The sequence below is a fragment of the Hyperoodon ampullatus genome, assembly GCF_949752795.1.
Source record: "Hyperoodon ampullatus genome assembly, chromosome: 19".
Lineage (NCBI taxonomy): Eukaryota > Metazoa > Chordata > Mammalia > Artiodactyla > Ziphiidae > Hyperoodon > Hyperoodon ampullatus.
This window is the reverse complement of record NC_136932.1, coordinates 34980454-35124632: the sequence shown is the minus strand read 5'-3', so window position 1 is coordinate 35124632 and position 144179 is coordinate 34980454. Positions and strand designations below refer to the sequence as shown.

Genomic DNA, 144179 nt, shown 5'->3' with positions numbered 1-144179 from the left:
GAATCTGCCTGCCAATGCAGGGGACACGGGTTCAAGCCCTGGTCTGGGAAGATCCCACATGCCACGGAGCAACTAGGCCCGTGAGCCGCAACTACTGAGCCTGTGCATCTGGAGCCTGTGCTCCGCAACAAGAGAGGCTGCGATAGTGAGAGGCCCGCGCACCGCAATGAAGAGCGGCCCCCGCTTGCCGCAACTAGAGAAAGCCCTCGCACAGAAACGAAGACCCAACACAGACAAATTAATTAATTAATTAATTTTTTTTAAAGTTGCAAAATGTAATTTAAAAAAATAAATAATAAAATACCACCTTAAAAAAAAAAGTCCCAGTTTAGAAGATAAACTATATAATCATGCTATGTGGAAGCAACTCCAGCAAGATGGAAAAGTCAACCATGCCAGAGAGGATGAAACATTCATAAACATGGTCGACACTAGCTATGGTGTGAGCAGAAAATTCACCAAAAGAAATACAGGTAGAAGTGTACATCACACTGATGAATATGTGCTCCTGGGCCAGACTTCTTTGCTTTAGGTACAAGATGCAAAAAAACAAACAAACAAAAAAACCCCCCCAAAAAAAACAACTTCACGAGCAAAACTGTGAGTTGTACTTCTTAAGAAAGAGAATAAAATAATATAACAAGGCTTATTACCAAGCAAATAGATCAGCAGAATGAACGTCCACAATTCTACCTTGGTAGAAACCACTGGGGATAAGCCTCCATCAGTGGAAGGTGGGCAGCATGCAGGACCCTGTGGAAGGACCTGAGGCTTTGGGATAAATCAGACTAGAATTAGGATACTGCCTTCTCTTCGAATGGTGTGACCTTGGGCAGATGGCTTCATGTGTCTGAACCTTTGTTTCATCACTTATGAAAGGAGAGAGTTCAATTAGCCATTGGTTTTCAAACTAGGCTCTGCAGGGCCCAAGGGTTTCGCCTTTCAGACCCATGGCGGGAGGGGTGTGGAAGGAAAACTTAAGTTTTCCCACCACTTTTACATGTTTTATATCAAGCAGTGAGCTCTCTTAAGATGTTTTAAATTTGATCTTGAGATATTAATTTGTTTGAAGAAAAGAGTTTGTTGCAAAAATAAAATGTGAACAAATACGGGTTAGATGGTCTCTAAGATCTCTTCCCAACTCTAGTAGACATGGTTCTGAGGCCTCGGGTAACGTCAGCAGTTAGTGAACTGACAGATGGAAGTGGGCAGAAGATTCCTCTGATGCCTGCAGAGACTTGCTTTCAAGGGCAGACCAGATGGGCCTTAATGTGTGCACTGCTTCATTAGGGAGGCTAATGAAGACCAGGGTGTGTCTGAGGAACGAGTGTTTACAGACACATGGAGGTGTGGCTGGGAGATGTCTTAGCTGGAGAGGAACATTCCTAGGCCTCTGAAAAGTGTTCCTAGAAGTATCCTCCATTACTCATAAAGATCCAGAGATTCTAAGTTGGTCCTAGACTGATTCTAGATTATTAGGAGAAAGTCTGGTGTCTGAAAATTATTGCCAGTATCTTCAAAATTCTTAATAATTGTAATAAGGAAGGAAGGAAGGAAGGGAAGGAGGGAGGGAGGAAAGAAAGGAAGGAAGGAAGGGAGAAAGAAAAGTCTGGTATATTCTAGCACTTCAGGGCATTGGGCAGCATATATAAATTTAAAGAGTAAAACGTCTTTTTCTCTGGAGTAAAAATCAGAAGTCTAAACATTTAAATAAGACCCATTAATGAGGACAAAGGTGGATCAGGGAACCATGGTCTTTTTCCCACATGCTGCATATACCAGGAATCAAGAGAAAAAAAAGTAGATAATGGTGAGTGTGTGACAGAGGTGCTTTCTTTCACTGACCTGGAAGAAAATGGAGTCTTGAACCAGAAGAAAAATACTAGCATCACTAAAGGGCTTTGTGTCCTGGCTACGAAGTCAGATATACCTTAGGAATCAAAATTTAAACCTGGGAGACTGGTTTCCTTTTCTCTGTAAAAGCACCAGATAAGAAGTTAGGCTTCAGACTGAACTTGAATGAAAATCATTTGTGCAGTCTTCTTTCTGTCTTAATCAAAAAAATGGGATTCCTTGGGCTTCCCTGGTGGCGCAGTGGTTGAGTGTCCTCCTGCCGATGCAGGGGACGCGGGTTCATGCCCCGGTCCGGGAGGATCCCACATGCCGCGGAGCGGCTGGGCCCGTGAGCCATGGCCACTGAGCCTGCGCGACCGGAGCCTGTGCTCCGTAACGGGAGAGGCCACAACAGTGAGAGGCCCGCGTACCGCAAAAAAAAAAAAAAGGGATTCCTTACATTTTATATGCGATTAGTCTCATATCTGAAATACTTTTAAATTCTGGTTAGATTTGGAGTTTGTTTGAATCTAGTCTTGATCATTTAAGAATGATTCAGTTGGTTGCTGTTTCTTATTTCATTAGACTCCTAATCATGCCCTGATGTTATTTTTAAGACTATCCAGGGATTTCTACTGCCTAAGAGATAAAGCCCAAAGTCTTTACATTAAAGACTTTCATTATCACACACCAGCTTACTTTTTCAGTCTCGTGTCTTTATGATCTAGAAGCACCAGGTTACCCACTAATGGCCAAGCACACCGTTTGCCTTCTTCCTACTGTCCATTCATTTACCCTCAGTACTACCTCGTTCATGATGCTTTCCAGATACCGGGGCCCCAGGCAGAACGGATCACCTTCCTGTGCTCCTAGAATCTTCTGCTCCCATTGTTGGCCCAGCAGGGATCTCACTGGTCCTCAAAAGCCATGGGTGCGACTCTCTTGTTGTATAGGCAGTGACAAGCATTAGGACAGGGACTATGCCTATTCCTCTTTATAACTCTGGCATCTAACACAGAGCCTGGCACATGGTAGTTGCTCAAGAAATCTTTGTAGAAAAAAAAAATGTTTCTAACGAGTGAATTCTCAATGGCATCTAGAAATTAGGGGACTGAGCAGTTCTCTACAGGGTGGATCCTTCTTTTGTCTGTTTTAAATGTATAAGTTTATTTACTAGTTGTAAAATGAAGAGCACTGTGGGTCTTTTGAAACTAAATCTTTCCAGTTTAGGATGACATGTTTTTGGTTTTGGGGTTTTTTTCTAGGTGGCTTTTTAAATATTTTATTTTTAAAAAATTTTTATTGAAGTGTAGTTGATTTACAATGTTGTGTTAGTTTCAGGTGTACAGCAAAGTGAATCAGATATATATAGATATATACAGATATAGATATCTATATATCTATAACTATAGATATAAAAGAGCCCAAGGAACCGCTCCCACCCTTGAGTGAAGACTTCCTCCTTAATGCTTTGTCCAAGGACTTTACCATTCCCCCAAACACTTCATCTCTTCAATTTGAAGATGCTAAACTTTCGGCTGTCATCTCTGAAGTAGTTTCCCAAACCCCAGCTCCACCCACCCACTATGCAGGTCCACCCCCTGACACTTCGCAGAGTGATGACAAAGAACTTGACAATGCCCTGGATCAACTTTCTGACAGTCTCAGGCAAAGACAGCCTGACCCAGATGGGAACAAACCCCGGAGGATAAAGTCAAGGAAAAAGCGAAAGCTGAACACAGAGACAAACTGGGAGAAAGGAATGACACCATCCCACCTGAATATCGACATCTCTTGGATGATGACGATGAGGGCAAATCAGCGACACCACCTACAAAGAGACCTGAGGCATCAAAGAAACCTGCAGATGCCCAAGACCTCATTGATGCCCTCTCAGGGGACTTTGACAGCTGTCCCTCAACTACAGAAACCTCAGAGAACACAGCAAAGGGCAAAGACAAGAAAACTGCTTCCAGCTCCAAAGCACCCAAGAATGGGTATAAAGCAAAGGATTCTGCAAAGGCAAAGGAGGAAACTTCCAAGCGAAAAGCTGATGGAAAAAGTACAAATTAAAGTTCACACTATTTGATATCTGCATATAAAATCTTCATCTGGTAGATGGTGACTTTTGAAGAGCAAAAGGCTTTGACAGCAGAAATATTTTCTGAGTGGCTTCCAGACAGTGGCATTTGTTGAGTCTTTTGACATCCTAAACATTATTTGTTATTCTTTTCCTGAAAAGAAACTGAATTTGTCTGGTTCACCTGTGTTATTCTACTGAGTATTGATAAACTTTGAATATCTATATATCTATATCTATTTACATTTACATTCTCTTCCTTTATAGATTATTACAAGATACTGAGTATAGTTCCCTGTGCTGTACAGTAGGTCCTTGTTGTTTACCTGTTATATATATAGTAGTGTGTATATTTTAATCCCAAACTCCTAATTTATCCCTCCCCTCCTTCCCCTTTGGTAACCATAAGTTTATTTTCTATGTCTGTGAGTCTATTTCTGTTTTGTAAATAAGTTCATTTATATCATTTTTTTAGATTCCACTTATAAGCAATATCATATATTTGTCTCTGACTTACTTCACTAAGTATGATGATCTCTAGGTCCATGCATGTTGCCACAGATGGCATTATTTCATTCTTTCTTATGGCTGAGTAATATTCCATTGTATATATATCCCCCCCCTTCAAAATGTCCATAGAACTGCCATTCTCCCATAAAGAAAAATTAGCAAAAAGTCTGCATCAACTTTGCAAAACAAGGAAGGGCATTTTCTGCATGAAAAAAACTCTGAGGACTTTCTGTTAAGTGTAGTGGTGATCCGAGCCCACCCACAGTTTCAGACACGCAGTGCAGCACACACCTGAGCAGTAAAGGAAAAAGCACCCAGAGGTGAGCTTGAAAGCCACTGACTTGAGAGTTTGGTGGAACGACATGTGAGTAGCGTTAAAATATTGCTGGAATAAGTGGGAAAGTTGAGGCCAGTTGACAAAGCTGACAACATCTTTGAAAGATGATTCAAATAAACTCTACATGAAAAAAAATTATGAGACAGGGAAATGTGAACAGAGACTGGATATTTAATGATTTCAAGTAATTACTGTTAGAAACAGACTCACAGACATAGAGAACAGACTTGTGGTTGCCAAGGGGGAAGAGGGGAAGAAGAGGGATGGACGGGGAGTTGGGGGTTAGTAGATGCAAAGTATTACATTTAGAACGGATAAACAAAAAGATCCTACTGTATAGCACAGGGAACTATATCCAGTCTCCTGGGATAAACCATAATAGAAAAGAATATTTTAAAAAGAATGTATATATATGTATAACTGAGTCATTTTGCCGTACAGCAGAAATTAGCACAACCTTGTAAATCAACTATACATCAATTTTTAAACATACATTTATTTATTTATTTATTTGTTTATTTATTTATTTATTTATGGCTGCGTTGGGTCTTCGTTGCTGTGCTCGGGCTTTCTCTAGTTGCGGTGCGCGGGGGCTACTCTTCGTTGCAGTGCACAGGCTTCTTGCGGTGGCTTCTCTTGTTGCGGATCACGGGCTCTAGGCACGCGGGCTTCAGTAGCTGTGGCTTGCAGGCTCAGTAGTTGTGGCTCTTGGGCTGTAGAGCACAGGCTCAGTAGTTGTGGCGCATGGGCTTAGTTGCTTCATGGCATGTGGCATCTTCCCAGACCAGGGCTCGAACCCGTGTTCCCTGCATTGGCAGGTGGATTCTTAACCACTGCGCCACCAGGGAAGTCCCGTATACATCAATTTTTTAAAATAAAATAAAATAAATAAATAAATAATTAAAAGTAATTACTGTTAGAATTTTTAGATATAGTAATGGGACATAGGACTTTGGTTGTGCTTTTTAGAAAGAGTTTATATTTTTCAGAGACATATACTGAAATAGAGTTCATCCTCATTATTTGTGATTCCATCTTTGCGAATTTGCCTCCTGCTAAAATTTATTTGTATCCCCAAAATGGATGCTCACGGTGTTTTTACAGTCATTGGAGGACATGAGCGGAGGGGTGAAAACTGAGTCATCCGACACCCCACCTGAGGTCAGCAAGGCAGCAGCCGCCCTTGTGTCCCTTTTGCCATCCATTTAGTGCTACATGTTTTGCATTTGTGTGCCTTTTGCTGGTGACTTTATTGTTTAAAAGGGTCCTCAAGCATATGCTGAAGTGCTGTCTGGTGTCCCTAAGCGTGGGAAGGCTGTGATGTGCATTTTGGAAGAAAGATAAGTGTGTAAGATAAGTTTCCTTGAGGCATGAGTTACGGCTCTGTTGGCCATGAGCTCTGTGTTAAGGAATCCATGATATATGGTCACCAAGGTGTCTTTAAACAGACGTACACATAAAACAAGGGTATGTATTAATCAGTTGACAAAAAGTTTGTGACCAGAGGCTCTCAGGAACCTAACCCTGTATGTTTCCAAGAGCCATTGTTGAGTATTTGCTATTTCGGTATTCACGAGACTTTAAAAAACATCACTACCACAAGTAACAAGAATCAGCTGTCAACACGGATGAACTGATGTGTGTCTGAAATTTGCTTCAGAATCATCCAGAGGACCAGAAGCAGGAATATAAATGAAACAGGTTAGCCCTGAGTAACTCTCTGAAGGAAAGTTCATTACACTCTTCTCTCAACTTTTGTATATATTTGAAATTGCCCATAACCAAAAGGTTTTATTTTTAAAAGAGAGAGTGAGAGAGAAGAGCAGAAACCCAAGGGTGGCCTTTTCTTCAGGCATTAAAAGAATCATTTCATGTATTCTCTAAAGAAATATAATTATTTAGAAGGAGGATGAATTAAATTTCACGTTCAGTATAAATGATTCAGGGCCATGTAAAGTTAATATATACAAATCCGCAGAAGCAAAAGACAGTGAACGAGTGTGGGCTTTTATAACTTGTAAGGTAATATAGAAACTTCCACATTGTTTTAGAAAATGAAAAGCGAAAGGCAAGAGACATCTAAATAAAAGACCACGTTCTGCCATTTCATTATAATAAAGCTCAGTTTCTAACCTTCACTCTTGTTTATCCCATTAATAAAACTGCTTCAGGCTCCTGGGAGGGCTTGGGCCCCTCTGCCCCAGCTTAGCCTCTGAGAGTTCAGAGCAGGTCAAGGGCGGGGCGAACGCCCTACTTTATCTCCATCGGTTTCCATCACGATGCCTCCACTTGTACTCAAGCCCTCGGACACTAATTCAAGTCACTTGTCCCAAGTTAAAGCCTTTCTATCATTCCATCTTCCCTCACCTCTAACAGTGTTCTCCAAATACATCCTGAGTGGTCCTAGAGCTCCAGGGAGATTTCCCAGGAGTGGGAAGAACAGGGAAAACTAAAGCACCCCGCAGCATGGAACCACACCACTTTTCTTTTTAATTGTGGTATAGTTGATTTACAATGTTGTGTTAATTTCTGCTGTACAGCAAAGTGATTCATTTATACATATATATACATTCTTTTTTTATATATTCTTTTCCATTATGGTTTATCCCAGGGTATTGAATATAGTTCCCTGTGCTTTACAGTAGGACCTTTTTGTTTATCCATCCTGTATATAATAGCTCACATCTGCTAAACCCAAACTCCCACTCCATCCCTCCCACAACCCCCTTCCCCTTGGCAACCACCCGTCTGTTCTCTGTGTCCCTAATTCTGCTTCTGTTTCATAGATAGGTTCATTTGTATCATTTTTTTAAAGATTCCACATATAAGCAATATCATACGATATTTCTCTTTCTCTGTCTGACCTACTTTACTCAGTATGATAATCTCTGGTTGCATTCACATTGCTGCTAATGGCATTATTTCACTCTTTTTTATGGCTAGGTAATATTCCATTGTATATATGTTCCACGTCTTCTTTATGCATGCATCCGTTGATGGACATTTAGGTTGTTTCCGTGTCTTGGCTATTGTAAATAGTGCTGCTATGAACATAGGGGTGCATGTATCTTTTTGAATTAACAGTTTTGTCCAGATATAGGCCCAGGAGCGGGGTGGCTGGATCATATGGTAGCTCTATTTTTAGTTTTCTGAGGAACCTTCATACTGTTTTCCATAGTGGCTGCACAAACTTACATTCACACCAACAGTGTAGGAGAGAACCACACCGCTTTTATCTGCTTTATAATTTGGGTTTTGCACAAGATTTTGCAAGGGGAAAAAAATAGTCTGCTTCTTAGAAAAAAAAAATTGCACAAGCCAAGCTTCTGAGATACACGGTACACTGTGGGGACATGAGGGCTTGATGAGACACATCACAGCTGTTCCCTGTGAACCTGGCTCACTTCAGGTGAAAGACACACTTCCTCGGAACATTTCACTCTGTTTCTTTAGAGAAACCGAGCCCTTCTGCAGCCCAGATCAACAGCAGTACCTCTGAGATGCTTAGCGCTGGCCGCTTCAGGTTGAGAAAGGTTTGGAGGACCCTGAGAGATTTTCGAGTCACCGTCCTCAATCCCATGTCTTGAGAGCCTTTTGTTTGCCGGTTGTTGCGCTGGTTCCTTTGCATTTATTATTTTATTTAATCCTCTCAACAAACTTGCCAGCTAGGTGGTGGCTTTCTCATGTATTAGTCAGCACCCTTTTACAGGCAAGTGACAGACACCCAGACCCTAAGCCACAGAAACTCACAGGAACCAAGTGCAAGAAACACCAGACAGAGCCTGTCTCTGGAAGGACCAAAACCCAGGGCTCCAACACTGAAAGGATGGCCACTGCCTTCACTCTCCTTGGTGTCTATCTTCACCTTGACTTGAACCCACAGAGGGGTCACTGGACGTGCTTGCTTTGTCACTGCAGTATTCTCAGCAGATAGACCAATGCCTGGCATGTGGAAGGCACTCAAAATATAACTATTGAATGAATGGATGGAGTGAAATCAGGATATGGAGTTTTGTAAGTCCCATTACCCTATGCTCATACCAAAGACACAGGCACTTCCCAGTGTACAGTGTATCAAGGTGAGCACTGAGCAAGTGCATCCCCCAGCCTCTCTCCAGCCAGCCTCCATTAATAGATTATTACATCTTTTCCCTCATATTTAGCTAAGTTATAATTCCACATGTTTTTTTTTTAATGTGATATGTGTGACTCTAGAGGTAAAACAAGACCAGAATACTCTCTATGAAATATACAGGCAGGTGTGCACACACAGCTGCCGTTGACTTTGGGTTATTGCGGAGACTACCACAGTTTTTTAAGGAGTAATCCCTCTATGTTACAGTCTACCAAGTAATTTCACTATGCTTTTATAATTTTAATTTGGAAAAGAAGCATCTTCCTATGGGTTTGGTCCTGAAGAAAGTCGAGTACTTGACCTCAGATCTCCCTACATAAAATGAAAGTTTTAGACAAAAGGTTCAAGGAATCTTCTGGTTCCTTCTAAATTTCCTTCTACTTGTCACTCACCCACACTTATGCCTAGTTCCCATCAGTATTTGTTCACTACAGTAAGTCCCCTACATATGAACAAGTTCCGTTCAGAGAGCGGGTTTGTAAGTCCAGTTTGTTCGTAAGTGCAACAACGTTAGCCTAGGTACCCAGCTAACACAATTGGCTATATTGTACTGTACAGGTTTATAATACTTTTCACACAAATAATACATTAAAAAAATTTAAAAAATAAAACATTTTTAATCTTACAGTACAGTATCTTGAAAAGTACAGTAGTACAGCACAACAGCTGGCACACAGGGGCTGGCATTGAGTGAACAGGCAAGATGAGCTACTGACTGGAGGAGGGAGAGGAGGTGGGAGATGGCAGAGCTGAAGGATTGTCAGCAGTAGGAGACGGAGGGCAAGCTGCAATTTCACTCACGCCTGACGTTGATGGCACAGGTTCTGGTTCCTTGCTGGAACCAGATGCACGTTCGCATCTTTGAAAGTTCGAAACTTGAAGGTTCGTATATAGGGGACTTATGTACTTGGGACCAAATCCAGTGTATTTTCCTCCATTTGGGCTTTTAAGAAGATGCTATATTTCCCCTACATCAGCCTCAGGAAGGCACTCCAATACTTAAGAAAATATAAGATGCTAGTAAGGCTTCTAGAAAGGGAAACAGACAATAAACAAATAATACCATAATATGTTATATAATATAGAATTCATTATCTATTAATTTTATTAAATTAGTTAAGATATATAATGTCAGGCAGTAAAAAGGTAAAGACATAAAGCAATGCTGTCCAATAGAAGTTTTTAATTTCTACTAGCCACATTTAAAAAGTAAAAAGAAAGTGGTAAAATTAATTTTCATAATATATTTTAGAAAACCAAATATATCCAAACTATGGTCAACATGTAATGAATATAAACATTGAGCTATTTTACATGATTGTCTTCTCATACTAAATCTCCAAAATTCATTTAAAAAAATCTTTGAAACCGAAGTATATTTGACACTTTCAGCATATTTCAGTGTGGGTGCTCAATGTTCCATGGTTAAAGTGGAATTGGTAGTCACATCAAACAATAAAGTTGTTTAACAGTAAAATCATTTACACCCCATCAGTTTTTAAATTTAAGTTAAAGACAATTAAAAATTCAGTGACACTAGTCACATACCGTGTGCCATATAGCCATGTGTCTCATGACCACCACATGGAACGGCAAAGCAGAGGGAGTTACAGGGTGGGAGACGAGGGAGAAGGCAGTTTCAAGTAAAGAAGTCAGGAAGATCTTGTGTGGAGATGACCCTCGAGCAGAGACATGAATGGAATGAGCGAGGGAGTCTGCCAAGATGGGAGAGAACAGCATTCCAGGAAAAGAGAAATAAAAATTGCAAAGGTCCTGAAAATGGGACCATAAATCCCAACGCATGTACAACCTCCAAAGACACGACCTTGGGAGTCTATTCTACTTGTTCTAAGGACGCCATGGTGGTGCAGTATCTCTTTGGTGTTTGGGGCACAAGGTTCCTAAAATATGCATTGTTTCCCCTTTCTGCGGTTCATTAGAACAAAACACGAGATTCATGTGCGTGATGAGAAGGATGTGAATGGAGTTTGAGGCTCTGTGTCTGGTCTTAGGGCTGAGCCAGCTGTCTCCCTCTGGCTTTATGGTGTGCGCCACTAAAGAGAAATCCAAAGAACAAACTTTCTGGATCACACCTGGCAGCGAGGTGCTGCTTGCTCTCAGCCACCTCTGTCCTTGAGAAGGGTTCCTGGTGTCCCTCTGCATTTAGCTAATCTCGGTGTTATTTTCTCTCAGCGGTTTTCTGGACAGCTGACACCTTTGCCAGTGATAATCAGAAGTAGGTTTCCAAACAGTGCTATTCACGGCCCACTCAGAGCATCTGAGCAAATGGATGAAAGCCCTCCTTATCTCTGCTTTTTCTTAGGCAAGTTAGACAGAGGTGTGTAGCGGCTGAATAATCTCAACCAGGGACAAAAAGTCTAGAGGAACCAAAAGACCAAGAGCTGAAAGGCCTCTCAAGTGGGCCCTGAGCTCCAGGTCAGGGAGCACCCAAGGTTGAGTGAAGTTGGGGAGCCAGTTCTTTCTCCACACTTCGATATCCCTGTGCAAAAAGCAAAATACCTGAGTGTGTGCACAGTATTGCTGAAATGAATCAGAAAGAAGAGTTTAAGATAAATCAAAAATAGATTCTGTGGGCTTCCCTGGTGGCGCAGTGGTTGAGAGTCTGCCTGCCGATGCAGGGGACACGGGTTTGTGCCCTGGTCCGGGAAGATCCCACATGCCGCGGAACGGCTGGGCCCGTGAGCCATGGCCGCTGAGCCTGCGCGTCTGGAGCCTGTGCTCTGCAACAGGAGAGGCCACAACAGTGAGAGGCCCGCGTACCACACACACACACAAAAAAAAAAAAAACAAAAAAAAGATTCTGTGAGGGTGATGGGTTGAAAGCTTTTTTCTTTTTATCAAAATTGTCTTTAATAATTAGTATTGATTAAAAGTTGAAAAAGTGAAAAGATGCCCACTACCACTAATCATTGGAGAAGGGAAAATCAAAGCCAAATGAGATGTCCCCTCACACTTGTTAGAATGGCTATCGTCAAAAAGACAAGAGATAACAAGTGTTTGCCTGGATGTGGCGAAAAGGGGACCCTGGGAACACTGTTGGTGGGAATGGAAATTGGTGCAGCCACTATGGAAAACAGTATGGAAGTTCCTCAAAAAATGAAAAATAGAACTACCATGTGATCCAGCAATCCCACCTCTGGGCATATAGCCAAAGGAGGTAAAGTCATTATCTCAAAGAGAGATCTTCACCCCCATGTTCACTGCAGCATTATTCACAATAACCAAGACATGGAAACAACCTAAATGTCCATTGATGGATGAATGGATAAAGAAAAAGTAGTATACTGTTTACAGTGGAATATTATCAGCCATAACAAGGAGGAAATCCTGCGATTTGCAGCAGCATGAATGGACCTTGAGGGCGTTATGCTAAGTGAAATAAGTCAGACTGAGAAAGATAAACACTGTATGATATCACTTATATGTAGAATTGAAAAAAGCCAAACTCATGGAAACAGAGAGAGTAAAGTGGTGGTTGCCTGGGATCGGGGGTTGGGGGAAATGAGAAGATGATGGACAAAAGGTACAGATTTCCTGTTATAAGATGAATAAGTTCTGGGGAGCTGATATACAGCATGGTGATGATAGTTAATAATTCTGTGTTATATACTTGAAAGTTGCTAAGAGGGTAGATCTTAAATGTTCTCACCACAAAAAAGAAATGGAACTGCATGACCCCATGGGACTAATGCTACGTAGGTGATCATTTTGCAACATGTAAGTGTTTCACATCAATAGGTTGTGCACCTTAAACTTAGACAATGTTATATGTCAGTTATCTCAATAACACTGGAGGTGGGGAAAGTTGGAAAACAAAAGTTCTTGCAACTTTTCATTTAAGGTTAGTCCTGTCCTGTCTTTCAACACTATCAGCCTCGATGAGGCTGCTTCCAGAGAAAGTTTGCCCAGGCTTGACTTGAGCCCATTCCCTGAATTAAAGCCCCATGAGGGTGAGAGTATGCCTGTCCTGTTCACCAAATAGCCTCAAAAGCTCACACAGAAGTGACACTTAGAAAATATTTGCTGAATATTGAAGGGCCAATGTCACGTAAGAAGTCATCACCCAAACTACAGAACAGGAGAAGAAAGCAGAAAACAGGAACCCTGTGCCTGGTTGGGGGACGAGGGGAACATGAGGTTTTAGAAAATGAGACCCTGAAGGCGTATCTGGGGTGAGATGAGGAAGGAGGTTCCAGGCTGTGTAGAGAGCTGCTTTGAAGTCCATCAAAAAGCTCTGGATTTTTAAGTCCAGGGACGCAAGGCACTGGAGGTGCAATAGCACCTGCCCTTGGAGGTTCAGGGTGTTTGAACCTGAATATGTGTCTGCTCTGAGCCTTGGGAGCTAAGATAAATCAGGCACTGGACTCAGCCCCATGACCATTTAACGCTAATGGTGAGCCCCGGGCGCCCAGACCAGCAGCTGCCAGTTAAGAGGGGGGCTCAGGGCTCCCTCAGGGGAGAACCAGGAAACAACGGGGAGCAAAGGACTCCCCTTGGTCCTCCAGTCTGATAGCATCTCCATCCTCGGACCTTCCGTAATCATATCTGAAGCTCTCTCCATTAGGAGGGAGAGCAGACTTTCTGTGCTCTTGGAGAAGGAAGATTTCAGCTCAGTCTGATAAAGAACATTCTAGAATCCACCAAACCACACAGAGAGTAGGCTGCCTCCTGAATCAAGGTCACGACCCCAGCCTGAGGGGCCACATCAGCGGCATCATGGGGGGGAATCTCCATTCGGAGGGAGTTGAACTTGGTTTTCCACCTGTCTAATGATAGCACCCCTTTGTGAGTGGAACCAGCAGCTGTGGCCCACGCCAGGCGCCCTGAGCACACCCCTGCTCCCCTCCAGCCTCTGAGCAGTCAGGACCACAAAGCCAGGTGGCCCCCTTGTCCCCTGCCAGTAGGGGGACCACGTAATCAATCATGCAAATTTGGACACTTTTACAAGTGAAAGGGGACAGTAATATTTATTATAACATACCACAACAGGGCAGATAGGGAGCCGTGGTCCCCTAACTGGAGTGCACCAGCAGCAGAAATGCCCAGCCTTATGGTGGGACCTGTGATTCTAAACCACATCATTGATGAATGGGCTAAAAATCTGCCTGGTGCTATTAGAGCCTGAGGATCTCAATGAATCTAGCAATAAGTATAACATGGGGTGTTATGTAAAGCCTCTTGGCTGGGAAGTCTGTTGGATACAGAACAAACACATCGTGTGGGGTTACGGTTGAAGCAGAGGCCTCAGGTTGGAAGAGCAGAGGTGATTAAGAGGAAGCAGGGCTGGGGTGAGACGTGTTTCAAAACTGCATTTCCAAAGAGACCTTTAAACCCTCTTAAAATAAGAATAAGAAACTCTCAACTGTCTGTATCCAGTTATACCATTTTCTTTTATCTGGACGGCTCTGGGGGATATCTAGAATAGAATCGGGGGAGATAAAGCCCTCTGCTATACTGTCTCCTCATAGCACCGTCACCAAGCCACGCCCCCAAGCTGGCACTGCCTGGGTTTGCTAAGGAGCAGCCATAGGACCAGGCATGTTTCTAAACATCTGAATGTCAGGTCCGCGTCTGTGAAGCCCAGCACAGAGGCCTTTGCCCCTGGGTTTCCATCGTGGCCCAGACCTCTGTGACTTCACTCTCTACTGACCTTCACAGCAAACCAGCTGACGTCATGCCAAGCCCTGCAGACCTACCAGGGTGACTCATTTAACAATATTTGTAATCTTTGAAAGGTGCAGTTGCTCCATAAAAGAGTTAAAAAAGAACCAAGTCAGGAGTCCCTCTGGTGCAATTTTTTTTTTTTTTTTTTGTTTTTTGTTTTTTGTTTTTTGCGGTACGCGGGCCTCCCACTGCCGCGGCCTCTCCTGCCGCAGAGCATAGGCTCCGGACGCGCAGGCCCAGCGGCCATGGCTCACGGGCCCAGCCGCTCCGCGGCACGTGGGATCCTCCCGGACCGGGGCACGAACCCGCGTCCCCCGCATCGGCAGGCGGACTCCCAACCACTGCGCCACCAGGGAAGCCCCCTCTGGTGCAATTTTATTATGGCCTGTGCTCTTACTTTCTTCCACTGGCTTCCTATCACCCCACTCCCCCATCCCCAGGCTCAGACTCACACTGGAATAGTTTGCAAAACTCCAGTCTTTTCTGATTGGGTCCATCTGAATGGAGCCGCACCACTGTCTTCACAAATGGCATTTCCATTAACATTTCTATTTCCGTCCATTCGGGGCACCTAAAGATTTCCCACCAAGATTTACATCATCTATTTTAAGAAAGTGCTTTTAAAAAGCCAGCGCTTTGGCTAAGTTTAAGTCTGACTTTCTCAAGGGATGCTTAAAAGAAATACACAAAGCTTTTTTTAAAAGAACCTTTGTAAGTTCAAAATAACATTCCAAAAGGAGTCACTAGAAAAACATTCAGGGGAAGAGAAAGATTTTCTTTTTTTTTCTTGCGTTTGGGGCAGTCCTGGCTTCATCCTCATGTTCTATGTTTGTTTTTTGACGCACAAAAGTCAAACAGCCCTACGAGTCAGGTAATAATTGAAAGAAAAATGGGTTGTGCCTCCCGTATCTAGGATATTTACAACAGAGGGAAGAGTCAAGCCTGTCTGGATCCATTATTCAATAGGCCGGGTAGAAAGAGAAGATTCTGACAAATGGTGGATCAAAGGCAGAGCTTTGGAGATTCTCTTAGATCTTAGGGGAGCAGTGTCAGAACCATTGCCCAACTATGCCAACTGTAACTTTCCATCAGGCTGATGACCCACGATCTTCTGATGCCATAGCCCCATGGAATGCCTGAGATGCTTGGACAGCTGCCAATCAAGAAGATCAGCCGTGGATGATTACTTCAACAAAATTGAGATTTGAGATGATTGTTCTCCTAGGCATGGAGACAGACCTCTGCTGACAAAGCAAGATGAATGTGTTAGCCTACGGTGTTTGTTTTTCTCTTTCTGACTTACTTCGCTCTGTATGCTAACACATATATATGGAATCTAAGGAAAAAAAAAAAAAAGGTCATGAAGAACCTAGGGGTAAGACGGGAATAAAGACACAGACCTACTATAGAGAATGGACTTGAGGATATGGGGAGGGGGAAGGGTAAGCTAGGTCAAAGTGAGAGAGTGGCATGGACATATATACACTACCAAACATAAAACAGATAGCTAGTGGGAAGCAGCCGCATAGCACAGGGAGATCAGCTCGGTGCTTTGTGACCACCTAGAGGGGTGGGATAGGGAGGGTGGGAGGGAGGGAGACGCAAGAGGGAAGAGATATGGGGACATATGTAGATGTATAACTGATTCACTTTGTTATAAAGCAGAAACTAACACACCATTGTAAAGCAATTATACTCCAATAAAGATGTTAAAAAAAATTAAAAAGATGAATGGCATCTCAGTGAAAAATGGGTTTTGCTGCTAAAACTGAAAAACCATAATAGTGGTCTAATCATAAAAAGAGTCAAAGAGGAGGTTTAGGACTAATATAGTGGGACCACAGTGTCATCCGGGTCCCAGGCTCCTAACTATTTCCTCTGCCACCTTGAACATGTGGCTTCCATTCTCCAGTTTACCTCATGGTCCCAGATAGCTGCCAGGTCACTATTCATCACGACTGCATTCCAAATAAAAGCAGAGAAGAGAGGGGGGGAAAGTGTGGTCCCTTCTCTCTTTGGAGTCCCACACAACACCTCCATTGCATCTCATTGGCCAGTTTGGTCACATGGCAATTAGGAGCCACAAAGCAGGCAGAGTTTCTACTTTGGAAAGGTATCCCCCCCGCCAGTCTCTTCCATAAATAGAGACGGCAGTGAGTCTTTTCATATCTTCCAGAGGCACCAACGTGCCTAAACTCAGCATTGTAGACTACAGAAGTCTTTACGAATGTTGGCTCACCCTTGGACATAAAAAATAATCCAGACATTTGAAAAGAATGCCATTTTCCATGACCTATAATAAATGGTAAGTGTCTACTCCTTAAAACAGTAGGTAAGAAGTATCTCCTGGGCTCTCTCCAGAAATGGATATGAAAAGATAACCTGTGTTTTACTCTAATAAAGATGTGGTATCCTAAATTCACTTTTGAGGGAAAATTAGAAAACCATTAGCTTCTAGAGAACCCACGCACTGTGCTTGCAAGGTTCACATCCAGATTCCCAGGTCTGCGTAATTCTACTCAGGATGGCTTAAGGGGTGCCAGTCTGGGTGGAAGTTACAGGAGAAATGGAGGTGGTAAAACCTGTCTTGAAGGTTACTTCCATAGCAAGCACAATGCCCATAATTTGTTCAAAGTCTGTTGATTTCAAGTTTCATTTTCCCCACTCCCATGACAAGGCAGCTTTGGAGACAGTCCTGTGTTGGAAGCTTTTTCAATGTTCCTACACAACAAATGTCTACAGGGCAGGTGCTACCACCAGAATCGGGCTGTATTCAGTACCTTTCCACGGGAACTGCTTCCCTGGATGCCTGCTCTAGGTTCTGAGCTGTTGACTGAAAATACTCAGTGGGTCTTTCAGCTTTAAATATTTCTTTCCATTTTAACACATGATACTTTGCTTCTTTCACACCAAAATATATAATGATGAACATCAAAGACTTATTTGAGACTGTGTCCATTATCTACACAGTATGGAAGGAAAAAAAAACCCAACATGTTGGTCATGAAACCATTCACTGAAACCGTTGTCTACAACAAACTCTGGTAACATAGCACTGATGGGGTCTTTTTAATGTATTTTCCCAGCCTGAGATATAATTGACGAGACTGTAAGACATTCAAAGTGTGCAACGTGACAATTTGACATATGCATACATTGTGAAAGGATCCTGCCCTACTGAGTTAATTAACCCATCCATCACCTTACATATTTCTCTTTTTTTGGTGGTAGTGGTGGGGGGATACATTTAAGTTCTACTCTCTTAGCAAATTTCAGTTACACAATACAGTGTTATCAACTATAGTCACCATGTTATGTATTAGATCCTCAGACCTTCATCTTATAACTGAAAGTGTGTACCCTTTTACCAACCTCTCCCTATTCCCCACCCAGCAGCCCCTGGCAAGTACTTTTCTACTCTGTGTTTCTGTGTTCAAGTTTTTTGCTTTATGTTTGTTGGGGGGTCCACTATGTCCCACTGTCTTCAGTAGGCAGATCTTGATGTAATTGACAGGAAAGTGTCTCCATCTTATTCTTTTCTTCCTCCTCTTCACCCCTATGCTCAGAGGCACAGGCCTGGTGCACACAGATAGGTTCAGGGACCTCCTGAAACTGCGTGTCCAGTTGTGTGTATATGTGTATTTGCATTGGGAGCAGGACACATATCAGATTCTCAAAGAGGCCTCTAGCCCTATTTTATACCTCAGCAATGCAAACCCCACCCACCAAGCCTAAACACGCAAGGTTGTCTCCTGCCTCCGAGTCTGCCAGGGGACAGAGAGGAGGCGTCCAGGTAGAGAGAGCCATGTTGTCTACCTGGTAAACTCTGGCTCAGCCTTCATATTCCAGAACAAAGCCTGTCTTCTCTGTAAAACTTTCTGAGACCTCTAAGCAGATACAGACTTTCTTTGCCTGGGTGGTGCTGCCTACACCTTACTTCATCATATCCTGTTGTTTGTTTATATGTTTTTCTTTCCATTTGTCTGTGAATTCTCTGAAGCTCAGATTGACTTTTCATGTAGGTATCAGCTAGTACTACAACTAGTACATCCCAGTGAGTTCCCACTGGTTGGGTAGGTGGGTGATTGGTTGGATGGATGGATGGATGGATGAATGGTGGGAAGATGGGTGGGTTAGTGGATGGGTTGATGGATAGATGGATGGATGGGTGGGTGGGCAGATGGGCAAATGGATGGATGGGTGGACGGGTGGATGGTGGATGGACAGATAAGCAGATGGATGGATGGTTGGGTCGATGGTGGATGAGTGGATGGATGGATGGACAGATGGATGGAGGCTTTCCTTTCATTGCCGGTTTTGCATTATCCACAGATCCACTTTTATGTTAGTCCTAATCTGTTAGTCATTTCCTTAACTCAGGGCTAATATTAATTGCAGTGCCTAATATTGCTGAATGTTTAGGCTTTAAAATAAGCCATCCTGGTTAACTGAACTTCGATCCATCCATTTCTGTTTTCTCTGGACAAATTCTAGAGCTGCAACTCTATTCTGTAAATGGGTCCTGTTTGGTTCCTGAATAACAAATAGTGTCTTCTCTTTGATGGGGGCTGTTTCATGCTTCTTCCTTTTTCGAGAAAGAAAACAATGTCCAGTCTCAGGCTTATCTGAATCTAGCACCATTTTCCACAAGTTGTTTTTGCCTCAACTACTTTACATGGCTCTCTATCAATTGCTGATCCCCGCTCTCCACAGTAACTAGGTTTAAAAAACTGTCAGTTTGGCTCCTTCCTGAGGTTTTGCTAATGTTTAAGCTTTCCAGTGCTGGCTTGCATGTTTTAAATTTGCTTATCTCTAAACTTACTCCCAAGAGCTGATGAACTTTCCCTTCCATGTTGATAAGCCATGAAAGAGTGAAAAATTAGGAGAGGAAAGAGTTACTGTCTCACAAGCTGCGAGTTTGCCTGTCTAGCGTGGCGTTTGGATGAGGCTCATTATTTGTGGCAATGGTGTGTTCCACAGGCAAAAATAACTTTTTAAAAAAAGAACATCTCTGTACCCTCCTGAAATCATCTCAAAAGGAATTCAAGATTTCTCATGAAACGTAGAAACCTTTATCATGGCCCGAGTGGGTCCTTGTGTACTTGGCCATGCCACATTAAGTCTAATCTCAGTAACATTAGGGTCCAGCAAAAGCTAATAGAGACTTGATGATGAGGTAATGAGAACAGAGGTCAAGGGTGGGAAACAGGTTTTCTATTTGGAGCCACACGACCATGGGAAAATCTCACTTGAGGACCATAAACTACCAAAAAAAACAATGGAAAGGACCATTCCAATATGGGACCTTTCCCTTACCTGATTTTAAATTAAGCACAAAGGAGGTCACATTTTGAGTAATAAATGAAAGCATATTATGTCAGCTTCACGTGAGAATCAGGTAAGGAAATGAGAAAGAGAAGGAAGGAGAGACAAAGGGAGAGGGAAACAGAGGAGAGGAGAGGATAAAGGAGAGAGAACATGGCTGGAAAAAATAACCAGCACTTCCTTTGTGCCAGGTACTCTTCTAGGTGCTTCATTCATATTGGTTGTTTTAACCATTGTAAATCTACAAGACCCATATTATTATTCTCTCTGAAGAAGTGACACATAGAGAGGTTAAGTAACTCTCACCCAGTCAACACACCTAACAGGTAGAGGAAGTGGGATTTGAACCCAAGAAGTCAGACTCCAGGGTCTTTGCCTTGACGACAGTGTGAGTGCAGATGCAACTGAGGGATTGGGAAAGCTGAGCTCTCCTGACACCAGGCTGACTGTTTATATCCCCTCGAAATTCATTGAAACCTCACCTTCAATGTGATGGTATTTGGAGGTGGGGCCTTTGGGAGGTGATTAGGTCATAAGGGTGGAGCCCTTATGAATGGGATTAGTGCCCTCATAAAAGAGACTCCAGGGAGTTCCTTCACCCCACCTCCCATGTAAAGACAGTTGTTTATGAACCAGAAAGTGGGCCCTCACCAAACATCAAATCTGTCAACACCTTCATCTTGGACATCCCAGCCTCCAGAACTGGGAGAAATAAATTTCTGTTGTTTATAAGCCACCCAGTCTGTGGTATCCCTTTATACAACAGGAATGGACTAAGACACCATGGAACTCCCATCCCAAATCCCGTTCAGGGTCCAGCTGCCCACATCCTTGCTTTGTACGTTCCACCCCGCTGCTCCCACCTTGGGCTCTTGATAAAGCATTTCCAAGTGCTTTCCTAAGAGTTCTTTCCCTCCCTAAGAGTTCTAGTCTAATAATAAGCTTTGCCTCTAGTTCAGAGGACACAGTAGGGAAAGCCCTGGATTCGAGGTAAGTTGCTTTGAGGGGTGTAGTGGATACAGTAATGTGACACCCAGAGCCCCCAGCTGCTTGGAGTGTTGGGGGCTGATGCCTTTCAGCTGAATCCCACTTAGAGATTTGCTCTCAACCAAAGAGAATTACCCAAGGTTAGATCCCCTCCCTAGGGGCACATACACTCAATGACTGGTCCATGAGGATGGGGATAAGGAGCCCCAGCCTCATTGCCTGAAGGTAGAATGACTCTGAAGGACCATACCAGCTCCAGAGCTCCTGGGATTCAGAGCCAGGACTAGGATGAGGAGATCGAGGTGCTCACCTCAGCTACAAAATTTAAGGGGGCACCAAAAGTCTCAGTAAACAAGACAGATACAATATTAATGCAATATTTTTTTTAATACTGCAAAAAAAAAGAATCCAGGAGAACTATCAAATTTTTCAATAAAGACTGACCTTGACCGGGGTGAGGAGAGTGAGGGCAGTCACATAAGTGCAGGGTTGGATTTTGACTGTATTTCAAATTTTGATAGTGTGTTCATGATGGATTTCTTAACATTAGCTTAAATATTTTTTTCACGTTGCATTAAAATATTATGGGGCTTCCCTGGTGGCGCAGTGGTTGAGAGTCTGCCTGCCGATGCAGGGGGTGTGGGTTCATGCCCCGGTCCGGGAAGATCCCACATGCCGCGGAGCAGCTAGGCCCGTGAGCCATGGCCGCTGAGCCTGTGTGTCTGGAGCCTGTGCTCTGCAACGGGAGAGGCCACAACAGTGAGAGGCCCGTGTACTGAAAAAAAAAAAAAAAAAAAAAAAAAAATATATATATATATATATATATATATATATATATATATAATGTATCATGATGACTGCATTTTCTGGCACCCCTTACATTTTGTCCCAAGGCAAGACTTGCTTCACCCTGGTCCCGGTTCTACTGGTATCTGCTGGGGTTTCCATGGCAATCACATCACAGCTTAACTTCTTTCCTTGCTTAATTCTGCTTTCCTCACTCTTGTAAGAACTATTCCCAACAAGCCTTCTACGTCCACACCTAACACTGTCAGAGTCTGTTTCCTGAGGATCCTGACTCAGGTCACAGAGACAGCTGGAGCAGGAAGCTTATATGATGGGCAAACTTGGGACTGAAGCTCAGCCCTGCAGCCTTCTCAAAGCATGATCCCAGGCAGGGCATGCAGTCCCCGTATCTCGGTTTTCCTCCAAAGTAAAATAAGAACGACAATGCCCATCATTGATTTGATCGTGGGTCTCTGTGAGGAGTAAATGAGCTAATGTAGGTAAAGAATTTAGTCTAGCAAATAATAGGTGTTTGAGAAACGTTCTTATCTTTCCCTGTTTCATCTCCATCTTTCCTGAAACCCTGAGACAGACAAGACTGGGAGCCTCGGTAAAAGGGATGAGAACCAGTGTCATTGGTTTTGCCAAATCAGCCTGGGTCCGACCCCCCTACAGCTAAATCAACACTCTTTATCCTTTGGCTGCTGATAACCTGATCCACTGCTTCCTGGTAAAATCCCTAATGCGGGAGGTCTTCCCTCTGGGTTGTCTCTAAACATCCGTGATTAGGGACAATTAGGGACCAGTGTGCCTGCCTTTCCTCTCCTTTCAGCTGAGGAGGAAGTCCTGATGGGCCATTATCAGGGGCGAGACATCACCTGTCAGCCACAGTCTCAGGAATCCATGGCTCGTTCAGGCCCAACACCAATCTCACTACATTTATCTGTGTTCCCCAAGTGCCTCCGACTGCTTGCTTCCCACCGATAGAGGAATCCAGCATCTCCTTCTCTCAACAACCAGAAAAGGATGCTTCAGTAACAAGAAACTAAGATAGGTGTTATGGAATGTCAAGGAAATCAGGAAAACCACATAGGGGATGCAGTCCCCTCCTTCAAGGAGCTTCCAAATTTCCAACAGGAAAGAGGGCATAAACACACACGCGAGAGACAAACAAAATCCATAACCACAGACCTATAATGGGATGTACCCACCTCCCTGCGTGCCGCCTGTCAAAACCCATGAGGGCTCCTGTGACACCTCCACAATTAAGTGTCCCTCTCTCCTGCACCTGCACCCTCTCCCACGCCAGACAGAAGCAATTTCTGTCCTATCTATTTCCCTAGCAAATTGCAATGCTGTTACAATACATATATGTCACAGCTCACTGAAATGCTCTTCTCATTTCTAGATGCTTCGCTTTAAATTCGGATGACTGTATCCACTCTTGCGTGCTTTTTCATGTGTCTCTTCCACAGTGATTTGTGCAAAACAGGTGCTCAGTAACTGCTTGCAAATGAGTGGCTGGGCTAGAAAAGGCCAGGGACCGTGAGTAAAGGAAGGAAGAACAGATTTCCAGGGGAGGTGGATTTTGTGAGATGGCTTTTGAAGGAATGGAACAATATGTCCCTCTGGAGTAGGAGTTACAGACTGGAGCTCCAAGGGCGCCGTTGCGCCCACCCAAGTGTTTGCTGGGCTGGCGTGTTGTTGTGAAATTTTCAAATCCAAAGGCCTGAGGTTAGCATGTGCATCCCTGCTGAACAGCATGTCTCATCACTTCCTGTCTGCTCTCTGCATCTCTGTTACCTGCCTGGCTCCTAAAGCCATTGATGTTTGTCTCCTGCTCTAAAGCAGCCGGTCCATAGCTGCTTCCCTCTCTAGAGCTAAGTCTGCCTGGCCAAAACACATGGAGGATGAAGGCAAATGTGTGTGTTTTCCCTAATTTCTCTGCCATCTCCTTCAGTGTAGATTAAGATCTCTTCTTTCAGGGCCAAATACCGATCCGGGAAGAGAAGGGACAAAGCAGTTATTGAATACTCCCCCTCCATATAGCTAGGCTTTATTGCATTTAATCCCCACAGCCACCTTGAAATTAGGTGTTCCCCATCCCCATTTTACAGATGAGCAAACTGAGGCTCAGAGAGGTTTAAAAACTTGCCCAAAGCTACAGAGCTGGGAAGTAACCAAGTCAGAGCTCAGACCTAGATCTGTACATCCTACACCCTTTACCTAATCACAGCTTGGAGCTGCCAGGGAAGAGCAGCAACACAGAACCTCCATTTTCACGGGCAGAATCCTGGGAGGGAGGGTTGTCTGGGAACATGTGCTCAGACACATGTTCTGAGCAACACAGGGGTTTGCATGCAAGTAATTCCTGTTTATCTGCAGTAAGGCAGGAGACTCATGGGCAGATAATCCAAAAATAGTTTCTCATTTTTCTTGGGATAAATATAAAGTTTTGGCAACAGACACCCCTTTCAAAGTGTGTTTTGATTAGAGTTACACGAAAAGGCGTTTTTATTCTATGAGGATTTGCCAACTAACAAGCAAAAGGGAACTGAGAAGTATGCCAGCCCGACCTTTCTCCTGCCACCAGCAGGAGGACTGTGTCCAGGACACAGAGCTGTCAGTGGAAGGACACTGGGTGGATGTGGGCCACCTGGGCCAGGGCTGAGTGTCTCCCACTCTAGAACTTGAAACGCAACTCAGCCCTCCTCATTTCACAGACACATTTCTTACTTCAGTCTGGTTAGGAAGTGTCTCAGCCATGGACCCAAGGCAAGTCGGTAGAGAATAGGAATTAGTCATCTCTAGAGCCCTTAACATCATCTCTTTTCAATATTAACTCTCCTCCTGATCCGAATTCCAGAGTCAGGAATAGCCAGGAATTGAGGTAAAGAGATATTTGCGTATGACTCAAAGTATGCACCCAAAGCATGAGGGACCGAAAATGGTGGGTGGGCATTGTTCTTTTTTAGCCCAGAAACTGGGCTTCCGGGAATACCCTACTTCTGAAAATTAACGAGGGTCTTGGAGACAGTCGTGAGGCAATTTGAGTCAAGGGGACGGAGCTGAAGCTTGGAATCAGGCAGACCCGTGTGATCTGGGGCACCTTGTTTAACCTCTCTTGGCTTTCCCTTGAATGCAAAATTCAGTTATGGTGGGAACTCACAGAGGCAGCCGGCATGTAGAGAAGACTTGATTAATGCAAACAAATGGTCTTGTTGCGGGTGGAGGGACCCTTGTGCTGTAGTCCTTGTGGATGAATCTGGCTTCATGATTTATTGTTAAAGTTATTGATTTAGTGATTTACTGGTGGGTCTGTTTTCTTTCTCCCAAGCATCTGCAGTAGATGAAAGGGAAATTAATAAATTGCAATACAAAGAAAAGCAAGATCTATCCTCCCAGCCCTTTGACTCAAAACCTTCTGTACTCTTCTGTGCTCTTCTGTACCACAGTTAGATGTCGAGGGTGTAAGTTATGACACAGCTGGGCAGAGAACATGGGAAGGGGAAGAGGCCAGAAGTGAGAAAACCCTAGAGCATCTGCTTCTGAGTGCACAGGCTTCAGTAGCCCAAGGTTAACCGAAATTGTCCAGTGTGCACAGGAGGGCCATTCTGCCTGGAAGAGCCAAACCAATGCGCACCATGTTTCTGTCTTTAAGGTGAGGTCTGAGAAGGCCTGGAGTTTACCATTAACATAGTCTTTAATTCTCACTCACTGGATCCTAGCTGATGCTCAGGAAAAACTCAGGAATGGTCCGATAGGACTCAGTGATCCCATTTCGTAGATAAGAGAAATTGAGACTCAAGAAAATCAAATGACTTTTCCAAGCATACACAGTGTGTAATGATAGTGCCTCCGTTAGAAACTACTTTACTGAAAGGGTGTATTCATATGCCTTGTACTTGCTTGAGGACAGAGGCTGTATCTCGTTCATCTTTGTGTCCTCAGTGACTAGCAGACGATTGGGCTTCTTCAGTAAGGATTTGTTGAAGGGATGACTTTCCTACCTATTATCCTACTATGGAGTGTTATGAATCGCCATGACTCCTCCTCCCAAACAGTATGTGACTTCGGATAATCCTGGTGATCACAAACTGAACCGAGTATAAGTTAGTGAGACAAATATCTATTTAGCCATATTAAAGAGTCTTTTAGTACAAATGTTTTTACATAATCGTAATTCATCAATCATTTCAAAATCAATTGTTTTCCGACTTTCTAAATATAATCAAGATACTAAGAGCCAAAATGGCTGCCCCAGGGAAGCCCACTCTGCACAGCTAGTGAGGGCTGGGTAACAAGCTTCTATGGGAAAGGGGGAGGGAGGCTATAGGAAGAGCCGTCACCAGGACCATTGCCCCCCGAGCCGCACAGTTTCTGCTCAATGCAGAGTCTGTCTTTCTATAAAAGAGCTTCAAGAGAGACCTTCAAGATGGTGGAGGAGTAAGACGTGGAGATCACCTTCCTCCCCAGAAATACATCAGAAATACATCTACATGTGGGACAACTCCTACAGAACACCTACTGAATGCTGGCAGAAGACCTCAGACTTCCCAAAAGGCAAGAAACTCCCCACGTACCTGGCCGTGTGGCTGACAGGGTCTTGGTGCTCTGGCCGGGTGTCAGGCCTGTGCGTCTCAGGTGGGAGAGCTGAGTTCAGGACACTGGCTCAACAGAGACATCCTGGCTCCACGTAATATCAAATGGCTCAAGCTCTCCCAGAGGTCTCTATCTCAATGCTAAGACCCAGCTCCACTCAATGACCAGCAAGCTACAGTACTGGACACTCTATGCCAAACAACTAGCAAGACAGTAACACAGCCCCACCCATTAGCAGAGAGGCTGCCTAAAATCATAATAAGGTCACAGACACCCCAAAACACTGGACACGGTCCTGCCCACCAGAAAAACAAGATCCAGCCTCATCCACCAGAACACAGGCACCAGTCCCCTCCACCAGGAAGCCTACACAACCCACTGAACCAACGTTAGCCACTGGGGGCAGACACCAAAAACAACGGGAACTACAAACCTGCAGCCTGCGAAAAGGAGATCCCAAACACAGTAAGTTAAGCAAAATAAGAAGACAGAGAAACACACAGCAGATGAAGGAGCAAGGTAAAAACCCACCAGACCAAACAAATGAAGAGGAAATAGGCAGTCTACCTGAAAAACAATTCAGAGTACTGACAGTAAAGATGATCCAAAATCTTGGAAATAGAATGGAGAAAATACAAGAAATGTTTAACAAGGACCTAAAAGAACTAAAGAGCAAATAAACAATGATGAACAACACAATAAATTAAATTAAAAATTCTCTAGGAGGAATCAATAGCAGAATAACTGAGTCAGAAGAACGGATAAGTGACCTGGAATACAAAATCGTGGAAATAACTACTGCAGAGCAGAATAAAGAAAAAAGAATGAAAAGAATTGAGAACAGTCTCAGAGACCTCAGGGACAACATTAAATGCACCAACATTTGAATTATAGGGGTCCTAGAAGAAGAATAGAAAAAGAAAGGGACTGAAATATTTGAAGAGATTATAGTTGAAAACTTCCCTAATATGGGAAAGGAAGTAGTCAATCAAGTCCAGGAAGCACGGAGAGTCCCATACAGGATAAATCCAAGGAGAAACATGCCAAGACACATATTAATCAAACTATCAAAAATTAAATACAAAGAAAAATATTAAAAGCAGCAAGGGAAAAACAATAAATAACAGACAAGGGAATCCCCATAAGGTTAACAGCTGATCCTTCAGCAGAAACTCTGCAAGCCAGAAGGGAGTGGCAGGACATATTCAAAGTGGTGAAAGGGAAGAATCTACAACCAAGATTACTCTACCCAGCAAGGATCTCATTCAGATTCAACAGAGAAATTGAAACCTTTACAAACAAGCAAAAGCTAAGAGAATTCAGCACCACCAAACCAGCTTTACTACAAATGCTAAAGGAACTTCTCTAGGCAGGAAACACAAGAGAAGGAAAAGACCTACAATAACAAAGCCAAAACAATTAAGAAAATGGTGATAGGAACATACATATCAATAACTACCTTAAATGTAAATGGATTAAATGCTCCAACCAAAAGACATAGACTGGCTGAATGGATACAAAAGCAAGACCCATATATATGCAGTCTACAAGAGATCCACTTCATACCTAGGGACACATACAGACTGAAAGTGAGGGGATGGAAAAAGATATTCCATGCAAATGGAAATCAAAAGAAAGCTGGAGTAGCAATTCTCATATCAGACAAAACAGACTTCAAAATAAAGACTATTACAAGAGACAAAGCAGGACACTACATAATGATCAAGGGATCAATCCAAGAATAAGATATAACAATTGTAAATATTTATGCACCCAACATAGGAGCACCTCAATACATAAGGCAAATACTAATAGCCATAAAAGGGAAAATCAACAGTAACACAATCATAGTAGGGGACTTTAACACCCCACTTTCACCAATGGACAGATCATCCAAAATGAAAATAAATAAGGAAACACAAGCTTTAAATGATACATTAAACAAGATGGACTTAATTGATATTTATAGGACATTCCATCCAAAAACAACAGAGTACACTTTCTTCTCAAGTGCTCATGGAACATTCTCCAGGATAGATCATATCTTGGGTCACAAATCAAACCTTGGTAAATTTAAGAAAATTGAATCGTATCAAGTATCTTTTCTGACCACAATGCTATGAGACTAGATATCAAATACAGGAAATGTCCTGTATCCTATACACTAATGACGAAAAATCTGAAAGAGAAATTAAGAAAACACTCCCATTTACCATTGTAACAAAAAGAATAAAATACCTAGGAATAAACCTACCTAAGGAGACAAAAAACCTGTATGCAGAAAACTATAAGACATTGATGAAAGAAATTAAAGGTGATACAACAGATGGAGAGATAGACCATGTTCTTGGATTGGAAGAATCAACATTGTGAAAATGACTATACTACCCAAAGCTATCTACAGATTCACTGCAATCCCTATCAAACTACCAATGGCATTTTTCACAGAACTAGAACAAAAATTTTCACAATTTGTATGAAAACACAAAAGACCCTGAATAGCCACAGCAATCTTGAGAAAGAAAAATGGAGCTGGAGGAATCAGGCTCCCTGACTTCAGACTATACTACAAAGCTACAGTAATCAAGACAGTATGGTACTGGCACAAAAACATAAATATAGATCAGTGGAACAGGATAGAAAGCCCAGAGATAAACCCACACACATGTGGTCACCTTATTTTTGATAAAGGCGGCAAGGATATACAATGGAGAAAAAGCCTCTTCAATAAGTGGTGCTGGGAAAACTGGACAGCTACATGTAAAAGAATGAAATAAGAATACTTCCTATCACCATACACAAAAATAAACTCAAAATGGATTAAAGAACTAAATGTAAGGCCAGACACTATCAAACTCTTAGAGGATAACATAGGCAGAACACTCTATGACTTAAATCACAGCAAGATCCTTTTTGACCCACCTCCTAGAGAAATGGAAATGAAAACAAAAATAAACAAATGGGACCTAATGAAATTTAAAAGCTTTTGCACAGCAAAGGAAATCATAAACAAGACGAAAAGACAACCCCTAGAATGGGAGAAAATATTTGCAAATGAAGCAACTGACAAAGGATTAATCTCCAGCATTTACAAGCAGCTCATGCAGCTCAATATCAAAAAAAAACAACCCAATCCAAAACTGGGCAGAAGACCTAAATAGACGTTTCTCCAAAGAAGATATACAGATTGCCAACAAACACATGGAAGGATGCTCAACATCACTAATCATTAGAGAAATGCAAATCAAAACTACAATGAAGTATCACCTCACACCAGTCAGAATGGCCATCATCAAAAATCTAGAAACAATAAATGCTGGGGAGAGCGTGGAGAAAAGGGGACCCTCTTGTACTGTTGCTGGGAATGTAAATTGATACAGCCACTATGGAGAACAGTATGGAGGTTCCTTAAAAAACTAAAAATAGAACTCCCATACAACCCAGTAAGCCCACTACTGGGCATATACCCTGAGAAAACCGTAATTCAAAAAGAGTCATGTAGCACAATGTTCATTGCAGCTCTATTTACAATAGCCAGGACATGGAAGCAACCTAAGTGGCCATCGACAGATGAATGGATAAAGAAGATGTGGCACATATATACAATGGAATATAACTCAGCCATAAAAAGAAACAAAATTGAGTTATTTGTAGTGAGGTGAATGGACCTAGAGTCTGTCATACAGAGTGAAGTAAGTCAGAAGGAGAAAAACAAATACCATATGCTAACACATATATATGGACTCTAAAAAAAAGAAAAAAAAAGTGGTTCTGAAGAACCTAGGGGCAGAACAGGAATAAAGACGCAGACATAGAGAATGGACTTGAGGACACGGGGAGGGGGCAGGGTAAGCTGGGACGAAGTGGGAGAGTGGCATGGACATATATACACTACCAAACGTAAAATAGATAGCTAGTGGGAAGCAGCCGCACAGCACAGGGAGATCAGCTCGGTGCTTTGTGACCACCTAGAGGGGTGGGATAGGGAGGGTGGGAGGGAGAAGCAAGAGGGAGGAGATATGGGGATGTATGTATATGTATAGCTGATTCACTTTGTTATAAAGCAGAAACTAACACACCATTGTAAAGCAATTATACTCCAATAAAAATGTTAAAAAATTTTTTAAGAAATATATAATCAAGAAGCCTGTTATAATTTTTTTATTTTAATTAATTTTTATTGGAGTATAGTTGATTTACAATGTTGTGTTAGTTTCTGCTGTACAGCGTAGTGAGTCAGTTATACATATACACATAGCCAATCTTTTTTTAGATTTTATTCCCATATAGGTCATTACAGAGTATTGAGTAGAGTTTCCTGTGCTGTACCATAGGTTCTTATTAACTGTTTCATATGTAGTAGTGTATATATGTCAATCCCAGTCTCCCATTGTATCCTTGCCCCCTTTCCCCCTGGTAGCCATAAGTTTGTTTTCTACAGCTGTGACTCTGTTTTGTAAATAGGTTCATTTGTACCATTTCTTTAGACTCCACATATGAGGGAGATCATATGTATTTTTTCTCTGTCTGACTTACTTCACTCAGTATGACAATCTCTAGGTCCATCCATAATTCTTTATGAGACATTGAAGTAGCATCACCCTAAGGTGTTTTTTGCTTAGGGACACAGATTTAGGTGGGAATAAGATGAGGAGGTGGGTCAACTGGGCACATCTTTGGAATTAAAGATACCAATTTCAGAATTTCATCTGTGAATAGTCCACCATTTCTTAGTCCTCTAAGATAGTGTATTTTAGAAGAAGGACATTCTTTTCAGCCAAAAAAAAAAAGTTCTTTTTTTCTTACATCAAGATAACTCTGTCCTGCATCACCTTTGAACCCATCACCTTGATCTTTGGTTGCATTCTCACCCATGTGTGATGCTCCTCACTGTTCAGTTCACTCCCCTGCCTGACTTTCTGTGTAGACAGAAACTCTAGGGGCAGGTGTAGAATGACAAGGGGAGGGAAGAGGTCAGTGGCTTTGCACAATAAAAGGAGGACTAAGCTGACTCTTGGGTGGGAATCTTTAACAAAGTCGATTAAACATGTAAGCTGACAAGTAGGAAGCTCAGGCTTCATTCCATAATTCTGTGCTGTTTGTAAGGAACTAGAAAGGCCTGGTTGACATTCTTGTGGGGTAAAGGGAAGGGGGGAATATGAGATGGTTTGGGATCATGAGAGGGAAAGCATGAGTCAGCTCAGGCTGCCATAACAAAATTCCACAGACTGGGTGGCTCAAACAATAGAAATGTATTTCCTCCCAGTCTGGAGTCTAGAAGTCCAGGATCGAATTGTCAGTGGGGTTGGTTTCTTCTGAAGCCTCTCTTCTTAGCTTGGAGACAGCTGTCTTTTTGCTGTGTCTTCACTTAGCCTTTCCTCTGTGTGTGCACCTCCCTGGTGTCTCTCTGTGTCCTAATCTCCCCCTCTTATAAGGACTCTAGTCAGATTAGATTAGGTCTCCCTGCGACAGCCTCTTTAAAGACCCCATTTCCCAAGACAGTCACATCCTGAGGTACCGAGTGTTAAGGCTTCAACATATGAATTTTGAGAAGATATAATTCAGCCCATAACAGAGGAATATGTAAAAACACCAAAATCAAGCTTCATCTTCATCACAAATTTTCTCAAGGCAGAGTTAGACATTGGACCCAGGAAAATGGAAAACTAAATATGTTTTCTAGAAGCAGTCATTTGCTGGTAAATGTTTAACCACCATTTGTCAGGGATGTGGGGCGCCATGACTTGTAGTGTTTGCCAATGTCTGTGGTGTAAATATTCCCACCACCAACTATTTCAAGTTAGCACTGTGATGTCACCGAAAATGGAGTTGGAAAGAGATGCATGCAATCAAACCTCACGAACAGTCCAAGCTGACTCCAGCACACCTGCAAAGACTGGGACATTGTGTTGTCCTGCAAAGAGTGGAATGGTGTAGGGATGTTGTCTTGTCTGGGCCACATTTCTTCTTCCACAGTTGCCTCTGGTTTGAAGTTCCTCCTTACTCCCCACCAGCTACTGAATCTAAATGTTTCCCTTTTCCCTTCACCTGGACCTGAAATATTTTAATACCAATACACAAAATCCTTGATAGAACCCATCTCAGCTCTCCATACTGGACAAATCACCTGAATGGTCATGGAGGAAAAGTGGTAGATGTATGAATATATTCCACAGTCTCCAAAAAGGGAACTGATCTGATAAAGGAAATACCCCCCCATTTCAGTAACAGTTATTGAAATAATCATAGGCAACCTAACCTCTAATATGTATTTTCAATGTTCTTCAGGAAGATTTTACACTTACGAAGCTGATCCTGAAAAGGAAGCAATCTGACATCAGAAAATATTTATTAGCAATTGAAAAATGACAGATACATTTTAAAATTCAGTGAAGGCGGCACATATCAAATGGAGTCTGTATAAAAACTGCATAATTTAATTACAGTACAAGATCAAGAAGTTTCCACATAACGTGGAGTATAAATGATAAACGTGGTAAATTATTAGGCATGATCCAGAAAGTCTAGTATTTATGTGGAACAAAAATTCCAGAAAGAGATCAGAGTATTCAAAGGATCAGTGAACAAAGAATTAAAGGAAAATCCTTCCTGAATTAACAAAAGACATGAGTCTTTTCACCAAGTAGCACACCTAAGAATAAACTAAGACATACATCAAGACATATCTTGTTTGCTTTTTCTTCTAGTTCAAGTGTGGGAGGGGAGGAACCCATAAGAATCCATGTATTTTTGTAAAATTACTCACAGAAGAAGAAGTCAGTTCTACATCAAACTTCTCCTTTTGCAACACTGAAAAGCAGAAGTCCAGTTTACAGATTTCAGATGAGAAAATGTTGCAACGATAGGAAATGTTCTTAGACTAACACACTTTAACACTACACCAGTACACCCATTCCTACAAAGTTAATCAGAGAAAGTGATTTCACAAAAGCAGACAAGTATATAAAATCCAAAGACATAATGCTAGCTCGAAGAGAGAAAAGTACAAATAGATGATGGTGAATAATAAGGACAGTAAGGGGCTTCCCTGGTGGCGCAGTGGTTGAGAGTCCGCCTGCCGATGCAGGGGACACGGGTTCGTGCCCCGGTCCGGGAAGATCCCACATGCCGCAGAGCGGCTAGGCCCGTGAGCCATGGCCACTGAGCCTGTGCTCCGGAGCCTGTGCTCCGCAAGGGGAGAGGCCACAACAGTGAGAGGCCCGCCTACCGCAAAAAAAAAAAAAAAAAAAAAAAAAATAAGGACAGTAAGATTTAAAGTTTTACATTTTTTTGTTAAAATGATTTTGACACTGGATGCAAGTGTAAGACCAATTCTTGCCAAAAATACTGTATAATGAAAAAAATTTTTTAAGTCTGATTATTTTCCTCTATATTTAATATTCTTGATTACTTATTGAGAGTTATTACTGAGAGTAGCAGAGGTTAAATTATACTCTAGTTTGGGGCTTCCCTGTTGGCTCAGTGGTTAAGAATCCACCTGCCAATGCAGGGGACATGGGTTTGAGCCCTGATCCGGGAAGATCTCACATGCCGCAGAGCAGCTGAGCCCGTGCGCCACAACTACTGAGCCTGCACTCTAGAGTCCGTGAGCCACAACTACTGAGCCCACGTGCCACAACTACTGAGCCTGCACGCCTAGAGCCTATGCTCTGCAACAAGAGAAGCCATTGCAGTGAGAAGCCTGCACACTGCAACGAAGAGTAGCCCCTGCTCACCACAACTAGAGAAAGCCCACGTGCAGCAATGAAGACCCAATGCAGCCAAAAATAAATAAATAAATTTTATTTTAAAAAAATTATACTCTAGTTTGAAAGAACCAGAGAGGGATCCCCAGACGAAGTGCCACCTAACTAAGTTCTGGAGAATGCCTAGGTGATGAGAAGGGGAAGATTGTTCCTCAGAGAGGGAGCCTGTCAGTGAAAGCACAGGGTATTAATAGAAAAATGTATGTTCAGCTGTTTTTTAAAGAGATAAGGTAATAATCAAGGACTAGGAATAAGATATAGAACTTGAAAATCACTATAGGAAAGAAAAATAGCAAGAGAAAATTAAGAACTATGATGGAAGCATGGGAAAGCAGAAAAACGTAAAACAAGATGGGAGAAATAATGTTAACAAACAATTTACCACAATAAATGTTAATGGATTAACCCCCCCCCAAATTCGAAAACAAAGACTCTGAATCAGATTGAAAATTCAGATTGTGCTTTTTTATTAAGAAACACCTAAACTCAAATGACATTAAAAAGTTAAAAATATGTGGAAAGATGTCAGTTGCAGAAGAAAACAAAAAAAATGCAGGGGTAGGGACTTCCCTGGTGGCTTAGTGGTTAAGAATCCGCCTGCCAATGCAGCGGACACGGGTTCAAGCCCTGGTCCGGGAAGATCCCACGTGCCGCGGAGCAACTAAGCCCGTGCGCCACAACTCCTGAGCCTGCACTCTAGAGCCTAGAGCCTGTGCTCCGCAACAAGAGAAGCCACCGCAATGAGAAGCTTATGCACCGCAACAAAGAGTAGCCGCCGCTCGCTGCAACTAGAGAAAGCCCACGTGCAGCAACGAAGACCCAACACAACCAAAAATAAATAATAAATAAATAATTTTATAGAAAAATATTAGAAAAAATGCAGGGGTATACTACCATTAAACAAAGAAGAATTCAAGGCAAGAAGCATTTAATGACACAAGGTTAGGGACCAGTTACTGTTTCCTCAGCTATAAAATAGAGGAAATAATAAGTGATATTAAGAAAATAATGGAGAAAATAATAAGTTCTGTTTGAATACTAAGTGAAATGATGCTTAAAAGTATTTAGCACAATGCTGCCTGGCACATAGAAGGAGTTAAATAAATGATGATTATGTAAAACAAGAGACATCACTGACCAATTCCTTCAAAATTTCTCTCATATCTCACCTTTGTTCTCCATTCCCATTTCTATGACCCTAGCACATTCTGTCCTTAAATTTCTGCTGGATTACAAAAATAATCCACTATCTGCTTTCCCTGTCTCCAGTTTTTTTTTACAAACTTCAATCCACCCTGCACAGATTAATCCTCTTAGAACACTATTTTTAGTGTTCTTTGGCTCAAAATTTATATACAAGATGAAATCCAAACTTTCCAACTTGTTATTCAAAGCTCTTTAAAATCTGCCATGATCCCACCTTTGCTTATAGGCTTATGCTGTACCACTTCTCTATATGAACTCTCCATTCCAGGAATGTCTACCTTTTCAATAGCCCTGAAACATATTTTAATCACGTCTCTCTGTGTGTCTTTCCTTGTTCACATTTGTAATCTCCCTCCACTTATTTCCATGTCATCCTTCCCTGCTTTCACCTCCCAGCCCCAACTAGATCTCCCTTTCTCCTCTTCAAATGTAGTCTAGCTCCTACTACAAAGAAGCTTTCCTCTTATGATGTCCAGAGAATCAGGTGCTGTATTCTAAAACTTAAATAAATCCTCCCTTGTATCATTATTCATCATATATCATTGAATTCAAAAGCGTTGATTATAAGGTAAAACATTATTGTATGAACTACTAAGAAAGAGAAAACACTTCCAAGTACAGTGTGACATTTCATTGATTTTTTTTCTTTTTTTTAATTGAAGTATAGTTGATTCACAAATGTGTTAGTTTCAGGTGTACAGCAAAGTGATTCAGAGATGATAGATAGATAGATATTCCTTTTCAGATTCTTTTCCCTTATAGGTTATCACAAAATATTGAGCATAGTTCCCTGTGCTATACAGTAGGTCCTTGTGGTTTATCTATTTTATATATAGTAGTGTGTGTATGTTCATCCCAAACTCCTAATTTATCCCTCCTCCCTTTCCCCTTTGCATTCCATTGATTTTTAAGAGGCATTGTATTTTGGTGATACTAAAAGATAGAAAAATGTGCATCTTGGATTCAGTAAAATACAGTGGGTGATTCATACATACATTCATTATTCTGTAAATACTTCCTGACTGCTGACCAAGTGCTCAGCACTGTACCGATGGTATCATCGAACAATACCGACAAGACACCTACATTCAAGCTTATGTTCTGGTGTACACACACCTTTTATGGCCCCCGCCCCCCAGAAAGGATGGTAAGGTCTTTAAAGGTAGAAATTAAAGTCTTATACTTTATATCCCCTAGTAGGTAGTATTTCACATAGTTTTGCACATAGTAGGCACTCTAAACATTTAGTGTGAGGTAATGAATTTTTAAAAAGGTGCACATAATGCAATAAAGTCTGTTCTAAAAGAATACACAGTCTGTTAGAACTACTTAGCTTACAGGCCTCTCGACGTGCGTGTCTTTACAGGACTTCATAAGTCAGGGGGGAAATATTCAAAAAGTGTGAGATGAAGCAATCGCGTTACATCCATGTACCTGAGAGCTGTCTCAGGGATTCTCTGGCGGAGGCAAAGGAACACAGAGAATTAGAATTGATGCATTATTCGTACTGCTTTATGAAATTACTTTCTTCCCAATTATTTACAATAGCAAGTCAGCAGATCCTTGTCATTTATTGAGTTCAGATTTCTGGTTTTTACTGTTTATGAGCCACTGCAGAGTCCACACTGTCTAGAAATTTGCCTTTGTCCTGGGAATTCCATCACCTGGGAGGCTGGCACTCAGAAGAGAGTCGCCAAGCTGGGGGTGGGCGCAGACTGCCAGCCAGCATCTCAGCATCTCAGCATCTCACTGCAGCTTTGTCCTTCTCGTCTTCAATTTTATTCAGGAACTTGAGGATTCTCAAGACTGTGGGATGTATCCCTTGAGAACGCTGAAGGCCCATTTTAATCTTGATAAGCTGCAGCTCTTCATTCTTGGAAGTTCTAAGCACACTCCTTGCAGAACTGAGTGAGGAGAGGACCGTGTAGGCTACCAACAATGCTTATTTATTCTATCAACAAACTTATAAAGAGATTTACAATGTGCTAGGCTCGGTGTCAGAGGGTGGAATACATACAGTAAGGTATATACTCTCATGTGAATGCAGTGCTCCCTTAAGTGAGGACTGTCCTTTAGAGAACTTCCATACTTTTCATTGTTCTCTCTCATTTTCATGTTTCACCCTCCCAACTACACAGTGGAACAGCCAGGAAACATCTTAGTCCCATTTCACAGATGATGAAGGTGAGGCCCAAAGAGATTCAGAGAACTGCCTGAATTTAGATGGCTAAAAAGGCCTCCCAAACTCAGACCTCCTGACTGTAAATCAAATGCTCTTTGCCAGATTATACATGTAGAGAGTCAGGGATATCAGAGACAATGGATGGAATTTCAGAGTAATTCCACCGAAGTCCTGGATGGGCTTCTAGAAATATTCCCCCCATCCCCAACCTCCAAACAAACACAAAAAATCAAAGAACCATGCCAAAGAGTACCAACTGGTTGAACATCTGAAGGTCCAAATATAAATGACACACAGAAGCTTCTGAGCAAACCAAATTAGCAATGGAAAGTGACAGGGAAGTTTTCCATGTCCCCGAGTGTTTCATTCAACCCTCCGTTCTTGTCTGTGGCTTGGCCTGACCGAAGAGCTCCAGATGGAATGGATAGTGTCTGGGGCCAGTCTCGGGCTTGTGTTATGACTGCAAGTGGGCATCTTGCCAGGTTGGGCCTTCACTCTGTCCTCCCAAAATGACCCTGGCCTACTTGGGCTGGCTGAATTATTTAAATATTGTACATTACTAGTTAATAGACACAACATATTGAAAGTTTTACAATCAAATATTTATGCTGCTAGAAAACATTTTACATGATCTTTAAACAGCCATGTCTATTTATTTTCATTCTCTGATCTTTCTGTTTTGTATCAGAATCGGAGAATTTAGCCTATTTACCCAGAAGTAAATATTATGATGAAAACATGGGTTGGCTCAAAAGTAGACTTAGTAAAGTGCAGAAGTATTTTTTGTTAGTGTCAATTGCACAAGAGCCCCGGCACGGTAATACATTAAGACGTTTCTTTGGGATGCTTGAAGCATGGGGATTAATATTTCATGGCTAGACGCTGCCTCTACCTGCCTCTGGCCTCCTTCATGGAGCAGCCTCACCATCCTTTCTGTCCATTCACTCCTTTTGTGAAATGGAGAGAAACTCTTCTGGGGCAGAGAGTGGGCATTTGCAGGTGACTGCAGTCAAGGAAATACATTTAATACCAAACCTTGGGCTGCAAGTAAGAATTGACACTCAATGATCTGAAGTCTTCTGTTTGGCAGTTGAGGGCCACACGGCCCTCAGCTGACCTCCTCCTTTTTGCCAGATACTTATAACTTCTGAATACTTCTCCCTAACTCTGTCCTTGTTGCTGCTTTATGAGGCCTGAGAGCTAGTCACTGTGTTTCAAGGGCAACTTATCTCTGCCCTAGAGAGGGTCCAGCCAGTATCTCCTCTTATTACTGAGTCAGAGAGAAAGACCCTCCTTGAATATCAGTGGTTTTTCTCCATGTCCTTTCCAAAGAATAGTCTTAAAGATGCAAAGAAGGCACTAGAAAGTCAAAGGGCCAGAAAGCACCATCTCTATTGATGAGCCTTGCATACACCCCCATCTCTAACTTTGGGCTCAAGATCTAATTTCGACCCCTTAGCCTTAAAGTGGCTCTGTATGCTCTCTACTCCTTGGGCTTCATTCCTCCACTGATACCTGATTTTTCCAAGCTCTGGCTGAACTCCCAATCAGGCTCTTACTTCTATCTCACCCCCTCTCTTCGAAGGCCAGGTTACCTGCAGCTTCCCCCCTGATTTACCAGGAGCCTCATTAGATTTGGAGAAGGTAGTGTGCAGGGTTTAAGGTGAGTGGGACCTGTGTCTTAAGCCATCTCCTAACCTCCTTGAATTTCAGCTCCTGCCCCTAAAAGTAGAGGAAGATGTATAGGTTATGGGATTACTATGAGGAATATGTAAGAACTTATATGGATTATATGCAAAGTGCTTCATATTATGTATGGTCCAGACTGCGTGCTCATCAATTAAGTAGCAGTAACTATTATTATCACTATGTGTGGGACAGATGCTCTTTCTTTTTTGTTTGTTTTTAATGTTTATTTATTTATTTATTTGGCTGCACCAGGTCTTTAGTTGCGGCACTTGGGATCTTCGTTGCAGCATGAAGGATCTTTTAGTTGCGGCATGCATGTGGGATCTCATTCCCTGACCAGGGAACCTGGGCCCCCTGCATTGGGAGCTCAGAGTCTCAACCGCTGGACAACCAAGGAAGTCCCTGACTTTCTCCAAGGTCTCCCAGGTCTTGACCTCCCCCAGTTGCTCTCCAGTCCTAGCATGGTGTTTTCCAAGTATCTAAACATTAGCTCTTAATTAGTGGTTCATAGCTACATGAAGAGGCATGGAGATAGGCCATAGGCAAGAAAGAGAGCGAGAGAGAGTAAAGAAAGATGGGGGGGAGATACAGGTTAGAACATCCATGCTTTAGGAGAATTACTCATTATATTAAAGATCATAGCCAGTGAAGAGAAGGTAAAGAAGAGAGGCCCCTTTCTACAGGAAAGACAGGATTAAAATGAGACAGGAACTTGAGAACTGGACAGGCAGCCCTGAGTCATAAAAATCTTGGTTCAATTCCCATGAGGGGTCCTGGACAAGATCCATTTCCACAGATCTCAGCTTTCCCGACTGTAAAGTGAGATGGTCCCATTGGATTCATTCAACAAACGCTTAGCAACCATTTATGGAGCACCGGCAGTGTGCAAGGTGCAGCCCTAGGCACTGGGGTTGCCAAGGAGCACCAGAGACAAGATTCCTGCCCAGGTGTCAGTAGTGGAGACAAAACAGACCCACAAACAAAAAAACAGATAACGAAATGTGATCATTTCAGTCCATGATAAGGGACTGGAAAAAAACAAAACAGAGAAACTGATAGAAAGTGGCTGGGAAGAGTGGGCTGCTTCAAGGAAGAAGGTCAGAGAAGGTCTTTCTGCGAAGCTGATTCCTATGTGATTGGCGCCTGGGCCTGTAAAGATCTGGGGGAGAGTGTGTTCCAGGCAGAGAGACGCCTTGGCCACTTGTAGTGCTGAAGGAAGAGAACGGAGTGGTCAGCAGGGCCCACAGGAAGGGAGCACAGACAAGACTGCCTAGTGAGAGCTGTGGTCTTCACAGGGGATGCTGCTGGGGTCAGGGGACCCTGGGAAACAGGCTCCCTGACCTCACTCTCCCACCTCTGTGGAATCCCTGCCAGAGCTCCCCGTTGGCTGGACACACCGGGAAGTCAAGAGGGCAAAGGAACCTGTTAACCCTGGTCCTATTGGTCACCCTCTCGAGCACTGTCCCACCCTTGTGACCCCCTCCCCAGAGCGGAGGGTAGGACAGAGGAAGAAGGAGGGAGATCGGAGATGAAAAAAGAAGATAGCAGGTGATATCCAGAATGGCCATGATGAGGTGCGTGCTTTAATTCTGAGGGCATTGGGAAGCCACTGGCGAGTTTTGAGCAAAGAAGGACTTTAAACTGATTTATGTGAAAAAGATCAATCTGGCTTCTGTGTGGAGAATGGACTTTCCAGGGGTAAGACTGGAAGTTGGGAGAATATTTACAAGGTTATTACACGATCTAAATGTTTTAAAATGCATGTTGGGGTGGTTTAGCATGGGGGCTGAAGATAAAGAAAAACAAATGGATTCAGGAAATACGCTGGAAAAACATTTTAGAAGCAAGTTCTGCCATTGCCATGAGCTAAAGGGAGACCCTTCTCCAACGTTGATGGGAAATAAGAATGTACATACACCCTCAAAGTTGCGAACCCTGGAACCTCGGCACCAGTACCAACTAATGTGGCTTTTATAGTGCAAAGTGCATTGAGATAAATGTGTCAGCTCTATGCAGTCTTTATTTATAAGAAGGAGAGAGAAAATAGAGAATTTTCCGAGCCTGGCATGTAGAAAAAGGATGCGTCCAGTCGACCCGATAAATAACAAATTGTAAAGTCTTCTAGTTTTATTGTTGGCATTATCATAAAGAACATGCTGTGCTTATTATCTGGTTAAAGGGGTTTCATTCTTTGTGATGCTGAAGTGAGTTATAATCTTTAATAAACAAATAACGTCAGTAATTTTTAAATTCCAGAGTCATGAATGTTTGTAGGATTTTTTTTCCCTTTCTCTCTTTCTCTCTCTCTTGGATGATGCTTTTTGTCAGATATCAGAAATGCTTTTGCTGTGATCCCAGATGAGGTATCGTTTCCAACTAAAGAGCTAAAATCCATCAATGTCTCTAAATGTCTCTAAAAATCCATCAATGTCTCTTTAATCACAGACTATATCAGTGGTGAGAAGCTTAAAGGCTGGGGCCATAATACCAATCCCAAACCATTATTCACTCCTGAGAAGTTCTGATGTCCCATAAATAAATGTAGGTAGACTACCAAATTCATACTCTCATGGAAGGTAGGCCTAGCCTGTAGCTGGTCGCAGATCAAAGAAAACTGTGGAAAGATTTTTTGCTCATCTGCAAATAAATAACTTAGGATAGTCAAGGGAATTGATCTTTTCTGCAAAATGTATATATAAGCATCACAACCCCTAGAATCTTTAAAAATAAAGAACAAATATGTGAAGCACTTCAGACACATCTGAGGTCAAATCACAGCCCTACCACTAAGCAGCTGGATGATCTTGGTCAAATCGCTTCACCTCTAAGCAGGGCTGCTTAGAGCAGGGGCTTTGGGAAAATATTTTTCCCAAAGGCAAGGCTCCTGTCTATATAAACAATTTGAATAACTCAAAATCAGCATGGCAGCCTGATAACACACCAGTGAGAGGAAGTTATCAGCTCACCAGGCTGCCCTCCTGGCACCAGGTCAGGTCACAAGGATCTGAGATGACTCATTAGGCTGCAGTTCTGGAGTTCATTGGGCATGTGGTCAACCCCACCACAGGCTAGAGGGTTAAAGAACACCCCAAAGGGGAGAAACAGAGACCAGGGAGTAGGGCCCACCCTATCTGACTTGGGCTCAGAGCACCTAGCCCAAATGACTCTGCTGGCCTCCACAGTTCTCAGAAGACCTAGAAAATTTCAAGGAAGGCAGTCCAAAGCATAGGGGGGCCCCTGAGATTTGGCATCTGGGTCTGAGGATAGTACTCTCTCTGGACCCCAGAATCCCTACCTGCAAGATGGGAATAAAAAGTGTACCTACTTCCTAAGGCCATTGTGAGTATTAAGTGAGATAATAAAACCATTCAGATCCCTAGTATAGAGTAAGCATTTACTTCATGTCAGCTAATATTGTTGCATACATGTGTATTATATACATAAATGTGTTTATACACATGAATATGTATGTTGTAGCCCATATTCAGAAAACTTTTGGATGACAGATGTATCTATCGGTATTTAACACTTGGCTCTATTCTCTGGCGGGTGCAGTGTGTGTCCAGCTTCAAATCACCCATCAGCAAACCCAAATAGAGCAATAACAACAAAAAAAAGAGGACACAACGCCTTTAGAGTTCTGAGTTCTAGTTTCACAAATTTCCACCCAAGCAGATATTAGTTTGCAGGGTTTTTCTTTTTCTTTTCAAATAGGGCAAGAATAAAACTTCCAAAGGCTAAATACCTCAAAATTGAATATTGTTTCCAATTTTATGATTCACTTAAGCATGGATCATTCCACATTTGTATTTCCAGTGGAATCTTTAGAAAAAACTCAGATGCCAGCCAATCCAAACCTGCAGCTCAGGGGTCTGACTGCAGCATCCCTGGCAATGGCTCCCCCACTTGCAGGACCACAATCAGCTATGAAGCACCGATTTCATGCAGGGACGGCCTGGCCTGATGAAACTGGAGGGTGTTTAAAGGATGTTGACTTTCTCACTGCTTTGGAATGACTCTGGCTATTTCAACCACAGAAAATAGTTATTTCCCAAATGATCACCATTCACAGACTCTAATATGTAGCATTTGTAGAGCACTTTAAAGTGTGTGAGGTGCGGGACGTCCCTGGAGGTCCAGTGGTTAAGCGTCCACGCTTCTACTGCAGGGGGCGTGGGTTTGATTCCTGGTCGGGGAACTAAGATCCTGCATGCCGTGTGGTGCAGCCAAAAAGTAAAAAAAAAAAAAGTAGTATGTGAGGTGCTTCTCTGCACCTTAGCTTTGCCTATAAATGGCTTGGTCAATGGATATGCTTGACTGTCAGCATTGCCATCACCGCCGCCATCATAGCCATCTTTGGCGGGGGGAGCTCTCCTTTTGGGGGAACTTTCCACGTGCCAGGCTCTGTCCTGAGTGCTATATGTGTATCTATTTACCTATCGGGTTCTCTCTGTAACTTTTTGGATTAGACCACCATCTTACAGATGAGGACACCGAGGCACAGAGAACAGAGAGGTTAAGTAGCTTGCCCAAGGTCACACAGGTAGTAGAAGGTGGGACCAAGCAATTACACTCAGGCATCTGGCTCCAGAACTCACAACTTTTTTTTTTTTTTTTTTTTGCTGTACGCGGGCCTCTCACTGTCGCGGCCCCTCCCACTGTGGAGCACAGGCTCCGGTCACGCAGGCCCAGCGGCCATGGCCCATGGGCCCAGCTGCTCCGTGGCATGTGGGATCTTCCCAGACCGGGGCATGAACCCACGTCCCCTGCATCGGCAGGCAGACTCCCAACCACTGCGCCACCAGGGAAGCCCCAGAACCCACAACTTTTGCCATGACTAGCCTTCATGCCACTGCTGCACCTGACCACAAAGGGGGAAATTACACCCCCAACAGCTCCATGTTTCAATAACCTTTCCAAACCCAGCCCTCTGCAGACATGTACATTTTATTGGATCTTCTGGGATTCATCTTTGGTCATTTTTAATAAATTTTCTTTCAAACACACTGGAAGATACCCCCAGCTTCATGTCATGAAAGCCTTTGACACACAGTTACCATTCTTTAGCTTTAAATGCTAATGTAACAAAATCCTGGCTTTTATGGATTTTTTTTGGGGGGGGGAATGGGTCAGTACCAAGGTCAGTTCGTAATAAAGAATTTTCCAGAAGAAAAACAGAAATTGGCAACGTACTCTAAGAAAATCCTGCATGAGCCAGGAAGCAATGAAGAGATGTTTGAATTTTCCCTGACATGAATACTGACCACCCAGGGGAATAAAGAAAACACCTGTTGAAGCCTGGGCACATGTATACCCAGAGAGGGAAACCAGAGTGGGCTTCTGAGTCACCTGTCAAATTACAGGCTGCGTGAGCTCGTGAGAAGAACAGCCACACAGAGGCCTTGAGACCCAAGACCTGGTCTTGCCTCTACCTAGAGGGACAACTTCCCATGAATCAGTGACCCTCTCTCCTGCGTCAGTTACTTCAGCTGTCAAAAAGTGTCTCAGAGAACTCCCAGAATGGCTACAAAGGAAAGTACACACTCCAGGGCTTTAAAAAGTTAAAAGTACATGTGACCTTGGGGAAAAGAAGCATGAAAATAGTGCAATTATAAGACAGGAAAATCTTAGGGCAGGGAGGGATGAAAAAGTGGAGCAAAGGATTTTTTCAGGGCAGTGAAACTACTCTGTATGATACTGTAATGGTGGCTCCGTGTCATTATACAGTTGTCCAAACCCAGAGAAGGTACAACAGCAAGACTGAACCCTAACGTGAACTATGGACTCCGGGTTATAATGATGATTCAATGTAGGGTCATCAGTTGTCACAAATGCATTCCTCGGGTGGGATGCTGATAATGGGGGAGGTTGTGTACGTCGGGGGAAGGGGGAGGGAGATACAGGAACTCTCTGTGCCTTCCTCTCAATTTTGCTACAAACCTCAAACTGCTCTAAAAAAATTAAGTCTTAATAAAAACAAATCTTATAAAAAGAGAACTACTAAGGATTGCAACCCCTGCCTGAACATGGTGTAGGTTTCAGTCTGAGAGTTTCAGGAATCCATTTCTATCAAAATGGCATATTTGTTCAAATCATATCCATAAGGAGGAATTTTGTGGCAGAAGCATTTAGTGGGTCTGAAGGTCCCTTGGCTATTTGCTGAAATGAACGATTTTTTTTTCAAGTTTCCTTTTACTGAGACCAGCTGAGGGTATTCCTGGTTAACAAGCCTCCCACCATGAATTTTCTTTCCTGTTGTCATAGCTGGTTGGAACAGCACTTGGAATTTTCCCTTTTCAGACATTCTCACTTGGAATGTACTAATTATAATAGTCAGATGTCAGTTTCAGTTAACCTGTTCTAACTCTCTGTGTGGTGTTTCCAAGGGGAGAGAAATAGCCTTTCTAGACCACGTCCCCTAAAACTAAAAGCTCTCCTCCCTGACTCACAGCCCTGGAAACGTGGGGTGAGATAAAGGTGAGGTTTGGAAAGCTGTTGAGTGATTGGGGTCCAGGAAGCAGCACCGCTGGCCCTGCCCCGCCCCTCCCTGCTGGGGCGGTGCTTCTCCATTCCTTGGCCATAATAGGCATCCAGGGTTAATGAGACTAGGCATGCGTGATTTGTAAGGTCATCTGAAGCAGGTCAGGGATTTATGGGCCTCCATTCTGTTTTCTGGGGAGCGGGGGAGATGGCAGGCGACTGAAGCAAAGGGAAGAGTTAGGAAACAGAATGTGACCAGTTGCAAAAAAAAAAAAAGAAAAAAAAAAGATTTGGAAGAGAAAGCACACTCCCACATCAGATCACACTTTATGAACCAGAAGCGGTTTCATCATCTCTGGAAAGTGTATAAGTTTGCATCGGGCCCTGAATGGAGTGAATCAGAACAAAACAGTCCCTACACCCCAGGCGTCATCCAACCAACCCCTGTTATAACAACTATTTGAAAACCACCATTTAAGATGTCTTGGTAGAGATAAAGCATCTAAGATGTAGCCAAAGCCCTCAAGAAATGTATAATATATTTGCAGAAGAGAAGATCAAAAACCAGAAACACTATTCTATAGACAATAATTCAAATACAAAGTATGTCAAAGGGCAGTTTATCATGAGAGGCTTAATACAGGAAATTAGCAAAATAGAGCAAAAGGAAAAATAGATAGTGGGTTACAGATAAAAGAAAAGGACATTTCTGTCCCCCAATAGCCTAGAAGCTAGTGGAGGGATGTTCATGTCAAAAGTAATCCATAATACTCCTTGATCAATGCAATAACAAAGTATAAACAAGATATGAAAGCAGCAAAGCAAGGAGGGTGTGATTAATTCTGCCTGGGCCTGTCAAAGGTTTTCTGAATAAGGTAAAGTTTGAATTGGGTTTTGAAGTATAAGTAGGATGTCTCTAGACAGAGAAAGGAAGAAGGAATTCTAGGTAAAAGAAACAGGAAAGGAAGAGGGACTTCCCTGGTGGTCCAGTGGGTAAGACTCTGTGCTCCCAATGCAGGGGGCCCGAGTTCAATCCCTGGTCTGGAAACTAGATCCCACGTGCATGCGCAACTAAGACGCCCACATGCCGCAACTAAGAAGCCCGCGTGCCGCAACTAAGACCCAGTGCAGCATAAATAAATATTTTTAAAAAAAGAAGAAAGAAACAGGAAAGGAAGAAGGAGAGAGAAAAGCCTCAGTGTTTTTAAAATTATTTGTTATTGCAAGTAAACAGAGGATGAAACGGAAAGAAAGGCAGGAAATAAAGTAGGACTTCATGGGGCCAAATTACATGGGGTTCTCCATGTCGTACTTAGGGGTGTGGACATTATCCTTCAGCAGTAGGGAGCCAAAGAAAGATGTAGGCAGGAAGCAGACTGATCCTGCTTATGATTTAGAAGTACCATTTTAATGACAACATGGAAGATGGGTTGGAGCAGGGAAAGGGCAACCACTCAAGAGACACTGGTAATAATCCAGGAAAATACCAAGGGGGGGCTTGAAGTAAGGAAGAGGCATTAGGAGCAAATTAAGGGGTAGGTTCAAAAGGTATTTAGGTGGAGAATGGAAAAAGCATGGTGACAGATTGGTGATGGGGCGAATGAAGGGATGGTGGGCCATCTCCCAAGCCAGAAAATCGGGGGCTACTGTCTTGCTCACTCAACAGGAACTGCAGGAGAAAGAGTAGGTTTGTAGGGAAACTTGGTGAGTGGAAGTATAAGTTAGGTGTTGTACCTGTTGTTTTGAAGAGCTTTGGGGAAACCCCAGTGGAGAAGGCATTTGGATATGTGGGAAAAGGACCAACAATGCCTGATCCCTGAGAGAATCTAGAAAGACAAAAACTGACAAGTGTCTATTGGACAAGTAGGTAATTATTTGTCATCCTAGTGCCCTCACAGAGTAGACAAAACAGGGCTTCCCTGGTGGTGTAGTGGTTAAGAATCCGCCTGCTAATGCGGGGGACATGGGTTCAAGCCCTGGTCTGGGAAGATCCCACACGCCGCAGAGCAAGTAAGCCCGTGTGCCACAACTACTGAAGCCTGCGCGCCTAGAGCCCGTGCTCCGCAACAAGAGAAGCCACTGCAACGAAGAGAAGCCCCTGCTTGCCACAACTAGAGAAAGTCCGCACGCAGCAACGAAGACCCAATGCAGCAAAAATAAATTTTTTTAAAAAAAGACAAAACAAAGGGGAATTGAAGAATTTGCACCATGCAAATGGCACCCATCCAATACTGAATGACAGCCATGAGTCCAGCTGTGGGCATCACACTTCCAAATTCCGTACTCTCCGCGGCAAGCAAGTCACAGCAGTGTGACAGGCTCTTGCATATACCCTGGACCCAGGGACACCATCATTGCATAAACTCAGTGCAAACCAGTTTAAGCAATACTCATAATGGAGCTGGGACGACTGGTGTAGATTGATTCAAACACTGTTAAATGCACATTTTTAAAAATTGAAGTATAGTTGATTTACAGCGTTGTGTTAATTTCTACTGGACAGCAAAGTGATTCAGTCATACATATATATACATTCCTTTTTAATATTCTTTTCCATTATGGTTCATCATAGGATAGTGAATACAGTACTCTGTGTTATACAGTAGAACCTTGTTGTTTATCCATTCTGTACATAGTAACTTACATCTGCTAACCCCAACCTCCCACTCCATCCCTCCCCCATATTTTAGATTCCACATATAAGTGATATCATATGGCATTTGTCCTCTTTCTGTCTTACTTCACTTAGTATGATAATCTCTAGTTCCATCCATGTTGCTGCCAGTGGCATTATTTCATTCTTTTTTATGGCCAAGTAATATTCCATTGTATATATGTGTCACATCTTTATCCATTCATCTGTTGATGGATATTTAGGTTGCTTCCATGTCTTGGCTATTGTGAATAGAGCTGCTACAAACATAGGGGCAGATGCACATTCTTTATTTCAGATCTATGGTCCTCCCACCCTCTTAAATTGAGAGCAGCAAGGAAGAAGCTGAAGAGGAGGCGATGACAGATGCGTGACTTTTTAACACAGCGACCCTGTCCTCCAGCAAATGTGGCCCAACTCAGTGGCTCTAACTCTGAATTATCAAATTGGATTCCCTTTTCCTGGGCAGGAGCTAGGATAGAGAAGTGAAAGAGAGAAGGGAAAAGTGAGAGGTATTGCTGGCAAGCAGGGGAAGAAGAAGGGGCCACGACAGATACTTTCCGCTGAAACTACTTCCTTTACATTTGTTTAACTTAAAGTCTTTGTTTAATTCAGGCAAAAGTCCTTTTGTACTCACGTTCATGCAAGAAAACAGGCTATATTAATAGGGTGGGTCACACGAGTTCCATCTGAGATCTCATTACATTACTCGTGTAATAATGACATTGGATTTCTGGTTTATTGGGAGTTTGTGGAGGCCCTGCCACCCTATTCTTGTCCCCTGGAGGTCCAGGATCATATCTGCTTTATCTTTATAACCCTTACAGTGCTAGAACAAGGTCTGTGCTTTATAAACATTTCTGGAATTGAGACGGAGAGGCTGAAATTGACAGGAAATTGACACTGAAATTGACAGGTGGAGGCTGTATTCCTTAAGTAGGTAATTGGTAGTCCAGATTTCACCCCTCCTTCCCAGGATCTAGATGGAGACTCTTGGAGATTAGAGCACAAATTTCATCACAGGGGTCACCAAGCGGGACTGCATGAATCTCCCTGAGCTCGCATACATCTTCCACTGACCCCAGAGATGGACTTACTGTGAAGGCAATGAAGCTTAAACTTAAGGGACTTGCACTGGTGCTATGGGTGCCGGGAGGAGCTGAGAATTCTCGAGAGTTCCAGGTGGGAAGAGGAAACCAGGATGTAACTAGGAGGCATTTCTGAGTTGCCATTTCCAGCCAGTTGACTTCAGGGTCCCACGAGAAAGAACTGAGTCTTCATGCTCTAGTCAGTTGTCAATCAGAGGTGATACGCTACATTACCCACCACATTTCTAATTTAGCACTCATTTTGTATTTTTAAAAATTTTTTCCATTATGGTTTATCCCAGGATATTAATATAGTCCCTTGTCCTATGCAGTAGGACCTTGTTGTTTATCCATCCTATATGCACTAGTTTGCATCTGCTGACCCCAGCCTCCCAATCCATCCCTCCCCCATCCCCTTTCCCCTTTAGTAACCGTAAGTTTGTTTTCCATGTCTGTGAGTCTGTTTCTGTTTCATAGATATGTTTATCTGTGTCATGTTTTAGATTCCACACATAAGTGATATCATTTGGTATTTGTCTTTCTCTTTCTGACTTAGTTCACTTAGTTCGCTCAGTATCTTCATCTCTAGTTGCCATTTGTAGCTGCAAATGGCATTTATCATTCTTTTTCATGGTTGAATAATATTCCATTGTATATATAGACCACATCTTCTTTATCCATTCATCTGTAGCTGGGAGGGGTGGGTGGTGTGACAGATGACACTGCCATGATTAGATTCTGTTCTATGGTCAAAGTAAAGAGGTTTTGCAGGTATAATTAAGGTTCCTAATTAGTATGACTTTGAGTTAATCAGAAGGGAGTTTATCCTGGATGTGTCTGGCCTAATCAGGTGAGGCCTTTAAAAGAATCTTCCCTGAGACTGAGATTCTCCTGCTGGCCTTGAAGAAGCAAGCCACGATGAGTTCTAGAGCTGCAAGGAACTGGATTCTACCAACAACCAGTGAGTTTAGAAAAGGACGCTGAGCCTCTGATGAGACCACAGCCCCAGCCAACACCTGGATTGCAGCCTGTGAGGTCCTGAGCAGTGGGCCAGCAGAGCCAGGTCCTGAATCCTGACCCATGGAAACTGGAGACAAGAAACGTGTGAGGGCTTCCCTGGTGGGGAAGATCCCACATGCTGCGGAGCAACTAAGCCCCTGCGTCACAACTACTGAGCCTGCACTCTAGAGCCCACGAGCCACAACTACTGAAGCCCACAAGCCACAACTACTGAAGGCTGCATGCCTGGAGCCCGTGCTCTGCAACAAGAGAAGCCACAGCAATGAGAAGCCTGTGCACCACAACAAAGAGTAGCCTCTGCTCGCCGCAACTAGAGAAAGCCCGCATGCAGCAACAAAGACCCAATGCAGCCAAAAATAAATAAATAAATAAGTAAATTGGAAAAAAAAGAAACGTGTGGGCTGTTGCAAGCTGCTAGATCCATGGTAAGTTCTTACACAGCCTTAGGTAACTGAGGGCAAAGGAAAGGAAAGCCACAACCAGGGAAAAGGATTTGGGATTACCTGGTATCATCGAGAACGGATGCAGAAGGGGGGAGGGTAAAGAGAAGGACCTAAAACATGCAGGAAGAATTGTTCTGGGTAATTACTCTTCCAGATGTATTATTTTGTTTCAGTGCCCCAACACTTCTGGGAAGTGAGCATTTCTAACTCCATTTTACATGAAGATGCTCAGCATCTCAGAAGACTTCAGTCACTTACTCGAGGTCACAGGGGTAGCTTAGGATCAAATGGAGAGCTTCCCAGCAGCTCATATCTCTCCCTTACATCACATCGCATCCCAGGCTCACTCTAGGCCTCAGGGGGATAGCAGGCCCCCGAGAGGTGCTGCCAATGTGATCAAATTGCAGGACAGAGCCTGGGGGCCTGCCGTTGCTGCATTAGCCCGCTGCTCCCAAAGCACAGCAGCTTGGGACATCTGTTTCCCTCGGGAACATCCTCTTTAAATTCCACCAAAAACATTTTTTTTCACAAAAAATGCTTGCATAGAGGGGGGAAGGATGAGCTTCTATATGAGCATATTTATATCCATAGATATTCCATGCTATAGGGGGTATAAATCCCAGAGGGCCGATGTCAGCAGCTCCACGCTCCGATGGGAAACTTGAGGAAGGCTACGGTTACTAGCATTTCCCAAACTTACTCAAAAAAGAAACCCCCCCCACACACACACGCACACGCACTCAGGCCTGCAGAAGGAAAACAGTCCACTCCTGTCCAACTCATCTGGGTCAGGCAGACCCTTATCCCGACTTTCACTGCAAGAAGAATTCTCCGCCAAGTTGCCATGTATCGCTCCACAGCCCTCAGGATAATAATCTGTTTGGCTTTTTTTTTTGTTTAATGTGGCTCAGAATAGTTTTTTCTCTGCTCAGATAATTTAGCAATATTCCTTCTCCCACCGGTCTCCTCCCTGTCAAGGACCTCCCTGCCACAGGTATCTGAAAGCTGGCCAGGGTTCTTCCAGGCTCCTGCGCATCTCTGTTCCCAAACCTCCCCCCACTTGACCTCTTTTCATTGAAGATCAGGAGCCTGGGGCTCAACTGAGGACAAGAACAGGCTGGTAGGAAAAGGGGTCACTCTGTGTCACAGATACCATAATGCCCGTACCTCCTATGTTCACATCTTAAACCCCAGGAATCTGTATGTTACATCACATGGCAAAGAAGGGTTAAAGATGCAGGTGGAATGAAGGTTGATAATCAGCTGACCTTACAACGGGGTTTATCCAGGTGGGCCCAGTATAATCACAAGGTCCTTAAAATGAGGAGGGAGGCAGAGACGAAAGGGCAGGGCCGTATCACGTGAGAAGAACTTGACCCATCATGCTGGCTTTGAACGTGAAGGAAGAAGCCAGAGACAAAAAACATGGGCGCCCTCTAGAAGCTGGAAAGGGCAAGGAAACTATTCTCCCCTAAATCTTCCACAAGGGAAAGTAGTCCTGATAATACTGTGATGTCAGCCCAGTGAGACCCACTTAGGACTTCTGACCTCCAGAACTGCAAGATAATAAATTCTTGTCGCTTGAAACCACTCAAGCTGTGATAATTTATTCCAGCGGGACTAGGAAAGAGATGCCTTGTGTATGAGTGTGTTTCATAATGACTGAGATACTCATGCACATCTTATCCTCCGTAAACAGGCATCTGGGGACAGGAGTCTATCCCCAAGAGGAACAAGGATGGGATTGCTCCGCCTTTCTGACATATCAGGAATTAAATGGTCTAGTCCAGAAGACCTCATTTATACCAACGACTGGTCAGTTCCAAAGGGTGAACTCAAGGATCCGAGAATTTGGGCAAGGCCCAAACTCAGAGCATTAGAAGCTGTCCCAGGAGCTGTGGTCATATCAGGTCGTCATCTGTCACCCACGGATCTTTGAAGGGTTAAGCGCTCTCAGACATAAGCAGGCGTGTATGTAGTAGATGATACTTCGACGCCCACGTGCATAGAAGGTTGCAAATAAATTCAACCCAACACTGTGTGTATAGTTCCGTGTTATTTTCTGTGCTGCCAACGATTAAGCAAGTTTCTCGAGAGCAGGTCTTTATTTACAGACGAGCCTATCACACCTGGCACATTCTGGATGCGCAATCACTTGGTGTTGGATTCGGAACGCGCTCGTGGGAAAAGTCTTTTAGCCTTTACAAGCTGAGCCCAAGTCCGGCTCGGACATCCCTCTGCTCCAGAGACCCTCCCTTCTTGAGTCCCACTCCACTGAGCGCCCCAGAAGGGCTTCCAACTCGTGTTTCTCCCCCAGGAGGGAGAGCACTGTGTCCTGGCTGCACCTGCAGACAGTCCGAGTCAGGTCTGTCCAAAAAGAGCATATCCCAGAAAAATGAAAGGCGTTTCGTTTTCTCCGTGGACGTGTATCCAGGTTTGATACGGGAACTGCGACATGTATGCTCCGTCTCTGCCTGCGCAAACGGAGAGAGAATGTGCGCACCCTGGTGCGTTGGAAGCCTCGGTTATTTGCCAGGGGTCCAGCCTGCCTGCCAAGCGCGGTGCGCCCCGGGTGCGCGGGCGCGCAAGTCCCCTCCCGGGGTGGGCCACGCCCGCCACCCGCCGCCCGCCGGCCAGGCTGCAGGGAGGGAGACCCCCCTCACCCCCCGGGGTCCCCACCCTCCCACCTGGCCCGCCCACCTGCGCGCCAGACGCTGCGCGGCGCCCCTCCCCTCCCCGCGGCTCCCGGCTCCAGGCTCCCGGCTCCGCCCCCCGCGCGCGCCCTCCGCATCCCTGCCGCCCGCCCCCGCGCCGCCCGCAGCCAAGAGTTCAGACCGGCTCCCGGGACTCCTCCGGCTGCTCCGCGTCCCGGGCCCCGCTTGCCACTCCTGATTGGCTGAGCCCCTGTCAGTAGTAAAAAAGGATCAGATAGCAAACTGGGGACCTTCATAAAGGCGTGGTGGGGATGCTCGAGGAGCGCGGGCAGCCTATGACATCAGCCGCGCACGCCTGGGATGCCGCGGCGCCCCGCCAGACCCCGAGGAGGCGCAGGGTCCCGCCAGCTGAGAGTGGAGTAGCCCCGCGCGGCGAGGCCGCCACTTTTCTGGGGACACTGGTTTCGGTCACTGGCTGCCGCTGTACTCCTACCCGGGGGAGCTCGCGGAGAGTTGGATGAATTCTGGGTTGTTAACTGCGGTCAACTGGGCTCCCGGGAGCCCGTTCCTGGTGGAAGTCAGGGGCCATCTGGCCAAGGGACCAGCGGCTCGCTGAGACTCAACATGACACTCCTGGGGTCTGAGCACTCATTGCTGATTAGAAGCAAGTTCAGATCAGGTAGGGCTAAGGCACTTGGCATTCCTTCTTCAACTTTTCCTCTTCTGCACGTCTCAACTCCACACTGCTTTCCAATAAATGTTTCGAAGCCAGCGCCTTGGCTACTTCAACTCTGTTCCCCAAAAGCACATTTGGCAAGTGAAGAATTTTATGTGCCTTGGGGGGCCTTTAATGTCTTCTGTTGTAAATGCTTTGAGTCACAGAGTGTGGTTTTTGTTTGTGAAAAGGCCAGTCCTTTGATTTTTGTCTCTATATTTGCGAGTAGAAATTCTGGAGGGGTCCATCCAACAGGAATAACCTTGAAAGTGAGCAAATAGGGGATTTCAAGTTGGAGAGCTGCACAGTATCAGTCAGAATTGCTGAGACAATGAACCTGATGCTGTTGTATTAGATACAGGAGTCACTTCAAATGGAGCTAATCCAAACAAATGTATTTCCCAAAAAAAGTCACTTGGGGGAAGTAAAAATAGCAAATTTGGAGCACACCAAGTATTTAAAATGACATCACTGTAGGAAAAAAAGAAGTCCAGTGCCACAAATATTTTTTCCCAAACCATCTGATGTTTATAAATGGAGACTTTTCCCCCAAATTTCTGTGTTAGTGGCGATAGAGGAACTTCTCAGAGGACGCTGAGTGAAGGTGAGTGGAAAGGAAACGGGCCTTTAACTGCCTCACACATAGGGCGGTAACTCGCCCCTGGAAGGTGTTGATGTGTGTGGGTCTCCACACTGAGACGGGGAGACTTCTTTGGTTCTTTCTCAATAGCTCTGTGTAGAGTATCGGTTTTATAAAAGTGGTAACAAACTGCTCAGTAAATGGTACAACTTCCACTTAGAAGATGGGTTACTTTATATAAACTGTGATGTGAACATTTCCCATAACAGGTGTTAGAAGGATGTTGGCATAGTTTGCTAAGTTTTCCATAGCCCTTCTAAGCGGGACCACGCAGCATTTCACTTGGACGAAGTTACCAAAAAATGAGAAGAGTGGATGCTGGAAAGTGGGGTCTTCTGGGACTTGCTTAGATGCTCCTGGCTTTTAGATGTCTGTGGGGTCCACTGGAGATTTTCTATGGCTCTGTACCGTCAAAGCGAGGTGAAAACTTGAGAACGGAGGCAGCTACAAGACTCAGTGCTCCAAAGATCCGGGGCAGGTCTGCCAGGGACTAGGTTCTGCAGTGGATTAATCCATCCTTTCCGTTCCGTGCGTGGAGAGGTGAGGCGGTTGGGCTGTTAATCCACTAGAGACATGGCCACCGCTTTGCAATTTGGTCAAAACCGCAGGGCAACACTGCCACCTTTCTGAAGAAGAGAGGATGTGGATTTGTTTTGCAAGAAGCTACAGCTCATTTCAAAGGCACCCTTGCCAGTTTCCTGCAGTGGCAGGGGAGGAGCTGGTTTGTCTCTAGATGGACTTGGTGATGTACTTGATAGTAGAATTGCGAAACAGACTTACCAAACGAATGCTTCCTTCAGCTGCAGTGCAGAGGCAAGGAAGACAGTGCTCCTAATTCCTGCTTTGCTGGGTTGGTGGAGTCCTGGTGTCTCCCAGGTGGACCCTGCAGACCTAGACCCTGGAGCTTCCGAGAATTCCGATGGCAGCCTCACTTTTGTTTTTTATTAAACTGGGACAGGCTTCTGTGTCACAGGAAAGATTGCTTTGGGAAGACATGCTATGCTATCGAAGCAGACATAGGCAGGCTTAATCCTCTACCTTTGATAAACAGGGAAACGGGGTCTGGAAATGGACAAAGTGGTTTGGTCCTCTGAATGCAAGGGGTTTATAATCTCCTGAAAGATAGAGAAGAAGACAAGTTGAATGTAAAACTAAGTAAATGTAATGTTGAGGACGGGGATTATTCTTCCTGGAGGTAATTACAGCCCTAGCTGCGGGAGCACAGAAGTCTGGCTGGCAGCATGCGGACAAGAGGACCTCTTCCTAAGAGTCCTCGATTTATTTTATGGCTAACAATAAAGAAGGCCTCTTCTCTGTTTTGATTTCTCTCTCTCTCTCTCTCTCTCTCTCTCTCTCTCTCTCTCTCGTTTTCTTTTTTTCGTCTTCTTTTCTTTCACAAACTACTAAAAATGTGAACTCATAAAACTCTATCTCAGGGCTAATGTTTGCTTTGATAGTAGGCTCTGGTGTATTTCATTTAAAAAGTTTCAAAAAAAAATAAAGGAAACGAAATTGATCATACCAAGGGGCCTGTGTGTAGGGCTGGTTTGTAAGGGAACAGGTAACTGTTTTGACTCTGAAACTGACATGTATGGTAACAGCTTCCAACTGACTTTCTGTAAGCTGTATTCCAGTGACCTTGTTATTAACTGCAAAGCGGTGCTACTGGAGCAATAAACATGAAAGTTTACATGGGCGAACGTGTTTAGTGATATAAACTCATCTTACTGGAGAGGCCGCAGCGTTTCACAATTGAAAGGTCTAGTGCCAAACTCTTTGGGTTTTTAGCAGGTACTTCTCCTTATCGGCTGTATAACCTCGAACCTTAGCTAAATTACATAACTTTATCTGCCTCAATTTGCTTCGTTTGAATGATGAGAATGATCATAGGATTGTTGTGATGATTAAATGTGATACTACAAGTAGAGCATTTAGAAAAATGCCTGGCACTTAGTAAGCCCTCAAAAAATATTGTTCTATTATTTAAATTCTTAGGCAGGGTGGTCCTGGCTTTGTCACTTCTTCTCTCTGAGTCTTGGTTACTTCATCTGTACATGTCAGAGTTGGACTAGGTGATTTTTCAGACCCTTTAGAAACATTTTATGGTTCTCTGAAAATGCAAAGATTGGGAATAAGCAAAATTGTGATTGGGCTGTGTGCCAGCTGGGCATAAATCAGAGGCAGTTTACTTAAATGCAGTCATTAGTGTTGCTTTTAAACTAACCACATTTTTATTGTTTTTCATCTTTTCACTGTTGTTATGTCAATATCTGTAATCAGTATCACTGTCAGTAATTTTCCTCAATACCATAATCCTTGTGTCAATAAGACACAAGGACCCATATGTTTGTATACACACACACACACACACACACACACACACACCATGCACAAAGGATCAAAAGGAGAGAGAGAGGTCCATTAGTGGGTTTCCCTTCTAAAGAACTATTGTGTTTCTTTTGCTATTTTCTCTTTTTCTCTTCTTCCCAAACAGCTCATACAAAGGCAGACTCTGGTTCCTGCTATGACCTTACCTCCATCCCCTGAAAATTTAGGGTTGTCAGATTTTGCAAATAAAAATACAGGATGCCTAATTAAATTTGAATTTCAGATAAACAGTGATTAATTTTTTAGCCTATATTGGGAGCATACTTTCACCTGAACTAGGCACTTTGCATTTTCTGTGGCAACTAGGCTATAAAACTATATATATTTACCTAATTGACCTTTTCAGATCTCATTTTTGTCATCTACAAAACAGAATTTGACTGGTTCATCTCTGCAGTTGCTTCCAGCCCTAAGATTTGATATTTTCCCAAATGAACGTCCCTGAGTACTTCTGTAAACTTTTGAAGACTATAAACTTCATAAAAGTGTTACTATGACATTTTTTAACTGTTGTATCCTCAGTAACGGGACATAGAGTAGATACTCAATAAATTTTTCTCGTGTGGATAAATGAATTCACACCTGCCATGTTTATAATTAACCCATTATTATTCTAAGATTATTCTGAGATATGATTATTCTAAGACAATCGTTTCAATTGCTTCATATGTTCAGTCTTCTTTTCTAAATTTCCTTGACAACTTTTGGGTGTGATGTTTACTGGAGCACAAATATCTATTCCCAAATTCCATTTTGCTATTGAAATGACCAGTAGAATATTGGTATATATTCTAATGTTAAAACAAAGATGAATTTTGAAATAAACTTATTTCAGTGATACAAAAATTTACTACTTGTTTACTTAATGTGCTATCAAAATATCTCTCATTTACCCATGGTTACAACATTTTCCTGTAACCACAAAGGCAGAGCCTACTATATGCCAGGTGCTATGACAGATGCCGGGAATTCAAAAATTAGTGAGATTTTACCGCCGCACTCAGAGCTAACTATAAGCTAATAAACATAAAATATACAGGATAATCCCCCTATTTTAAAAGGTTAATTGATTAACAGCCTTAATTCCCCTGTGCCATGCGTTTTAGTCAGCATGGGCTACTATAACAAAATACCATAGACTGGGTAGCAAAACAGCAGAAATTTATTTTCTCACAGTTCTGGGGGCTGGAAGTCCAAGTTCAGGGTGCCATCATGGAAAGGTTCTGGTGAGAGCTCTCTTCCTGGCTTGCAGACGGCCACCTTCTCGCTGTGTCCTCACATGGCACAGAGAAAGAGAGACAGACAGACAGCAAGCTCTCTGATCTCTTCTCACAAGGACACTAATCTCATCATGAAGGCCCCACCACCAAGACCTCTTTGAAACCTAATCATTTCCAAAGGCCCGATCTCCAAATATTACCACATATGGGAGTTAGACCTTCAACATGTGAATCTGGTGTGTGGAGGACACATTTCAGTCCATAGGACCATGTAAGGTAACATATTCATTGGTTCCAGGGATTAGGATGTAGACACCTTTGAGGAGGGGACATTATTCTGCCTGTGACATCAGCTTCCAATAAGGTATTCCTAACTATAACCCCTCCACATGCCTCTCTCCTACAGACTTTGTTCTGTAGCACTTTTCCTTTAATATAGATTATTCAGCCATAATACCTGTGTTTTCCCCAGGGAGGTCCACAGAAGACTAACTCCACAGTATGTTAAAGTTGCTCAGCAGGAAATTTAAAAAAGAGGGAAGCTAAGTATAGTGAAAAATTAAATTGGATTTTTAATTGCAGGATTTCTGAAGCCTTTACTATTTCTCATGTCTATTATGAGCTTCTGAAAGGCAGGGATTCCAAGACATGCTTCACCTTTATTCACACAGCATCTCAGAGGGCAAGTTTAGCTGGACAGACACATTGTGGAGAATTCTTTCTGGACAGAAAAACTCACAGTTTCCGACAATGATTTCTCTAATGGGGTTAATCTCTGTATCTAGGAAGCTGGCAAGCCCTCTGCACCCAGTCAGGTGAGCACTCTGTTGCTTTTCCTTCCTGGCTGCTTCCTCCCGTGCTGGGTCCCCCTTTCACTGCTCAAACCTCCATTATTTATTGGCACCAATGCCCCACCCCGGGAATATCTGTTAGAGGATTATAACCCATGTCCCCAAGGAGCTCACAGGCAACCTGAGAGGTGCTGAAAAAATGCTATACGAGAGTTACGTATTTATTCATTCATTCAACAAACATGCAGGAATATTTCTTCCATGTTTCCCTTGTAATGGAGACTGTGTTAGGAGCTGGGGTTCAGTTGGGAAGCAGAAAAGACCCATCCCATGTCCTCACATGGAATGTTAGAGCTGACCCTCTAATTCCCTGTGCGTGGTTCCTGCAAGCGTTCTAGAAGTCCACATGAGAACACAGTTACCGGGATTTTAAAAGATGAGTGTGTTTTAAGTCCTAAATGGGACTTTTCAATCTTTTTTTAAAGCTAGTGGAGCATTCAGAGGCCAGCCCATCTACTTCAGACCACTGCATTCACCTCATATACCAGGTGGCCTTCCCCAGCATCTTAATTACTGTAGCAAGAGCCCCAGACTCCCCCGCTGCACCTAACCTGCCTTATTTTTATCCATAGCTCCTATCACTATGGAGGACACTAAACATTTCACTTGATCATTTGGTTATTTGTCCATGAGGGCAGGAATTTTTGTCTGTTTGTTCATTTTCACTGCTTTATTCCCCCTGGCACCTCACACAGTGATTGGCATAGATAAGGCACCATTAACAATGCTTTGAACAGATACATTTTATTTTCCCCCCCAAAGACTATTCAGAAACAAAAGTAACCAGTCTATGTTTTTATATATATTTTAGGCATATTGACTGAGTGGTGCTTAAGACTCGAACAAAAAAAGAATGAGTGAATATAAATACAAAATTCAGAAAAGTAGTTACCTCTGCAATAGGAGAGGCAAGGGGAAGAGCTAGGCATGGAGCCTGAGTAGGAGAAAGGTTATTGGTGGTGGTCTTATGTTGAGCCGTGGTGACACGCACATTGATTAGTCAGCAAATGAATTAAATAATGTTCATTCATGGGCCGATGATGACCATGTGACTTGGACCAGGGATGATGATGAATCCAATTATGTGTATCTGGGGTCTTTGAAAAAATTGAAAACGTAAGTTTTTTAAGACCATAAAGAGTGGCATTCATCTTTTATCTGCTACAGTATATGACAGACACAGTAAGAGTTTGTCAAATAGGATTGAACCAAATTGAATGGATTCTGATCTAATTGGGTTGAATTGGAGAATAACAGAAGTGCCTGGCAGAAGCAGAAGTGCTCAACCCAGCACTTTGAGGATTTTACATATCTCAAAAAAGCCAGACCTGAATAGGAGATGTTGGAACATGAAGTGGTCTTTCATCTCCTTTATTTCCATCTTACTAGCACAAACTCACTGGTCCTCTAGCAGATGGTGACGAGCTGTCTTGAATCTCTGCCCAGATCAGGAAAGTGAAGCTGGCAGGTGTATTTACCAGGCATCAGTCTTTCCAGTCTCGTGCCCGCTCTCCTGTGGGCAGAACTGTAAGGGGAGCCCATCACGCCCACTCTCTGACTCCATGATCTTGGGAAAGTCAATGCAGCTCACTGGGCATCTGTTTCCATAGTGGTAAAATGATCCCTGCTATTTGTGAGGGAAAGACTTTCGTAGAATTATCAAGGTTTTCTTCTGCAGAAAGACGTCTCCATTCCCCACGCGGGAAGGGATTACTTGACCTGGTGGCAAGAATTGCACAAGAGAGAAGCGTGGAGTAGTGGTTTTGATAGACGTAAATAGGATTTAAAAAAAAAAACCCAAAACCACCCATTAGCCAAATGATAGTTTTTTGCAGCCTTATGATTTTCGTATTTAGTTTTTTCAACTTTATTAAGCAGACAGCATTTGTTTAAGTCAGTAACTTAAGTCAGTAATTTCTATTCTGATATCATCCAGAACAGCTGGTAAGTCAAGCTTTACCTAACTACATTTGCATTATCATTCTTAGAGGAAAATACAAAGGTCTCCAAATTTTTTATAATGTGTCATTTATTCCCAGAAATTCGGAATAAATAAGCCTGATTCCTGACTTTCATTTTTTACAGAGCACAGCAAAGTGCCCTCAGAAACTACTGAAGGAAGAATAATTTCATTCTTTTCTCGTGTTGGTTGAAGGAAGATAAATTCTCCTATTTCTCTATAGATACCACTAGAGTAGTTCTCTCACATTTCAGTTACACCAGTTGACGTTTGCTGTATTCAGCCACCTTAGATCATTAGAGAAAGCAGTAGAATTCTAGCAGTAGAAGCAGTGGATTCAGCCACTGTAATATTGTAAAATATATTTATTGGGTTCCCCCGTGTAGGACCTGAACCATCACTTGGTATGTGCAGCAACGATCAGCGAATACACAGCCTCTCAAATTCTTAGCATGTCTTGCCTAATATCTCAATTTGAACTGCCACTCAAACAAGTTATCCATCCTTCAATCTGCATCTCTTTCCCCTTGGACTCTTAAGTAGTGCAAAGTCATCAGTTCTTTCTCATAAAATATAGTCCAGTAGCCCCCAGGAATATCCCTACTTCACAGATAATGACTGGAAAATACCCCATAAGCTGTTTTGACTTTCCTACTTCCGGGAAACACTCTCCTTTCAGGAAGTCATTTGACTTTGTTGTCCTCACGACTGATTGGGCTGGTTTCTTGGTCTGAGGGAAAGTTCCACACGGGACTTTCTGGTACTCAAGCTCCAGACAGGGCCATGGGGCTTCAAAACAGGCTAACTCCAAGAAAATGCTATTCAACATTCATTGAACAATCATTTCCTCAATACTTCAAATGTCTTTACTATTTTGTGTTCCCTTCCTGCCCTTGTGCAGATGCGTAAAGAACTTTACAAAACTATGGTCAGAGCGTATGCCTAAGTTAAACTCAGCCTTTTTATCAGTCAGCATGATATCATAAGCAGTTGTTCAAGCTGCTACGTAGTAGCATAATTCTTGTTTTAAAGACTGTGTCCTATTCCACCAAGTGAGTACATAATAATTCCACTTGTATTGGAATATTAAGCCAGTTATACTTTTTATGTTATAAATAACACTACTATGAAAATCTTCATGAACATAGACTTTTTCTTCCTCTGGATTGTTTTATAGGATACTCATCCTTTAGAGGAAATATCCAAGTGTGGGAATCACGGATAGGAATCTTTATGATCCTCTATGGTAGCTTGTATTTCTGGAGCACTTAACAATGCACCAAGCTTAACCTTAGTCCTTTTTCTACCTGGCAGTGAATATTTGACCCTGTGATAGAACTAACTCAGAGTGATCTTGGATACTTATCTAGTGTGGACTGGTGTTCAGTGAGCTTTTCACACCTTTTCAGTCAAGAATGAAAAGGAAAAGGGGCCACAAGTACCTGATACCTTTGGAAACCTTTGGCTATCTCTGTGTGATCTGCTATTTGGGGACCAAATGTGACCATATTACCAAATATGATTGATGCTTCATCAAAGGAGAAGAGAAGAGGACCAGGAGTTACTGAGAACCTGTTATCTATGACATTTTCAGTATCTCATTTAATCCTTACAAAAAATGCTATGAGACAGGTATGCTTATTCCGTTTTATAGATGAGGAAACTGAGGCTCAAGATGTCAAACAACTTAGTCAGAGTAACATAACTGGTGAACGGCAGAGACTAGGTCTGATCCCATCTGCGCCATTGATGACCATCTCTATCACAAGCTAAACCTCGCTTCTCCCACCCTCCCCCTCCACCGCCCATCCCACACACACACACACTTGGCCCAGTGGATTTAATTCTACATTCCAGTGGAGTTCTGGACTACAACTTCAGGTTTATACCCAATTGCCATTATTGTCCGTGATTTTCTAAATAGCGATGTACTAAGCTACTTGTTTCTAATACTAATTAACCTGTAACGTATACATGCCATCTCTCCCGAATCCCAGGAGTTATAATGAAACTTGAGTATTTTAATCTCAGTTTATCTGATTAAAAAATTTCAAGAGATTTTTGAAAACCAACAGCAAGAACAGACTTGCCCTAAGACACTAAACATGTAAGAAATATCAAATAACAGAGTCAAGTGGTGGTTGCCAGGGGCTGGGAGGTGGGAGAAATAGGGAGAGGTTGGTAAAAGGGCACAAACTTTCAGTTATACAATAAATAAGTGACATGACATAAAATATTAGAAGACAGTTTTAAATTTAGCACCCTCCCCAAACACACACAGAAATGTCAGTAAATTCTAAATATCATGCTCATTTCTTGATCAAAAGGCAGTGAAAAAAAAAAGACAATGTTTCTGTATTTTTAAATTTTTTATATAATTTTTAAAAGTTACTTTCCATTTACAATTACTACAAAATATTGGCTGTATTCCCCATGTTGTGCAGTATATCCTTGAGCCTATTTTATACCCAGTAGTTTGTACCTCCACTCCTCCACCCCTTTATTGCCCCTCCCCCCTCCCACTGGTAACCACGAGTTTGTTCTGTGGGTCTGCTTCTTGTTTGTTACATTCACTAGTTTGTTGTATTTTTTAGATTACACGTATCAGTGGTATCATACAGTATTTGTCTTTTTCTGACCGACTTACTTCATTTAGCATAATTCCCTCCAAGTCCGTCTATGTTGCTGCAAATGGCAAAATTTCATTCTTTTTTATGGCTGAGTAATATTCCATTGTATAAATAAACCACATCTTCTTTATCTATTCATCTCCATCCATCTGTTGATGGACACTCAGTTGCTTCTGTATCTTGGCAATTGTAAATAATGCTGCTGTGAACATTGGGGTGCATGTATCTTTTCAAATTAGTGGTTTTGCTTTTTTCAGATATATGTCTAGGAGAGAAATTGTTGGGTCATATGGTAGTTCTATTTTTAGTTTTTTGAGGAACCTCCGTACTGTTTTCCACAGTGGCTGCACCAACCTACATTCCCACCAACAGTGTACAAGTGTTCCCTTTAAAAATAAAATACTTTGATAGCTGAAATATTTTAAGCTCAGCAAGTTAGGGATCAAAACACACCACAAACATACCAAAAGCATTCAAGCATAGAACAAAGCCTAGAAGGATCCATTCTCAGTGACTATCTCTGGGTGGTGAGAAAATGAGTAATTTTTAATTTTTCTTATATTCTTTCTTATATTCCTATATTCCTTATTTTGATGATCTATTCAGTGTCTCCTGTATCTTCTATAGTAAGCAGGAATAACTTTGGTAATACACAAATTAGCAGTGGACATTGCTTGCGTATTCAGTTTTAAGCCATGCAGTCATAGGAGATGAAAGATTCCTTAACTGAGGAGCAGCTGAAACAGGTTGGCTGAACACCTAGGAGGTTTAAGTTGTTATAAGTTCCCACCAATCCGAGAGCACATTCACATGCAGACTACATCCAAGGAAACTTGGTCCGCAGCTGAGACTGAACATTGGCAACCCCTCCGATTAATTTGTGCTGGAAAATTCTAATATGTATATCGTGATACAAGCCCTTCAGTCTCGCTGACCTGGGGTCAAATTCTGGCTCCACCTTTCCTGGTGGTATGAACTTGAGCATAGCCTTAAGCTCTCCACTCTTCCGTCTGTGAAGGTGGGAACAAAATTGCCTGCCCTGTGGAAATTTTGTGAGGCTTTAGTGAAATGACAAAAAAGGTATTTGACCTAGTACAGGGATGTACTTGTGTACTCCGTCAGTGGTAACGGTTTTATTCATGGATTAATATTCGTGATTATATCATTATTTATATCAATATGCTATAGAAGGTTAATCTGCAATATTTAAAATTACTTCAATATTGTTATAAAATATCATATTGTTTCTAAATTTACAACCACCTGTGGTTACCTCGTGAGATTTGCTGCTAGTTCTTCTCATTTCTTTTTACCCCAGGTGGTGGTTGAGAATGTTGCAGATACTCATTATCCTTATAGAATTTACACTGTATTCTATAAAGTGATTTATATACGTACTATCACTTATTCCTTCCCTTTCAAAGAAAATTTTGAGAAAGGCATTATTATAATTTTCATTCTCCAGACAGACAGGGGTAGTTGTTGTCCAGCTCAGGTCTTTATGTGTTTCCGACAAGAGCCCCAGGCCTTGTCTGGGACCTTGCAAGGTTACCAGTTGGCTGTAAGGATTAGCGTGGCTCATGGCTGTTCTTCAGGCTCCACTGAGAGCCCAAATCCTACACCCTTATCATCGAAAATATTGTTCTGTCTAAAACTGAAGCCAAGGCGAAGAGCTCTCTCCAGAGGGAACAGTGTTTGAGGATCAGACAGCACTCTGCTAAATTATAATACCTTTTATTTTTATGGTGCATTAAACTCTCAAGTTGATATGCTTCTATTTTCATAACAACTCTGTGAGATTACAAAACTGCTCATGCAGATGAGGAGATTGAGAGTCTGGGACATTAAGAAATCTGCCCAAGGTTACTCATTAGATTTAGAACCAGAGTTCTGGGCTCCCAGAACCAAGTTCTCGGTGTGATCCTCTGAGGAACATGCAGCCTGGGAAGACATCGATGGTGCAAAGATGGGCCGATGCCTGGCTTTTTCAAGGCCAGTGGCTCTCAGCAAAATAAATGGTCCCTCTGCTTAGAGCGTTCTTCACACGTAGGAGCCGTCTGCACTGGCTTCAAGGTTCAAAGGGCTAGATTAGAGGGAGAGGTGAAATTCAGCAACTTTGACACAGTATAAGCTGGGAGAGGAGAACAGAATAGGCATAGAAATGACAAAGCAGCCTTTGGCTTTGGTAGAATACCAGTCTCTGCAGAAGGTTCTGGTCTTAGCACATAGACTGGAACCCAGCACCATGGAATGTCCCAGAGACAGAAGGTGTTCTTAAATGTTATGTTTGGTTGTTTCAAAACCTTGTAAAAACAGTAGAGCCAAGATTATTTTCTAATGCTTAAAAAAATTTTTAATATACCTACATTTACTATTTTCTCAAACTTTAAAGGTACAGTATATGTGTACATATATATATACTCACACTATTATATATTATATATATTTATATCAATCACTATTATATATATCATGATTATATAATGGTGTGAGTATATAATATATACATATCTGTCTATTGTATAGTATGTATATACTATACACTTCATATGACGAGTCAAATATCTGTATTCTTTGCAGTGTTATACATGCTACAGAAAAATTGAAGGAAACACTCGAAATGCTCAACAAAGGGAGAATGTTTGAAGACATTGAAATGTAATATAACGTGCATGTTATATATGGTAGTTTCAAAGAATAGCTAATGAAATGGAAATGTGTTTTATAACCAGAAGAGGCAATATGTGCTTTCAATGCTAGCACAGTATATACCACAGGCTTCACTTAGGATCTCAAAAGAACTTCAGTCTCTGTTCCAGGACTACAGCAACGTGGAATGAAAAATTTCCCCTTAATTTGGAGAGAATTCCTTTTCCTTGCCCTCGTAAAGCACACCCTTGGTTCCAAGTTCTAATTCGCCTTTCTTACCAGTTCTCATCCAGGTATTCCCTGGATGCCTATGTTCACCTCTGGAATGTTTGTGTAGTCATTTATCCCAGCTCACGGAGTCTTAGTTTGATCACGGCAGTGACCCTGTGAAATGGGTCTAATGATACCTTCCTTAGAGGGATGGGAAAATGAGGTTCAGAAAGGGTTCGTGGGCTTCCCTGGTGGCACAGTGGTTGAGAGTCCGCCTGCCGATGCAGGGGACACGGGTTCATGCCCCGGTCCGGGAAGATCCCACATGCCGTGGAGTGGCTGGGCCCGTGAGCCATGGCCGCTGAGCCTGCGTGTCCGGAGCCTGTGCTCCACAATGGGAGGGGCCCCAACAGTGAGAGGCCTGCGTACCGCAAAAAAAAAAAAAGAAAGGGTTCGTGACCCACTGAAATTCACACGCAGAAACATGGCAGAACAGGGCTGAACCTGGACCTCGTGACCCCTCCCAATGAATGGTGGACCCTGGGAGGTGAAAATCAGAGTCCCTTTCCTCCAGGACCACCCCCCACCCCAGCACCAGCTTTCAAGGAAAGCAGGTCAAACAGCAGGTTCTGGTCCCCCAGGCCCCTCCTGCCCCGCCCCGGGGTAGCACGCTGTCCACCTAATTCACTCGTGGCTCCAGGCCATGGAACACATAAACAAGTGGGGAAAGCCTCCAGAGGAATCTTGATGCCCACATGGAACCATTTGTCTTCTGAAATGATTGTTTGAAATTGTTTATGTCAGTTGCCGAGTTTCTGTTCCACGCTTCAGGGACCTATTTGTGATGGAGGAAAAAATTTCCCTGCAGGGGAGCGGTCAGGGCTCAGTGGGCAGTTCTGGTGACAGCATGGCCTGATGCCGGCTGGTCCTCCCCACATGGGGATGGCTCTGGGGAGAGGCACCGCAGTCCCAGTAGAGCACCCCAAGGATGACTGGGTGCTCACTGTTTGCTGCGTACTGCCCTTAGTGCGTCACATGTATGAATTCAATCCTCACAGCAGTCCTGTGGGGGGGTAACTTGGGTCCCCCTCCGTTCCCCCACATTCACAGATGGAGAAATTGGAGAACCCAGCCCTGAAGGGCATTTCGTAAGACTCCACGACGAGTAAATGGAAAAGCTAGGATTTGAACATATGCACCCCTGGCTTCAGAGCCTACGTCTGCAACTCCTACTCTGTACTGCTTCTCACGGGCGTCTAGGCTGGCCGGAGCTGGCTTTCTCACCCCGTCCTCCCCGAGAGAAGGCAAATTGCGCCTTCTGTCACCTTAGTGACATCGTCAGCCCCACGGCACATCCACTCGCGCCTGCCTGTAGTATCTTGAGATGTTGTAACATAAAAGCCCTCAGCTCACAAACCTGGCAGCTGGCTGCGTGAGAGAGAATTCCTTTTGAGGCATGAATTAGTCTTCTTCAAATGTTTTGACAAACTGAGAGTGTGGTGCTTAGGGAAAGGATCGCTTCGCAGTGTTTGTGTGAACAGACATCTTTCTCAGACTTGAGACTGTGCGTGAGGCTTGATCATTGAAATAACTGCGTGGTCATTCTGAGCTGGTGCTCTTTGGATGTGAATATTCCCCTGGTTTTTACCCAACACGTGCCCAGTGCTGGAAGCTGGCCTGAATTCGTGTGTCTCAATCTCCTCGAAGGAAGCAGGGTCGGGACATCTCGTGAGATCAAGAAAGAACAGTGGTGCCTGGTCCCAGCCTCTTCCCTGCGTGTCTGCTCATCTGGGAAGACCACTAACGCCAGCCCGGCAGCCCAGGCTCCCCTTCTCCAGCAGACCACAAAGGGCACATCAGTCGCCTGATCGTCATTTTCTCTGGCTCTTCTCTCGATGCCCACAGCAAGGGATGGGTACACAGTCAGCTTCTGTCCTTCTTGGTCACTGTGACCACTTGGCTGCGCACAGGGCAACGCTTGGTCAAGGGAACAGTTATTATTGGTACCTGGACTCTGAAGGCAAGGAGCAGGGTGTGCTCAGATGTCAGCAGGACACACAAAAATAATCCCTGGCTTTCAGCCTTGTTTGGGAAATACGGCCAGGCTTGGGGCAGGAACAGTGTAGACAACCTGGCCTAAAAGGCCACATTCTCTCAGTTCTCATCCCCCTGTCTCCTCTGTACTAGGCGGGTTGATGCCCGTGTACCCCAAGGAAGAAAACATCAGACCCACGAGTGACGCAACCTGCTCCTGGGAAAGGAGTTTGTCCCAGAGTCGGAAAATGCCAGGGAAAGGAAAGAATTCTGTGAGTGGGCCACCCGTTGGGCAAGAAGAGGGCAGTTATTTCCACAGTCTGTGTCCGACAACATCAGCTTCCAGCTCTGAGCATCCCTGAAACCTCCAGTGGTGGTCCTGCTTGTTACTTGCCAGGAAATGCTCCATTGCCCTGTGCCTGACGGTCTCCTTGAAGGCAATGATGTCAAAGTCGGGGGTCGTACATGAAGGTTGATCCAGTCAAACTCAGGGTGGAGCTCAACAAAAAGAAGTTCAAGGCCAAAATTTTGGACAGATACGACTGCGCCTTCTGAGGGGAGAGCTTTCAGCCGACTGTTGCTCTGTCGTGTCCAGGGCTTGTGGTCTTTACCTGGCATCGGCTAGAGAGGATGCAACATCAACAACCATCCAGGATGCTTCCCATGACATGCAACTTGGCTTCCTGGGTCTGCCAGCATCATGCTCTGAGGTGTATGTTTTGCCACCTCTACAGACCCTAGGTCTGCACCCCTAGGAGTTTTGACTAGTGGACCAGGATTTTAAAATAGATCTCAAAGCTTTGCTTGCTTGTGCTGGTAGCTTTCCACCACCACCGGCTGCCCCTCTTCAATGCTAATCAGTAGGGAGCTTCTTGGTTTGCAACCAGTAGAGAAAATTAAATCTTGAGGAAGCTTATACAAAAAAAGAGCACTTATCAAAAGCATCCTGGGCTGTCTCATGGAACTTGGCAACAGGAATGTGGTAGATACTTGGAGGAGAATGAGCTGGAATTGGGGATTGGAATACCTTCAGGCCGCTCTCCCTGGCTCTCCCCATCCCTATTGGTCAGCTTCACCATTTTGCCAGTTCACGTGGTTGAAAGTGGCCACTCCCGACAGCTCCCAAGTAGACAGCTCTCGCCCAGTCCAGTTTCCAAAATTCCTAGGGAAAAGCCCAATCTGGCTGGGGGGATGCCCATCCTTGGGGGAAAACTGAGATCAGGAAGAGAGGCCATCCTGTGGGAACATCTTAGCTACACAAAACCCACCTCCAGGGGCTTCCCTGGTGGCGCAGTGGTTGAGAGTCCACGTGCCGATGCAGGGGACACAGGTTCGTGCCCCGGTCTGGGAAGATCCCACATGCCGCAGAGCGGCTGGACCCGTGAGCCAACGGCTGCTGAGCCTGCGCGTCCGGAGCCTGTGATCCGCAACGGGAGAGGCCACAGCAGTGAGAGGCCCGCATACCGCAAAAAAAAAAAAAAAAAAAAAAAAACCTCTATAGCCGATCAGAAAGGCATTTCCTTGTAAGTTCAGTGGAAAACCATTCAGAAGAGAATGAAAGGCAGGTATGACTTGCTTCTTATTTTCTCTTTTATTCCTCACTCTGCCAGGGACTTTATTGTCAATATCTCCCCTTTCTCTTCAGGGAAGCCAAGTCTTTCGGAAATGGAGATTACCCATGCATGCGCAGGGATGCACACACACAGAATGGGCTGTAGTTGAGTAGAACTGAAAGGAAGCAAATTAAGTGCCATGGGCTTAACAACTCCATTTATTTATTTGCCTAAGTTTCCTGGGAGAAAAGACCAGAAAAGCCTCTCTAATTCCCAAACGATGTGAAGCTTCCCTTCCATAATGTATCCACAATTGTAATTATTTGTTTCATGTCTTTTGCCTCCTAGGCTGTAAAATTTTCATAGGCAGAGTCTGTGACCGCTTTATTTGCAGCTGGATCTTTAATGTCTAAAACGGTATCTAGATATTTAGTAAGAGATCAATAACTATTGAAAGAATGAAATGAAAGATGAATGATGTTAACGCACTCACCTTACTGCCAAGTTCCCAGGTGAAAGCATGGCCTCAAAGCTCCTGATAGCCCTACCAATTTTCCTACCAATAATTACAGTAACAGTGCTTTAGTTTTTGTGGTTTTATTTCTTCTTTGCCAAAGTCTGATGAAAGAAATTGTCATGTAAATTTGATTCACCTGTCGCTGACTCTCTCTCTCTCTCTCTCCATCTTTAATTTATTATCAAGTCATAGTGATTCTTCTTTTCCACTTGTTTCTCAAATCTTCCCTCTCCTCTCCATTCTCACCATGTCCAAGTGACCTTTCTTGCTTTACCCACGGAGACTGATAGGAGTGTTCACACCAGCCCCATCTCCGCCATTCATGTTAACACGAGATTAGTTATCCTAAAATCTCAATGTTACCATATAGCTCTGCTGCTCAAAAAGTGCCAGTACTGGACTTCCCAGGTGGCGCAGTGGTTAAGAATCCGCCTGCCAATGCAGAGGACACGGGATCAATCCCCAGTCCGGGAAGACCCCACATGCCGTGGAGCAACTAAGCCCGTGACCCACAACTACTGAGCCTGAGCTCTAGAGCCTGCGAGCCACAACTGCTGAGCCCGTGTGCCGCACCTACTGAAGCCGCGCGCCTAGAGCCCGTGCTCCACAACAAAGGAAGCCATTGCAATGAGAAACCCACGCACCGCAATGAAGAGTAGCCCCCACTCGCCGCAACTAGAGAAAGCCCGTGCACAGCAGTGAAGACCCAACGCAGCCAAAAATTAATTAATTAATTAAAAAAAATAAGTGCCAGTACTGCCATCTTTCTACAGGATAAAGTCGGAACACTTCAGCATAGGTTTCAAGGCCCTCTGTCCATGAATCCCCACTTCCTTTTCCAGTATTATGTCTTACCGCCCCACGATAGGAGTCCCTCTCCTTGAAAAGTTGGTGTTCTGGGGCACACTGCGTATCTGGTGAGGGCCCAACACAGTATTATAATGTGGGGTCCTTTGTTCAAAATGATCACAATTTCAGGTGGTGACAGCACAGCGTTAAACTAAGCACAGGGCCCTTCTGAGCATGGGATGCTCATGGCACAGGTCATATATGCTCATGAAGCTGGCTGTGGCCAGGAGGTACCATATTGATTCCACATTCCAATTTTTAGGCATGCTTTTCCCTTGATCAAGAATTCCCTTTATCAACCATCTTTCCTATAAGATTCTCCCTTGCAAATGTAAAGGTTCCATTCTTTTATCCCTGGTACCCTTCTGGGAATATGTATTCTTTAATCATGTGTTGCCTGATACTTCATTTATCTAACTCATGTGTGGGCATCTTCTCTTCATTAGATTATTCATGCCTTAAATTACTGTGTCTCATCCTCAGGGTCTGGAGATGCCTCAGCCACTAGCAAGGGACTGTTAAATACTTTTTGAGAGACTGAATTGGTAGATTCGTGGGGGGCGTCCTAAAAATTCTGGGGCCTTTGTAAAAATAATAGCTGTTTTGGGTCCCATTTGCCTCTGGAGGTTCACTTGAGGACCCTGCATTGCACGTCTGACTTCTTGGAACCCTCGATGGTAAACTGCTCTGCTATCTTGCAGCCTTTTTCCTGCACTTCCAATATAATGCTAAGAACCTATTACAAGACGTATCATCATCTCATGGGGAAAACTCCTGAGATGAAGAAACATCTCAGAGGCTTGAATTTGGAGACATGCACAGAAAGACCCTGGCCAAAGATGAGGCCAAAGGTCATGAAATGTTAACACTCTAGTAGGAAGCTGAGGCCTGCAGAGGTGACGTATGTTTGACTGAGGTCACACAGCTGTGTCATGGGAGGATCAGGACCTGGTCCCCTGAACTCTCGTGTGACTTGCAGGGGACATCCGCTGTTGTATTTCAGCAGGCAGAGCTCCGGGTGATCTTCTAACCACTACTCATAAGTATTTTGCCTGTGTGCAAAGCAGACATTCACTGTAGATGCAGGTTATTATTTTTTTTAATACAATTCATTTCGGTTTTCTGTGAGATTCTGGACTTTGGCATCTGTCTTCCAATATTCAGATGATAAAAAGGATTCACATTTAGACAGAGGGCATATTGTATATGCAGGACATGAAACAACGTATAGAGCAATGAGAATACAAGCAGCGTTACCGGTCTGCCGGAATGATTGCTCTTGCGGTTGCCAAGGGATGCTGGCTGCGAGGCAGGGTACAGAGGATTCTCCCAGGAGCCGAGAGCGCATTTGTAGTAAGGTGCTAAAGAAGCAGTGAGAGGCCCCCACCAGCTGCTGATGGGCGAGGCTTCCCTCTGCTGCTGTTGCTAAGGAACCTTGGCGTGGTCCTCTGAATCGGAAGCTTTCCCGCCCCTCGCGAGGCTTTACTCCCCCGCAAGGAGGGTTCAAAGGACCAAGTTGGGCTGGAGGAACAGGGTTCTCTTGATGCAATGGCGGCGCCGTTATCCACCCCTCAGACCCTCGTTCCTGAATAAAAATCACTCCATCTGTTCCTAAGCAACGCCTCCTTGGAGGTTTGAGATTTTTTAGATCGAAATCACAAAAATAACATTTAAGTTGGAAGGGATTTAGGGACGCCCCGACCCAATGATTTTTCAAACGCTACTCCACAGAGCTCTGACATTTCATGAGCGGTTTTGCTTTTACTGTGCTCCCTGGTAATGTTTCTTGTTGTTTTGTTTTGTTTTGTTTTTCCTTCCATGTAGGATTTCAGCTTGAAAAAACAAAGGTTTCTTTTTTTTTTTAAGTTTGAGAGCACCTGATTCTGAATTAATCTGTCCTGTCCTTCATGGGTAAGGAGGCTGGAGCCCAAAGAGATGACTTTTTTGTATTATTATTTTGAAGTGTTGTTGGAAGAAGACCTTTGGGTTCGCTCAGCAAAATTGGGGGATTGATTTTCACCTTACCTCGTAGTTAAAGCAGAGCCACTGTTGGACTGGAATTTATGGAACATTAGAAGAAAGATGATTCTCTAGATGATGAATATATGGTTGGTTTAGTGAGTACATGTCTTCTGTTTATCATCTACCTTCTTTGAGGTGTTTTTTCATTTATTCCCTCCCACAAAAATGACTTACTAAATGTAAAATAAACACATATTAGTTTATGACTTTGGTTACGTTTAAATACAAATTAATTTATAATTCAGAAACAGTATCTTGTTAGACCATGCATTCTGGGGTTCCTTTAGAACAGGGGTCCCCAATACCCGGCCCACAGACTGGTACCGGTGCGTGGCCTGTTAGGAACCGGGCCGCACAGCAGGAGGTGAGCAGTGGGCGAGCGAGCGAGCGAAACTTCATCTGCCACTCCCCATCGCACCATCGCTCCCCACCGCTCCCCACCCCTTCCCATCCCTCCCCATCCCTCCCCATCGCTCCCCATCGCACCATCGCTCCCCACCGCTCCCCACCCCTCCCCATCCCTCCCCATCGCTCCCCATCGCTCCCCATCGCACCATCACTCCCCACCGCTCCCCACCCCTCCCCATCGCTCCCCATCGCTCCCCATCCCTCCCCATCGCTCCCCATCCCTCCCCGCCGCTCCCCATCACTCCCCACCGCTCCCCATCCCTCCCCATCCCTCCCCATCGCTCCCCATCGCTCCCCATCCCTCCCCATCCCTCCCCATCGCTCCCCATCGCTCCCCACCGCTCCCCATCGTTCCCCATCCCTCCCCATCCCTCCCCATCCCTCCCCATCCCTCCCCATCGCTCCCCATCACTCCCCATCCCTCCCCATCCCTCCCCATCCCTCCCTATCCCTCTCCACCGCTTCCCATCACTGGCATTACCACCTGAACCATCCCTCTCCCCCCGTCCGTGGAAAAAGTGTCTTCCACGAAACCGGTCCCTGGTGCCAAAAAGGTTGGGGACCACCGCTTTAGAAAATATGACCATTCTTAGAGGCCGTAGAGGTGATGGCAAGTGAGCTGCATAGAGACCACAGGCGAAGCGAGGCTGAGAGAAATTTGTTTAGGAAAAATGGAGGATTTGGTAGGAAAAAAAGAAAACAGTTGAGTAGAGGGAGGGTAGAACAGGAAATCAATCAAATATGAATAATATGATGGTCTTAGGAAGGCAGTGTTTCCATGGCAACACAGGAGGTGTGATGGGTAAGGGTGATGCTCATCACAGTGATGGTTTATTTAGATGGACCAAATAGAAGCTTAGCACACAGATCCCAGCAACTTCTTTGTAGGATACAACTTCATGGGCCCATGTCGTATTCTAGATAGAAATTAATAAACAAGAATTCACAACTGCCAAAGAGTTGGGAAATACCAAGACACCTAGTGTTATTGTTTAGGGGGAAAGGCAGCTACTCTCCACCATCAGTGGTCAGAGGAAAGACATCTGGGTTTCACTTGGACCTGCCAGCTTTGTCAATACAGCCCAAACTCAAGTATGAATGGGCGATAATCCAGCTTATTAGATCGATATAGATGGCTCCCATGAAGAATTCTGGCCCCCATTTTGCTGCTTCCAAATTATCTAAGACATGGAGCAAAGAGCCAGATTCATTCTGTAATTCTTACAGTGTGTAAGTGTAAAGGCAGGTTTTTTTCTTTTCTCTTTTTTTCTCTTTCTTTCCCCTCCCTTCCTCCCTCCCTCCCTCCCTCCCTTCCTTCCATCCTTCCCCTCTCCCTCCGCCTCATTCAGAATTAGAATCACCTCCACGCTGGGCCCAGGGAGGCAGCTCATGATCTGGGTGGAAGCCTTACAAATCTATAGTTGTACCAAGACACTAGGCCCATCTCTGGTTTCCTTCCTGGAGCAGAAACTCACCCTTGCTTTAACTCATCTTTTATTTTCCAATACATACATATGAACTAATAGCCTTCACTGGAATATTCATACACACACAAATATTCTTACAGTGAAAGAAAACGAAACCTTTTTCCTACTGTCTTTCTTTTTGTTACTTCCTCTTTTTACCTTTATCCCATCCTTGCTTTCTCTTCTTTTGTCTGCTCCCTTTTTCCCTAAAATCCTCAGTACATTCAGAACTGATTCAGACTCAGATTTCATCAGATTAAACTTTTCCTACCTGTTGTATATAAACATTTCCATGAATACATGGCACTCTCTTAACTTGATATGTCACCTCTGTTGCTGGTGTGAATAGAAGCTACTTTCTACCATTTGGTCCCTTGAAACCTTGTAATTACTTAGAAATCATTCTGAGGGCTTGGTTTTGATCATCTAAACAAGGATTGTGTAACTGGAGGGCTGAGGGTATTTCAGATTAGACTCCTACATCATACAAAATGTATATTTAAGTCAAGGATAAACCCAGCCTGCCAACAAAACAAAGTATCGAGGTCAGAAGATAAAGAAAAGGTAGAAAAGGATTCAAAGGTATAGAAGTAATATATATAAGTATTATATGACAGAATCTATATCTAAAATCCATTTAATTAGAAATTAATTATGTTAGAATAATTAGTTAACAATTTGAAAAAATAATGAAAGTCTTTTTTAATACTATATACTAAAATTAATTCCAGGTGCATTGCAAAGTCAGATACAAAAACCAAAACCATAAAAATATAAGAACATTTAAGTGAATATATAATCTGGAGATGGAGATTTTTCTAAGTATACACCAAAGATACAAATCATAAAAGAGTTTTTAAAAGGATTGCATATAGAAATGTTAAATGCCAAAAATCATCACAAACAAAATTGATTGGAAACAAAAGACCAGGGGAAATTTACAACATATATGACTATGTTTAATGTGCTTCAGATATAAATAGCTCTCCCAAACCTATAAGAAAATATAATCCCAATGGAAAACTTTGCAAAGAATATTATCAGGCCACTCACAAAAGAAAAGATACTAATAATCAACAAATCTATGAAAATGTGTCTGACTAATTAGAAAGAATAACGGATACCATCATTACTTATCAAATTAGCAAAGCTTTTCTCCTCTTTAATATATGCGAATCCTCCAAAAGTCCCAGTAGGAGTACAAAGTGATACATCATTTCTGGGAAAAAAAATTAAATGTACAATAAAAGGGGGTTTGTTAAACAGATAGTAAAACATGACAAAACACTATGTGGCCATTAAAAATGAGAGTCTACATAGACACACCCACACAAAAAGTGACAATATATTACCAGTGAAAAAGCAAGGCACAAAGCAGTATAAAAACATGGTCTCATTTCTTCGCATAATATATTTGCTTATTTCTGTTTCTCAAACCTACTTTTTTCCTCAGAATTTCCTGGAATGTTGGTTAAAATATACTTCCAATATACACCAAAACTATTGGACTGTAGTCTCCAAGGAAAGATCCCAAAGAAATGTTTTTTTCCAGGTCCCAGGTGACTCTTGATATGAGAGAAATTGGGAAAATCCTGATCTAAGCTAATCTAATCTCTTCTGTTGCTTTATATTAAACTGAGATCCAGAGAGATTCTGGGACCAGTCTAAAGAAACAACTACGTAAGAGCAGAGGGGGTTCTAGAATTACATGTGCTGTATTCCAGATAAGTGATCCCTTTTTAGGGCACCAAGCTTATTCAGACCGATATTATTAAATCAAATTCCCATCAGCCTCCTTCTATTTTAGTCAGACAGGTAACAGAACTTCTCTTCAACTCTTCTGTTTCACATTCAGTAATGATCTTTCTTTGTTGATGGCAAATGGAAAGTTTTCCATTTCCACTGTTCCCTAGCAATGTGACATTTTCAAACAGTAGCACAAAACTCTTTAAATAGAAAAGATCCATTTCTACTCTATCGTGACTCAGTAACAGACCCAGGATTCTTCTCAAACTTTCCTAAAAATGTCATCTTTGGGCTGGACTCAAGAGGAACATTTCAGCCAAGGAGACGCATTTTCCACTCTGTCAGGAATGAGCAAGCATGGGGTTGGAACATAAAGTGTTTTGCAATCCTCAGAAAAGCAATACTTCTCACCAAAACCATGGCAACAACTCTGTGTGATGCCGTCAGAGTCTGGGATCATTCAGGAGCCTCATCCTAACTGGAGACTCCACTGAGCCCATCACCTGTGTTGGTGAGAATGGTACTCTACATGACTGTTGCTATGGAAACACTACGGACAGTAATGCTGAGCTGAGGGTCCCTTACGTTGGGTTACCAAAGAGGCAGGGAGCATAAAACATGCCTCGTTTTCTAGTGGCTCCTGATTCTTCATTTGAAAGGAACCCTTCCAATGGAGGAAATACATTAAAACATAAGGTTTAACATGGCAGAAGTTACCATTTTATCATCCCAATGGTTCCATTCGGAATTTGCACCCATGAGGCAAATCTTTAAAGTCCAAAGTCATGGGTTTGAAGTTCGCTGTCCTTGCTTCATAAGTCTATGGCCTTGGATGAGCTATTTAAACCCTCTGGGCCTTATGAGTTATAACATAGGGATCAGAATTCATACAGGTACAGGATTAATGGGAGGTTTCAATGAGATGATTTATATAAAAACTTCTGTCCGAGAGACTGGCACTTTTCAATTCTACCAATGCCAGAGAGACAGGGAGAAATAGTGAACAGGAAGATGGAAGAATTGATCTGTGTTGAGTTACTGATTCAGCTTCTACTATTCACTCCTTTTTCTGTCCTCTGCCTTTCCCACTTCCCTCTCCATACTGTATAACCTCTGTATCTCTGGTCCCGTCTTCCTACAAATCCCTCCTTCACAATTTGCATCACCTGCCCCCAGCAACTGCTAGCCCTGAACTTGGCCAGTATTTAAAGGCAGCAATGACTTTTTAAAACTTATACTTTAGTGCTCCCACTACAAGTTAAAGCTCCTTCTCTTCAAATTCTGTAACCAGAACCCAGCAGTTGGGCTTCCTCCTGAAGCAGCTATTAGCAGAATAAAACAGAAAGGTATTTGACAGCCTTGTATAGTTTAGAAAGTGGTTAACTCGTTAACTCCATCCCAATAATCCTGTGAAATTGGTTATTCTGATTTGTTATTGACACTGTTGCTATACACAGAGAAGGCTAGGACTCATAGACAGAGTGACTTACTCAAGGTCACGCGGCTTGGTGGAATCAAAGTTGAGTCTCTGTTTTCCATTCCCACCCTTGCTCCATCATATTGCTTCCCTTTTGCATCAGGAAAGGTCTGTCTGGGCATGTAGCAAAGGTGGTTGTCTATGTGACAAGAGAAATGTCGTGGTGTCCATCAATCCCAATATTTCCCTCCTCTTTAACCTGAAACTCTTCAGAGATGTGCACATTTGCACCTGGTCCTTCCCATCCTGACTGGCCCGCTTCCTCTGCTGGGCACAGGCAACTGACATGTTCTGGTTGCAACCCAGTGGTGTGTAGAGATATTCTAACTCCCATCCTTTTTTTTTTTAATTTACTTTATTGAAGTATAGTTGATTTACAATGTTGTGTTGATTTCTGTTGTATAGGCAAGTGATTCAGTTAGACATATATATTCATTCTCTTTCAGATTCTTTTCCATTATGGTTTATCACAGGATATTGAATCTAGTTCCCTGAGCTCTACAGGAGGACCTTGTTGTTAATTCATTCTATATATAATAGTTTGCATCTGCTAATCCCAAACCCCCAATCCTTCTGTCCCCTACCCACCTCCCCCTTGGCAACCACAAGTCTCTTCTCTGTCTGGGAGTCTATCTCTCTTTTGTAGATGGATTCATTTGTGTCATATTTTAGATCCCACATATAAGTGATATCCTATGAGATTTGTCTTTCTCTGTCTGACTTACTTCACTTAGTATGATAATCTCTAAGTCCATCTATGTTGCTGCAAATGGCATTATTTCATTCTTTTTTATGGCTGAATAATATTCCATTGTCTGTATATACCACATCTTTATCCATTCATCTGTCGATGGACATTTAGGTTGTTTCCATGTCTTGGCTATTGTGAATAGTACTTCTAGCTCCCATTCTTGGGTTGGGTATCCAGTCTCAGCCCCAGCTGCATGCAGGGAACCCAGTCCTGGTCCTGCACTATACTTGATCCAGAGGTTTCTATATATTCTTTAATAATCTTAAACAGGATGATGCTACCTATCCAGGTAGGGTTCACGCTTATGATTACAGAATATTAAAGGAACATATTCCTCCTGCTTCTGGGGAGGTAGGTTCTTGGGGTGATGATGGAACTTGCTACTCACATCGTGACATTCATTTTGGGGGAAAAGCAGGCTAGAGTAGTCAAGACACATTTATAAAAGAAGGGTGATGTAAGATCCTCCCTATCAGGCATGAAAATCTATTATAAATCTAGAATAATTCAGATAGTGTAGTACTGGGGCAAGAAAAGCCCCAGACAGATGAGAAAATCAGAATTAAGAGCCCAGAACTTATGAATAAAGAAGCAACTTGATTAGAATAAATACCTGTGTTTGTACCAAGAAAACCAAATTGGACTAATTGTCAGTCTTGAAGAGAATTTAATATAGTAGAGCTGATATTTTTATGATTAGATAAAAATCACTAATGTAAATATTGTGTAGTAAAGGACAGCATGTACTGAGGATTCCTTTTTGTTTTAACCTTAATATTTTCTCAAATCTTCTTATTGGTTCCTAGGCAAGTTATGGAAATTTCTAGAATGATATAAATATTGCCTAACAATTATTGTGTAATTGGTCACAATAATTATCACGTTTTTATTTTAACATTCGGGGGAAATAGCACATTGGTTTTTATTGTCTCTTTTTGTCCTTAAATATAACATTGTAATGATTTTGATTTTTTTAATAAAGAAACTTAATTTTTAAAAAAAAGAAGCAACCTGAGTGCAAACATGTGACTCAATTCTGGCAACGATGCCCAAATGAAAACAAAAATAGAGAAAAAAATTGCTTTGTTTCTGAAAGCTAAGACAGGCTGACACCCAAATGCCAGAACCGTAAGGGAACATATTGGGATGACATGGAAAAGACACCAAGAACTCACTCCCTTTCAGCTCCCAAAGATAACCATATGGCCTCAAACGAAGCGAAGAGGAAGCTCCGTGGATACCCGTAATTTGTAGGTGGTTGGAATTGGGAGTGGGGGAAGGCCTGGGCTGAAAAGCAACCCTCTGCTCAAGAGTATTTTTAGCTACAGTGGAGCAGTGGAGGTTTGCCAAGAGCTCTGGGGACACAAATGGCCACAGCAGGCTGAAAGCAGGGAGGGCAGTGCTGGTCAGTAAAGCACAGAGAGACAGTCAGGGATGGAGGCCAGACAATAGCTGAGGACAGCTGTGCCCAGAGGGAAAGGCCAGTAGTGGTACAGTTTCTGCCCCAATATCAGGGGTCTCCCACATGCAGCAGGAAGCAGGCATGGAAAGGGATGTGGTCATTCAGTCTCCACCTCTATAGCATCGGAGCTTTGCCAAACTTGGAGAAGAAGCCTCCCAGGGACAAATGCCACTGCCAAGATCATCCTGCCCTTGGCCGTCTGGCCTCTCCCTGTAGGCTTGGAGCACTGAACTGGCAACCAGGCCACCAGCTTCACTGGAGAAAAGGATTACAGCAGCTTCCAAGTGATAAGAGCAGCAAAGCCAAGGGTGCTGGACAACCCTGCCGTGCTTTACTTAGCTAGTGAGAAGAACATCAGAATAACCCCTCAAGAGAGCTATTTGCTTTATGGACCAAAAGCCTGCAAACAATTCCACTTCTAAGAGTGTATCCCAAAGTAATATCTTGAGGACATGGCCCCAAATTAACTACAAAAAATGTCTGCTTCTGTTTTACATGGTAAGATATGGGAAACAAACTAATTATTCAATAACAGGCATTTCGTTCAATCACTTATGGAATAATCAGAAAATGAAATACTATGCAGCTTATAAAATTATCTCTTTTGAAGGGCATTCAATGGCATAGGAATATATTTGTGATACATTACTAAAAAGAGCAGCTAATGAAGGAAAACTTACTATATGATCCCACATAAACATATAGGAAAAAGGACCTCAAGTACATGAGTCAAATATTAATAACAGTTATCTCTAGTTCAGGGATGAGTATTTTTTTTCCTGGAAGCCTTTCTGTATCTTGCAGTGTTTCTACATTGAGTTCATATTGCTTTTGCTATCCACCCTTTATCCCTCTATGTTACATTCTAAGAGAATGGCTCAAACATCCAGTTTACTGATTTATTTTTAACTGTATTCATTCAGCCATCCACTTGAGTGTGCTTATTTTAATGAACTAAGTTATACTTTGACCTTTGGTCTATTTTTTAATTTTTTTTTGATTATAGTAAAACACACATAAAATTTACATTTTAATCATTTTTAAGTGTACAGTCAGTGGTATTAAATACATTCACATGGTTTTACAACCATCATCACCATCCATCTTCAGATCTCTTTCATCTTGCAAAACTGAAACTCAATACTCATTAAAACAATAATTCCCCATGGCCTGGTCCCCTCCTCCCCTGGCAATCACCATTGTTTCCTCTGTCTCTATGAATTTGACTACTCTAGGGACTTCATATCAGTGGAATCATGCAGTATCTGTCCTTTAGTGACTAGTTTATTTTACTCAGCATAATGTCCTCAAGGTTCATCGACATTGTAGCATGTGTCAGAATCTCTTTCCTTGTTAAGGCTGAATAATATCCTACTGTATGTCTACACAACATTTTGTTTGTCCATTCATTCACTGGTGGACACTTGGGTTATTTCCACCTTTTGGTTACGGTGAATAATGCTGCTATGAACATGGGTATACAAGTATCTCTTCTAGTCTCTGCTTTCACTTCTTATGGACATATACTCAGAAGTGGGATTGCTGGATCATATGGTAGTTCTCTTTTAATTTTTTGAGGAGCCACCATACTGGTTTCTGTAGTAGCTAAACTATTCTACATTCTCAGCGGCAGTGCAATTTCGTCACATCCTCACCAACACTTGTTAATTCCCATTTTTTTTTAACAGTAGCCATCCTAATGGGTATGAAGTGGTTATTTTATTTTATTTTTAATTAATGAATAGTATCTTGCCTGTCTCTGAGAAATACCTGCTCCGTTTGTTCACACTGTTTTGTTGAAGTTTGGAGCCTTTCTTTCATGGTGCTGACATTCCTCCCAGGTTAGGTGATTCTTGATTGTACCCTCACGTATGCCCTGTGGATACCTGTTAGACTGTCTGATGCACAGGTGAGCACAGTCTGTGGGGAAAAGACATGTTGCTTCACAGTCTGAAGCCCACCACTGTGTCTCCCAAGATGACTTGTTTACTGCTCCCACCTGGAGACAGTTTCATCCCACATAACCAGTGCCCAATCCAGTGTGTAGAGGGGTACAGGACATAGTAGGCACAGACCTCTAGCTTTGGTGCCCCAATTAACAATCCTGTTACATTGAGCCTTAGACTCCCTCCTGCTCCAAGGCAAGGAGGATCCTTGGCATGGCTTTCAGTCACTCACTTGTGTATGTCTTGGTATGAGTTTTCCAATCCAATCAATTCCATATTCATTTTATGTCTCAGAGATTACTTACAATTCCAGTCCAGTGAGGAATCCCCTTTTTCTTTCCCTGTGAAGGTATAGATTTTTAAAACTATCATTTCTGTTATTTATAGCAATCAGTTGTGTACTCCGTCTGCCATCTTGAAACAGAAAACATTTACTACTTTTGCTGCTAAGAGGAGAGAAAAGGATGAGTGTAAATTAGTATAAATTAGAACTTAGCACCTAGAAACAGATCATGGCTTATATTAGAACTCTAATAAATGATGAAAGCAACATTACAAATCAGTGAGCAAAGGAAAATTCTTTAATAAATGGCAGAGATATATGTAGTTTGCCAACTATTTGGAATAAATTAAAGTTATAGTCTAGCCTCAAACCATACGTCAGATTCCACATGTGGGGATATATATATATATATATATTTCTCTCTTCCTTCATATCACCAAATTCTTCCAATTTTTTTTGTTCAGAAGTGTTTTCATATTTTTCTCTTTCATTCACTTCTATGACTTTAATGCAGTCAATCTAAGTCAAAATAGCTTTATATCTAGAGAACTGAAGCAGGCTTCAAAATGGTTGACTCTAGTAATGGGATATCTCTCTAAACTTTTTCCTTTATTGGATTAAGATCTATGATAAATACAAAATAACTGAGATTCTTACTTACGTTTGGTGTAATATATAGAATATGGAAGTTATTTGATGGAGAACTTGCAAAATCACTTATTCCAATCACAATATTTTGATAGAATTTACTAGTAAAACAATCTGGGCTTGGAGGTTTTTTTGAGGGGGGAATTTTTTGGTAATCAGTGTAATTTATTTATAAATATAGCATATTCAGATTTATGGTTCTTCTTGTATCTATTTTGGTAAGTTGTAGTTTTCAAGAAATTTTATCTAAATTGTCAAGTTTATTGGCACACATTTGTTAATGACATTTTCCTATTGTCCTTTCTAATGTCGAGAGTCTAGGGTGGTAATTCCTGATGTTGGTAAAATTTATCCTTTCTCTCTCTTTTTTTTTTTTTTGTCAGTCTAGTGAAGGCTTTGTCAGTTTTGTTGTCTTGGCAAAGAGCCAGCCTTTGGCTTTGTTAATTTTCTCTGGTACTTGTCTGCTTTCTGTTTTGAAGACTTCTGCTCTGATCTTTATTTCTCTTCCTTCTACTTACTTTGAGTATACTTCTTTTTTAGCTCACTAAGGTAGAAACTTAGGTCATTGATTATTTAAATCTTTCTCCTAATCTAACAGAAGCACTCAAGACTCTAAGTTTCCCTCTAAGCATTGCTTTATCTGCATCCCATAAATTGTAATATGTTGTATATTCATTATCATTCAGTTAAAAATATCTGTAATTTCCCTTGTGATTTATTTTTTGACCTATGTATTATTTAGAAGTTATCACCTAGTATTTTCCTAAATAGCACATTGGTCCCCATTTCTAATTAATTCCAATGTGATCGGAGAAATACTTTGCATGAGTTCAGTTTTTTTAAAGTTTATTGAAACTTGTTTTATGGCCTAGTATATCTTGATGAATGTACTATGTGCACTTGAGAAGAATGTTTATTCTGTAGTTAGTGGGTGCAGAGCTCTATAAATATAAATTAAATCAAGATGGTTGATATTGTTGTTCACATCCTCTATGTCATTAGTAATTTTTTATCTAGTTCTACCAAATGTTGAGAGGGATCTTAAAAATCTACCATGATTTTGAAATTGTCTATCCCTTTAATTCTGTCAATTTTTGCTTCATGTAATTTGAAGCTCTTATTAGATGCCTATCCATTTATAATTGCTAGGTCTTCCTGATGAATTATCTTTTTTATAATTATGAAATGTCCCTTCTTTATCTCTGTTAATGCTCTTTGACTTAAAGTATATATTAACTGATATAGCCATTCCACCTTCTTATGATTACTGTTTGTATGGTGTATCTTTTTTCCATCTATTTGTTTTTAACCAATCTGAGTCTTTATGTATGAAGTGTGTCTCTTGTAGACAGCATATAATTGAATATTGCTTTTTAAAAAATCCCTCCTGATAATCTGCCTTTTGAGTGTTTAACCCATTAATATTTAATGTAATTATTGATTACCACTTTATTACTCATTTTCTGTTTGTCCCTCTACTTTTTGTTTCTATTTTCCCCATTTCTTGCCTTGTTTTGGATTATTGGAATATTTTTTAACATTCCATTTTAATCTATTTATTCTTTTAAATTATACCTCTTGGCATTTTTGTTAGTTGCTCTAAGGATGAGAATATACATAATTAACCTTTCACAGTCTACCTATAGTTAATATTATACCACTGCATGTAAAGTATACAAACCTTGCTGTCACAAAGGGCCCTTTATGTTATAATTGTTACCTGTATTACGTCTACATGCCTTAAGAACATCACCAGACAATGATATGACTTTTCTTTAAACAGTTTTATAAACACACACACACACACACACACACATACACATATATGACATATATATTTCTTAAACTTAAGAAGAAAAAAATCTTTAAAATTTACCCAGCTAGTTGCCATTTCTGATATGCTTTCATCATTCTTGAATATCCAGGTTTCCTTCTGATATCATTCCCCTTCAGCCTGAAGAATTTCCTTAAGCATAGTAGTAAGTAATAAGGAATTTACTTCCTTATTGTAGTAAAGTCTGCTGGCAACAAATTATCCTGTTTCCCTTTTACCTGAACATATCTTTATCTCACCTTCATTCCTAGAGGATATTTTCTATTCTGGGTTGACAGTTTCATGTTCTGTTTTCATTTTGTTTTATTTTCTAGACTCCATGATTTCTGCTGAGAAGTCTGTGGTTATTTAAATCAATGTTTCCCTTTATGTAATGTGTTGTTTCTCCTGGCTACTTTCAAGATTTTCTCCTTCTCTTTGGTTTTCAGCCATTGGATTAGATGTATCTAAGTGTGGTTTTCTGTGACTATATCTGGTTTGGGGTTTGTTGAACTTTCTGAATCTGTAAATTTCTGTTTTTCACCAAATTTAGGGAGTTTTGGCAATTATTTATTTTTCTGCTCTCTTTCTAGGACTCTAATTAGCTGATATTAGACTTTTGGATATTGTGGCACAGGTACCAGAGGCTCTGTCCACTTTTTCCATCATTTCCCTCTCTCTTCTTCAGTTTGCTCTGTGTTCAAGTATACCGATTAATTACTCTGATATTCATTCTTTTTTCAGGCCTTTCGGTGAATTTTTAATTTCAGATATTCTACTGTTAAGTTTCGTATTTCCATTTGATTCCTTTTTATGTGTTCTGTTTTCTTGGTGAGACTTCCTGTCTTTACATTCATTTCAAGTATGTTTTCTTTTACTTCATTAAGCATAGTTGAAAATAACTAAAGTCCTTGTCTGATAATTCCAACATCTGGGTCATCTCAAGGTTAGCATCTCATTATTGTCTTTTCCATTTAGAGTGAGTCACATTTTCCTAATTCTTTGTGTGTAGAGTATTTGTGCATTGCATCCTGGACATTGTGAATCTTATACATAGACTCCTATGGTCCTCAGGAGAATGCTGATGTTTTTGTTTTAGCACACAGTTAACCCAGGTAGAGTCCCACTTTAAGCTCTCTCTTGCCTGTGTGCACAGATGTTCAAATTCCAGTTCAATTTTAAACCTTTGCTGTGCTGCTTTGAATCTGCCCCATGGAAACATCACTAGTGGATCAACCTGAAACGTGCAGAGATTCACACATGGAATTAGGGAACCCCCTCCTTCTCCAGCTCCCTCCCTTGCTGATTTCCCCCTTACTCCCTGGTGGGCAGCCTTGATTGTCTGGTCACCTTTTCCTGATTCCTCTGGCCAGAAAGATGAGCAGGTTTTCTATTGGAGTTTTAACTACCTATGATTTGCCACTTCATGACTACAGGCCACCCTCAAGGCAAAGCCTCCCACCCCAAAATGAGAAACTCACCTGCATGTAAGTCACCTCTCCAAGTTTCAACTCCTCCCTACAGTCTTCCTGATTTTGTCACTATTCAGAATCCTCACGTAGTTATTTTTCACATTATGTTCAGAGTTTATGGTTTTTATCAGTAAGAGGGTTGGTCTGAAGGAGGGCTTGAATAGTAAATGCTCATGTCGTTTTCATTTATCCACAAAGTAAAATAATTTAGTGCTCTTTGTTGTCCAGTCCTAAGATGGAGTCATATGAGGCTATTCAGTGAAGCACAGTCTAGCCACCAAAAGTAATTAAAAGTATTTCAGCAACATTGGTCTCTCCCAAGAAAGTTTGGTGAGAAGCCAATTCAAAACCCACAGCAACACTTTTTTAAATTGTCTTTCTCCATTACTCTCTCAGTATATCTTATGACTGCATTTGCTCTGAAGCCTTACTCTGAAATACTAAATAAACTTGAACATCAGCCCATATATCCTTTTCATCTTTTCTTCTCTCCTCTCCATTCTAATTTTATCTTCATAAAAGCAATGCTTATTCTCTCTTTTCATTATAAGGTGATTAAACCAATCCCTCTCCTTGAAAATTTCTGCTCTTTCTATTCTTATCCTGAGCAACTTAAACCCAGGAACCAAGATGGCGAACTCAGAATCTCCCTGAGAAAATGTAAATGTCCAAAGATGGGTATATTTTTAGGAGGAAAGGGGTGAAGAGAATGAGAAAATCATAAATACTATACTCATAATATATATATATCTCATATATATAAGTACTTACATGTATAAATATATATAATATATATAGTCTGTGCTAGGGATAGTAACAAAGTTTTATAATTTATAGTTTGGACAGATTACAATGTTTTAATTTTTCTAGGTAAAGCATGACTCCAGTAGCCCTTCTCTGAATTTCCAGGTGGATTCTAAGCTCTCATAATACTACCATTTATTGATGACTTAGGTGCCAGGCACCCTGCTAAGCAGTCTGCATACACAGTTTAATCAAACTATATAACAATCCTGTAAGGCAGGCATTGTTCCCAGTTACAAATGAAAACACTCTGAGGGTCAGAGAGGTTGAACAACTTGCCCAGAGTTACCCACATAGGAAGGGACTAGAGATGGGATTTGAACCCAGATGAGACTGGAGAGGCCAAGCTTCCTTTACTCCATCTCCTCTTTTGAAATCATGGCCAAGTTCCCAACAGTGTTTGATGGTATTCACCTCCCAGGTAGTATAGCAGGGGAAGACAGAGCATGGTGCTGTGAAAGTAACATTCACTTCACAGAGGAGACAAGGCTTCTAGTCTCTGGTTGTTACCCACTTGCTGCAAAACCCTGAAACCCCCTCAGCTTCTCTCATCCTTCCTTCTCCACATCTACAACAAACATGCAAGTGTCCTTCACGCAGACTTTCAGAACTGTTCTAGAAATAATGCAAGAAGAGTGATGCAAAAAAAAAAAAAAAGTACAAGGCAAATAGAAGTGATTGCAATCAGTCTTAGCCCAACTCACAAACTAACACTTGCTTTTCTAAGTTTTACAGTTACGGCTTCAACAGAGAAGGACCCAAGAACAGCTGGCTAACCAAGGCATCATACCACGTGAGTAGCTGCATCTCTTATTGACTGATCTGTACCATGGGACCATGCAGCTTGGGAGCTGGAAAGCACCTCAGAGGTCATAGTCTAATTCCATGGATCAGTCTCCCCAGATCCTCACAGACTCTGTGTCAGCAGGAATCCCAGACCTTGGAGGCTTAGCCCCAAATGCTACTCACCTGTAAGGGCTTCCCTTTAATCATATAGGTTGTACCTAAAATTTCAATGTGGTGGTTTGTTTACAGGACAAACACAATTTTATGGGCATCCATCCCTCTCTCCTACTTTTAGAATTGGATCTAATCACTCTTCTTTCTGGAAGCATCAATCACAGCATCTTTTTCTCACCTCCTCGGTTTCACTTCTGTTTGGGTACTTGAGTCCACAAGTAATTGAATATTGTCCAGTGCTTCCTTTCTGGAATGATGAGCGGCAATACCATTCTAGTGTAAATGGTATAAAATTGAATTACTGGCCATCATTTGGGTCAAAGAAAAAGGATTATCATATCTTTTAGAAGATACGTTTGAACTTTTCTGCCAGTTTAGCAATTGAAGCTAACTTTTGGTTAGCTATAGAAACAGGAAAAGTACTGGATAAATGGAATCACCATGTAAGCTCCTTTAGGTGACACTTTCTAACTTCTCACCCCAGCAAAATTTAAAAGTCAATATCCATAATGACTCCTGCAGAAATCCAGGTCCTTGTCATGACTGTGGCTTCAAGGTTAAGCATGCAACAAGCAAGCATGTGCCTTTGATTGAATGTCCTGCAGGTAGTAACCTTGGTGCCCTGTGATCCAAGGTCCAAACAATTTAAGTGTTGTCCGTGCTTCAGAACCAGAACAGAACTAAGAATATTTAAGTCCCTTTCCTTTGGTAATTCAGGTGAAGTCCTTTGTTCATGGCTAAGCCCTACAAAGAATAAACACAGGTGACCTTTTGGCAGAACAACTTTTTTAGAGGTTTGCTAAAGCACAGAAGAAAGATCTCACCTTGCAGTTGAAAGGCTGCTTCAATAAAATGTACAGTTAGGATGAGAAACCAAAGGTACAAGTCTGTGTGGCCTGTTTCATCTCAGTCAGCCCAGCAGGGCAGGTGCTAAAACACAGGAAAGACCAAGAGTCTGCAGACTTCAAGACAGATAAATACGTTCGCACTCAGATGTGAGCAGGCCAATCTTTTTCAGAATCCTGTTGCAAACACGTAGAATCGAATTTGTTTAACCACGTCTAGAAGAACGATTCACTAAGAATGGAGTGTAGACAAGTGTAGATCCACCAGGATCCTCTCAGTAGACCACAGTCTCTACCACGTGCCCTCAAATATAAGATGAGCACATCAGTTTCAGTGGCATTAAAATAATCTGTTCCTTCACGGGTGTTTCTTTTCCTTAATTCTGGAAAGGCAGTTGGCGTAGAGAGGCCTGGTACCTTTGCATCCCCTCAAGCTGTTCACAGCTGATATAAAGATTAACCTATGTGCTTAAATAATCCAAGCCTGGGTCTTGTAGCTGGCTTTTGGATGAGAATAAACTTTTGTTTTTAGGTTGCTGGGGTTAAATTTCAGGGAGTCAGTGAAACACCTAATAAAAATAAGAATGAACCTGATGGTACATTTTTACATAACACCCTTATGTAACTCATGCAAATTGAATGTCCATTTGTAGAGTCGAGTCCAATGAAGATATAATATTTTGTTCTCCAGGATTTTCAGAATCAAATAGTGTACATATTAACGAAATACTGCTTGACAGAAATTTTGCATCCATAGCCCATTGTACGATTAAGATAATTGCTGGGGGAAAGTCCTAAGAGTAATGAAACGATATTTCTTTTTAATTCAGCAAAATGAGAAGGGTTGATTAAGCATCGTCAGTTTTTCTTACTCTTTAGCCATCTCCTCTCCAGGCTTCCCAAGGGTGTCGATTCTGCTGTGGAAAAATGTCAGAGCCGCAGCAGGTGCACCCTGCAGGCCCAGCCCCTAGACCTCGATGACTTAGTGCTTCTGGGGAAGCCAGACCCAGATGAGCCTCTGCACCTGCTGAGAGGCTGGGGACCGAGATGGTAGCCTCATCAACCCAGACATGAAACATGCAGTCTGTTTACTCAGCACCCCCGGGGGTATGTGTGTAAAAGCAGCCGCTCCAGAGGAGGGAACAGGAGCCCACAGTCTCAGGGTCCTTTCAACTCAATCAAACTCAACACATTTCATGATGAACTTGACTCTCTGCAGGGTGGTATGCCAGGTGCTGTGGGGAGCCACAGTGAGCAAGACCGTCCTTCGCGGAGACTCGAGATTTCAGGGGAAAAGGTGACAAGAGACACAGATAGTATAAGTCAGGGTGAAACTAGTTATGTTCTACAAGAGGGTTCTTTATGTCTTCGTTCTACCGTTTGAAATTTTTGAAGTGGAAGGAAAGAGGAAAGGAGGAAGGAAGGGGGTAGAATGGAGGGAAGCAAAGCCAGTAGTCATTGGAGATCGTCTAATGTTCTGATTTTCAGTGTTTTTTAATAGTTAAAGATACTGTGTCTGTGTATATATATATATACTCCCCTGGTGGCGCAGTGGTTGAGAATCCGCCTGCCAAGGCAGGGGACACGGGTTCGAGCCCTGGTCCGGGAAGATCCCACATGCCGCGGAGCAACTAAGCCCGTGCGCCACGACTACTGAGCCTGCGCGCTAGAGCCTGCAAGCCACAACTGCTGAGCCCGCGAGCCACAACTCCTGAAGCCCGCATGCCTAGAGCCCGTGCTCTGCAGCAGGAGAAGCCACCGCAATGAGAAGCCCACGCACCACAACGAAGAGTAGCCCCCGCTCGCCGCAACTAGAGAAAACCTGTGCACAGCAACGTAGACCCAATGCAGCCAAAAATAAATACATAAAAAATTTAAATTTATGGGGAAAAAAAAAAATATATATATATATACACTGACTGGAACAGGGTCGGGGTCCTGTGTCCCATTCACTCGGCTCCCCTCATCCCTCCTAGATGACCCTCATTATCCTCCCCAGAGCTCTGGTCGTCTTCAAACAGAGTTTGAAAATCCCTTCCCTAGTCCAAGTCTCGTTGTCTTTAACCTCCATGAAACCGAGATTGGAGAGGCCTAAGAGGCTTTTCAAACATCCCAAAACCAGGGCCTAGTGTGGTCCTACTTACAAACCTGAACTGTGAGACTTTAAATGCACGCACAATAAAATTAGTAACACAATCTCACGTTATCCATACATTGGAAATAATTGCAATGCTCCCCCTGAATTTTCAAACTTGTCATAAATTGCCTAAATGGAAAGCTTATGGCCAAGTGAATTGTTCATTGTCCTTATGGTATTATCGGAAGGCTCTGCAGTTTTTAGCTGGTCAATGGAAACACCTGGTCTCCTTGGACAGAATTAGTCATGAGTTGTACATTAGATTAAATCCCAAGGGCATTGTCCATTGCAAAAAAAGTTCAGTCCACTCCTAGTGCGACAGAGCTGAGGCCAGAACCCGTGTCTCCTGATCCTGGTATAGGGCTCTTGACTCAAATATTCAAAAGGAATCACTGGAACTGTAAAAGCACTTCCCTAAGTTTCTATCATCAAGCATTTTGTGGCCAGAAGAATTCAGTTGGAATTTGGGAAAATAAAAACATGTATATGTGAAAATGCCAAGGAAAAGCCCATGGTTTTAATGAAATGGCTTTGGGTTCTACGTTGTAATCTATGTCTCACCGTGACCAAGAGTGAATGGAAAATTCCACTGAGTTTGCTGTATGGCTGGTCTCATTTCAAATGCACACCAAATTGATGATTAAGTAGAAGGTTTCTCCCCAACTGACTCCAGTGGGACCATGGGTGATTTTCAGTAGACTAGTGAAACTGGTGCACATGGATAGAATTTAATTTCTTCCTCCTTCATGGGCTTGCATTCTGCAGGTTTCAAAGCTGCTGATGAGTAACCAACAGGCCACAGCAATCAGAGAATCAAAGTCTCTTTTATAATCGCCCTTCATCACCTCTCTTAAGCATATACTCATATCTTACTTGTATATATTGTAGGTTTAGGATTTTCCCCTTCCGGTGCTTTGAATGCACTTAAAGGCATTTTCCTTGAATTTAGTCAAGGAAGGCAGGGTTCTGAGATCAGCACATGGCCCCTTGAACAACTTTAAACAGTGGGAAAGCATTCTCGGGCCAGAAGCACGGGCCCAGGTTGGCTTCTAAGATTGCTTTCACATTTATAGTATCAGTGGTGGAATTCACATTTTCAAAAAAGTCGTGAAGTCTGAGTGAAATAGCCTCTCAGCATTAATGTAGAAATATTACTTAAAGAATATATTGTTTGGACTCCTCTCCAAAATCCTACCTCTGAATCTCAAAACAGAGATTTCAAATTGCCTGCTTGTCACCTTCAACTAGAGTTCAAAGGGATGGCTTTGCCGCCCCTCCGTGCCAGGCTCAAGGCTGCAAGAGGACATCAAGGTTCTCTTATTTTCTCTTGCCTTTGAGATAGAGCCCAGGCTCCTCCTCTGGAGACCTATGGATGGGGCTCAGATCTGTTCATTATTTCTCAGGCAGATTTTCTCCACTATCTTCTTTTCTCTGGGCATCACTCTCCTGGGTTGAATCTTAAATACCATTTTATTCCAACCATTTCAGAAGCCTTAGTGCAGAAAGACGATCAGCTCTGAGTTTTCAATCAAAAAAAAAAATGGTCATAGAGCAATTCAGTAAATATTTCGACCATCTGCTGGGAGGAAGGCCTTATGGAACACAGAGGAGTCAGACATGAATTCTGTTTCAAAGAGCCTACAGTCCAGAAGGTTCCCCAAATCACTCATGCTTAGTTATCTCCATTAATAATATTGGACAATGTCCCATTGATACATGGAGTGAGTTTCTGGGAGAATTGAAGGAAATAGGTGACTTTCTCTCCGTTTCCTTCTGCTATTACAGTGGGGCTGATCTATATGAACCCAGGGGAGAGAGGAGGGAACATTGAGTTTATTCTCCGGGAATATAGAAAACGAGATTAGAGAACTGAAGTGGATTACAGAGGCCCGGGGGCCCAGAGAGGCTGCGACTTCTCCCCAGAGACTCAGAGAAAGCACCGCTGGCCAGAAAGAAGTTTCTGGGCAGCCTGGTTCCATGGTCTGATCGATGTCAATGAATGGAAAGATACGATGAGCTGTCTGTGAATGGTGCTGCCTTTATTTGTTTTGCAGACTAATCCAAGCCTCAGCAGCCACATACTTACTGCAAAGCCTTGGTAAATCCCTGAATTCTGTGGTCCTCCTGAATAGCGAGAAGAATGACGGGGCAATTCCTCTACCCACAGCACATGCAGCTTCCTGATAGTTTTGAGACGTTGACGGGGCAAAGTCTTCCTTCCCTTCCTCAGTGCCTTCATCTGACTTGGCTTCTCCCCACAGCACCCTACGTACCACACACTGTTGGCTGTTTGAGCAGAACACGGCACAAGGGTTTCATCTGTCCCTCTCCCCTTCCTTCTAACATCCCAAATTCAGAGATAGGAAAAAAAAAAGGCGCCCTGGATTTTCATGCCAAGCCCATTTGGGTCTAAAATCCTCACTTCTTTATTTCCCTCCCTCTTTCCTTCGATTTTCTAGTTCCTTGCTCCTTAGAAACTAGTAAACCAGTGATGACAGGCACCCTTCGAATTTGTCTTTGAACCCTTCTGAGAAATTCCAAAGTATTCATGTGTGATGCATTAAATTCTCCAAGTGTGCAAGCCAGGCCTTAAATATTACAAAGCTCCGTTGGGAAAATGCACGCTTTTCAGACCCCTAAGGCTATCCTTTGGGTACTGCATAGGCAATCTGTTGCCAACCTAAAGAGTTAAGACAATTTCCAAAGCATTATCACACACCCATAGCGTGGATCCCATTTGTTTGGGGAAAAAAATACTCATGGTCCAACTTGTCCTTAAAAGTAGAGCCAAGAGAGGACAGGCACTACTAGATCCATTTTGTAAGTGGGAAACTGAGAACACAGGAAACCTATCAGACTTGTTCAAGGCTGTACCAAAAATAGATGGCAAAGCAAGGACAGAGCCCAAAGGGAAGGCTTCCAAAAGTTTAGTCACTTTTTAAACCATACCCGTTACTGCCATAGGTCTTGCGTTTGAATAGTTTTGTCTTCCTCCCAAAGAACCCTGCATATGTGAATTATTAATCCATATATCTGTCTCTAATTAGTGGCATGTAAGCTTACCAGCCAGTGCTTCTTGATGAGAACAACCAGTTCTAACCCAAGTTATTCTGATTCGAGACAGCAAGTATGAGAAGTGGCAGTTTCATTGAACTAAGCAGCCTTTCTCTGGGCAAACACACCCTTTTTCTTCAGCTTTTTGAAATACTGAGAAATCAGTTCTAGACATCATTCCCCACTTTTTGAACTCTCAGTTTCCCAAGGACTCTAGATCAGCACCCACTGGCCTTGTAAACGCCGGGGCGCCAGGATCTCCCAGAGGGTGTGTTCCAACACAGACCCCTCCGTCCCTCTACGTCCCACCTGAGCTTTGGATTCTGTAGGCCTGGAAGTTGGTATTATTAACAAGTTTCCAGCTGCTGCTGAAGATGCTGGTGCAGGGGCCACACTTTGAGAACCAGTGCTCCATCTGTAGCCCGAGATGCGGGTTCTTTGATGCTGCCTCTTGGTCCTTAGCCGTATACCAGTGGAGCTGGGTTCTCCCCTGCAAGCCTGGCAGTGAGGGGCCCTGGAAGAGAAGGCAGGCCCTGCCTCTGCCACCAGAGCTGCTACCAGCCCCAGGCCCCTCCTCTGTGAGAGCCAGGCCCCTCTCCCTGACGGATTGTCCACGGCCTTGCAGCCTATTTTCTCCTTTTGCTGGGCTCTGGCTGGAAGCAGGAGGTTAGCAACGGGACCGCAGGAGGCCTGTTCTTATCTTGGGATCTTTTCCTGAGCTCTAAGTAAGCAAATGTTTATACACACAGCTGACCCAAATTAGCTGGAGCCGCGGGGACAGAAATAGGAACAGCCCCTAACTAAACTCCGCGGCGAGAACATGAATTCCCCTGCGAGAAGCAATTCATCTTCCTCCAGGCGGAATGAGTTAGATGTGGGGTTGACTGAATTTACAACCGTATTTTAATTTGAGATCACATTGACTTATTTTTCTTTTAATTTAGAAATCCAAATTCCTTTTCAATCCTAAATGTCAGCGTCCCTTAAATACAAAATTTTGCCATTGGATACTCCCAGGGCTGGCAGCAAAGGAGGTCGTTTTTTCCAAAAAGTCAACCGGGGTAGGGGGTGCATTATGGCTTTCGCTGGCCCTCGGGGGAGGTGGCTAAAACGCACATTCTCTGGAATCACAGAAAAAGCAAATGTCAATCACAGGGCCCATGGCAGGCCAAGTGGTGCCCCACGTAACACCCCTTAAGCCCTGAAAAGAAGAGTGTGAGGTAAAACGCAGTATGTGGATATTTTAGCTTCCTTCCCAAGTCCTGGCTAAATGGGCGTAGCCTCTCCCACAGTGTGGCAGAAGGTCCCAGAAGACCTTTGTGCTCCTGGCGTTGGAGAACTGGACTGTACAAAAATCATTTCACAGGGGAATAGTTAACACCAAGAAGTGACGATTTATAGCTCTGCAAGCTAAGATACAGGAAATGCAGTGTTTCATAGAAGAATTAATAAGTTCCGCAAATAAGAATTGAAAAGCCTCAGGGATAAGAGAACCAGATGAACTGCCCCTAAGTCCTAAGCCCAATTAAAACCAATTGAGTTTGGAATGTAAGAGCAATCTCAAGATAGATTCATGCTGTTCCCTTAGGGTTGCTTCTTAAGGCAAAGGCTGTGTTGCTCTTTTTAACCACTTAATAAGGCCACACTGAGATCAATTCCTTTTCTGGATTATGGAAGAGATTAAGCCACACCAATATATAATACCTACTTAGGTGACCACCAGACTGTCGGACAGAGGTGCAGACCTATGGGTTCCGATTGTACAGACTCACCAGGACCCACTGGACTTCAAGCAGATTCCTAGCATCTGGTTGCCTGGGGAAATGGGAGATGGTTTCAAAACTCCATCAATATAAATTGCAACTGTGATTAAGTGCAAATAACGGCAAGCCTCCTGACTCAGGATGAGGGCCAGACCCAAATCAGAGAAAATGCATGAGCAATGCGGCAGGCCTGCAGTTTTCCAGATGATTGCTCAGAGCCACTGAGTGAGGAGACAGGGAGGGGGAAAGAGGCCATTGAAAAGGACAGGGTTGGCAGAGAGGCTCATTTTAAGAGTGAAAAGCAGCAAAGAGAAACTGGGGCTGTTAGATCAATGGGAAATATGATAGTCAAGCAACAGTTGATTCTTTTTTTCCTATGAGAAAGGAAGCCTCTTAGTCTCTGGTTAGATTGAGGAGAATAGTGCTTGTCCATTCTCCTTGGCACAAGGCAGCCAGGTGGGACTATTCTGTGCGATCCTTTGGTCAACATTGCAGATGTCGGGGTGAGACAGGAAGACTTAGAGATGCCTTAGTAGCTTCCCAAGCAGCATCCTCAATAGAGGATAACGTGGTCGAGCAGTTGCCAGGACCACAGTGGAGTCTGCCTGCTGTCCAGCAAGCCCATCTGAGAGCTGGGCTCAAATTTGGCATGGCCTTAAGGCTGAATGAGGCACACACACTCACGCACATGCACACACACACACACATTCACACACACACAGCCCCAAGTGCCCATCTGGCTAGAAATCCAATTTTTTTATGCCAGCCAAAGTGTGGAAGAATATTTTCTTGCCTGCAGCTTGAGAGCTGACATCTGTGGGAGTAAACATTAGAAATCTGGATCACGTGATTCGCCCACTTGTCCAGACCTACTATCCAGAAAAATATCTGATGCAATTCTCTAACCTCTGATCTGCCTCATCACTTCTGATGAAAGGTGGTCCTTTATGGCTTCTGGTTGCAACTGTTCCAGGGGATCAGGAAAACCAGTAAAAAGGTAGAATTTTGCTGAACGATGTTCTACTGCTTTGCAAAGTCAAAAGTTCAGTGCATCATCCTGAGGAGTTGCTGGGAGCTGGGAAAGGGAGCAGTGGGTCTTGGAAAGAAGGGAGGCTGGCGTTCGGTCCAGGTTGTTTCCGGCTGCTGTGAGGGACCAGTGCCCTGTCTACTGGTTGTTAGTGTTTTGAGCATCACACCCTGAAAGAAGTTAGGTTGTCAGAAGACCTAGGCTCCTAGCCCTACCTGTGGGACCCTGGGCGAGGCAGTCCCGTTCTGTGGGCCTCCGTTTCCCCATTCCGCTCAGGCTTGGAGCTGTATTTCACCATCTCCAAGGTCCCTTCCAGCCCTCAGAGTCTGATTCTGTGCTTCTCACTCACTGCCCTTTGGTTGCATGTTCCTACCCCACCAGCCAACTCCCTGACCCCAAAGGACAAGTCCCCTCCTGCAACGTGGGACGAGGTCCCTCACAGACTGCAGTCTCCACCCAGACTTGCGCACTCAAGGGCAGAGCGAAGTCAGAGAGGGTGGTAGTCACCCCAGTCTCCCCTGAAGCTAGAGCATTGCCTGGTCTCCTCCCCCAGGCCTGTCCCCACTCAGGACCTTGGAATGCCCTGTCTCTGCCACTTCTCTTCCTGTCGCGTATTCTGTCTCTGCTGCTCCTCTTGTTTGAGGCTGACGTCTGCCTTCCTCTGGATTCTCCGGCTGCAGGGAAGCTGGTGACCTCCAGGCCTTTCCTCTTCCATTGCTTGTGGCCTGATGAAGGCCATCACATGTCCATCACATCCCCACTGTGCACCGCTCGGCAAGCACACCGGCCAGCACCGCGACGCCGCTCCCGGCCCCAAGCCCTCTCTGCTCACGTCTGTGTCTTTCTGTTTCAGCCCTGAAAAGCCCACCTGAATTCCATGAGCAAAGAAAACGTTTGGATAGTGGCAAGGTAACTGTTTGCAAACGTCCCACCTTTCTGAACTCAGACTCCAGGCTCTGGATCTCTGAATGCTAAGCTTGGGGGAAAGCGGGTAGAATTTCTCCTGCAAACTCAACCGATTTGCTGGTCCCCTCCCCGCACACCGTGTGGAATCTTCCTCCTAGAAACTGAAAACTGTGGAAATGGGATCAACAGTATTGGCTCTGAAGCTGGTATTTATGAGCTTTAAGAAAATGTCCCCCATCTTTCTGATGTCGGGGGGGTATCCCTGCAAGGATGCGGCGGGGGTCAGAGAGACATGAAACAGGGAGGTAAGGTGTGTCGCAAGCTGCCCTCTCTTTCATGACAGGCTTTTCTCAGCAACAATCAGATTATTTTAAATCCAATTCAGTGGTAGGGTAGGGCCTGCAGATACAGAGCTTATTCACGGCTATTTAAAGGCAAAAGGAATTCTGTTTATTTCTCTTTTAGCATTTGTGGGGGGGGGAATATTCTGTATATTCTGTACCTTCAGAGCAAATCTCTGCAACTTGAATTTATCAATACAATAAGTGCTATTGAGCAGGCATCAGCAGTGTATGTAGAAGGAAAGGCCATTAGGTATCTTTCTCCTGGGATGTCTTAGCCTGAGGGGAGGGGCTGGAAGAACGAGCAGAGCTCTGGGACTCTTCAGACTCACTCGTGAGAGGCTGGGCTTCCTACTGCCTGGAGAATAATTGTCTTTCCTCAGAACTGGAGTGATCCCCAGACTCCTCTCGGGGGGCCAATTAAGAGATTCAATATAGTGGGATAAAAACCCAGAACTAGAAATCAGAGCCCTGAGGTCCAGCTGTGGCCCTGCCACAGCCAACGCCATCCCTACAGACAGCTCCGTCATCAAGAAAGCCATGAGACTCAGTAGATAACTCATCTCTAAGTGTCCTCCCAGCTTACAGTGGGTCTCAGTCTGCAGGATTTACATTTTCACGTCTTGAGAGAGAGATCAAGGGCAAAACAGGAGGAGGGCACATGTTGTCATGTTATATTGGATGGATTGAGGTTACATTTCATCTCTGACTCTAGTTAATTTCTGACTCTTTTAAGAGGCAGTGGAATAGGATTGACTCTCATGCAAAAGCAGTGTAGTATCACCACAGTTTTATTAATATTTTATGATTAGGTACCTGCCTGGCCTTTAAGTTTGGAGCGCTGAGGTGGACCCAAGCTTTTGACCTCTTTATCTTATTTTTCCATCCTAAAATTATTAGAGGTTTTTGTGAGCCCTCCTTCGTCAAGACGTAGGAGAACAGAGATATTTGCATGTTGCATTTGTCAAACAAAAAACAAACAAAAAGAGACTTTTTCCCTTTGAGAGAAAAGGGGTTTCTTTTAAAGTTAAAACTAGGTGACTCAACTGTATGAGGTTGATAGCAGAATTCATTCTGTGTTTGTGTCTGACAGGCTGAAGACACCCTGAAGCACAAGGTCAGAAACAGGTCCGACTGTGCAGACGTGGTGAAAATGCACATTCTCCAAGGTAAGGTTGTCCAAAGTCATAAACTGGGGCCCATCAGTGGGAATGGAGCGTGGGCCATTTTCCAGGGTTCTTTGTCTCTGCACAATTGCTAACCCCCCTTAGAAAGGGTCCCCTGCCATTCCAAAGTGGTGGTTTTGAGCTCTCATCTAGTCATTTGAGGCCATGTAGATGGTCAAATTGGGAAGCCATATAGTGGCCAAGAAGTACCAGACTTGGCATTCATTCTGAGCTGTGCCACCTCCCAATTTTCTCTGAGCACATAGGGAGTGTCCAACATATATCAACTTCCTTTAAAATGTCTATCCTTCATACCAGTAATAAATGTCTAGTATTGTATCAAAAAAATAATAATCAGACATACAAAGATTTATGTACAATGATGTTTATCATGTAATTACTTTAAATAGTGACACACTGAAATCAGTGGAACGTCAAAAAATAGTAGAGAGACTGAATAAATTATGCACCGTCCGTGTGATTGAATAACTTGCAGCTACCACAAATGAGGCTTTAAAAGGATCATGTTTTAATGAGAAAAGCCTTACAAAATGATGTTTAGTGAGGAGACCAGAAAACAAAACTATATTTACAGTCAAAATCAGGGAGGCAAAAATATATACATAAATTGTATTTACAGTCAGATTCTATGATGAAAAAATACAGACTTACCAATAAATACTGTATAAGTAATTAAGAAAGATGCCCAGTTATTAAAAACAGTTGACCCTAAGTGGGGAGTTTCCTAATGCTTTCACTTCTTTTGCATAATGTTTTAGCGTTTTCCACACTTACAACAATACGTACGTATAATATTATAATCAAGAAGGCATTATCTGTTGTATCAGTCCAGTCTTGAATTAAAATGTCAGGCTATGAACCACAGAAACCCCAAGTTTAGTCTCTGTTGGTTCCCATGAAACCCACCCTTCCCCCCACAGAAATTGGGAATTGGCCCCCTGGAGCACCAAGGATCTGCTAGATTATAAATGACCCTTGCCCTCCAAGGGTTCATGGTCTGATTTTGGAAATAGCGATATAAGATTAGGGACCAATGCTTGTAACTGCTGGGGGTCATCGAAGCAGAAGGAAGCTATAAGAACAGGAGTCAGGAAGACTTTGTTAGGGCGGGGAGACAAAGTAGGCAAAGGTACAAAGGTGAACTCAGGAAGATGGGGGGCAGGGGGCAGAAGGCAAAGGACCGGGCTCGCTGGAGTGGGAGTTGGGGCATCAACCATCTCAGGTCACGTAGGGGGTGGATTCGGTTTGTGGCGAGCCTGCGAAACCGGGCTGAGAGACGGATGGAGAGGACCGTCTTGGAGGGGATGCAAGAAAGGAGTGTTTTCTGAGGATGAATCCTGTATGGCTGTGCAGGATGGGTCAGAAAGATCCCTGAGGCAGGGGGTGTAGCAGAAGCCCTTGCACTGGCCTGACGGGTAGTTGGGAGAGGATTTGGGCTTAGAAACTTCTATTTGGGGGTTTGGAATATTGATGTTTTCTCCATCCCACATCGAGTGCTTTGCAGATGTAGCTTCTAAGCAAGTCTGACCTGTTGCAACCATGAGACATCCCTAGCCCTCCCCTGTGTGGAGATTTCTAGAGCAGCGGCCAGACACTAAGCCTGGGTCAGTAGATGGATATTAACAGAACAATAGGACCAGGACGTCCGTAAAGGTCTCAACTTCAAAATTTGCAGAGTTGAGCGGAAAGCTACAAACTCGTGGAACCCTAACTTCCAGTCCTGCGTTATAGCAACCACCGGCTCACAAGATTCTCTTCCACGTTCTTGCACAGAAATAAGTCAGGGACTCACCCAAAGAGGAATAGACCAGTGATTCAGGGCTTGTCAGTGACCTTTCCCACCCTCCCAAAGATGAGAAACTGCCTGTTGGATAAATTCAATTTTTTAAAATCCCTGTTGAATTAAATAACTATTCCCCCCCAAAATTGTTTTTCTTTTACCACTGGACCTGGACATTTGAATCAGTTAGTATCACAACCTCAACAAGTCTAAAACTCTTGAGAAGTCACACTACTGCAATTAATGATAATAATAGATAATATTTACTGCCAGCTCAGCCTGGGCTGGGCAATATATAGACAGGATTTGCATGCAAATGCCATAGTTTAGTGTCAGCAAGCAATACAGGCCCCGTGGACTACTTACTTACAGAATCGCCAAATTGCATATTTTTCCCCCCAAATCCTCACAAAGCAAGTTTCTCTAACTCTTCTGTGCTTCTCTATTTGCCTTTATTTGGAAGTGTCTAGTCTTCGCTGCTAATCCATGTGAAATGAGGATGATTGCATTGAAAAATTATTAGGATGGTGGAGTACAATGTGTCAGAGTGTTTGGGTTACAAAAGCAAAAAAAAAAAAACCCCCACAAAAATGACATCAAATTCTAGAGCTGACCCTTTTGATTTTAACCCCTTAGCCTCCACTGCAGAGAGATCCGTTCCAACTGCTCAGATGAAGCTGAAAAGAGCCCGACTTGCAGATGACCTCAATGAAAAAATCGCTCTCCGGCCGGGGCCCCTGGAGCTGGTGGAGAAGAACATACTCCCTGTGGATTCTGCTGTGAAAGAGGCCATAAAAGGTAGGTAGCACAAATGAATGGCACGCTTCCCTCCGTGCTGAGGTCTGAGGGCAGCCATGGCTCTGAAATGCTGGGGCCCTGGGGGTGAAGACCTCTCACTAGACAAGAGTCAATCCATGGGTCGCTGTTCCAGAGTGTTCCCCATAACCAGAGGTCCGGGGAGTGAGGAAGAAACTGAAACCCACTCAGCCTCCAAAGTCAGGTTAACATAGACCAGTCTGGTTCTGGTCAAGCAGGTTGGGGAGCTGACTTGATTTGCAACCTCAAAACATCTTCCCTGCAAGGTTCCATCACTTGGGAGTCATGGCACTCTCCGCCCTTCCTCTTTTAAAGGGCTGTAGGCTGGCAGAGTGGAAAGAGCGCTGGACCTGAACGGGAAGACCTGGCCGCTAAGCCCAGTTCGGGTGCTGTGGCTTGGGGCTTCCCCAGGTCCCTTCACTTCTCCAAGGTGACTACCCAACCAGCCCAACTCATGGGCTCTTGGGAGTGAGGGTCAGTTCTTTAAGCACGTGAAAACACATGCGTGCTAGAGGGTTGAAGTACAGATACTTAAAGAGGAGACACAAACGTTAATTCTCTCATCAGCTGCGTAAAATCATTTTGTAGACCTTTGGAACAGTTGAGGCCACATGGATCCAAACAGCCAGAGGGTCCTGAATTCATTCGCAGAGGTGTTGAGGTGGAATCTGGGAAAACCATGGTAGAAGGAAGAAAGGGGATCCTGGCATTGCCACGGGCAAATTACACTCTTCCAATGAAGCCTACAAAAGCTCTAAGAATGACTGATATATAATAAGCAATGTACATTTAAATGTTTTGACACCTTGTCCAATATTATGCACAAAGATGTTTTATTAAATGCTAAGTTCATTGTTAAACTTATCCACATTCTAAAATCTTGCACCCAACCAGTCAGAGGCCACATGAATTTTGTATTTGGAACCTGTAAATATGGAAGAATCAGCTCTAGGGGAGATAGTATCCTCATCACTACCCATTAAATATCCCACCGTGGTTTTCTCTCTTCTTTACTCTCTCGGTCCACACTAAATATCCTGTGCCTTTGACCTTGGACTAGCCCAGTCAACGGTGCACCATCCCCGTCTTGACTTTGATGAGATCTAGGACAGAAAAGATCTCTATCGCGTATCTCTTATCATTTATTAAAACATTATATTTATTCCATGCATGCAAATTTATCTTTGATTTTTATATGATAGGCAAAATATCTCATTTTAAATTGCCTTCTTTGGTTTATAGAGAGATGATGTTTTTCCATGTGATTTTGTGTCATTGGCAATTCGTGGCTATTCCTTTTTTCTACTGGGCATTTTCTTCCCTCACTATAAAAGCTATTTATATATATTAAAAAAAAAAAAGCTAATCCTCCATCTGTCATAGGTATTACACATCCTTTTACCAGCATGTCTTTTGCCTTTTATTGTTGGCTTTGTTTGTTTGTTTGTTTGTTTGTTCGTTTCTGTCCTTTGCCTTTTGATTTTGTGTGTAGTGTATTTTACCTATAGCAGTTTTTAATTTCTGTGTAGTGCAATCTCTTAATCTTTTACTTTGTAGTTTCTGAATTTGTTATTGCTTATCGAAAACACTTCCTACCTCAAGAATAGAGTTATTCACCTATACTGTCTTCTAACATGTATATACTTCATTTTTATATTTCAGTCTTTATTGCATATTAAATTATTTCAGTGTATGGTTTAAGAGACAGGTCTAATTTTCTTTTTTCCACAGTTTTAGTGGTGTATTTTATAATTTGTCTTCATATCTGTCTTCACAAGTTTCTTTACATTGGTCTGATTTTTCTAATGTTTCTTGGCTACTCTCACAAGTATATGGTGGGTGAAATTTAGAATCAGTTTATTATATTCCAACCTCAATCCTATTAGAATTTTGTTTGGGATTGCAGTGAATTTATAGGTTAGTTTATGGTGAATTCATAGGTTTAAAATATATTAATTCTTCTGAGGCAGAAAGATAGTATCTCTTTTCACCTCTACAAGTCTTCTTTTATTTCCCTTAGTAAGGTTTTTTAAAATAAATTCACATCAGTTATTACTTACATATTGGAAACCTCTTAATTTTGCACATTTATTTTGTAACTGGGCATCTTTGAAGATTTTCTTAATTGTTCTGATAGTATCTCATTTTATCTTTAATTTTTTGCATGGGCAATTACATCATCTACAAATAATGAAGATGTGCCTCCTGTTTGTTTTTTCTTTCTGCCTTGGAGCACTGGCTGGTTGTTGAAAAGCAACATCATGGAATTATTAATAAATTACACAATTAACATTATTTTAAAAGTTACGTGCAGTATATTCATAATATAAATTCAATATAATTTTATGTATTTTATTTATAAATTATTTGTATTTGTAAATGATATATGTTATAATAGTATAATATACTATACAAATCTAATTATATATATTTTATCATATGTAAAATATTTATATCATGTAGGTATATATCTTACATATATATATGTATGAATTATATAAAGCACATATAATTTATATTATTTTACATTATGCAATATTTCATTATATAATTTAAAAATTATTGATATATTACATAGTAGACAATTATTATTATTGGTACATTGCCAGTGCTTCAAAAGCAATATTATATAATGTTATATATTTGTTATGTTAATGATAACAATTTTTTTTTTTGGCTGCGTTGGGTCTTCGTTGCTGCGCGCAGGCTTTTCTCTGGTTGTGGCGAGCGGGGGCTACTCTTCATTGTGGTGCGCGGGCTTCTCATTGCAGTGGCTTCTCTTGTTGTGGAGCACGGGCTCTAGGCACGCAGACTTCAGTAGTTGTGGCACACAGGCTTAGTTGCTCTGTGGCATGTGGGATCTTCCCGGACCAGGGCTCGAGCCTGTGTCCCCTGCGTTGGCAGGTGGATTCTTAACCACTGTGCAACGAGGGAAGCCCAATGATAACATTTGTTGATTCAGTCTTCAGTGGGAATTCCTCTGGTCATTCATCTCTAAATATGACACTAACTTGTGCTAGAGGAAGATATTCTAAGGAAGTGTTTCTCTATTCTGTTCCACTAAGAATAGCTTGCAAGACGGATGCTGAGTTTTTTAAATGCTTTCAACACACATGAAAAGATGATCATATGGGTTTCTTTCTTTGATCTAGCAATGTGGTATTGCTATCTTTCCTAATCATCCTTGCATTTCTGGAAATAAATCCTACTTGGATTTTTTTCCCTAGAAGTTTCTAGTATTTTACTTGAGACTTTACATCTCTTTTGTTGTTAGTTGGGATAACAGAGGCTGCTAAACAAACCACAAAATTTCAGCTGCTTAACAATAGACATTTATTTCTTGTTCATAAATAGTCCAGAGAGGGTTTTCCTCGATAGCAAACCCTTCAGGCACACAAGCTCCTTTGGTCTTGCTGCTCCACCATCCCCCAGAGCCAGGGTGGCAAACGTTTTCTTAAAGAATAAGCTGAGGTCTCTAAGCTGTCACAGCTACTCATCTCAGCTGCTGTAGTGGGAACGGAGCCATAAGCAATATGTAAACAAATGGCCATGGCTGTGTTCCAATAAAACTTTATTTACAAAAACAGACAGCAGGCTCACAGGCCCTAATTTGGCCAACCTGTGCCCTACAGTCTCATCATCCTCTGGATCTAGCCAGTGAAGAGGAAAGAAAAAATGAAAAGGTCCACCCACACATTTAAAAAGCCTCAACCTGGAAATGAACACATCACTTCCACTCACATCCCATTGTGAGAACAGTACACATGGCTGGCAGGGGTGGTGTTCCCTGGCTGAACAGTGATTTCACAGCAATATCTCTGTACTTCAGAAGGGGGAACATAAAATCTGATGAACAGCTTTTAGTTAAGAGTCTGAACAAGAGTCGTGCTGTGGGTACAAAAAAAAGAGCATCTGAGAGGTAACTGACATTGCATCATTAGATGACCAGTAGAATATGTCAATGTGAACAAAAGGAAGATCAAAGATGACACCGAGGTTTCCCTCTTGGTCAGATGAGTAAATGGCAGCCATGTATCAAGATTGGGACCCTGAGTGGAGGAGCAGATTTGGGGAGAGATGATGAATTCCCGTTTCAACTGTTGCAGCTGATAGGTCTACAGGAACTCCAAGGGCAGGGATTCAATAAGCAGTAGGTTCTATCAAACTAGACTTCAGAAGAAAGTATTGGTCTAGACCTGTAGACTTGGGAGACTTTAGTGTGTATGGTAATTTAAACTGATGGCCTCGATAAGATTCCCCTTTCATTTATTTAGCTCTTCATTTAATATTTATGGAGCATCTTCTAGGTGTCAGACACTAGACAAACCTACAAAAATTTCTGCTCTAACAGAGCTTATATTATAGTGCAGCAGACACAGACAATGCACAAAACCCATAAATAATTATATATCCTAATAAAAGGTGATAGATGCTGTAAAAATAGAAACTGTGCAGGGTGCAGAGAATCAGGAGTGCCCAGTAGACGGGGTTTGAAGGGGGAGCTGGGGGTATGAAGGATGTATAAGAAGCGAAGAGGGCTAGGAAGCTCTCATGTAGGAATATGTAAGACAGAGGCAGGGATCTGTGAAGAATAAAGAAAAGGCATAGCTAGCGAAAGAGGTGGAGGATATAGGTTGACCTCATCCAAGGAACGTCCATGCCTCAGCCTCTCTAGCGGTAATCTTTGAATGTGCGTGAATTTCTATGGGCAAGGCCGTGGCATCCTATGAAGTGTCATAGAGGCAGAGGGAGTTGCTCAGCGACCAGTTGTAGAGACAGCGCTCTGAGTAGCCCGTCCAGTGGTGGTGATGATGCCGACCCCTCACCTATCTGTCACTTCTTGGGGTCACATCATCCACCCTCGGTGAAGTGGTGACTCAGGGCTGTGGTTTTCTGTGTATCCTTCTCCTGGCATCTGTGTATTTTTCCTCCTCTGTGCACGTGCCTTTCCAGATGTGTTTACATTTTCCAGCTCCCTCTGCAGCTGTGCGTCTGTGTTTCTGCCAAGCCCTGAGCGAAACACTCACTGTCTTCCTCCCTCCCGGTTTTATTCAAGACCAACTCTTCTCCATCCCAAACATACAATAATCCAGAACCTCTCTCAGTGCAGGGAGGGAAGGATACTGTAGACAGGGAACCAGCCCCTACTCTGGGATTTTTCTTCTCCTTCTCAGATGTTCCCCCGCTCTTGCACTCAGCTGAATGACTGTAGCAAATCGTTTCCCCCCAAACTTTCCTTTCTGGGGTGCCAGCTAGCCCTCCGTCTTCCAGCCTGCAAGTTTATTTTCTGAATCAGGTAGAATTTTACAGATTCCAGGGGGAGGAAACATAGGCTTGTGTGACCAAGTGACGCAATGTGGATGAAGAGGGGGCCTTGTGATTTTACTGACACAAAAGGAGGCTTGGGGTGCCTCGTGGCTACATCTCAGAACATACACCTGTTTCCCTGTTTCTCCTTCTTAGAAAACCTCTAACAGCCACTCTCTGTCAGGCCAGAACTCCAAATGCAACAATTATTATGTGGGAGTGATGATTTACGAGAACAGAAACTATACACTGGAGTTGAGCCTGGCTTTGTACTGCTTACACGTGGTCATTGTCACTTAGTATCCCTCAGTTTTGAGAGCCCTACTCCAAGCTTGTTAATCCTCTCTCTGGTCATCCGGGTATCTTCTTCACTTGCCAGGAGCATCCCTTAGGTACCAAGTAAGCTGGCTTCTGCTTGGGTAAAAGAGAACCGCAGCTGGCTTTCCCAACTCTTCAAACAGTGGAAGGGTCCCGGCATCCTGCTCTAGTGGACAAGCTCCGCCCCCCCCCCGAAACGTCCTCATCTTTTCCTTGAACTGAGCCAGGCTTCCCACCTGAATGCCTGAGTCTGCTTTTCAGCTCTTTTTTTTTTTTAATTGAACCTGTGATTCAGAGTATACAGCGCCATTATCAAAGATAAAGCAGTTCTTTTTTATCACCGTAACCCTTCAACACAGGAAAGCAACATTTCTGTCCACTAGGGATGGCCCAGGAGTCATCCATTTACAAGTGTCGTGTACATTTTTCTAAAAGATCCTACACTAGTCTTCGCTCACCTATAAGCCCAAGGCTCAGACTTTATAACTAAACAGAACAAAAATTCTCGTTTATTAAGTATCCAGTCATTCTTCAGAGACTCTGGAAGTCTAATCACTCTTCGATCATGCATTTTTAAGACAAATAGACAATAACCATGGCCCTAAGGCAGATGGTAGCGTCGTTTGCTTTGGCATAACTTTCTCGTGGACAAAATCTATCATTCCATAATGAGAAATTATTTCCAAAGTGTGAATAATCCTTGGGGGAAAGAAACACACGGAGGCATACGTGATAAATACTTTTCTGAGGAAGGTTCTGGAAAGGGGGTGGGAAAAGAGAAGTAGGAAGCCAGTAGCTTTGAGGGGGGCGGTGACAGGGAGGAAAGTTAGGGTGCTCTGAGACAGTGCTAATGTATCTTTGCCCACCTAAGAATTTGTTCCTCGAGAATTAGCCTCGAAAGCTGTTACAAGACAAGTGTTTATGCAGCTAAATTGTTTTTCACAACTCGTGTGTTCCTAGCATCAGGGTCTATCTAGAGACTTTAAGCCAATTTCTAAAGTGCCTGGGATCTGAGGACAAAGAATGCTTGTTCCTCCAAAATTCCACTTTCATCTATTTCCATCCTAAAGGCATCTGATCCCCTTCAAAGGCAGTGGGTTCGGTCTTTGTTGGACAACATAATCCATCTCCTCCAGACTATGGTATCTCCAGTGTACTGAAATCTCTTTAGGCAAGAGGCACTTTTAAATTATAGCTACTGTCACCTGACCACCTCCTTCCTTAGGAAGTGGATTTGGCTTCAGTCTCTTCCAGGAGGACATGAGGAAGTCTGATCATGAATTAAAATAGCTGTCATGCGAGCACTGCTCAGGCTTGCAAACAGATAAGCGAGTGGAGTTTGTTCTCACGTTCCCACCCCATGCTTTCCAGCCCCTGGTGTGGGTCCCAGCGGAAAGGTAACCAGGACTCTAGCGATCGCATTTTCATCTTGGAATTTTAAATGTTTATGCAGAGGAAGGTCCAACTGACTCATTCACCCAGTCACTTCTGAGAAAGAGGGGGAAAGCGCCGAGTGGCCAGGCCGAGATCCCCAAGGGGCCAGTGCCCAGAGACAGCCCCGTGGGCATAGCCTGGGGGTGAGTCAGGGCTTCCAGAAGCAGGTCCTTGTCATCACAGCGCCTGACGTGTCTCCAGGGACAACAGCCAGCGCCCTGCTCTCCCACAGCTGCCAGTGAGCCCCGCGCCCGCCGTGGGGGGTTGGAGCAGGGGCCCAGGGTCACAGCACGAGCCGACAGACTCTGCTTGTTCCTGAAGCAGCCAGATAAGGTGACCTTCGTCCCTCTCTGCCGAGCCCGCCTTGAACCGGGCAGGAGAGGGGGGAGCGCGCAGCCTTTCCTGTGACACTCCTTCTGCTCTGGGGAAGGTCTGTCTTTGCTTTCCCGGGATGAGCCTCTCAGTGTTTCTGGCTCCGGAGTTGGGCTGACCTTTGCAAAGCTGACCACAGGATAAACTGCCTCTTGGGTGGTCTTTGCTTTATTTTTTTTTATTTTTTATTTTTTTTGCGGTACGCGGGCCTCTCACTGTTGTGGCCTCTCCCGTTGTGGAGCACAGGCTCCAGACGCACAGGCTCAGCGGCCATGGCTCCCGGGCCCAGCCGCTTCGCGGCATGTGGGATCCTCCCGGACCGGGGCATGAACCCGTGTGCCCTGCATCGGCAGGCGGACTCTCAACCACTGCGCCACCAGGGAAGTCCTATTTTATTTTTGATCGTGGTGAACTTGAGACAAGCAGACACTGCTACCAAAAACAATAACAACAACGGCAGCTAGAAATGACTGGACACGTGTGCGTCAGGGACCATGTGAATAACATATAAAACATGTAAAGCTCAGTGCTTTTACATGTGTTATTTTAAGCCTCAAAACCCCGAGAGGTGACTATGATGATGTTTCCCTTTTGATAGATGGGGAAATTGAGGCTCTAAGAAGTTGAGTAATTCATCAACAGTCACTCCACCACTGCAGTGGTAGAACCGAGAAACAAACCAACCTGTCTGGCCCACACTGACCACCCTGAACACCACGTACCTCAGCTCCAAAGGAAGCCACTGCCACGCGCTCGGGGGCCTCTTGCTGTCACCGTTCTCCTCAGCAGGGGCTGAGCCTAGTGTGGGCTCATCTCTCTGCCCTGTCGCTCACCTTCTGGCCTCGCAGTCAGAGATCCAAGCCCTTTGTGGTGCTGGGGGAGTGGCAGGGCCCCCGTGGTCGGCTCTTTGAGTGTGGACAGCCTCTGAGTGGTCCTCAGTGTGTCTGTCGGCTTATTCTGACCTGGTACAACATGCTTTTTAGAAACTAGATGGGAGTCATTTTGGGGGCCTTGGTCTTCACCCTGTGTTTGTTCATTCAGGTGTAAACAACTACCCTGTATGTGGTTGCATGTACTCACGGCTTCTTCATGTATGCAGTTGCATGTACTCATGGCTTCTTCATGTATACAGTTGCATGTACTCATGGCTTCTTCCTTGACTTAAGCAGAGGAACCTCTTTAAATGATTGATGTCACTTGTAAAGTAGACTTCTTGAAGCTGTGTGTCTCCGGGAACTGGATCCTAAAGCAATCCACTCTGGTGGCTGGAAGAGTTACTTCTTCATCCTTCCCACCCCAACTCTGCTCATCAACACCCTGTAACTTCCCTTCTGTGCCCCTCAACTCTTGCCAGGTACCCTCCTCCTTTCTGTCATCCTGTCCACCGTCATTTCAGGCTCAGCTCCATCCCACCTTGTCTGGGAGTGAGTCTGCCTGGACAACCCACATCTCTATCCCCTTTGTCTGCTAGCCAGCAACAGCACTCACCAGGCAGTCTAGTCCTTGACAAGTTCTCCGGTTGTGTCCCGTGCAGATAGACAGATAGCATCCTTCTCGTGGTTTCCATATCTTCACCATACTGTATCTGATTATACTTCTGCTTCTCTCTACTCCTCTCTGAGTGGGAAGGCTGGAAGTGAACAAAATAGTTGAGGAATGTTCCATCCAATTCTGGGGAAAATGGGACTGGTTACCAACTCCTTTATTCCAAACACTCTACTTCTAGACTTTTCCACATCATTCCAGGCAGGTGCCAAAGTGAAAAGGACACGCTGATTTATGGCCACAACAACAGGGCTTCACAGTCCTCCCAGTCCCTTTTCTGAGACAGTGGCAATGAGATCGAAGTGATCGCCTGCCTTCTTTCTTCTCACAGTCAAGATGTCACGTTCAGTCCTTCAGATCTCAAAAACTCGAGTAAAAGATGTTGTGGAGGATGGAGCCGTCCCTAGTACGTGTGTGCCGAAAAAGAAATGGACGTTGGCCGGTTTCTACACCACCCCTCCCACTGCCACCAACCCAGTGGGTCTTGCGATGTTCCCTAAACAACATGTATCTGTTGACCTCCCGGGAGGGAAATTGATTTTGCCTCCCCCTCTGCTGGAGGCTCTGAGCATACAAAGGCTGGGCCTGTGTCTTAGCTCAGTCTCTAAAGAACTGGGGGACCTGGATCTTCCAATATCCTTGTCTGCAAAACAGAGATGAGAGAATGTGGTCCTTCCTCTGACTTCCTGGACCGTTCTAAGGCCTAACACAAGTTGATTGTTTCTGTTACCGCTGCCACTGCTAAGTGAACTGCTGATGCAAACCACTGTTTTTACCATTTGTTATCTTTCCCCTTGAAACTATTGAAGGGGGATAGTTGGGGGATTAAGAGAGAAATTTTCTCTCTTTCTCCCATCCCCGCCCTTCTTGTGATATTTCCATGCGTGTTAGAACGCTTGGACAACTTTGCAGTTTGGTTAATTCCCTCTCATTTGCATGCGTTTGGGACATGATCCTCGATGCGGGTGGAGGTGGCAGGGGGCGGGGGCGTCTTCTTTGTCACACGAAGTGTCAGATGACACAGAGAAGATCCCTACCGTTCAGACTGAAGGAAGTGGGGAGGGAGTGTAAGATGCTACAGCTCTCCCATGGAGGGTCCTGTTGGGCAGGGCAGGCTGGCTGCCCCCAGGGGCTGGTAAGGTCACACGCAGGGCTCTCTGAGTTGGTCTTGCCTCACGGTCTACGCCAAGTAAATCCCAGTGAAATGCTGTGACTTCTGAGGTGGGGAGGGCTTAACACCCACTCCCCCCCACCAAATCCCATGCCCACCTGGCCCTGAATAATACATGTCATCTTTTCAACAGGGACAAAGCCTTTAATTCCACAACTAGAAGTGGGACTTGAAATTTCAATGAAAACGTGGTTTCTAAAGTAAAGAAATTAACAGGTTGAGTTTACAATGGAAGCGTATTCATGGAGGCTCCTGGAAGGACCTTCCTGGGAAGATCGCAGGCACGTGATCCCCTGGAGAAAGGGAAAATGGTATATAAATTCCTTCACATTGCGTGAAAATGACAGATGGAGGCTTCTTTGCAGAGCCCCGGGGGGTTTGCTGTAAGAAAAGAAGGGAAGGGTGTGAGCTAGCTCTGGACCTTAAAATAGAGAGGGAGGGAGGTGGGAGAGACCAGATGGAAGAGAAGAGTGACCCCTGATTGCAAAGAAAAAGTTGACATTTGTCAAATACCTGATGAAAGCCCTTTCTGTTAGAAAATGAATAGGTTTCTGATGGATGCAAATATAGGAAAATACCGGCATATATTTATTTCAGGTGATTCACATGTTTTATATTATTCTCTGTACTTTTCTATTATTTCAAAATTCTTATAGTTAAAGATAAGGGCCCCTTGGGAAATAAAAGTTGGGAAACAAAAGTTCCCATTCATACAATGAAATACTGTGTAGCTGTTACCAAAATATTGAGGAAGATCTCTATGCGTTCACGTGTAAAGATCTCCAAGATACACTGTAGGGTGAAAAAAGCAAGTTTCAGTACAGTATCTTTCACTCAGTCCTGTCTGTTTGAAATGCTTTTTAAATATGTGCGTGTCTTGCTGTTTGGATAGAATTAAGTCTAGAAGAGGGAATAAATCATTAACGGAAGTGGGATTGTTATGTACCTTGTTATGTACATTTCATATGGTATGAATTTTTATAAGTAAACATTACTTCTATAATCACAGAAAAGTAATAATGACTTTTATAAATAATCCTTGAAACCAAGGAACAGCAACGCTGGTCCCCAAGCCTTTCCAGGTTAGCAGGCTGCCCAGCGGGCCAGTGACTGGAGTTCCCACCTGCCCTGTCCTTGTCCGGCCTCTCTCCTGATTTGACACTTGTGTGTCTGAGTGAGGGTCCGTGACAGAGGCCAGCAGTGGTGGTGATGACAAGCCCCAAACCACATTCATTCCATTACTTCCAGCTCCTTGCTGCCTTTCCAATCTCCACAGTGAGAGCTCCTCTCTCTTATCTGCCCCAAGCCTGAGTCAAAAGTTCTTGTCAGTGTAACTGCAGAATACCGGGCTGGAAACCTTTGCTGATAATACATAAATTCCTTTCGAAGAGCTATGCCTGCAAGAGGGTCACAAGAGCTGTGTAGCCTCAGCACAGTTTGTACTGTGCATTTGGATAATAAGCCAGAGGAGATTTGGCAATTAAAAAACATAAGGGAGGGACTTCTCTGGTGGCACAGTGGTTAAGAATCTGCCTGCCAATGCAGGGGACACAGGTTCGAGCCCTGGTCCGGGAAGATCCCACATGCCGCGGAGCAGCTAAACCCGTGCGCTACAACTACTGAGCCTGCGCTCTAGAGCCCACGAACCACAACTACTGAGCCCACGTGCCACAACTACTGAAGCCCACGTGCCTAGAGCCTGTGCTCCGCAGCAAAAGAAGCCACCGCAGTGAGAAGCCCACGCACCGCGACAAAGTGTAGCCTCCGCTCGCTGCAACTAGAGAAAGCCCGCGTGCAGCAGCGAAGACCCAATGCAGCCAAAAACAAACAAATAAATAAATAAATAAAATCACAGTACTATAAATGATCAAAATGATTAAAAAAAAAAACCACATGAGGGACATATAAGGATGTCACGATAGTCCCACCTGGTCTGGTAACCCTAGTCCCCAAGCCAATGTCTGGATTTCCCTCCCAAGACCACGCAGGCTGCTGGGGAAGAATCTGAGCACGTGTAAGTCACTGGGGATTTCCAAAATAGAGACAAAGATAAGAGGAATAACAACAAAATCCAAATAATAAAAATAAATAAGTAAAGATGACGCTTCAGTTTCTGAGACACGTTTATGGCTTTTATAAACAGATATGCATTCGTTGAGTGGGGCTTTGGGACATTCTGGTGACATTAGCTCTTCTGACACTTAGGAATTTAAACTTAGGAGCTCCCTGGCTTCTCCTTAATAGCAAAGTTTGCGAAACATTTTGTGCCGGTTGCACCGCTTTATGTTTGAACACGATGCAAATGGCCCGCTGTCATTTCAATTTCACCTCTCGTTGTAAAGCCCCAGGGAGACAGGGGCCTTCTCCTCCTGCACCCGATGGCCCTTGTTCTTTCCTTCATCTTTCCTGATTTAGCTTCAGAAAGATGGGGGCTTACATACAAAATGTGCAGGAATGGATCCATCTGAAAATGAAGTTTAATAAATGGTGATAGACCTTTAATATATCACCCATTCGTCCCTGCCAAACGTGTCCCTTTTATAAACACAAGTTCCCCTGTATGGAGTAAATAGAGGGGAAAGCAAGTCATTTAAAGTATATCTCCACTCCTACCTTGAACTGGAAGCATCTAAGGAGGTAGGTAAGTACTCCTAATACGGATGGCACACTGAAGCACTGCCACTGACCCGGTTCTTCTTGGCTTTCACTCCCTCAGGTAACCAGGTGAGTTTCTCCAAATCAGCAGATGCATTTGCCTTTGAGGAGGACAGCAGCGATGGGCTTTCTCCCGATCAGACTCGAGGTGAAGACCTCCAGGGCTCAGCAGGATCCCCCCCAGACATGAAAGCTACAGAGACCCCTTTGGCGGGTCCTCGGGGGAAAATCCAGGTAAACAAACCACATCTCAGCCTGTCACCTCTTCAGTCTTGAAATCAGCAGTGCTGAGGTTGTTTTGCTTAGAGACCCCAGAGATGTCTCTTCATGGCACATCATCTGGATGCTTCTTCTCCCCCTGTTCGGTCCAGGGGTCTGTGTGTAAGGGCAAAAGCTTCCAGATAACAGTGAAAGAGAATCCCCAGAAATATGCCCTTTTGACTTATGTTTTCAGTATCTACTCTGTCAAGTAGATCTCTTTTATCTCCACTTTTAGAGACAAGGTAGAAATGAGGCTCCCCAAGATGAGATGACCAACCAACAGTCTCCTGGAGAGAAAGGGCCTCAGCAGGACTGGTTTCAAAGCCCACGGTCTTTCCAGGCACTGAGTTACCACTGTAGGACCCTGGGAAGCGGGGAGCAGAAGGCGCTGATTGGCTACAAAGCCAGAGCCCCGAGCCGGTTCTACCCTTAGCAGGCGTCTACCTGCCGAACCCCTGGAGCAAGGACTACTTCCAGCCCCAGCCCAAACATAGCATTCCCCTTTTTCTGGACAAATCCACAGATTGTCGAGATGTGAGAAATGGATATTGCACATGCTGTTAAAAGCACATTTATAAAGAGCAGTATAATGGTGGCTAACAACATCTACTGCCATTATTAAGTGCCCACTGTGTACCAGGGCCAGTGCTAGGCACCTTACAAGCGTCTTCTGTTAGATGTTACAGAGAAGGAAGTGAGGCTGAGTAGCTGGGTGGCCCCAGAAGCATGCAGGGCCCCCCCAACACCTGGAGCTCCCCCTCTATAAGCCACACCCAGGCTTGCTGGGACCTTTCCTTGGCCTGGCAGGATGGTATTCCCAGAGCCTCCAGAGGAGATGAGTGTGAGGTCCACACAGGAGGGGGGGGGTTGCACTCGTGGGAAAACGAGATGCGAATCTTCCACCACATCCTGGCTCTGGAGAGAACCCTCCGACCTCAGCCCCAACCCTTCAGGAAGAGTTTACTCCTCTTGGCCTCACAGGAATTATTCGATGACTTGAAATCAGATATTTTATATATACGATGTATATTTTATTAACAGCTATTACTTTATATATTTTAGTTATATAGAGATATCTCATTTTTATTATATATAGATATTTTATATCTGTGTGTACTTCTCATTTTTTTAATTGAGGTATAATTGACATATACTATTATATTAGTTTCAGGTATACAACATAATTGTTCAATATTGTATATATCGTGAAATACACAATGTATACAATGTATACAATATCAGGTGTACAAAATAATTGCTTGATATTGTATCTATCTTACATATTGTGAAATACACCTGTATTGTGAAATACACGTGTATTTCACAATATGCACGATAGATACAATATATCATTGTATGTATTGTGAAATGACCACCAGGATAAGTCTAGTTCACATCCCTCTCCACACATGGTTACAAATTTTCTTTCTTGTGATGAGAATCTTTAAGATATACTCTCTCAGCAACTTTCAGAGAGACAATACAGTATTGTTAACTATGGTCACCCTGCTGTACATTACACCCCCAGGACTTACTGTATAGCTGGATGTTTGTACTTTTTAAACCATATTAGATAGTGTATTTGAAAACATTTTTACACTGTGAAGCATGCAGGGATCAGGGACAGTTTCAGGACTTATTTACCACGACCCTGTTTCCTGAAACTGTGCTGTTACCGGTCGTTGTCAGGCCCTTCTTCACTCCATCAGAACAAAGCCAAGGCTGCCCAGGAGGAAATGTAGAACAGGAGGGAGACGGGAGACAGAAAAAGCAGAGCCAAAAGAGCCGTACGTTTATCGTGCAAGAGTTTATAATCAAAGCATTTTTCCTTCCCCTGCATCCCGCAGCTGGTCTTTGCAGCCCAGCTTCTTTGATAACATCAAACAGTACATCAGACCATTTGTGTCTTATTACTCTGACAGTGAATTCCTCAGCTTCTGATTTAAAGATGCTTTGGGGAGAAGACGCATTCTTTTCTTTTTAACCCTCGGAGCGGGCAAAAAGGGAACAAACACTGAGCAATGCCAGGCAAAATGCAAAAATCATCTTATGTCAGTTCATCCGGCAACCGCATGTGACAGATGAGGGCACGGGCTCCGAGAGAAAAGGATGCTACAGACCTTTGATAGGTGCTGGGGCTCAGGGAAGGGCTGAGCCGCTTGGGGAGATCGTGGAGCAGCCCCTGCCCCGTTTTCAAAGTCATGGCCTAGGATTGTAGGGGAAAGAGAGAGGGCACTTGGTCCATTTCAGAGTCCTCTGCATATGGGAACGTGCCTCTCGTAAAGGTTTTCCTGATACTACACACATACACACACACACACACACTTACATATACACACATGTACATACATATACACAGACATACACACACAGACACATGTATACACCCAGACACGTGCAAAGGGATACATATATATGCACACATACATTACACAGGCAGACACACAGAGAGACACACATGCACACAAATACACAGAGACCCAGATGCGTACACACACATACACATACCTACACACCTTCCCTCCATCTGTAACCCCCGTTTCATCTAACTTTTTTCTTGTCCTACTTTCCCCCAAAGTTCCTATACCCACTTCTCCCACTTCCTCTCTTTTTCAATCCCACTGTCAATTCCAACAGGTAGACCTAGCCGCAGGTAGGTGGAACCCTCACCCAGGGTGACCAGATGTCCCAGTTTGCCTAGAACAGGCCAGTCCTATACCTGTCTGCTGGAATAATTATTAATCATGCCTGTTTTCTCTCTTAAAAGTGTCCTCAACTGGATGACAAATTATATACACGACTCCTCCCGCTGGAGGACAGAATCTGATGTTCCTGAGATAAGAAGCTAGGATTAACACAGCAGACCTCGGGGGTGGGAGTGGGAGGCTCTACCACAACATTTCCACGTCACACGGTCTTTTCTCCTGCATCCTAATAATGCTAAACTTTGGATTTTTAGGATCTTATTTCTGGCTCAGAAAATGAAAGGAATGACTCGGCCCCCCAGCCCGGCAACCAGTCAGACCCGGGGAAGCAGGGGCTCGGCCCCCTGGGCAACCCTGTCCCTGTACACGCTGCTGTCAAGGTACGGTGGGCCGGCCTCCACGCCCGTCTGAGCACTCAGCTCACAGGGCCAGCTCGGGGCAGGGAGTGCTGAGTTAGGTCTGTCAACAGGGGGAGAGTCCCACGGACCCATGGACGTGTTCAATCCACTGGGAGCATCGCAAGACAGGAGTTGAGACATGGGCCATCAGTGTACATGGACCAAGATTCTCTTGCCCAGCGGGGGTCTTCCCTGCAGACAAAGACCCCTGCTGGGCAATGTTTGCCCTTCTTTGGAATCACAGCTCAGCCAGCCTATTCCTGACTTAAAAGGCTTCATCAGCTCAGCCTAGAGGTAGACACAACTGACCGCAGTGCACACAGGATTTGTATGTGGCGTAAAACAGGTGTAGGGCAGCTGGATTTTATGCAAGGGAAGCAAACCTGAAGGCCCTGCCTACAGCAAAGCCTATATCATTCAAGCCAGTCTCCCTGTGGAAATAAAGACAAAGCAGAGGGTTACACTCCCAAGAGACACATAACTACAAGCATGATCACATAGTTTTGGTTTAAGTTTCTCAGGATTATATCTAATAGTTCACAGGGCACTTTCTCCTCAATTAACTGCCTGGTAGTCATTTGACTTTCTTCGTAATGTTTTATCCCAAATAACTTCTGATTGATTTGGGGGCATGTTTTCTCAGCTCTAAAGCCACCGCTTGATGCTGAGATGATTCTTAAGAAACATGTTTGAAAAGGTAAATTGAGTTGGAATCAATGCTAAAGTAACGGTGCCCACCCACTGCCCCCTCCACTGCATGTACACAGAAGTGGTTTTCATCTTATAAATGGATGGCGGGTATTTCTGATTCCCAGGAAAGCTCCCCAAACTGCAGTGGCTTAAACCCAGCCTACAATCCACGCAGCTCAACAGCACTGAAAATAAGTGGCTGTTGATGAATTTTGTTCACTGCACGTGGAGGGTGGAGGGGATGATTCAGTGATTTCTAACGTTGTGTGCCAAGGGAAATTGCATCAGTATTTCTACCAAAGTATTTAAATTCTGCCTAATGCAAATGAGCAAAGCCTTCAGCCTCTTGGTACTAAGGGAGAATAATAGTTGCCCTGAGGAAGGACAGTCAGTTTCAATGAGGAGCAGGCCTGGTAACCACCTGGTCCAGCAGGACTGGCTGTTTACGTGAAAGCCAGCAGCTCTTCTGACTGGTCAGTGCCTGTGGGTTCTCAGCTGATGAATATTCATCATCTCTAAGCTAGGAGGCTACTAGAGGGCTTCTCAAAGAAGGAAGCAACCCAGCTAGGGAAAAACATCTCTGCCCTATCGACTGCGTAAGCTTCACATAAGTCCATTGAGAGAATGCGCGAGAATACTCTGAAAACTGTAAAATCCTCTATAAGAGAACGGTGCTCACATTGCAGGCTCCAAGTAGTACATATCAGGTTGAATAAAACATGATTCCTGGGCTTCCCTGGTGGCACAGTGGTTGGGAGTCCGCCTGCCGATGCAGGGGACAGGGGTTCGTGCCCCGGTCCGGGAGGATCCCACATGTCGTGGAGCGGCTGGGCCCGTGAGCCATGGCCACTGAGCCTGCGCGTCCGGAGCCTGTGCTCCGCAACAGGAGAGGCCACAACAGTGAGAGGCACGCGTACCGCAAAAAAAAACAAACCATGATTCCTGCCCTCAAGGAGCCTACAATCTAGTCTGATGTCACAGCCACCACTAGTCCATATGGGGCTTTGAGCGAATAAGAAAAATGTGCCCCAAAGAACTTGAATAGACATTTCTCCAAAGATAAACAAATTGCCCAACAAGCACACGAGAAGGGGGTTCCATGTCATTCATTGTCAGGGAAATGCAACTCCAAACCACGACAGAATACCACTTCAAACTAACTGGAATGACTAAAATTTTAAAAATGGAAAATAAGTGTGGATGAGGATGTGGAGAAATCGGCACCCTCATGCGTTGCTGATGGAGATGTAAAATGGTGCGTCTGTGTGGAATGCAGTTTGGTGGTTCCTCAATAAATTAAACACGCAATGACCACATAACCCAGCAAATTCCACTCCTAGATACACACCCAAAAGAATTGAAAACAGGTGTTCCAACAAAAGTGTATGCGGGAATATTCATTGCAGCTGTATTCCCAATAGTCAAAAGTTGGAACTAACCTAAATGTCCATCAAGTGAAGAATGGATAAACAGGGCATATCCATGCAATGGAAGATTATTCAGCCAGAAAAGGGAATGAAGCACTGATTCTTGGTACAACGTGAATGAACCTTGAAAACATGCTGCGTGAGAGAAGCCAGACACAAAGCACCACACAGTGTCTGATTCCATTTTTATGCAGTGTCCAGAATGGGCACATCCATGGAGACAGTAAGCACGTTAGTGGTTTCCCAGGGAAGGGGAGGATGGGGAGTGACTTCTTAATGGGGGTGGAGTTACTTTTCGAGGTAATGAAAATGTTCTGTAACTGGGTAGCAGTGATGGCTGCACCACATTGTAAATGTGCTAAATGCCACTGAATTGAAAATGGTGACTGGGGATTTTTATGTTCCTTGTATTTTACCGCAATACAAAAGGAGAGTCCCCTTCCCCAGGTGGCCACAGCCCCCCATCAGGGCCAGTAGCCTCGGAAGCAGACCTGGGGCTGGATGTCCGCCTCCCTCCCCCCTCAGCAGGGTCTGCAGCAGTGTGACCATTACGGGGCAGCCTCAAGCGTCATATGAGACATGCAGAGGAGAGACCTCACCGTGGGTTAGGAAAGGCTTCCCAGATGAGCCAGGGTTTGAGCCAGCCTCGAAGGATGAGCCGACGTCAGACAGCAAGCAGAGTAGGGAGTCACAGATGGCAGAAAATGACAAGGAAAAGAGTCAGGAGGGGTAAGCCATTGGACAGGAGCATGTTTAGGCAGCTTGCTGATGGTCTCCTTTGCAGGCTGGAGTTTGGACTTCAGTGTGCCGAGCAGGATGGACAAACTGAGTGCAGGTGGCTTGGGGGGCGTGCTGCGTGCCCGGCGCAGGGTATGTGCAAATTCGAGGCAGAAGGCCTTGAGGAAGTCGTGCCCTCTCTAGCTGCAGGCCCCACCACTCCCTCTTGCCTCACACTAACTTGCTTTCTACATTCATGCCCAAGCCTTAAACCACTGGATTTGGGATCCAGGTCTGCTTTAGAAAGATGACTGTGCTCCGCTTCTATTGGCCATGCAGTTCTAGAAAGAAAACAAAAGCAAACCCACAGCCTTAGTATCCTCTGGTGTCAAAAATATGAAACTGTACAGTTCCAGGGATTCGGAGTTCCATGGGTTCAGCGGCCTTTGCCCCTCACTATCCAGAGAAAATGGTCCGATTTTCGTACCTTCTAAAACGTTCAGAGTCCCTATGTTAAGGCGACAGCTAGAGAAAATGCCTTAGCCCCTGACTTAATTGCTAGACCCAGGGCTGCAGCTCCCCCAGACAAGCAAGTTCTAGGGGTGGGAGCGGAGGCTGCACCAGAGCAAAGCAGGGCAGAGCTGACTCTAGGAGCCCTGCAGAAACTATCCCAAGTGCAGAAGACTGATTCATTACCTGGAGCACTAACCGATGAATGAGCAGGGAGGAGAGCCCCCAGCCCACGGGAATACTTGAGTTCATTGTTCATTGGTCTCCAAGAAGAAGCCTCCCTGAGAAAACACAAAAAAGTCTTCGGTGGAGGGATGCGCTGAGTCAGAGAAAACTTTTGTGGTTAAAGCGGGGAAGCTGCCCAGTCACAACATGCCCGCCAGCTATTCAGGAGCACCCTCTTCTGGACACCGCTGGTACCACACCTTCCCTCCCACTTGTCCCCAGATCCCCAAGACTGTACCATCACCATATCCATGTTCCTTTCAATCTTCTGTAATAAAGTCAGGGTTTGGAAATGTATGTTTTTTACCCGATTCCAGTATGGATCTATTTCTTTCCAATCTATGGAGGCCTTTGGATTTTAGGAGTGGGTTATAAATATAATCACACTGTCCTTTGAAATCTGTTATTATTTCAACAAGATGTTTCACCATCTTTCCATTGATTACTGAGATCGAAAGTCGAGAATGTTTTTCCCAGCTTGCAAGTGAGGTAATTGAGATGTCACGAAGTTGGATGATTGTACCATGTTCAAAAATGTGTCTTCACTTCCGAGCCTGTGTCCTTAACTTTTTTCAAGGGTCCAGATCGTGCTCCATGATGGGTAACTTCTGGAAAGGTCCCAGTGGGTGACTGACCCTTCCCGTAGTCAATAAAGAATCTTTAGTTCAGAGGATGTCACTTCCTGATCTTATATCAGTGTTTGATGGGAAGGGGAATTGATCTTACATTTGAGGTAACAAAAATCCACATTCTGGATTTTCAGAGGCAAGCTGAACTTCATCTGAGTTTATGTCATTAATAAGTCAGCGTACTAAGGGCTTCACTAAAGGTGATTACATGTATACAGATGAAAGAGCTTTCTTATGAATCCATCCCAAGAGCAGAATATCTCCGTTAGGCCGTCAGGTGGTTTTAGGTTAAGAAGGTGTCCTCATGAAACACAAGTTTACCTCTCCCTCTCCTCCGGGAAGGAAATTCTCCTCGAGCCACTTCTAAGGCTCAAGACTCCCCGCCTCAGGGGTGTCCTTCCTTTGCGATGCATTTGCAGTGGATTTGTCCGTTAGGTGCCTTAACGTCCAGGATCTCTTTGTGCATCCTGCCTTTGCTGTATTGTGTGTCGGGGGTTCAGGAACATCCATCCCATGAAACCTCCTAGAGATATATTCATGATGCCAAGCCATTCCCATCCATTACCTAAAGCACATACCGTTTCTCCATCTGCTTTGCAGTCCAAGTCCTTGAGCGACAGTAAGAACCGCCACAAAAAGCCCAAGGACCCTAAGCCAAAGGTGAAGAAGCTCAAATATCACCAGTACATCCCCCCGGACCAGAAGGCAGAGAAGTCCCCTCCGCCCATGGATTCGGCCTACGCCCGGCTGCTCCAGCAGCAGCAGCTGTTCTTGCAGCTGCAGATCCTCAGTCAGCAGCAACAGCACTGCTTCAACTACCCCGGGCTCCACCAAGCTCAGCTCAAGTAAGTCAGGCAAGCCCAGGCTGGCGCCTGGGGGCAGACGCTGGTGGTGGCTTCTCTGGCTGAGGCCCCCGGGCCAGCCCCTGGGGACCCAGCGAGTCCTGCGCTGCACGCATCCTGGTGTGTTTAGAGTATGACTGTTTAGAAACCACGCCCACTTTTTCAGGGACAGAAGGCCAGGAGGAAGCACGTACATCAACGCCCCTGATAAGAGGCCTCTTTGGGGAAAGTATTAGCACTAGAGTAATGGCAGAACGGAGGGGAGGGACCATCTAAGAATGTAGCATTGGAATTGGGAGCCAGTCCAATACTGATTATGTTTCAGGAATTGGCTCAGGGCTGAGTGACTGGGTGACAGCCTCAAATATTGACTCCTGAGCCCAGTGTGTGATCTCACAGTGAGGTCACCTTGTAAAGGGTCTTTCTCCTCAACCATAAAGTTGGGATGTAGGTTCTCCCACCTGTCTCTGTTCAGCTTCGGGTCACGCTGGTGATTATGCCACATGCTGTACGCGATCAAGCTTCGTGCGCGTGCTCCTTCCTCCCCAGAACAGGGCATCTGCTAAATCACAGATGGACGGGCCTCTCCCGCGGCCACAGTCTCCACTGCTCCCTCTTGTCTCCCCAAAACTAGCTTGAGGGGTGCTTACCACTTGCCCTCTGGCCCACTCTGTGATTCTTCCTCACCCTGCCACTTCTACTGATTTATTATTACATTTATTACATTGCACTGACTATTATTGCTGATGTATTTGTTATTACCCGCCTGATCCTTCTGGGCAATTAGCTTGTGATCCAACCTAAATGCAAGCCACCCCCTAAGGGTTCTGGTCACCCAGTTTTCCCCACACTGCCAAGCAACTCTCTGACACCAGCTGGGCGTTCTACAATTCAACTCAATTCCGATGCTCTCTCCCCGGAGATCGTGTCAGATCCCGCAGGTTGAGGGCTCAGTCCCACAAGACTGCCCCCTCCCCCTTCAGACACCAATCACAAGTCCAAGCTGTCACCTGTGCTTCTGACAGACCGGCTACAGATGGGAGGTTCCAACACTCCCCTCCTTGGGTTGGATTAATTTGCTAGAGTGGCTCACGGAACTCAGAGAAACATTTTACTTTTAGGTAACCGGTTTATTGTAAAAGCACGTAACTCCCCATGGGAACAGCCAGATGAACGAGATGCTTGGGGCAGGGTACATGGGAGGCAGGCAGAGCATCTCTGGCCCCTCCAGGTGCACCTGTCTCCCCAAATCTCCACATGCTCCCCAACCCGGAAGCTCTCCAAACCCCATCCTTTTGGGTTTTTATAGTGACGTCATTATATAGGCACGGCTGATTAGATCTCTGGCCATTGCCCATCAGTTCAACCTCCAGCCCTCTGTCCTCCCCAGAGGTCAGGAGTGGGACTAAACGTTCCAGCCCTCTAATCACATGATTGGTTCTCCAGGCCACCACCCTCCATCCTTAGGTGGCTTCCGAGAGTCACCTCATTAGGATAACAAAAGACAGTTCTGTGCTCTCAGGCCTTAGGAAATCCCAAGGGTTTTAGGAGCTATGCCAGAAACCAGGATGAAGACCAAATATATATTTCCTATTCTAAATCACAGTATCACACCCCCAGATGTATATTTGACTGTATTTGATTGTATTTTAAGTGCCTCTTTTTTGTTTGTTTTTCAGGGAACCAAATGAGCAGGTGGTCAGAAATCCAAACCCTTCTTTAGCACCGCTGAGCAATACCCCTTTGTCTCCTGCCAAAAACAGCTTTTCTGGACAAACTGGTGTCTCTTCTCTCAAGCCAGGCCCACTCCCATCCAACCTAGATGATCTGAAGGTATACGGTTTGACATGATTTTCTTTCTTTCTTTCTTTTTTTTTTTTTTTAACAAATATATATTTTTTAACCACTGTGGTTGGACACCCAATAGAACAGAAGACTGTGGGCTCCCAGCTCAGCTCTTCCCCTGGCTGTGCAGCCTTAAGCTAGTCTCTTAATGTTTCTGCATGTCACATTCCTCCTTTGCATGAATGAGTCATTGTAAGAGTCAAATAGAATCATATACATGATAGCCCTTAGCGCAGAGGGCGGCTTTGAGATTGATACAAGTTTCCAATGGCCAATTTCACGATGAACTTTTACCAGTCTCTTGAAATAAGAAAAACAAGAGCCATGTCAAGAGCTTTTCATGAATCTAACTGTGTTCAGTATATCTGACCCATCTTTATTTGAAGCATTTATTTCCCCACAATGTTTTGAATGTCAAAATGTCCTTTCCATCAGGAAATGATGGCAGCAGTGGATAGAAGTTGAGTGTTTCTGGTGTTTTATTTCTTTTTCTTCCATCAGGATGCTATTAAATAAGGAGAACAGTCCTTACTTAACAAGGTAAAATGTTGGGAACCCTATGTCGATAATATAATTTAAGACAAGGTGCTGTTCTATTAAGAAATCCCCAGTTCTGAGAACTTCTGCCCTGAAGTGTAGCAACAGCTTCTTAAATGATACATGTGTGCTAGCAGTTGACTCTGGATCACACTCATGGATCTCAGTTCACTGAAAGGACGCTGGCCTTTGAGTTGAACCTGGTGTGTTTCAGAGCAGTCCTCAGGATTGGCAGATTCGTCCGTCCCGTATTTACAAAAGGACAGAAAAGGATGGAGGCAGGGCCCTTCCAGGTCTCCAGTGCGTGGGCACACCTCCCTCCAACGCCTACTCCAGCTCAGTGATTGCACCTCTTTACCTGGTTTCCACCCCACCGATTACTCTTCCCTCCAAGAGGATCTTATCATTTTTCCCCAAAACACTAAATTCCTAAAGGCCCCCGTGGTCCTCACTGGGCCAGTCTTATGGCCCTTCCCCAGCCCGCAGTCCTCCTTGGTCATCCTCCTTCCCATGCTCAGCCCTCAGTCATTATCTCCTTTGGGGGAAAAGTAGGATTGGGACTCTTTCAAATTAGAGGAGATTCAGTGGCCACCAAATGTCAACACTGGTAGATAAAATGTATCTTGGGCTTTGATATCAAAGGTTTCTCTATTCCTTACACTTGGAATAAAAATGCTTAGGTTTCGTCGAGTTTGGTTCAATTTGGCAGCTATAAACCTAGAGGAGGAGGTCAGGTTTATGATGATGCCCTCCAGAGCGGTGGTCCCTCACCCTCCACACCCCCGCAGATCATCAATCCATAGAGATAAAAGTAGTTTCTCTCACCTGGAAAACGTTATGCTCAGTGAAGTAAACCAGACACAAAGGGACAAATATTGTGTGCATCCACTTCTGTGAGGTCCCTGGAGTCCTCAAATTCATAGAGGCAGAAAGTAGAATGTTGGTTCCCAGGGGAGAGAGGAATAAAGGGTGAGTGTTTCATGAGTACAGAGGTTCAATTTGAGATGATGAAAAAGTTCTGGAGGTGGGTGGTGGTGATATTTGCACAGCATTGTGAATGTACTTTGTGCTGCTGAACTGTACACTTACAAATTATTAAATGGTAAATTTTATGTCATATGTCTTCTACAAAGATTTTTTTTTAAGTAGTCTATCTCTGGATGGGATCTCGGATCACATAGGACTGGAGGTGTCTTGGCCCCAAAGAAAACATAGTTCAGATATGACGTGCCACCTAGCAGAGCCCCTAGAGGTGGTTTCCTTGACGTGCACATGCTCAGAATCATTGGCTGGTTATAGTTACAATAATTAGCAGAGGTATAAGAAGACGGTGGTGGTGACAGTGAGAACTACCATTTTTTGAGTATAAACTATCGGTCGGCCATCTTTCAGAGGTTTGCTTTAGAATTGAGTTTGGGAGTGTGCCTTCCTCTGCAATTTTTCAGAATAGTTTCAGAAGGAGAGGGGTTAACTCTTCTCTAAATATTTGATGGAATTCACCTGTGAAGCCATCTGGTCCTGGTCTTTTGTTTGTTGGGAGTTTTAAAATCACAGTTTCAATTTCAGTACTTGTGATTGGTCTGTTCATATTTTCTATTTCTTCCTGGTTCAGTCTTGGGAGATTGTACCTTTCTAAGAATTTGTCCATTTCTTCTAGGTTGTCCATTTTATTGGCATAGAGTTGCTTGTAGTAGTCTCTTAGGATCCTTTGTATTTCTGTGGTGTCCACTGTTTACCTCTTTTTCGTTTCTAATTTTACTGATTTGAGTCTTCTTCCTTTTTTTTCTTGATGAGTCTGGCTAAAAGTTTATCAGTTTTGTTGACTTTGAGATTTGCTTTAATTTTTGCCCTACAAGATAAGTTTTAAATGTAAACATAATAAATCAGGATCTTAATGAGGTTAAATGAAATGCAAGTTAACCAGCTTCTCCATGACAAAACTGGGGCTTGAACTCAAGTGACTGATGTCAAAGGCTTTGCTATTGTCATTCTCGAGAGTGGAAAGGGGGCGGGGGATAGATGGGAGAAACCTGAACTGGGCTTGACTACTGGGTGTATGGGGAGAGGTGTCACCTGGGAGAGTTACAGCAGTAGCAGAAATGGGGAGGGTAGACTGAGGAGATGGTTTCAAGGTTTGTCGGCAAGTTCATTCAGTTTAGAAAAGTTGAGCACGAGTACCAGCAGGACAACCAAGTGAAAAAGTCTAGCCAGTTTCCATCAGTTAGACGTATATCAGCCTCACTCAGCTCACCTGTGCTGTCAGGGATAGGAACAGAAATCTTGGAATCGTTTGCATAATGGGGAGGGTTGGAAGTAGCGCAGCAAGTGAGATAGAAGGAGAACAGAATGGAAAGAGTGGGAGGGAAGGATGGAGAAGGCGGAAAGGAAGGAGAGAAGAGGAATAAAGGAGGAGAGTGACGGAACCACATGTAGGGAAAGGAAGAAATAAGAGGACTTAATGCAGGTAACCCTCAAAAACAGTAATCAGAAAGGTTAGGCAATGAAGGTGATGTTTTCCAGAAAAATGCTTCTGTTTTGCTGCTTAGAAGTGAAAGGGGAAAAGCACTGAGAAAAAAGTTTGATTTCTCATTAAAAAGTTATACGTGGTAATTTGACAGTATATGGATTTTTTTTGTATCCTGCTTCTAACAAACAGGAGAGTCAGAGAGCCAGAGAGCATGGGGGGTCGGGGGAGGAGAGAGAAAGTAAATGGGGAGTTTAAAAAATTGGGAAAATATTTGATGGATATTAAGAAATAATTATTCATATTTTAGGTGTGATAATGATCTTATATCTATATTTTTTAAGAACTTACTTTTTAGACAGAGATACCAAAATATTTACAGATTAAAATATATAATTTGCTTCCACATAATTCAGGAAATGTAGGGGAAGAAGTAGTTTGGGGTATAAATGAAACAAGATTGGCGTATAAATGAAACAAATGCGGGCTGATAATTGTCAAAGCTGGTTAATGGGTTTGTGGGTTCACTACACTTTTCTATTTACTTTTGTGTATGTTTGAAATTTTTCATAATAAATGGTTTAAAGTTTTATCAACGATTAAAACCCCAGGGAGGGACTTCCCTGGTGGTCCAGCGGTTAAGACTCTGTGCTTCAAATGCAGGGAGTGCGGGTTCAATCCCTGGTCGGGGAATTAGAATCCCACATGCCGCATGGCACGGCCAAAAAATTAAATAATTAATTAATTTAAAAAATAAAACACCAGGGAATGTAAGAAAGAGGTTTATACAAATCTTTGTCCCAAGCAAGCCTACACAGCATAATATTCTGAAATTTATAGCAAACTGGACTGAACAAGTACTCATTTTATTTTAGAATATGAGCTGCATTATTTAATAATGTTTAAATTATTCAGTGCCAGAGCAGATTCTAAAAATAAACGTAGAACTCATTAATTTTAAGTAACTCTAAATTAAAACGGTAGTGAGTTGCCATTTTGCACTTTTTCAAACCAGCAAATCTAAAAGAAAATGGTAAAACAATGCTAGCCAGGCTAGGGGGCCGAGAGCATATTTTATTGCTTGTGGTACGGTAAGTTATTCAAATCCTTTTTGAGATAACTTTAAAAATAACTCTTAATGTAATATATATTCACTATTGAAATATGATAGTGTATAAAAAAGTGAAGAGTATTTTTTTTGTCTGCACAGCACGTGGAATCTTAGTTCCCCAACCGGGGATCGAACCCGTGCCCTCTGCAGTGCAAGGCGCAGTTTTAACCACTGGACCACCAGGGAAGTCCCAAGTATTTTAAAAGACAATTAACTCACAGATTCTGTATGCTTCTAGACTTAAAATATGCATGAACATGTTTGGTTTTAAAATAATTATTTTAAAATAATTATGTGAACATATACTTCGGGCATGCTTATTTTATTTTATTTATCATGGACTTTTTCATAACATTTAATATTCAATAAGATTTTTCTTTTTTTTTTTTTTTTTTTTTGCGGTAGGCGGGCCTCTCACTGTTGTGGCCTCTCCCCTTGCGGAGCACAGGCTCCGGAGCACAGGCTCAGCGGCCACGGCTCACGGGCCCAGCCGCTCCGCGGCATGTGGGATCCTCCCAGACCGGGGCACGAACCCGCGTCCCCTGCATCGGCAGGCGGACTCTCAACCACTGCGCCACCAGGGAAGCCCAAGATTTTTCTTTTTAATACTGGCACATCATTTCTCCACCTCGTTGACATCCCTCTATTGGACTTTTAACTTGCTTCCAAATTTTTGCTATTAAAAATATAATTTGTGGGCTTCCCTGGTGGCGCAGTGGTTGAGAGTCCGCCTGCCGATGCAGGGGACATGGGTTCGTGCCCTGGTCCGGGAGGATCCCACATGCCGCGGAGTGGCTGGGCCCATGAGCCATGGCCGCTGAGCCTGCACGTCCAGAGCCTGTGCTCCACAAGGGGAGAGGCCACAACAGTGAGAGGCCCGCGTACAGCAAAAAAAAAAAAAAGAAAAAAAAATTATATATATATATATATATATATATATATATATATATGGTTTGTACACACATTTATTAATTTCTCTAATTATCTCCCCAGGCTAAATACATGGGAGTGGAACTCCTAAACCAAAATATATAACTATTTTTAAGAACTCTTGATCCATATGGCCCCATTCCTGTCCTGAACATTTGTGGCAATCTATTCCCAGAGGTAGTGTGTTAGGGCAGCGCTTCTCAAGCCTGAATGTGCCCAGTGAACCACCTGGGGCTCGTGGTGAAATGCAGATTCTGATTTGATAGGTGTGGGGAGGGGCCTGAGATTCTGCATTTCTCCCATAAGCGCCAGATGCTGTCTGATGCTGCTGGTCCAAAGACCACACTTGGAATAGCAAGGTATTGAAAAGCTTTTTTTCCTTAACATTTTTATTCAGTTATTTTTTCTGCTACTTCACTGACACAGTGTTATTATTCATTTCTTTGTCAATTTGGTGAATACAAAGCTATGTACATACTTATTTTATTTGCATTTCTTGGAATACTAATGATGGTGTACATATGTTATTGGCCATTTTTCTTTTAATTTTATCTTTTGTTTGTGAAGGGTCGGATCATGTCCATTACCCAGTTTTATACTGGGTATCAGTCTTTTTCTTTTGATACATTGAGCTTACTAACACTTGATTACTTGCCCTGCAATTATCTTTTAATGAGGTGGCTATTTGCATTTGCATTTTCTTCCAGTATTTTTGACTTATAGTTTTCAATTTTTGTGGTCAATATTTTTATTATTACTCTCTTTGCTTTGAGGCTCAAAAGATCTTTCCCTGCAAAATATCAGAAGAATATTTCCCTATAGATTTCTGGCTGTTTTATGGAATTATTGACATTTAGGTATTTAATATGTTTCCCATTTTAATTAACAAAAGTAATATGCTGATGTGGGCTATTTTGGAAATACAGATAAGGAGAACCATTGTTAAGATTTTAGCATATTTTTATCTAGACATTTTCATCTTGCAAGCATAGGTTTAAGTATATATATATATATATATATATATATACATACATACACATATTTATATAATTCTTATAGAAATAGAATCAAGCAATTCAAACGTTTCTCACTTAATCATATACCATAAATAATTACTCATTATTCTATATCAACAAATAGCATCAGTTTTAATGGATCTAAAGGGTTCCATCATGTCTATCATATTTTTACATATCTGTGATTTATGAACACATGTAATTATTTCAACCCTGCAATTTTATATAATATATATATATATTATATAAAATTGCAGGGTTGAAATAATTCCATGTGAATCAACGTAATAATAATAGCAAACACACTGCACTAACAATTTGTGAGACACTACTCCAAGCCCTTTACAAATTTTAGGCCATTTTAATCCTCACAAAAATGTATGAGGGAGGTACGGTCATCCCCATTTTACAGAAAGATCACTGAGCTGGGAAGAGGCGGGGCCAGGATTTGAATGATGGTCTCATCTCCACACATACTTCTCTCAATATATGACTGTTACCAAGCCAGTCAGTAAAATTAGGACATCGATGGTAATGCAGAACTGCAAGGCTGAGAACCTGGTCCTGGGACCAGTAGCATCTGCATCCTCTGGGAACTTGCTAGAAACCCAGATTCTCAGCCCCCAACTCAGACCTGCTGAATCAGGAACCCCGGGCTGGGACCCAGCTGTGCTGTAATGCTCTTGCCAGTGGTGGCAAAGAGGTGGTGGACAGGGTACTCAACTAGGATGCAGAGGTCCCGGGGTGTCAGCCTGCTTTGATGTTGTGGGTTGAGGGCTGATGTCCAAACCCAGGCAGGTATCCGTTTTCTCACCTGTAATGTGGGGACAAGGACCAGGATGGGGGTTGGAGAGCAGTAGACCAGATAACCGCCATGGTTCACTTGAGCTGGACATTTCTATAATCTGGATCCATGAAAACATGGTGTATGCCAATATTTTCAAATCATGAAAATTGTGCAAAACTGATGCACATCTGGTGTAGGGGAGGAAATCGGAAACAAGGAAGGGGACATTATAAAATCCCATTTGTGATGTCTTAAAGTTTCTGTAACAATAAATACATTTTTAAAAGATTGTCATTAAGCAGCGCTAACGACGGCCTGGTTTCTTTAGGTCTCTGAGTTAAGACAACAGCTTCGAATACGAGGTTTGCCGGTGTCCGGCACCAAGCTGGCCCTCATGGACCGGCTTCGGCCCTTCCAGGACTGTCCTGGGAACCCTGTGCCCAACTTCGGTGACATAACGACTGTCACTTTTCCTGTGACACCCAGCAACGCGCTGCCCAATTACCAGTCCTCCCCGTCCACCAGCGCCTTGTCCAACGGCTTCTACCACTTCGGCAGCACGAGCTCCAGCCCCCCGATCTCGCCCGCCTCTTCCGACCTGTCGGTGGCAGGGTCCCTGCCGGACACCTTCAACGATGCCTCCCCGTCCTTTGGCCTGCATCCGTCCCCAGTCCACGCGTGCCCCGAGGAAAGCCTCATGGGCAGTCTAAATGGGGGTTCCATCCCTCCTGAGCTGGACGGACTGGACTCCGAGAAGGACAAGATGCTGGTGGAGAAGCAGAAGGTGATCAACGAGCTCACCTGGAAACTCCAGCAAGAACAGAAGCAGGTGGAGGAGCTGAGGCTGCAGCTGCAGAAGCAGAAGAGGAGCAACTGTCCCGAGAAGAAGCTGCTGCCTTTCCCGGCCACCCCCATCAAGCAGGAAGACGCCACCTCCAGCTGTCCTTTCGCATCCCCGCAAATAGCTGTGAAAAGACAGAGCGCCTGCTCGGAGGGCCAGCCGCCGGCCCGTGAAGATGCTCAGCTCCGGCCCCTCGGGAACACTCGCTGTGCGGAGCCCTCAGGTCAGACCAGCGTACTTTCTTCCACATTCCTCAGCCCGCAGTGCTCCCCGCAGCATTCGCCCCTCGGGGCTGTGAAAAGCCCGCAGCACATCAGTTTGCCCCCCTCACCAAACAACCATTACTTCCTACCCGCATCTTCGGGCGCCCAAGGAGAAGAGCACAGGGTCTCCTCACCTGTCGGCAGCCAGGTGCGTACTGCACAGGTAAGAACTCCTGGCCCCGTGCCTGGTGATCCCGTCCTCCTGGAGGCGGGATGTGGATGTGCAGCTGCTAAAGAGCTGACGTTGGAACTTTTCACGGGGAGGGTTTGCCACACACCCAGTAGCAACTTCCAGACGCCACAATGCACAAGCCTTTACAGTAGAACGAACTCGCTTCCGAGGCTAGCGTGGCGAACTTGTTCTGGAAAGGGCTAGATCATAAATGGTCTGGGCTTTGTGGGATGTACAGTCTCTGTCACAGCGCCTCAGCCCTACGCCTGGATCACGAAAGCAGCCATGGACAACTGGTAAACGAATGCACGTGGCTGTGTTCCAGTGAAACTTTATTTAAAAAACAAGCCAGAGGCTGGATTTGGCTCGTGGGACTGTTCCCAGGACCGCTTGGTATCAAGCCTTACCATAGGCCAAACCAACTCATCAAGAGGGCCAAAGAGGGAGTTACCATGGCCATGTAATGGTCTGCATAGTACAGATATTTACGTACTGTGTGCCAGGCTCTGTTCTAGTCTCTGGGGATCAGTGCTGAGCTGGCCAAACAAAATCCCTATTCTCATGGGGAGACAGATAGTAAACAAAAGGTATAAGTAAGTATTTAACACATTAGAAGATGATACATTTTACAGAAAAAAGGCAGAGAAGGGAGATTAGGAGTTTGGAAGTTTACAACTTTAAAAGGAAAGGCCCGGGACATTTGAAGGAGGTAAAGGAGAAAACCTTGTAAGTACTTGAGGCACAGGCATTGCAGGCGAAGGAGGAACAGCAAGTGCAAGGGCCCTGTGGTAGGAGCATGTGTGGAATGTTCAAGGACCAGAAAGAAACCAGTGTGTTTGGTGCAGAGCGAGAGTAGGGATGGCTTAGAATAGTGACCAGTTCAAAGACAAGACCAAGGTGACCATCCAGGACTTTCCTTTTATCCATGAAAACAAAGAATTATTAGGAAAGTCTCTTTGAGAAAGACAGTTACGTTATCAAAAGGTTCTGAAATCCATGTTATTAGAAAGGGAATAGGAAAAACACTTACATTAATTGGATGCCTGCCATGTACCAGGTCGTAAGAGGCATGTACGTGAGTCATCTCATTAATTGTCACAACAACCTTACGAATTCCAATTTATCCCTCTTTGCTATTGAGGAAAATAAGGCCCAGGGAGGTGAAGCCAGTTGCCCAGGGTCACAGGAACCTAGGTTTATCAGATTCTAAAATGCATGCCCTTTTCCCACTGAATATTCTCTACCCTGGGAGTATGAGGCGTGGCCATAGGTAAGGCGAATACATTTTTTATGAACCCATCAGAACAACACATTCATGTGAATGATGCTCAGTCCTCAGTCAGCACTCCGGGAGGAGAAACTTACATGGATTATCATCCTCATTGACAACAGGTATTGAGTGCCTCATGTCCTAGGCAACAAAGGTAAAAATAGCTCTTGAAATATACAGCTGTGGACCAGAAGGTGCTCAGTTGAAGGATATCATACCATCAAGAAGAACTACCATTTGTACAGTCATTGATGGTTTACAAAGCACTCTTTGTAAAGACATAAATAAGTCCATAATAAAAAAAATTAAAAGATAAAGAGCGGGCTTCCCTGGTGGCGCAGTGGTTGAGAGTCCGCCTGCCGATGCAGGGGACGTGGGTTCATACCCCGGTCCAGGAAGATCCCACATGCCACGGAGCAGCTGGGCCCGTGAGCCATGGCCGCTGAGCCTGCACGTCCAGAGCCTGTGCTCCGCAACGGGAGAGGCCACAACAGTGAGAGGCCCGCGTACCGCAAAAAAAAAAAAAAGATAAAGAGCAATATAGGATAACATCACTGATGGGCACTTGTGACATTAAATGCTGCATAAAGCATGGAAGTGGGTATTGATCATGAAGCGCTAGAAAAATCTGGAAGGCTTTGCAAATGGGTTGAACTTGAGAAGTGGAGTTGGAGAAGGAGAGTCAGGAAAAGATCATTCCATGTGAAAAAACACAGGGAGGGAATATATACAGGGCCCGGAGGGATTAGTAGAATTTAAGCTCGCAGAGGGGAAATCATACTCGACTGTGGAGCGTCTTGAAGACTTATCCTGTTTAGATGTGGAGACCCTACGATTTAGATGTGTGGAAACCATGGAAAGTTTGTGAACAGGAAATGATACGTCCAAAGCCAGATCTGAGACTTCGGTGATGGAATTCAGGGAGGTTTGGAAAGATGAGATACCAGGGCAGGGCCTAGTTGTCTCAGCAAAGGTTACCCTCAAATATGCTGCTGGTGGCCATTTAATTTGTCCTTCTTCCTTTCTACAGAACTCAGGGGCACGTGAGGGCCATCCTTCAAGCTTCTCTCCCCAGCCTTCCAGCCTTCACCCCTCTTTCTCTGGAGCCCAGGCAGACAGCAATCATGGTGCTGGGGGCAACTCTTGTCCCAAAAGCCCAGGTGTACAGCAAAAGGTAGGCACATGGGAAGAGGTTTAAACTGGGGGTTGGCTTTGCCTCTTCTCTCTCTGTGGCCCCTGTTCTCCAAATGTTGAGGTTCAAAGGCAGAAAGAAATGACATTTTGGATAGAAACAAGTCCACTTGAAAGGGACAGAAATGGATATACAGATATAAGTGAGGGTATTCCAAGGCACTGTTTCCAGGGTTCATCCCAGAAATTATGCCAACGTGGCCTTGGTATGTTTGGGAAACATCATGGCAAACAGACCTGGTTCAGTGAAGTTCAAGATTGGAGTCAGGGCACATGGGAAAAAAATGTGGAGAAAGAAGTAGTGGGTCCTTGGAAAGGACTGAAGAGATGCAGAAAGTTGGAGTCACGGTGCAAAAGGGAAGAGATGATGCATGTCAGCAGGTGGGACAATCGGGGGTATAAAAGATGCGGGACATGGGGAGTTCAAGGAGCAGTGGGAAGATGGTAAAAAGGAGACAAATGGGCTTCCCTGGTGGCGCAGTGGTTGAGAGTCCGCTTGCCGATGCAGGGGACGCGGGTTCGTGCCCTGGTCTGGGAAGATCCCACGTGCCGCGGAGCGGCTAGGCCCGTGAGCCATGGCCGCTGAGCCTGCGCATCCGGAGCCTGTGCTCCGCGATGGGAGAAAAAGGAGACAAACGTGAGACGGCCATGACACAGAAGTGCTGCAGGCCCCAGAGCAGGGCATCCGGAGGGGACAGGGACCCTGAAAGGTCCTGGGCACTGCACAGAATGCACTCACAATCCCCAAGGCTGGCTCATGAAGAGATACCCTGGCAACACCTGCCTGCAACTGTCTGCATATACATCCACTTAGGAATGAAACGGAGTGGGAGATAAATCACTCTGGAAATTCCTGGGTTGGTGGAGCTCTTCATGTCAGATTGGATGGACCCTTTGCTTTATTTTCTTTTCTCATCTCGCTTTCTCCCAACAGACAGGGTGTACCTTAGAGGGGGAAATGAATTTTTGAGGTTCCCATCCTGAGACGCCTCCAGCTTTGAGTCCATAGTGATGTGTAGCATTGTTAATATGTATCTGTGATATATATGTAACATAAATTTAAGCCCCAGCTTTTGTTTTCCCTTAAGTCAATGTTTGCAGAATTTAGCCTGTAGTTTCTAAAACAGAAGCTGTACCATTTCCGACGCATGGATTGATTGTCTTTCTCTGCGTTTTACTCACCCAGATGGCTGGTTTACACTCTTCTGATAAGTCAGGGCCAAAGTTTTCACTTCCATCCCCAACTTTTTCTAAGTCAACTTCAGCAGTTTCAGAGATAAGCCAGCCTCCGTCCTATGAAGATGCAGTAAAACAGGTAAGCACATGATTTGTTCTTTACGGAAGAGCAGGCTGACTCAGTGGACGTGGTTTTACATGATGCGGCCTCACGCGTGGAGATTCTGTTGTTGAGCGTGTCTGTCACCTCCCTGCTGGAATGAGCAAAATGTCTAGATGCTCATTGTGGGGATGTGTTGTGTGTGTACAGATGCTGCCTGAGGCGGAGAGAGAAGAGGTTGGCTGGGCGCCCAGATGCCTGGGCTCGGTGCCAGCTGCCTCTCCCACTACCGTTGGGCAAGTATTCAACTTCTCTTACATAAAATGGAGACGATGTCTACTGCATAAGGATTTCAGATGATGCAGCATTTATCACATTGTCCAGACATGGGATAGGTACTCAAATATATGAGAGTAATTGCTGGGCCAGTCATTTCTAAGTTTCTTCCTAGCTTCAAAATTCAGTGATCCTAGTAAAATATGAATGGTTGTAGAAGCTGGGTAATCATGGAGGTTTGTTGTAGCCTCCACTTCCATTTATGTTTGGAAATTTTTCAAATAATAAGTTAAAAAAAACCAGCAATGAGTGATCTTATATTTCAAATGGTCTGAATGTGGATAAAGTATCAGATGGCCCTCCGTGTGTGCTCAACCCAGAAAATACCATCTCCATCAGTTGCTGCACCCTGGTATCCCACAGAGAAAAATCAGCCTGCAGTTAGATTTCATTTGGATGAGAGAGTGTTTTAAATATCTGGAAATTTTATGCAAAACGTAGGCTTTCCCATTTCTGAAAAAAAATCAGAGAACTGGCAACCCTGTAGGCACATCTCTGCCAGACAACCATTGCCTGAAACAAAGTATCGTTGCCTCCTTGGACCAGAACATGTGTTCTAACCTCTACCCCTCTCTCTCTTGCTCTGTGTTTGGCTCATTTACATTACCTGCCAGACCTTGTAGGCATTTAATGCAAATGATTGGTTCTCTAAGCAGTGCTGTCGCCCACGTTGATCATTGATGCCTCTGTTTATTGGGACCTGGCTCTCAGAAGAGTGAGATCAATATATGCCTCTGTTCTCCCCCTTCCTGTCCCCTGGTATCTGTAAACATCAACGCATCCTTCTTGGTTTCAAAAGAAAAAAAAAAGGCCAGGCAAAGTGGACTTCCATAAACAGACTCTGCTTCACAACTCAGATGAGCCAGAGGGGAAGATGTAGTCCTTACACATGGTGATAGATTCCACAAGCTGTCACAATGAGGAACCAGAGAAATGTGAACCACGTTCTTGGGTCACATCCTCAGCACCCAAATGGGAGGCAGAGCTGAGTCACCTCATTTCTTATTTTGTTTATTTGGGTTCTCTCTCTTTTCTTCTTGGTGAGCCTGGCCAGAGGTTTGTCAATTTTGTTTACCCTTCCAAAGGACCAGCCTTTGGTTTTATTGATTTTTTCCTATTGTTCTTTAATTCTTCCTTCCTTCTGCTGACCTTAGGTTTTGTTTGTTCTTTTTCCAGTTCTTTTAGGTGGTAAGTTGAGAATTTTCTTGTTTTTTTGAGGAAGGCATGTATCACTATGAATTTCCCTCTAAGAACTGCTTTTGCGGCATCCCATAGATTTTGTACGGTTGTGTTTTCACTGTCATTTGTCTCTGGGTATTTTTAAATGTCCTCTTCAATTTCATCGTTGACTCATTGGTTTTTTAGTAGCATGTAGTTTAGTCTCCATGTAAGCAATTTTTTCTCATTTCTTTTTCTGTGGTTGATTTCTAGTTTCATGCCATTGTGATCAGAAGAGATGCTTGAACTAACTTCTGTCCTCTTAAATTCATTGAGGCTTGTTTTGTGTCCTACCCAAGTCACTTCAAAGTGATAAAAATGGCCACAGTATATATGTGTTAAGGTGCCCATCTCCTGGGATGGAAACTTCTCAAACAACTGAATTCACTCTGAAGAACTCTGGGCTAGGGAGCATTCTGCTTCCTTTTCCCCTTCTTTTGTTGTAATAGATTGTTTTATTCAGTAGTTTTCCTGTCCAGAATTCATACTGAGCTTTAATCACACATGGTTCAAAAACCTTTAGTCAGTTACACTCATATACATAGCCTCATTATTCACAAAGGCCAAAAGGTGGAAGCAACCCAAATTGGTTGAATGGATGAATGGATAAACCATTGATGGATGTATGGATAAACCAAATACATATTCTGTACATGCAATGAATATTATTCAGCATTCACAAGGAAGGACACTCTGACATATGATACATACAGCATGGATGCACCTTGAAGACATTATGCTAAGTGAAATAATCCAGCTGTAAAGGGAAAAATGCTGTATCAATCCACTTATCTGAGGTACTCAGAGTTGTCAAATTCAGAGGGACAGAAAATAGAATGGTGGATGCCAGGGGCTGGGGGAGGATGCAATGGATAGTTAGTGTTTAATGGGGAGAGAGTTTCAGTTTTGCAAGATGAAAAAAGTTCTGGAGCTGGACAGTGGAGACGGTGGCACAACAGTGTGAAGGAACTTAATGCACTTGAACTGCACACTCTGAAATGGTTGAGATGGTAAATTTTATGTTGTGTGTATTTTACCACAATTAAAAAAAAAACACCCTAGCCAAACCTAGTTCAAATGCCTGTTGTGCTGCTTCTAATGATTTCCTACAGAAGCGGTTGCCATTTTTTAACTTCTCTGTTCTCCTTTGGTTACTTTGCAATAGCAAATGACCCAGAGTCAGCAGATGGACGAACTCCTGGATGTCCTCATTGAAAGTGGAGGTAAGACATCAGGATGCGCTGCACCTGCATGTACTCTGGGGAGCAAACCTCAGGATCAAGGTCAGATGCTCATTGTAAGCTGGACCAAAAAGTCATTTCAGGGTTGAGTGTCACTTCCTCTCAGCCTCCTGTCCACATTTGAAGCAGAGATAATGTGAATAGAAGGCATAGATGATGATTCCTCACTGCCTTTGTCCCGTTGTCCTCAGAAAATTTTTCACCAGTCATTTTAACAGTTTTCATTTTTCAGCTCAGTCCATGTTTCCCTAAATGTTTTCTCCTGCTACACCATTTCTCCCTGCTGTTCTAATCCCAATGTCCCCCTCTTCTTAATTATAAGAAGAAGAAAGCAGATAAGGCAAGTTTTGTGCTACCTACTCAAAATGAAATTTAATTGGTAATCTCCCACCGATGACCAATTCATGTTCACATGGCATTCAAGTAAAAAATGATCAGTGTGTTCTTTTTGCCTCCTTTTAAGTCATTCATTTATTTCTCTTTAAAAAATTACATAGTATGTGCCTAAAATTTGAAACCACACAAATGAGTAGGATCATGTAAGGAGAACGTGTGCATAGAAAGAAAAGACTCCAGATCTGAGCCCTTAAGTAACAACATTGAAAGTTTCAGGGAGAAAAGTGGCCAGGCATCATACTAGGTTCAATGCTGTACCAGGCAAAGTCTCCACCTTTAGGGGGTTTGCGGTCTGGTAGGGGAGATGGGGAAAAAGCAAGTAAACAGGCAATTCTTCCATTGTAACAAGAGGGAAAAAGGAAAAGATGGGCACAGGTGTATGTATCATTGTAAGTCTCATAATGGAAAGATGAGCAGGTTCCTATCAGACACCCTTATATTTTTAATGAAGTATGTTGGCAAGGTCTGCAAAGAATCGGGGTGCGAGAGGGGAGCACGGGAGGTTCCAGGGAAAAAGAACAGTGATGAATTGATCACAAGTGAATTGAGTTTTCTGGAGAAACACAGTAGGATCCCTAGGCAGTATTAAGTGCCACTTGTAAGTTTGACATCATGACGTTAAAGAGAAACCGGGCAGCTTCATTGTGTAAGTTTTCTCTTGAACATCCAGCCAATCCAGGGCAGGCTTGGAGAAAACAGATGATAAGATTCATCCAGATGTGGGCTTTTGCCAGGGGAGTATGATGATGGGAGAAAAGGACAAGGGGATTGAGGATATTTATGAGAGAGTAATTACAATGGTGGCTCAGGAGTATAGACGGGACAAGAAGTAAAAACCAGAAGGGGCTGATGGATGGTGATGCAATAGCAGAGTTGGTAGCTGGGGGTGACCCCAGCTGGCTGAGAAGTTGTTGTCGTGGGGTCCTTATGAGGGGAGCTAGAGGAATAGGAGGAGATGGACAGATAGTTGGCAATACTGATCGAAATTGAGCTTTCAGGGGGATGCAGTGTTTGGGGACAACAAAGTCCAGGCTGTGTCCAGCAGAATGGGAATGGCGGAATCACCTGAGTTGGAGGGATGGAGTGTCAAGGAACGGAGAGGCCAGCTGGACAACGGGTCACTTCTGGGGATGCTGAAGTCACAGAGGATGGCAAGAGTTGAAGTGGGGCGAAAACAATGAACTGGAAGTAGAGTTTTCAGTGGATGAGGAGGAGGGGCCAGGAGACAGGGGGGCGGGGACGGGGGCAAGGAGAGCAGCGTGACCCTCAAAACCACTGAGGAGGGCTTCCCTGGTGGCGCAGTGGTTGAGAGCCCGCCTGCCGATGCACGGGACACGGGTTCGTGCCCCGGTCCGGGAGGATCCCACATGCCGCGGAGCGGCTGGGCCCGTGGGCCATGGCCGCTGAGCCTGCGCGTCCGGAGCCTGTGCTCCGCAACGGGAGAGGCCACAACAGTGAGAGGCCCGCATACCGCACACACACAAAAAACCACCACTGAGGAGTTAATAAGAATGAGGGGGAGTGACAATCAGAACGTGGCAATGGGAAAGGACCTGATGACCTATCTTCTGGCTCTGCAGCAAAGAAACCCCCAGTGAGGGTGTAACGGAGGATGCAGTGTCCTCAGGGGATAGCCAGGTGTCAGTGAAGAAGCAGGTAAAAGAACCTGCTTTGAGCATTCAGTAATCACAGAGTGGAATTTCCGGCAGGAGAGGGTTTGGGTAGAGACCCAAGGGAAGAACTGAGAATATACAGAGCAGTTTGGGGATCAGACTGGGTGGTGAGCAGTGACCCGAGCAGCATGGCCGTCTCCTGCGTCTACACGTAAGTCATTCGTTCCAAAGATTCATGCACGTGTCATGCTCGATCGGAAGTGCTTGAACAATTCCCGTTGTGTTTTACCAACAGAAATGCCGGCTGACGCCAGAGAGGATCATTCATGTCTTCAAAAAGTCCCAAAGATACCTGGGTCTTCTCGAAGCCCCACTGCTGCCCTCCCCGCCAAGCCCCCGGCTTCCTTTGAACCAGCATCTGCAGGAGGCCAGCTCTCCTTCGATCACTACGGCGCCGACAGCAACGAGCACCTTGAAGTCTTATTAAATTCCCAGAGCCCCTTGGGGAAGGTGGGCGACGTCACCCTTCTGAAAATCGGGAGCGAGGAACCCCCCTTCGATGGGATGGTGGATGGATTCTCCGGGAAGGCTGCGGAAGACCTCTTCAACGCGCCCGAGATCCTGCCGGGCCCTCTCTCCCCCATGCAGACTCAGTATTCACCCTCTTCCGTGGACAGCAGTGGGCTGCCCTTAAGCTTCACGGAATCTCCTTGGGAAAGTATGGAGTGGCTGGACATCACGCCACCCAGCTCCACCCCGAGCTTCAGCTCCCTCTCCACCGGTGGCCCCAGCATCTTCAACATCGATTTCCTGGATGTCACGGATCTCAATTTGAATTCCCCCATGGACCTCCACTTACAGCAGTGGTAGATGCTTGATGCAGCGTGCTTACGGAAGACCAGTAGGAACTCCGTGGGGGAAAGCACACAACCGTAAATACTTACATTATCCAAAAGAAGGAGCGGGGGTGGGGGACGAGGGGGAGGAGAAGCCGGAGAGAATTAAAAAGAAGCAATGGAGACTTCTGTGACAACGAACAAGAGAAAATAGGAGTCTTTTCTATATAGATAGATAATGTAATATTTACCAAACTTCAGTGACGGTTCATGATTTCAGCCGTGCATTCAAAAATGTGCTTTTTCAGACCAAGAATGCCAAAAAAAAAAAAAAAAAAATTCTTCCACTGCCTTTTCAAACACCAGTCTTTTTTCTAGCCTGTACTTTTTCTCAGGCGTTGTTGGGGCATAATCTCACTTTGTAAGCTTTTCTCATGAATTTATTACACATACTGTGGAAAGAAAATGTAAGCTCTCTAGGGAGCACAGGGAAGCCAGTCCATCAGAGGTGATGGAGGGCGTACCCATGACGGAAGCTGCTTCCTGTCTGTCCGTCACCTGGCTTTCAAAACAGAAGTCAGGCCCAGTGTCAGGTTCTTAAGGCAGAACAGAGGGACAGGACCAATCCATTCCCAGGGGAGTGAAATGAACTCAGCGTCCCTCAGCCACAAAGCTGCCCCGTTGCAGTGGCCCCAATTCTGACCCACAACAGACCCACCTTTGGCCTAAAGAACCCCACCTAGAATTTCCCTCCTCCTCAACCAGTTGCCGAATCATTCCCACTGTCTCCGTGGTGATAAGCGTTGTGAAACAGGCGAGAACCCTAAAGCAAGAAGAAA

General features: G+C 43.7%; 1 protein-coding gene across 3 annotated transcripts; it reads left to right on the top strand.

The window, feature by feature from the left end:
- Positions 1 to 54085: 54085 nt before the first annotated feature.
- On the top strand, positions 54086 to 143374 carry MYOCD (myocardin; the record flags this gene model as incomplete). 3 transcript variants are annotated; one of them, XM_079726410.1, is made up of 14 exons in its annotated part: positions 54086 to 54140; positions 88703 to 88768; positions 98615 to 98670; positions 100102 to 100177; positions 102612 to 102773; positions 115655 to 115827; positions 118814 to 118939; positions 123756 to 124000; positions 125677 to 125830; positions 133016 to 133954; positions 136264 to 136407; positions 137611 to 137739; positions 140420 to 140477; positions 142800 to 143374. In XM_079726410.1, 14 exons carry the CDS (start codon positions 54086 to 54088, stop codon positions 143372 to 143374), a joined length of 2958 nt encoding a protein of 985 aa, XP_079582536.1. The 3 variants fall into 3 exon arrangements, with proteins under 3 accessions (XP_079582536.1, XP_079582537.1, XP_079582538.1); XM_079726412.1 differs by lacking the exon at positions 54086 to 54140 and adding an exon at positions 54762 to 54780; XM_079726411.1 differs by lacking the exon at positions 136264 to 136407.
- Between the last annotated feature and the right edge of the window lie 805 nt (positions 143375 to 144179).